The sequence below is a fragment of the Zalophus californianus genome, chromosome 2, assembly GCF_009762305.2.
Source record: "Zalophus californianus isolate mZalCal1 chromosome 2, mZalCal1.pri.v2, whole genome shotgun sequence".
In the NCBI taxonomy this organism is placed as follows: Eukaryota; Metazoa; Chordata; class Mammalia; order Carnivora; family Otariidae; genus Zalophus; species Zalophus californianus.
Window position 1 is genome coordinate 51,470,286 of NC_045596.1, and position 144,179 is coordinate 51,614,464.

The 144,179-nt window shown below is 33.3% G+C and overlaps 1 protein-coding gene across 2 annotated transcripts; it reads right to left on the reverse strand.

The window, feature by feature from the left end:
* Positions 1-8,198: 8,198 nt before the first annotated feature.
* Positions 8,199-119,579, reverse strand: TECRL (trans-2,3-enoyl-CoA reductase like). 2 transcript variants are annotated; one of them, XM_027597499.2, is made up of 12 exons: positions 119,313-119,579; positions 92,361-92,412; positions 57,435-57,479; positions 51,395-51,498; positions 37,094-37,209; positions 36,113-36,218; positions 34,766-34,838; positions 30,798-30,841; positions 18,983-19,040; positions 11,029-11,114; positions 10,447-10,492; positions 8,199-9,593 (listed from the first exon to the last, which is right to left on the reverse strand). In XM_027597499.2, the coding sequence occupies exons 1-12, from the start codon at positions 119,544-119,546 to the stop codon at positions 9,466-9,468; spliced, it is 1,092 nt and encodes a 363-aa protein (XP_027453300.2). In that variant the 5' UTR covers positions 119,547-119,579; the 3' UTR covers positions 8,199-9,465. The 2 variants fall into 2 exon arrangements, with proteins under 2 accessions (XP_027453300.2, XP_027453301.1); XM_027597500.2 differs by lacking the exon at positions 18,983-19,040.
* Positions 119,580-144,179: the final 24,600 nt, after the last annotated feature.

Consider the following 144,179-nt stretch of genomic DNA (forward strand, 5'->3'; position numbering starts at 1 on the left):
AAAAGGGAAGTATATAGTTCTACAAGCCTTTCTCAAGAAACAAGAAAGGTCTTAAATACACAACCTAACCCTACACCTAAAGGAGCTGGAGAAAAAAACAGCAAATAAAGCCTAAACCCAGCAGGAGAGGAGAAACTATAATGATTAGAGCAGAAATCAATGAAATAGAAACCAAAGAACAGAACAGATCAAAGAAACTAGGAGCTGGTTCTTTGAAAGAAGTAATAAGATTGATAAACCCCTGGCCAGATTTATAAAAAAGAAAAGAGAAAGGATCCAAATAAATAAAATCTTGAATGAAAGAGGAGAGATCACAACCAACAGTGAAGAAATACAAACAATTATAAGAACATATTACGAGCATCTATGTACCAACAAATTAGACAATCTGGAAGAAATGGACATATTCCTAGAGAACTACCAAAACTGAACCAGGAAGAAATAGAAAACCTGAAGAGACCCATAACCCTAGGTTATGTTTATTAGAACTCATAGAACATGCAGATTAGCATATCATATCTTACCCTTAAACAGATCTTCCTAGTTCCAGTAAGGCCCCTTGTCACACATCATATGCTTGAGAAACAATGAGAAAGAATTATGATTATCCTGAAGGACCAAGAAAGGTGGGGCCAAAGAGCAGTGGGTTTTTATCTCTGAGCGTTGACCCTGTTGCCTTCTCTCTTTCACAGCAAACCTTGGAGTAATCTTTCATTCATTGGTACTGGGAGTGCTGGCCATTCCCAGCAGGTATAAGGCAATGGGAAATTATTTTCTTTATAAATAGTTTAGGACATTAACCATCTACACAATAAAAATGTATTTTTGCCTCCATTTTACTCTGAACACAGAAACATCAGTTCCAGATAGATTAGAGATCAATTGTGTGAGATAAAATATTAAGGTTTTTAACAGAAAACATAGTTGAGCGGGTTTGTGACCTTGGAGGTGGCAAAGAACATTTGAAAAAGACACAAAGAACAATAGCTATACAAGAAAAATACATAAGTAGAACAAAAATATGCAAAAATACATGCAACAATATTGATTAACTTTGTATGATTTGAATAAAAAAGCAAACACAGGAGTAAATCACAAAACTTGCAAAATTAATTTGTGCTATTAGAAGTCACATAGTTTTACTTTTAGGAGAAAGTGACTACAAGGTGGACGGTGAGTAGGGGAATTCAGGGCTGCTGGTAATATTCTGTTTCTGCAACATAAGTATACTTAATTTGAAAAATTCATTTATAGTTAGAATAATATATAATTTTTGGCATATATATGTAAATTTCAATATAAAGTTTTAAAAAACTTTAAAGGAATTCATATTGTAAAATAATATATTCAGAAGCTTAGCCATATAAAATCACATGAAAAGTTCAATATGTGTTATCAGTGATTATTTGAACATATACAATATCAGGAAATATATTTGGAAATGACGCTAGAGAAAAAAATGTAGGAACCAGCCCATGAAGAGTCTGGTATGTTTAATAAAGGTTATTCTTTTTTTTAATTTATAGTGAAATAGGCCATACTTGTACATGGGAAAAAATTAGAAAGCTTAGAACAACAGAAAAAAAGTTTAATCCTCCTACTCAAAAGCAATTCTTAATATTTTGGTACTTCTTTTTGTGATATTCTTGCTTTTATATTATTACTTAATATATAAATAAGTTTGATCTTACCATCTTTGATAATTTTATTTTTTATTTATTTATTTATTATTTATTTATTTTACTTTAGTGTTGTAAAATGTCTACAGGTTTAGATACAGTGTTTGTCCAGTTTTACACTCTGCTCTACTTATTTAATCTTTCATGAGTATTTAATTATGCCAATTAAAATTCATAGAATATATATTTTAAAGCTACATAGTACTCCATGATTTAGAGCATGAACTTATTTGTTAGATCTTTTACCCATTTAGTCCACATTTAATGCCTGCTTATGTATTGTTATCATGCATATGCATACATATTATTATGCCTATATCAATACTTTCCAGATAAAATTCTTGAGATTAAAATATTATTTGATGCACAGTGCTTAGATTGAATATATATCATAATTTTAGGATGTAATAGCCTGATTGATTTTAGTGAGAAAATTCCTGGAGGTGTCTTTGGACTTAAAATCAATAATTCAGATTTAATGAATTTGGCTGAATTTATTTTACCTATGAAGCTGCTATAGCATTTTTTGTCATCACTCTGTCCAGCTTTTTGTATAGCAATATTATATGGCTAGTCATTCCAAAACAGTTTGTATTCATGGTTGCACGGTTCAGACTGGTCAGTACATATGAATTTGTATATGGGACCCATCAGACTTTTCTGGAGTGGTAACTTCCTCAGGGCCAGTTTATGTATCCAGAAAAATGAGTTTTTGTGTCCTTCCATTCTTTCCAGAAAGATGCATTTGTGCAGCCTCATAGGCTTTGATAAAGTTCTGCATATTCTAACAGAATGTCATTAAGGGACATGTTTGGCAAATGTTAGTATGTCAAGGGGTGTGGGAAGCTCTTACTCACAGGAGGTTAGATTTATTGACACTGGAATGGTTTTAGCTCCGTTTACCCAGGCCAATAAAAGGACTTCTTTAAAATTCAAAATCTAGGTCCACCTTGCCTTCACTTCAACTCTTCCTTGTAATCTAGAATGTCCCATAGGTGAAGGTAGGGCTCTTCTGAATTTTTTTTCTCTGTAAAACAAAAGCAAAACCCAGAGCATCCCATAACAACTAAACATTTCTCTCTTTGGATTCTTCTAAATGGTGTCTTGTGTTATTTTTTTACTCACAATTTTTTTTTCACCTAAGAAACTATTTTTAAAAGTATATCACATCACATTATATTATTTATTGCCCTGCATTTCTTTACTTTCAGTTAGAATAAAATCTAGATATTGGGGTGCCTGGGTAGCTCAATTGTTTAAGCATCTGATTTTGGTTTTGGTTCAAGTCATGATTTCAGGGTCATGAGATGGAGACCCGTCTTCAGGCTCCATGTTCAGTGCAGAGTCGGCTCTAGATTCTTTCCCCTCCTTTCTCTCCCACCTTGGTTTTCCCCCTGCTCAGTCTCTCCTCTCTCTCTCTAAAATAAATAATTACAATCTTAAAAAAATCTAAATATTATCCTCTCAAGAACAATGAATCATGGAACACTACATCAAAAACTAATGATGTAATGTATGGTGATTAACATAACATTATAAAACTAAAAAAAAATTACCTTGATGCAATTTCTTTATGTGTCTCCTCTAAGACATATGTATTCTTCTATTCTATAGCAGAATTGAATTTTCTACAATAATACATCAAGTAATGTAAGACTTAGACTGGCCTGTGGGCCATGCATGAGTATTTCTCCAAACTCAGTGTGCATGACTCATTCTCTTACTAAGTATATTCCATTTATACTGGATGGCTCACTGATCTTCCAGCACACCAAATTTTTCCTGTCACAGTGCCTTATATATGTCAATTTTATTTGTCTAAAATATTATTTTTGCAATACTTCACCTTGCTAAGTACTCTGAATATCTGCTAAGGGGTCATTCCCTCACAGAGTAAATTATTGAGCACACCATCTGCCTCATCCCTCATATTGCTATTTTACTTTCTCATAGCACAGAATTCATTGATAGCACATTGATAACAGTCTAAATTAGTTTGTCATTCATTTATTTAATTGTTATATTCCAATTTTGTACATCAAATATAAGGCTACAAGAAAGAAGAAATCTTGTTTAATTTGTTTAGGAAAGCTCAGACATGTTTTTTAGATATCACATACTAATAAATATATTTAACTATTTAGTTAAATTATTTAACTAATTAGTAGAAATTATGCTATATAAAAAGTAAACGTTGATACATAATTCAAACATGGATTCTATGATATATAATTTTTGAGAGCAATAAGATTTGACAATGATTTGAATGAACAATTTTCTACAAGAATATTGGGAATGGCTATTATAGGTTGCTTACCTCAAACATCTCATTTTATAGATAGGAAAACTCATAACTAAACAGGGAAACAAACTTCAGCCGGTGTCAGATATTTCACAATAATTCCTAAGTGACTTATTTTTTACTTCTATAAACTTCTTAAAGTAATAGTACTTGGATTTTTTTTTTAATACTTGTTGGGATTATATATCCTATTGTATTCTCTTTTTAACAATAGACAAAGTGTAATGATTTCCTCCACTTGGAGGTTCTGTCAGGAAGTACAGAAGAGTTTTTGGAAAATAAACCAACTGGTGAAAGGTTAGTAAGTAGGAAATCATCAGTAGAGGAAGAATGAATTGTAAGTAAGAATTTATCATAGAAATAACATTGATTTCCAGGCCAGTAGAATGACATGATACACAAGAAATTATGCTTTGTGATTGTTTTGAACACTTATTATATTTGTTGTAAATAATAAAAATTTCCCAGATACCAGTCTTATAGGACTTCATTTCTCAAACAGTCAAAGTATGTAAATATGTCTTCTCAATAAAATCTACCGATGATGATTATAGATTCATTTTTTAAATATTTCTGAGCATTTTTTTCTCACATATCTTGAGCACCGTTATCAAGCTAAAGTTAAAAACCAAAATCTCATTTTAGCAGGAAACTTCTGCCTCTGGAAATGTTTTTATGCATTTCCTCAACCAAACCTCCTCTAAAGGAAGGCTAATTATAGGCTTCAATATGCACCTGGGTGAAAATTAACTTTTAAGCAGCCTTTAAAATAAATGGTTTTTAATTATTATCATTATGCAAAAGCTGCATAAATGTCCGTAATTGTGCTTATAAAGTAACATTTGCTATAATCACCTTTAATATCCAGGAGCAACATAAAGGTTTTCTTTTCTTTTTTACTAAAAACAATTGGAAAGAACATTCATTATCAATTCACAGGTCATTTTATTTTATTTTATGAGAACAAATGTTTTAATTGAAATACATCAACTGCTAAAACTTACCATATACTGAATGTCAGTTACTTAAAATTAAACTTAAAATACCTTGAAAATATGCTTAGTTACTGAAGATTAAAAGTAAATATACAAGATATTCAGCTATAATGTTGAATTTTCTGATTTGATTACGCTTAGATATTAAACATAACATTTCTATAGAGAAGCTAAAACATGCCCATTTAAAAAATAAGAATATGCTTCATTTATTTAAAAGTTATTTGACCCAAAATATTTTTTTCTTAAGAAATGATAATGCTTAAAATTGCTGTATGTGTGCTTGTGTGTGTCTGTGTATGAGTCAGAGAATAACTTTTGTTTCCACAAAACTTACTTAAAGGCAAAATGCACTACAGGACTATTTTTATTCAAAATTGGAGGCAAACATTTTTTTTTAAACACATGCAAACAAATCGAAAACACCTATAAAATAGCTGCTTGAGGTAGACATGATGAAGGGGTGGAGAGCAGAAGCAGTATGCTGTGATAATTTAGGGTGGTATAGCAGCTGACTTAACTTTTGTTGTTTTTCTTTTCTTTCTGAAGCTACTTTTTATAAGAAATATGTGAGAGATGAAGATGTGGTATTTTCAAAACACTGTTTGCAAATTTTTATTTGGGATTAAAGAAAGTATTCTTCCAATGATTCAAAAAAGTAACTATTAGAATAATTATTAGATTAAATGAACTATATTTTAATATTATATGTAATCACAAATCCAGTATCACAAATCCAGTATCAATCAGAAAATTCTGATGTTTATTTATTTACTCTCATATGATTAATTACACTCATAAAATTGAAATATATTATTGGCTACCATTCTTAAAAACTCGAAATGGAAGGTGCAAAGCTAAAGCTTCGCAGGGATCATAATAATTATTGCATTAAATGATTGGGATGATTGAGGATGAAATCTGTGATTATATTTTTGCACTCCTAAGTTTATTTCCAGCCTTTGTTGGGAATGGGGCCCTTATTTGTGAAGACATAGTAAGTTCTATGTTAATGGAGGGACACGTTGTGTGGAACTCATTTCCTAACCTGGTCTTTTCTACTTTGCATAGTTTCATCCTCCTAAGGACCCTTAAACTGACTCATCCTCCTAAAGACCCTAGATGTGTAGAAGGGAGTTATAGAACAACAAATAAATCAATCTATGAAGATATCATTGGACATGAATTTATAGATCTATAACCACCAATGATATATTTTTATTTTTAAAACTTTAGGGGTTTGTTTTGTTTTTATAAATGGTATACTCTGCAAAAATGATATAAATGAAGAGCAATTTTAAGATATTAATAACAGACAAATGGCCTGAGAGAAGATTGAGCATGTGAATCAGATTCCCAGTTCCATAGTTTGAACAGGCATTTACAGCTTGAAGTAATGTCCATTCCTTTTTATCCATGCAGCCCAGTGAATAAAAGAACAAAAACATAAAGAAAATTTAGTAATGCCTTTAGATGTTTAAAATCAGAAATTAGATCATTTTTGGAGATTATATTTGGAATGTTTATGAAAATACAACTTAGCCTGCTATTTTTATGTTGTTTTTATTAATCATGAAGGGCCAGCAGGTTGTTCTATATTGCTATGTCAGTTAATGGAGAAGAAATACTGATTTTGCATGTTTCCATTTGCCAAATATAGAAATAAAAGACACAGACATTGTGTCGCTACAGAAGGTATTTTATATTCAGTTTTTCTCCAAGTAAACTAAGCTGTTTGAACATCTCATTTGTACAGTATCCTTTTTGCTGAGACATCATATCCACTCACCTTTGAGAAGATTTTAGGAACAACAATGTGACTGCTGAATTGCTGATTCACTTAGAATAATTATTATTCTTGTCCATTAAGGACAGATCCTATAGCCTGCTTTGAAATCCTAGGATAATAAAAAGGGAAGCTCAAGTAGTTTATTTTGTTTAGCTTTATTTAAGTTTTTATTTAATTCCAGTTAGTTACAGTGTTATATTAGTTTCAAGAGTACAATATAGTAATTCAACATTTCCATATACTCATCATGACAAGTGCACTCCTTAATCCTCGTCACCTGTTTAACCCAGCCTGGCCCCCGTAAGCGTCAGATGGTTGTCTTTCCCTTTGCTTGTTTGCTTTGTTTCTTAAATTCCACATCGGAATGAAATCCTATGGTATTTGTCTTTCTCTGATTCTTTTCACTCAGCATGATACTCTTAAGCTCTAGGCATGTCATTCTTTTTTATGGCTAAATAGTATGCCCGGGTGTGTCTGTGTGTACCTATATCTATATTCTTTAACCAGTTTATCTATCCATCAACTGATGGGACACTTGGGTTGCTTCCAAATCTTGGCTATTGTAGATAATTCTGCATAAGGATTCATGTATCCCCTTGAATTAGTGTTCTTATATTCTTGTGATTAGTGGTTATATTTGCAGCATTAATGTTGATAACAAAATGTGTAAATTTATCAGGTTCTGTCTTTTGAGGCAATGATTCTTCCAGGAAATAAAAATGAGAAAAATAATTTTCAAAAAGCAGTTCATAACCCATTAGCCAAGGTGTGATTCCCAACTGTAAGGAAATGATTGGTATGAGATAGATATGAGGGAATATAGCACCATGGGAAGAGAAATGTTTGTCCTATAAGTATCCCATCATTCCTTGCTGTATCAAAGAGCTTCTAGTCCTGTAAGAATGTGCAAACTTCCTGGATTGGCATCAGTCAGGATCTAGTTAAGAATGCATAGCTATTATTTGTCTTTCAACAAAGATAATTATCACAGGTGGTTGATTACATAGATGTATTAGGTGTATGCGGGTTAATGTATTAGGCTTTTGCATGAGCCTAGATGGCCATCAACAGATGAATGGATAAAGAAGATGTGGTGTGTGTGTGTGTGTGTGTGTGTGTATGTGTGTGTGTAAGTAAATATAATGGAACATTATGCAGCCATCAAAAATGAAATCTTGCCATTTGCAACGACATGGATGGAACTAGAGGTTATTATGCTAAGTGAAATAAGTCAATCAGAGAAAGGCAATTTTCATATGATCTCACTGATATGTGGAATTTGAGAAACAAGACAGAGAATCATAGGAGAAGGGAGGGAAAAATGAAACAAGATGAAATTATAGAGGGAGACAAAACATAAGAGACTCAATCTCAGGAAACAGACTGAGGGTTACTGGAGTGGAGGGGGGTGAGTGGGATGGGGTGGCTGGGTGATGGACACTGGGGAGGGTATGTGCTATGATGAAGGTTGTGAATTGTATAAGACTGATGAATCACAGACCTATATCCCTGAAACAAATAATACATTATATGTGAAAAAAAAAAAGACTTTTGCATGATTCAATGCTACTTTGCTGAATAGGTATTAGGGAGTTAAAGTTTGTTGTTGTCTTCCTCTGAGATATTTTAATACTATACATTTGGGGATGATAACAAAGCTTGTAAAAGGGTGCTTTTTTATTTTTTGAATAATTTGACACATGCATTAATGATAGGTTCCCACAGAATGCATACATACCTACATTTACCAAAGATATTTTGTCAAATATGTACATAATCTAACAGCTTTAATGAGGATATTTTGATATATATGTAGAAATTTGAAAGGCTATAGAAAATAACCAATCTAAAGAATCCCAATTTAAAAATGAAGAAACTTGATTTTTATAAAAATATTTAAATAATGTGTACTTGATTTTTGTATCAGTCATCTCCCTGTCAAAATATATATGATGCATATTCACATACACACGCATATGCAAACAAGCTTTGAGAGGACATAGGAAATATTTCCACTCTCAATCTCAAAACATGTCCAATGTACTCTGTCATCACATATAACCAATTTTAAATATATATATTTCAATATATAATTATATGTAACATGATTTGTATGTAAATATAAATATATAGTTAATATGTAGTATATATTCAAATGACTTAGTAAATAATATCTAGAAAATATTTTTAATTGTTATAGTTTCAGAATGTATAGTTTCACACATACAATGTATGTATGAATAAATGAATATGGCATAAGAAATTACATTTCACTTTTAATATAGGTAGAATTTTCACAAGAAATTGAAATATACTTCTCAATAACATGTTGAACAATAAAGAAAATAATAAATTACTATCAAAATGTGTAAAATTCAAGTGACTTAAATGTCACAATTATTTTACTTTAGAATGCAGGTATTTTAATTGTCTTAAGCAAATAGTATTATGAAATATTTAATGAAGTAAGAAAATCTTGTTTAAGGACCAATCTTTGGATACTATCTTTTATTAGTCCAATATTTATGGTTTCTACTTTTTATTTGTCTCAGGTTTATTCCTTTAAATCTAGCTAGATGATACCATTTAATATTTATACTCGGTAAAAGTACTGTAGTTTTTGAAATTCTGTTGCATTATAGTCAAAACTGCCCAAGTCTGATTTATTGAGCTTATATACTTTTCTTCTATATATTTTTCCTACAGTATGAATGGAATCATTGCTGATTTTCTATGCACATAAGAATTGAATTTCTTCAAATAAACCTTATGTTTCTTTTGTGCCCATAGAGACATCTGGATACTCATCAGAAGTGTAAAAATCCCAACTAGAAAAAAAAAAAAGAAAGAATTATCCTTTCTTATTTCTATGATAGATATAGAAGTTCTATTAGAAAAAGAACCTATTTAGCTCTTAAAATATTTCTCAAGTGTTGCATATTTCTGTATCAATTTTCTTTACTCATATTAATTGCCTAGCATAATATATATTCAACACGTGGTTGAATAAACATAGAAAGTATATAGCAGAGGTCAAAATAAATCTACATTTTTTTATATCCCACTGCCACAAAGTATTTCCAAATAAGGAATTTTTATCTTTCTGAATTTTTCAATAGTAGTTTACTGTATGTATATAATATACATCTATACATCTACACACACATGCATATGGCAAACCACGTTAATTATGATTCAAAAATTGTATACAGTGGAACAAATAATGGATGAAATGGATGTAATACATACCCTTTCCAATACATGCAGTTCATTTCAATTTAACTCTCTTATGTGTGTTAAAATGCCCAGCATTTAAGATTACACACTCATGCTCCCAGCTTTCCCTTCAGAGACATCATGGACACTTGAAGGACACAGCACATACACATGTCTGTCTGTGTTTCAAGTGAAGTGCATTATTACCACCACTTCTATTAACAAATCCTTGCTGTTAATAAATATGTTTGAGCTACATTTTCTAAGTTGGATTAAGCCACAATTACCTAGAGATTTTTGTTTCATTATTTTTTAATACTGCTAAAAATATCCAAGATAAAAATAAAAATGGAAGCATAAAATCCTTTTGCAAAACTGCCAAACTTTAGCACTATAAAAACTTGATCTCAGAAACCACTTCTCTTAAAGGTGCATTTACTTAAATGACAAATAACCTAGTCTTACCTGGCAGTGTTTGTGTCATGACTGTGAAACTAATCCATGATCCAATCTGTTAGATTAAAACATAAATTAATATATATCTATGATTAATCTAGTATTTTTTTAATTTGTGATATTATATAGGTAATGTGAAAGCTTAACACACAGTGGAAAAACTATAGGTAGAAATAAATGTCACCCAAATAATAATTTTGTTGTTAAATATGATAGTTATAATCCCATAAACAGCATCATATTCATAAAACAAAGTGAAAGATACCGTTCCAAAAACTTTGATGATAAAAATAGGAATCCTGAAACATCTCAAGACATTTTATATGAAGATTGTGACGTTTTCTTTAAAAATAAATATATATGAAAATATTCATATTTTGGTAGGGAAAATTGTGGTTGAGTGTTCCAATTTCCTATGCCTATAACTTGAAATGAAATAATATACCATAATTTATATCTCTGATATACAGATCTACCGATAAAATCTGTCTATAATCATATATATTAAACTTTAATATATGTAAATACATAAACATATGCATTTAGAGTATCAGAATAAAGTTTAATTATTTACATACATAAATAGCATACCTCGTAGGTGTAGTTAGGACATGAAACCAGGAAAAACATCCATGTGAAGGGGTTATAATTTGGACTTGGAAAACAGGCATTAATTCCTTTTAGAAAGAAGAGTAAACTATCAATGATGCTACATAGTGCAAATTTAATCATATATGTCTTGTATAATTCTAAATTCCCTAGAATAACTTATACAACATAAAATGTCATCATATATTTATAGAAACCTATTTCCCAAATTGCTTAGAATTCGTTTCAAATGTTATGATCTTTTGACTCAAACAGAATACCTGTCATTTTCTGTGTCTATAGTTATGTTGCTATAAATTACAGAATACACCATGATGATCAGTTCTTTAAAATTCAATATATAAATGTTATTTTGCATAATAGATGCAGCTGAATTGTATACTGAAATCAGTAAATGTGCTTTAACAATTGCAAGCTTCTCTTTTAGTGTCAAAGAAGATTATTTGGTTGAGATTATTAAATACTTCAAACATTCCTTTCTATTTAATTAGTGAAAATCCAAAGGGAATTTTATAAGGATGTCGTTTATATTAGGAAAGTGTGAAAACCTCTCATAAGAGGATTACAGTGAATATCAGCATAGTTAATATTCAGAAATACCACATAAATTATTTCTGCTCAGCAATGAGGATTGTTATTTACAGTTTTCATTATACTTATCATATTGTTACTTGATTTTTGTGATTTTTTTTGCCTTTTAATTTCTTTCAAGAAATATTTTAGATAACAAATTTATAATGATTTCAAGTTGAACTTTGAGCAATGACATTTATAAAAGTAAATATGAATTATAAATTACTGTTTATTCTCCATAGCAAATTTAATCAAATAACACATCAACTAATCTCTTTTAGTTATAATTCTAAAGTCATAATGAAATGTCAGTATTTTGTTTTCAGAATTGTAACTATTGTTAAACTATCAAAGTAAAAAATATATTAGGTACTGTGCAGATTTCATGTACTGCTTATTTCAACAGAAGAATAGAAACATACCATTTAATATTATAGATTCTCTTGATAACTTACATGCAAGTTCCTTTGTGTAATGTCCATATATTCATCAAAAGAAAAGTGATTTAGGAACCTACTATCCACGTTATAGAAACTGAATTTCAAAGGTGGAAGATGCACACAAAATAATCTGGATTAAACCTAGTTTATGACTATTCAGCCTCTAGTGATGGTGGAAATGTTCAGGGATCCACAAATACACATTTCTTCTAGTTTGTAGATTTAATAAGCAATATGTCTTAGGATCCAGAAAAAATATATGTATGTAGATACTCTCTCATGTATCTACTTACTGTTAATTTTAAGCTGTAAGTCTAGATGTTACTAATTTAATACTTACAATCCCATGAAATGCTTTCTCAAGCTATAGTTACTATTAATAACAGAGCTTCTATTAAATAAAAGTCAGAAGATTTTTTACATTACAATGCTGCACCACACAGAGTCTTCTTCTGGTATAAAAGTTTATTCCACAGCTTCAGGGATAACTCCTGGCAGAAAACTTTCAACCCTCAGCACCCTCTATAAAGACTGTCTGGCAGAAGGGAGAAACCTTTCCCAAGGTCACACTCATTCTTCGGTGTAGCCTTAATCCAATATTTGGTCAACATGGTAAATTGAGGACTCAACTCAGAATAACATTGATTGTTCATCCTAGCTGTAGAATACCCCTGAGGTTCATCTGAAACTTGCCTTGAAACTGTATGACTCTCAATTTCCCCCCAAACATGACTTATTTTTTTCCCATTCATAAAATCACTCTCTAAAGAACTTCCTGAATGCTAAACTCCATTTCAGCATCTGCATCCCAGAAAACTGAACCAACAATAGCTGCCACCAGGAATGGCCCCAAAAGCAAATAATGGATTGGCATTTTAAAATGAAATGACCTACTGAAAAGCCTGCAATGAGTACTGCATCACTGATGGTAGGTCTTGAACAGATAACTGCTGGAACAAGAGTAGCTGTGAAAATGTAAAGCCTTTTACCAATGGTGTGATGGCATGCTATACTGATGGAAAGGAATGCTTTATTTGGTCCAATGGAATTAAGTGGTTATCACTATCAGTGCTCTTGATAAAAATAGCTAAAAACTGAAATTAACAATTGGCAATTAAAATCAAGCTGTGAAAGTTAGAGGGCCTCATCAGAGAAGCTCTGATCTCTTGCAATGAGAGAAAGGCCGTGAAAGCTGAGGACCAGGCTGAGGACTTACTTGCAAGAGTAGTCAGGCTCCAAAGAAAAAAGAACTCCAATACAAACTAGGTCTGCTAAGCCCAGGTTGTTGTTCACAAAATCTTGGAATATATAGATTTCCATGAACTCCCTGAACCTACAGAAGTTGCCCACTCCTCCCTATTAAAAGTTAGCACACTCCCTTCCTTAAGGCAATACATATGCCACTATGTTGCAAGGAAATCCCCTCTAGGATCTTCTCCATGTACTTTCTTAACTCTTATGCTATAGGCTAGGGTTACAGTACAATATAACCTAACAGAGTTTGCTCTGGACTGATAAGGGAAAAAAAAAAAAAAAAGAATTATGCCCCAATGGACCTACAGAACCCAGCTCCCATGAACTAGCTAATTATGGGAGAATGTATATACATGTGATTGGATTCTGAGAGTACTTGATAAGAAAGGCAAAATATAAAATTGGACAAGAGTAGGTTTATGATGTCAGCACAGTCTTCTGGAATATAGGAAATAATGTTCTGCTAAAATGGTACAAACACACTAACATGCGCCTGGAAGCATGAACAAAGTAATGGCACATAATAAGTGAGGAAGAAATGTTAAAATTCCATGGCAAGCAGGGGAAAAATATATCAAATGGGTTGGAAAAGTGTGGATCCTAGATTAGTTTATATAAGGCTGAAAAAGGAAGACCCCTTTCCATGGGAGAAATTTTTTTCTCATGTTCTATATTCCCATGTTCTTTCCTATGTTCCATAGAACTTAGAGGATATACCATTTTCCAAAGCTATAATGAATGTTTTAGTGAAAGGGGCACCACCAGCACTAAGATTAGTGTTTTCTCTCTGCTGTTCCAGGCTGAATATAAGTGATATCATCTTAAAACTAGGATGGACTAGTCGTGATTGGGATTTAAGGATCCTTCCCTCCCCTTTTCCCAAATCAAAAGCATTTATATTTGCAGCACTTACCTGTCATAAACCAGAATGTGTAGTAAATTCAGAAGTTTGATCCACAAAGTGTTGTGGCTAGTTAAAATAACACAGTGTTCCTAGAAGCTAGCTGATGTTTACCCAACAGTACTATTTTTGAATTTAGGTAAAATAAGAGATGAATAGTCCAGAGATTTGGAACAGCTAACTTAATATAAAATTCCTTTCCCACTTTTTGGACTTTAACCAGTTGTAAGACACTAAACTCATTGGTAGTAGAACAACCTGGGACTCAGGAAAGACCCTGCAACACCCAAACAAGTATCCATGAAAATTTTATCCTCTAGATGAGAATCTGGGTAGGGGCACCTGGGTGACTGGCTCAGTAAAGTAAGCATCTCTTGATTTCAGCTCAGGTCATGATCTCAGGATTATGAGATCGAACCCCAATCATGGGCTCCATGATGGGCATGAAACCTGCTTAAGATTCTCTTGCTCCCTCTCCGTCTGCCCCTCCCCCCTTTAAAAAAAAAAGGTGAAGATCTAGGCCATGCCAATAGGTAATCCCTGAGACATTAAATGTGCATGTTGAGTGTAAAAGGAATTTAGCAGTTTGTGGAGGAGGAAATTAGTACAAATCAGTTGTTATACCAAGACCATGTACAGTGGTGAAAGCTGTGTACTCTCCCACTAGCATGTCTCTTTTATTTCATTTTTTTTAAGATTTTTATTTTTATTTATTTGACAGAGAGAGACACAGCAAGAGAGGGAACACAAGCACAGGGATTGGGAGAGGGAGAAGCAGGCTTCCCGTGGAGCAGGGAGCCCAATGTGGGGCTCGATCCCAGGACCCTGGGATCATGACCTGAGCCGAAGGCAGACGCTTAATGACTGAGCCACCCAGGTACCCAGCATGTCTTTTTTAAATTTCCCCCAGAAAAAGAGGCCTACTGGCATCCTGACAAGGCTACTAAAAGAAAGTATACAAAGCATATCCATGGAAAAAAAAAAAAAAGGAAGAGACTGTGATGGTTTCAGTGATACACTGCCAAGATCCCCAGCGGTGTGATAACTTTCATAACTTATAAGTGCTGGTAGCAGAAAGATTTCAACTATAAGACCTGATGAGAGGATGGCCTTGACTAAAGAGAGCTGCCTTATCCTTGGTCATTCACATTTCCCAGAGAGATCTACACCTAAATTACCTTTTTTTTCTAGTCATTCCAACATAAGACAAGTCAGAATTATTATCCTAGCTTCAGACACCCTATAGAATTGACTGAGGCCACCCATGAAACGGCATCATTTTTTTTTAAAGATTTTATTTATTTATTCATGAGAGACAGAGGAGGAGAGAGAGAGAGAGAGGGAGAAGCAGAGGGAGAAGCAGGATCCCAAGGAGCAGGGAGCCCGATGCGGGACTCGATCCCAGGACCCTGGGATCATGACCTGAGCTGAAGGCAGACGCTTAACCATCTGAGCCACCCAGGCGCCCCATCATTTTCTCACTTAGCAAAATTCTCCTTCCTTCCCTCTTTTCCATACTTTGTAATAACCTTCTTTTAAACTTATTCTATATCATATTGTGTCTCCTGCGGAACACATTTTGTGACACTTTGTTTAAATAATAAATATTAAATGGTCCTCCAATACATAATTTATGACTAAGGAACATCTAGGAAAAAGATATTACCACAAAGTTGAATTAATATATAATGGGGAATAAAAATTCAGGAGCAGCAGAAAGTTTTTCAAAGCCAAAAAAAAAAAAAAAAAACCTGATATTTTAAAAAGGAGTTTATGAAGAAAAACAGAGTGTACTCTATGTATAGAAATCTAGAATTCATGATAAAAAAAAAGTGAGTCTACCCTGAGAAATTGTCTGGTACCTGATAGATCAGAACACTGGATATGAAGAACTGAAATGAGATGAAATGATTTGAAAATAGGGAGACCAGAAGGTTTTCATCTTAGAAAGCACTGCTCCCATGAAAAGAAAAGTAGTATCAGAGAGCAGTTCATGGGGAAGGCATTGCTTGGAGGCTTAGAGGAGAAGGAAAAAAGGAAACAGTTCTGGGAATTGTGGGTTTTATAAAAAAAGGAGTGTTTAAAGAATCAAAAGACACAATAAAGAAACCCCCCATCCCTTCCAGAATACACTTTAGGGACTCTTCTTCAAGCATCCCACCTATAAAAAAATTTGTTGTTTCTCTTTTAGGACAATCCATACACTTAAAAATGAACATAAGTTGATCGTCATTCATATAAGCTTTCTATGTCAATAAAATAAAGTTCCTTTTTCCATGCTGATAAAAATACCCCTCAAAAAAAAAAAAAAAAAGAAAACTGAAAAATTTTAACAGAACATGCCTACACAGAAGCATTTGCAGGTACTAGAGGACATAACTATTAAGAATTCCAAAACTCGGGCGCCTGGGTGGCTCAGTTGGTTAAGCAAATGCCTTTGGCTCAGGTCATGATCCTAGAGTCCCGGGATCGAGTCCCACGTCGGGCTCCCTGCTCGGCAGGGAGTCTGCTTCTCCCTCTGACCCTCCTCCCTCTCATGCTCTCTGTCTCTCATTCTCTCTCTCGCAAATAAATAAAATCTTAAAAAAATAAAAAATAAATTAAAAAAAAGAATTCCAAAACTCAAAATAGATATGTCCAAGAAGAAAGAAAAAAATGAAAAGTGATTGTACTCAAGAAAGAAATTGTAGAAAAAGAAAAAAAGTCATCTCAGTAATATAGACATTTCAATTTGCCTAAGAGTGGAATGTTCATTAGAACAGAGGATAGTAAGTAGATGAACAAAACAGCCAAAAACAAAGAAAAAGCTAAAAATAGAAATTGATAAATATTAACATATAATGATATAACTTATATATAATTTACCCCCTGATAAAGCCCACAATGCAACAAAACAAATTTTAAACTATGAGAAAACTTTCTAGAACTAAAAAAAAACATGAATCAACCTATTGTAAGATTACATCATGCTTCTGGGAAAATTGACCTGAAATTATGAACTCTAAAACATACCCTACAAAATTAATAGACTTAGTGGTAAAGAAAAAATCTTTTGCATCTCAAGGCAAAAGGACCAAATCAATTAACAAAGAAGAGAAGATTAGATTGGCATCTGATTTCTCAAGAATAACATATAAGCAAGACAAAGCGTGGAGCAAACACTGAAGAAAAAAGTCTTTTTCACATGAACAATTCCAAAATCATGTTTGACTTCAGAAACATGATGATTTAAAATTTTCATTTTCAAATCATGATACCACAATCTAAATAGATGAAGAAACTTGAGCAAGGTGACATTGTTAGAGGGTCACAGTTAAGACTAAATTAGTGATATTCCTAATTTTAGCAATACTAGTATTTTTACAGGATTGTATTGTGTTTCTACACTAAAAACAAATCAGACTATCAGAAGTTTTCCAATTGGGCTTCAAATACATCCAAAGAGAACTCAGCAAATCTATGAATTTGGGTCAGATAAAAATGGCATCCAACCATTTAATGAAATGTAGGCTCTTCTTTAATGCAAAAGCAGACAATAAACCACAATAGCATTGGCATTAATCTGTTAACATTTTTCAGCAAGAGTAAGTACAAATATTTTCAAGTCATATTGTAGTTATTTTAGATATCTATATATTTTTATCTGTCTCTCGATATATGGTCATCAATAGTCAAAAAATTTGACTAGTTATCACAGTATTATGTAATGTAATAAAACATATATTATAGCTGTTTTATATATTCATAAATGTTCTAACATAGTAAATTTCCTTTGTTATTCTATATATTATATGAAAAAATATTTTGGAAAGTGTTTCACCAACCTGCCAGAAATGTGCAAGGCAAGAAAATGTTAAGACATTCAGGTAGATGTTAAAACACACTTGAGGCAAATACACCTTTATATTTGCAACTAGACTGATAACAACATGAAATCCAAATGTTGACCATTGCCACTTAAAATTATAATTAAATTATGTGTCACGTACAAAAAGCAGTATGACTCCATACCTATAATTAAACCTGAATGAGAGGATTAATTTACCAAGAATATCTTTACATAAACACTGTGAATTTTGTGAAATACTTTTAACTAACTACTAAATTCAAACTGTCCTCCCAGGCATTGCTATCTCAGAGCTACTGAATTTGTCAAAGATCACTTTTATTAGAAAAAGTTTAAGTCACTTGAAATACAGTGAGGTTATATCAATTATTATGCAAATTAGATCAAGATTGAGAGTTAAGCTAAAAATTTGGCATTTATCACTGGATTATATATTGCTTTAGTTCTTAATCATCTGTTTATTTTTTACATATATAAATGAGATTGTCATTTGATGTGAAGGGCATGCACATTTCATTTTAGAGAAACCATTATTAGAAAATACGATTTAGTTCAAATATTTTAAAAACTTAGTCATACAGCGGATAGAATTGGGATATATTCTCTTAAATGTTTCCAACTATTGCTTTATTTATTTTTTTAAAGATTTTATTTATTTATTTGACAGAGAGAGACACAGCGAGAGAGGGAACACAAGCAGGGCGAGTGGGAGAGGGAGAAGCAGGCTTCCCGTGGAGCAGGGAGCCTGACGCGGGGCTGGATCCCAGGACCCTGGGATCACGACCTGAGCCGAAGGCAAATGCTTAACGACTGAGCCACCCAGGTGCCCCTCCAACTATTGCTTTAAAAATTGTTTACTAAAGGCTTTTAAAAATAATAATTAACATTGTTTAGAGAAGATAAAGAGAAAAAGGCACTAACCTGTGTGATTGGGATGAGCCAAGGTTACATTGATGAAATGATTTCCAGCTTCACAAATCTGTAAAACATTTTAAACTTTTCAGTGTAATCTACATGTTCCTCTTTAAAAATATATTCTATAGGGGCACCTGGGTGGCTTGGTTCATTCGGCATCTGCCTTTGGCTCTGGTCATGATGCCAGGGTCCTGGGATTGAGCCCCAAGTTGGGCTCCCTACTCAGTGGGGAGTCTGTTTCTCCCTCTCCCTCTGCTGCTCCCCCGCCCCTCCCCCTGCTCCTTCTCTCTCTCTCTCTCAAATATATAAAATCTTTAAAAAAATTTAAAAAATCATATTCTATAGATTTGCCAGTATCCATTTAATATATTAATTTCAAAGATCCAAGAGATATATTATTACTCTAATTGTAGGGAGAAGGAAGCTTATATCATAATAATGAAAGAAACTGTTGTAGATATAGATTGAATTAACATAATGAATCACATTGAGCTAGAAACTTTGAAGATATTTTTGATCCTTTTTGATAACTAGGTTCAAATTCCCTTGTTAAAAATCTGGTTGTGCTGATGATATGCTTTGTACTTGTTTAGTAGGTAAGTTTCCATGCCATGAAGAGACAAGTCAGGTTGTGGAAGATAGATCTGGCATAGGTGTGCATGTTCTAAATTCATTAGCACAGTAGCAACCCTGTTACTGCAAGTGTGGTAGTGCACAGCTGGTTTCAACTCAATTTAGAAAATTGAGTGGAAGCAGTACTGTCCCACAAAGACACTTGCTGATTGTCTGTCATCTGACCCCTTGATCATATACACTCTACTAGCCATCCCAGTCAATAGACCGCTATGACGTTTAAGAAGCTCAAGTCTTACTAACATCTTCAGGGACAGAGTTAATGACGTTCCCAATTTGCAGGCCTGGGTGGCTCAGTCGGTTGGGCATCGGCCTTCAGCTCATGTCGTGATCCTGGGGTCCTGGGATCAAGTCTCGCTTGGGGCTCCCTGCCCAGTGGGGAGTCTGCTTCTCCCTCTACCACTTCCCCCTGCTCGTGATCTCTCTGTCTAATAAATAAAATCTTTTTTTAAAGATTTTATTTATTTATTTGAGAGAGAGAATGAGATAGAGAGAGAGAGAGAGCATGAGAAGGGGGAGGGTCTGAGGGAGAAACAGACTCACTGCTGAGCAGGAAGCCCAATGCGGGACTCGATCCCCGGACTCCAGGATCATGGCCTGAGCCGAAGGCAGTCGCTTAACCAACTGAGCCACCCAGGCGCCCTAATAAATAAAATCTTAAAAAAAAATAGTGTTCCCAACTTGCAACATGTGTCCCCAGAAGTTAGTACCTTTTCCTTTGTCATCAATATGCTTAATCTGATTAACACTAGGTATGTATTCAAAATTTAATACTTTGTTATTAATAACATTGTTATCCAATACCATTATTGTTTAGAGTCATCCAAATTTTCACTATAATATATCCCTAAATTGAGCATGTTTTTAACTCAGTATCTTTAATGCTATTAATCTCTTAACATATATCTGATTTTGTTCTTTTCAACAATTTCTGTAGGGATTTCTTCACATATAATAGTTTTGTAATCGTAGAAGAGGCTCTTAGTTTCTCAAGTTATCATTACGAATAAAAGCTGAATTTTACATTTTCAGATAATAATTTTATAGTTGAACTTATTTATAGGTGAATGTGGTTAAGAGTGTGAGCCATTGTTGGCTGAACTTGTGTTCGAATGCCTCATATTTTACTTTTTAGAGATTACATGATTAAGATATCTGAAATTCCATTTCTTCACCTAAATGCTGATATTACTTTCTTTCCCCTGATGGTTATTATAGGATGATTAAATGAAATCAAGTGCCTGACATATGAATTACCCAATAAAACTGTGATAATTTTAGTTACCAATGTCATCAATTAAAAACCAGAGAATTACCCTACATTGATTAATCTTACTTCTCTAAATTTCTATCTCTCACAATGGCAACACTACAAAACACATAATTACTAAATTAATAATTTGTTTTCTTTGTTTGGTCTTTCTATCTTTTCTCTTCTTTCAATCAAATGGCATGTCATACTTATTTTTCATCACTCACTGTGCCAAATGCAAAATGGAATATACAATAAAAAATACTTATTAATAAGCAAATTAACTTACCAACTCTGTGAACAAATTATATTTTAGAAATTATGGTTTTCTTCTGGTAAATCATATTCACTTTATGATTATCAATACTTTAAACTCATTCAACCTTCAAAATATTTTCTCCTTCCTACTTTTCACAACACAACTAGATATGAAAACATCAATCTTCTACCCAAAGTATAGGGCATGGAAAAATGAGCATTTAGCTTCAGTTAGACCACTAGCTGTATACTAATGCCGTAATTTATCACTAGGTTCCCCTACCCCCTGCCCCCAAATAAAACATAACATACTGAAATAAGAAATATGATAGAAGGGAACTTAAAAAAAATGATAAATAACTCAACTTTTCCATCTTGCTATCTACAGATGAAATGCATATCCATATACATTCTAGGGGTGGAGATGAAAAAATCAGCTACATCTATATGTTTAAAAATACTTAGTTTATGATTAACTTAGCAAATCTCTAATGGATTTTAAAGAGCATTTGTGACTATTTTCAACTTTCACCTTAAGCACTGGCTTCGATATTCTCAAGAATGAATGTGTCCAATATAGTTTAATTGACCTAGATAAAAGTGGTTGATATAATTTCCTCTTGGGTCAGAGCTGAGTAAGATTAGAAAATTCAGTCAGTGCTATAAAACTCAATATATGGTTTTATTACTGAAAAAAAATCAGAAGAACATTAAATGTGAAACATTGGAACATTTTCCAGCATGACTTACACATTTCTCCTGGGTTGATTTTTCTCTAAATCAGATATCTTCCTTTGGCACGTTATATGTAAACACAGCAATTTCACAAATAAGTTTGAGGAAGTTGCTATCATTAGGTTTGATTTTTACATTACTTAAATGTTAATTTATCTTATATATGTGAAACATACAAATGTGTAGAAGCCCAACTTGCGGAGATCCACTTTTATATAATTTCTGTAATGTTCTTTCTTGCAAGCCTCAGCAAGTGAACATTCTCTACTTATATAAATAGTGAAAACACTGTGTCTATAGAATAAAATCTAGGGGTGCCTGGGTGGCTCGATTAAGTGTCTTTCTTCAGCTCAGGTCATGATCCCAGGATCCTAGGATTGAATCCGGCATCCAGCTGCCTGTTCAGTGGGATCCAGCTCCCTGTTCAGTGGGGAGTCTTCTTCTCCCTCCCCTTCTACCCCTCCCACTACCTGCTCCTGCTCTCTCTCTCGTGCTCTCTTAAATAAATTTAAATCTTTAAAAAATAATAATGAATTCTAAACACCCTATACAGAATTTGTAGCCATCAAATAGTCAGGCTCTCTCATTTTGTCTTAGTAAAACTCTTTTGGTTTCCACAGTAAAAATAAGTAATCTTTATTCTGTAATCTAATAGTATTTTTATAGGAATGAAAATGAACGGAGTGCCTTGTGGCTCAGTCATTAAGCGTTTGCCTTTGGCTCAGGTCATGATCCCAGGGTCCTGGGGTTGAGTCCCACACTGGGCTCCTTGCTCAGCCGGAAGCCTGCTTCTCCCTCTCCCACTCTCCCCTGCTGTGTTTCCTCTCTCGCTTGTGTCTCTCTCTCTGTCAAATAAATAAATAAAATCCTAAAAAAAAAAAATGACCTATATTATTTCTGTATATATCTGTTCTCCCCAAAGATTTTTTTATTTTATTATGTTATGTTAATCACCATACAGTACATCATTAGTTTTTGATGTAGTGTTCCATGATTCGTTGTTTGCATATAACACCCAGTGCTCCATTCAATACATCACCAGGCTAACCCATCCCCCCACCCCCCTCCCCTCTAGAACCCTCAGTTTGTTTCTCAGAGTCCATAGTCTCTCATGGTTCGTCTCCCCCTCAGATTACCCCCCTTTCATTTTTCTCTTCCCACTATCTTCTTCTTTTTTTTAACATATAGTGTATTATTTGTTTTAAAGGTACAGGTCTGTGATTCAACAGTCTTACACAATTCACACTCACGTTAGCACTCACAATAGCACATACCCTCCCCAATGTCTATCACCCAGCCACCCCCACAACTCTAGCAACCCTCAGTTTGTTTTCTGAGATTACGATTTATATATGTTATCATTATTATTAATTATCGGCAGATATAAGTTTATAATTTGAGCAATGTAATGTCTATTTCATTAATATAATTTAAAAATTGAATGTGCTAAAATGTTTCTATCACTAATAATCAAGTTTGTTTTGAATTTCAGCTATTTTAATTTTCTCTCTTTCTAATGATAATAATTATTATTATGTCATGTCTTATTTATTTTATCTTAATATTTCAAGAATAAAGAAAATCTTAGATCACTATATAATTATGGAAGTTTCATCGTAATATATATCAACTAACTTCTTGAGAAGTTAGTTTCTAAAGGATAAAACACACTTGCATAGACATGCTATTTGATAATATAGGCCAATATTATACTCTTTTAGCATCATAAGTTAAGTTTTATAACATGATAATATATCACTATAACATTATAAAAATTTATTCTAATTCCTAACCTCTATTTTTTTTAAATTAGGAAGCCCATTTATATACATTTCAGTAAAAAAAAAAGGATAACATGCATTGTGTTCCAGAATAAATATGTCCAATATGTTAGTTATGGGTTTATCAGAAAATATATATACTAACCAATACTTTTTTCATTAAGACATTTTTTTAGAGCAGTTTACAGCAAAATCAAGGGGAAGGTCCAGAGAGTTTTCCTATATCCCCTGCTCCTGAACATGCATAACTTCTCCCATTATCTGTGTCCTCCAACAGAGTGGTACATTTGTCACAACAGATGAACCTACATTGACAGATTATAATCACCCAAAGTCCACAGTTTACATTAGAGTTCACTCTTGGTGTTGTACACTCTGAGTTTGGACAAATGTATAATGCACATAACCATCATTATGGTATCATACAGAGTATTTTCACTGTCCTAAAAATCCTCTGTACTCCTTTTGTTCATTCCTCTCTCCCCAACCCTTGCTAACCACGGATCTTGTTACTGTTTCCACAGTTTTGTTTTTTTCAGAATGTCATCTAGTTAGAATCATATATTATTTAGCTTTTTCAGAAGGACATCTTTTACTGAGCAATATTCCTTTAAGCTTTCCCCATGTCTTCTCATGGCTTGATAGCTCATTACATTTTAGCACTGAGAAATATTCCATTGTCTGGATGTATCATAGTTTATCCATTCACCTACTTTGGGACATCTTAGTTGCTTCCAAGTTTGGGCAATTATGAATAAACTATTGTAAACATCCATTTGTAGGGTTCTGTGTAGACATAATTTTCTACTTCCTTTGGGTAAATACTCAGGAGCACAACTGCTGGATAATATGGTAAAAGTATATTTAGGTTTGTAAGAAACTGCCAAACTGTTTCCCAAAGTGACTAGATCATTTTTCACCCCCACAGCAATGAGATTTTCTGCTGTTGTTCTACATCCTTATCTTCATTTGGTGTTGTCAGTGATCTAGGTTCTTGGCCATTCTAATATGTTTGTAGTGCTATCTTATTTCAATTTGCATTTCCCTGATAGGATATGATTTGGAGCATTTTTCATATGCTTATTTGCTAACTGTATATCTTCTTTGGTAAGGTGTCAGTAAAGGTCTTTTACCCATTTTTTAATTGAGCTGTTTGTTTTCTTAGTCTTGCATTTTAAGAATCCATTATATATTTCAGATAATGATCTTTTATCAGATGTGTCTCTTGCAAATATTTTTCCTAGTTTATCCTTTTCTTCTCATTCTCTTGACATCAGTCCTTGCAGACCAGAAGTTTTTAAGATGAATGAAGTCTAGCTTATCAATTATATCCTTCATGGATCATTCTTTAGTGTTTTACCTTAAAAGTCATTGTGGTACCTAAAGTCATTTAGGTTTTCTCTTATGTCATCATCTAATTTTTACGGTTTTGCATTTTGTGCTTAGGTCTGTGATCCACTTTGAGTTAATTTTTGTGAAGAGTATAAAGTCTGTGTCTGGTTTCACTTTTTTTTTTTTTGTATGTATGTATCTGGCTCCTACAGCACCATTTGTTATGATTTATTTGTTCTATTGTATTGTCTTTGCCCTAACCAACACATGTCACTTTTAAAAATGAATAATTGTAGGGTTCTAAGTAAAAGTTCAGCTATTGCATTTATTTGATTGCAGGATATGAAAAATAAATTTTGAGAGTTATTTTATTAATTTATATTTGCATGAAACTAATATTTTACTTTATAAAACTTGTTATACTTGCTGTAAGAGATGATATTTTCACTCAAATTGTAACTCAAGGTATTTGATTTAATGTTTAAAAATAGTTTATTTTATTTCTGTAGCCCATCTCATTACCACAATTCTAGGGATACCTGATTTATTTATTTTTTAATCCATAGAGTTTTCATGAAATATCTGCTTTAAATTAGGAAACCCATTTATATACATTTAAATACAAATAACACAAGTATGTGCACATACAGTACAAGACTATAGTCTAAAAAATAGCACCATACAGTAAAATTTTAAAGATAAAGATACTTCATAAATACTGACTATTTTAATTTATTGTTAAAAACACATTTATGATGATTTCTTAGAAGTTATTTTATATTAGCTTAATACTATATATTTTAGCATTGATAATTTTTATCATTATATAGTAGCTGCTGATTTTAAAGTATTACTATTTTTAGGAGTAAGTCAGTATTAGCCAAAAATTAAATGATAATTACAAAAAATTATAAAAAAATAAATTTGCATTAATTTTACATTATTAGGGATGCCTGGGTGACTCAGTTGGTCAAGTGTCTGCCTTTGGCTCAGGTCATGATCCCAGGCTCCTGGGATCAAGTTCTGCATCGGGCTCCTTGTGCAGCAGGGAGCCTGCTTCTCCCTCTGCTTGCTGCTCACACTGCTTGTGCTTGCTCTCTCTCTGGCAAATAAATAAATAAAATCTTTAAAAATAATTTTACATTATTAATTTTAAAACTAGTCTTCTAAACAAATTACTGAAGAAGCATTACTCCAACAATATTTAGGTATAAAAGTTGATTCCTACTTATGTCATTATTTACCTTAGATACTTGAGGGGAGTTGAGAGGAAACCAAATTGGCAAATGATGAGAAAATGTAGAGTGCTAAATTTTGTTTTAAGTCTTCAATAAAAAGTGCTGTCCATCTTTTTACTGGTGTCTATCAATAGTAGGCAAAAGATCAGAAAAATACTCTGACATCCGAACCTGAGCATGCTGCCTGAGAATGAAAGCACTTACCTTTGGCACACATTTCTTCCCTCATTTATCTCCTCCACAAATACCCAACATTTGAGCAGTTTCCTGGCCTTACTGCAGTTTCCATAGCACGGCCCCACTCCACTCTCCTCCCCCCTTGTTAAAAGCCGTGGTATATTGTTCCCAGTATCCTCTCCCTTAATCAAAAATTACTCTTCTTTGCCCAAGGTCCTTCTCGGTTCAATGTCACAAGAGAAAATGTGACTGTTTGATAAGAACATAATTTATTACTGGGCGCCTGGGTGGCTCAGTTGGTTGAGCGACTGCCTTCGGCTCAGGTCATGATCCTGTAGGCCCGGGATCGAGTCCCGCATCGGGCTCCTTGCTCAGCAGGGAGTCTGCTTCTCCCTCGGACCCTCCACCCTCTCATGCTCTCTCTATCTCATTCTCTCTCTCTCTCAAATAAATAAATAAAATATTAAAAAAAGAACGTAATTTATTACTTCTCCAAGAATATTTCCATTTTAACAAAAAATAAAACTTAATCCAAATGCGTGGATAACTAATGGTGAGATTGAAGACACAGGGGCAAAACCAGGGAGAAGAGTGATTTTCAGTACTTTGCAAACCATGTCTTGTATATTATTATTTATTTCTCTCAATTCCTACATTGTTGAAGAAATACAAGGAAATGCAAGGAAAAAATTCCTTTTCTGGTGAAGTGCTCAATGTACAAAGAATTGACAAATCATAAACTGCTTCTGGAGAGTAAAAATAAACTGAGAGGAAGAGTGGATAAAGAAAACAGGATTGTTATTTATAAAATAGCAAAATATTAAAAATTATAGACTATATATTTTTTGCAATAGTACTTTCTTTCCTTTGTGGGTGGACTTGGGTTCCAGAGATCATAGAAATATGAAGAGACTGAATTATATTGTATCTCTACAATATTTCTAGAAGATAAACAAAGATCTAAAAGTTGTGGTGAAAGATACACTGATGTCTTTATGAATTTGCCTATATTTGATTCTACTTCTTTGATTTTTCACGTGTAGATTTTATGATATCAAAACATACTTGAGAGAGCAAAGTCATGTTGAAAGTCAGAAAGAACTTACACAAAGGGGGAGGTGATAAAATACTTCTCAAAATATAGTATCTATATGACAAAATTCACCAAAATCAAAGATTTTCCACAAGGAATTATACTCCACATTAGAATACATTAAGTATGCATTGTAATGTGTGTTGTTTTGCTTACAATAGATTTTGCTTATTATATTAGAAAACTTAGACTAAAAATAAAAGAGGAGGGAGCAGAAGAGAAAATTATAATTGTTAATGGTTAGTCAACAAAATGGATGATTCATACATGAGTAATTAAGAATTAACTATGACCATATTTCACACATTGCACTGTATTATCTCCTAACCGGGTATAATCTGGCTCTACACAACAGCAGAAGCAAAATCAACTTTAAATGGATAATGCTTTTTTCTTATGTTAAGAGGGTACATATACCAACAAAATGAAGAACAGGAAGTTTTGCAAACATTAGCAGAAAAATTAACACTTTCAATTAAGATAAGCATTTTCTGGTTAAACTTTATATTATACAAGATTGGCCTATGAATTCTCACTCTTTTTCCTCTACATAATAATAATTGATTATATTATATGCTGATAATATAAAATAATTTTAAAAGCACTTGATTTAAACATAGGTGCTTTACTTTCCGAACCATTTGCATATACATTTCTTATGATAAATGTGAAAAGCACACACATAGACATTCAGTTATTGTGAACGAAAAGAAAATCAACCTTGAAATATAGAATGTTATGCTCACAATGATATGGTAGGCATCTTCAATTTAGGTGATATATGTGCAAACTCAACTCATTTGTTGTTATATCCAGTAGGAGAATCAGTTTCCTAAAGCTTACCTCTTAATATCATATTTTATTTGTGAAAAGTAAATGTATTTCACCTACATGGAACATTATTAAGAAATTCAGGGCTAGCAGGACTTTGTAATTTGTCATCACAATTTATAATTTTAGGAGACTCGCATGACCCTTCCGTCTCATTTCTGAATCTATTTGCAACAGAATACAATTGCATTCAAAATTTTGACTTTTACATAAGGTTTTATTCATATACTCAATACTATCTATAATTAAAAGCACAAGTTGTTCTTTTAATCTCAATTTAAGTCTATGATTGGAACAGTCAATATCTGTTATGTGCTTAGAAATGTGGAATTAAAGTTATTACATTTATCTATTGTCTGTATTGGATTTAGTCAATGTTATTTATCACTACTTGTTTATTTTGACACCTTGGCCCTTATAAGACAGAAACTCTGATAAAGTTTTATGACTTGCCTAATTCTCCTTATTTTTCCCCATGTGAAATGTATTAAAAAGCATTGATTAATAAAATCATGTGTGAATATTAAGCACTAGTAGATTAATTAGGAGGCAATGTCTAGAAATCTTTGGGGAAAAATGTATATTGCAAACCTTTAGAATTTTGCTTGTTTTCAATTATGCCTCTTTTTTCACTTAAAAATATTATAACTGCTAAGACAAGTGTTTTAAAAAGCAATAACTTTTTTGGAGGGCCTGGGTGCCACAGTCAGTTAAGCATCTGACTCTTGGTTTCAGCTCAGGTCCTGATCTCAGGAGCATAAGATCAAGCCCCACATTAGGTTCTGTGCTCAGGGCAGAGTCGGCTTAAAACTTTCTCTCCCTCTCCCTCTGCTCCCCCATTTCAAATAAATAAATCTTAAAAACAAAATAAAAATGTAACTTTTTAAAAAAAGTTTTCCTTTATACTAGAGCCATGGATTCATAGCTATACCACATTAGAGAAAAGGAAAGAAATCAAGAATATTATATAAAATGGGAGATGTGTAAATATTTACACAGATAACAGAAAACAAGTTGCAAAAATGCATAGTGGCTAACATTATAAGGAGGATAAAAATGAGAGAAATAATCAGATATGAATCTAAAAATATATAAAAATAAAGACCAAATACGTGGTTATTGTTTTGTTTATCGACTAATTAATTCTTCCATTTGCTCAAATTTACTGAGTAGTTAATATACAAAAATCATTTGACTTGGTACAATGTAGGTTAACAATAAAGGCATCAAAATAAATAAACTGAAGCCCTGCAATCTACGAATAATATACACATGTGTAAAGTTAAAAGGTGATGATATATTGACAATATATTTGCTTAAGAAGTTATAAATAAACGGGCATCTGGGTGGCTCAGTTGGTTAAGCTACTGCCTTCGGCTCAGGTCATGAACCTGGAGTCCCAGGATCCAGTCCCACATCGGGCTCTCTGCTCATCAGGGAGTCTGCTTCCTCCTCTGACCCTCTTCCCTCTCATGCTCTCTATCTCTCATTCTCTCTCTCTCAAATACATAAATAAAATCTTTAAAAAATAGAAGTTATAAATAAAGAAATGATTTTTGTTATTCACTCAAGCAAGGAGTGTTTCTAATATGCACAAAACTAGGTGCTAAAAATATTAAAGCAGGACCTGCTCCTGCCACAGCCAACATATAGAGGATGTAATTAACTAAAGTATTAATTAAAATACACACATTCATACACACACGTTCGCATGAGAGCTTTTAACAAAGTGTGTGTGATTTACGCCTTGTATGAAATGGTGGGGCATAAGTTATTCAATACCAACTTCATAAAGGATATAGACTTATATATGAATCAAGAGAATTCATCAATGCATCAGGGACAGGAATCATGGGAGTTAATCTATCAAGGACAAGAATGAGGAAGAACATGAATAAAGAATAGAAGCATGGGTTATATGGTGGAATTATACGGTGTATGAAGCAAAATATGTGTTTAATGAAACAATGCATTTCAGAAATGATAAATAATCTGTTGTACTTAGATTGATGTGTACCCAATTCAAACAATGCATATGTAAATTTAAATAGAATAATCTAAATAACTGGTTGAGAACACTTAGAAAAGACCTACCTTTCATTCAAAAACGCAGTTTCCATATGCCAAAGAGTTTTTTAGATGTTCATCTGTTAGACTCATAAAACTTTTTGCTCTTAGGGTTTGTAAGTAAATACACAATAGGAAGAATTACTATGATTTTTTTTCAAATTTTACTAGATTTCAATTATTCTAATCATGCTTCATAGATGAGTAGAACATTTTGATGAAAAGATTTAGAGAGCAAAAAATATTTAGAGAGCTAATAGCTTGATTCAGGGTAATTGTTTGACTTACTCTACTAAATATCATTAAGTATATAATATAAAATAGATGATATTTTCTACATGTGAAATCCTCAAATATAATTTGTTTTGCATTCTTAATAGCACTACAATTAGAGCTGAATGCAAGTAATATAAATAATACATACCAAAAAAATGATAGCAGATACTGTGACTTGCCGGTTTCCAAATGCTAGAAAGCAAGAAAAGAAGATGTAATGCAAACATTCATAATTTGGATTGCCACACTATAAACATAATTGAAGCAATGTTTATTGGATATTACTATCCTCTAATCCAGAGTACAGTGGTGTATGTAATTGACTTTTTGGGATAGCACGTTTGCAATCTAAAGGGATGAAAATATTTTTGCTTTCAACATATACTTATTAGTTGTCACTTAATTATATTTAGAATACAAAAGGAATCTATTTTTAATTTGTATTATTAAGCTCTTTGAAGGCAGATTTAATCTTTCATTTCTCACCTTGAAACACATGATATGGCATAATATATGATGGCACCCAATGATAACTGTTGTTTTTTAACATTTAACAACAACAAAAAACATGCTAATAAAAACTTTTATTTTTTGCATTGATATTTTATAATAGGTAATATTTTAAATGTTTTCTTATTTTTCATCTAAAAACAAATATATGAGGCAAGCATTAATGTTCTTATCTTAAAGTAAATAAAAATTTAGGTTACATGTTCCCAAATTATATATATAAGGAATAAAATAGAATTTTAGACACTGTCTTAAAGATACCTTTCTCATGGTAAAGAAGGTGGAATATACAAAAGTCCTAAAAATAAAATTTTCTGATAAACTCATCATCTGTATTAACAGTTGCTTTTCTTTTTTTTTACTTTTACGTGTATTTGCATATAAATTGTATTTATATAAACACATTTACACAATTATAATGTCTCATTTTAAATCTTGCATATTTTATAAGAATATATTTAAAGGCATTTCTAATATTATTAAACGTTCATGTAAAAGCTATGATAATATCTGTATCATAATGTATAATGTGGCTAGCTCTAAAAACATTCAATATTATGCTGCATATTTAGTGCTACTTTAATTTTTTGTATGATAAATAATACTACTTCAAACATCTTTCTTTATGTCTTTTATGGAAGTTCCAGTTCTATGGTCTAGAAATTTTAAGGATAATTTAGTCAAAAGTTATATAAGTGTCTATGCATGGACATATGGACATATACATATATATATACACATTATATATATATATCCATAAAGCATATATATAAAATTTGTAGAAGTATTGAATGTTTTGTTTTTATAAAGTACATATATCTAATTATGAAATAAAATATATTAATACATTAATGGAAAAATTTTGGAAAACAGATAAAAATGTAAAGGGAAATAAAATACATTAAAATCCCATTATCCATGGTAAATCAGTTAAAACTCAGATTTTCCCTTGGAAATATACATATTTGTTATACACTTTTTACAGGATCTTATAAAACACTTTTATAATCACTTATTCCTTCATATTATATTTGCCATATAACTAAGCAACATTTGCCATATAATTAAACATTCTTCTCTAGCTAAATCAAAATATATTTTTTTTGTTTATGCTACTTCTAGACAAAACTTTATTCATTCAATAATAGCTATTAGGCATTTATAGGACAGGCACTATAATGTGTGCTTGTGATAAAATCAGTTATAAACTAAGCCAAAAGCAACTCTTATCTTAATAAAAATTACTGTCTAACAAGGAAACAAATAATAATCACAAGATAACAAAGGGAAGTGTGCAACCCTGATAAGTGTTACTAAGAAAGGTCTATATAGTATTTAATGTAAGAGCTAAAATGAAGGATTTAATCAGGGAGATCAGGGAGGACTCTCAGTACATGGTTGAACTCTGATTTAGAAAATGAATAGATATTAAATAGACAAGAGAGGGGTTCAGAACATTTCATGTAGCAGGACAGTGAAAATATACCTAGTTTTCATTTTTTAATAAGAATAAATAATGATATGATAAAAACAGGTACGGGGCAAAGAGTATAATTTTTAAATATTTTTAGTGTTTATTTCCAAAAAACAAAGCTACAGAGAGTGTAATTTGAAACAAACTTTCTATAAAAAATTTTAGCCATCATTAAAACTTTCTCTAATTTTTTTTAAAGATTTTATTTCTTTATGTGTCAGAAAGAGACAGAGAGAGAGCAGAAGCAGGGGGGAGGGGCAGAAGAAGAAGCAAACTCCCCGCTGAGCAAGGAGCCCAATGCAGCACTCAGTATCAGGACCCTGGGGTGAAGACCTGAACCGAAGGCAGAGGCTCAACTGACTGAGTCACCCAGGCATCCCAAACTTTCTGTTTTATTTTTATAATTTTTATAATATTTTACATTTGGCAAGAAAGAGAAAAACAGGTTGTTTTTCTTTTATTGCTGCTGATATTAACATTTATGTATTAAGTTTTCTGAACATATGCATGCCAGTTTGCAGTTAATGGAATATTCTTGCCATTGGGAAGTTTTCAATTATCATAATTTGTTTCCTATTTACTTTAAAATATTTTCAAGAAGTATGAAAAATGACTTCCTTAATGGTATATATGGTGAAAATACATAATAATAATATGTAGTATTTTATTCAAGTTAGCATGTATAAATAATATCTAGTATTTTATTCAAGTTAGTGTGTGTACAGATGTTATTAATTTTATGCAGTCAAATCTGTTGAGAATAGGACTAGACATGATATTTGTTCACTTTCCAGTTGGAATCAGTATTGTAATGTTATATATGTTTTCACAGAATTTAAGTCCTACTTACATCTTATGCATTTAGAGTCTTGAGCAGAGTAAAATTAGACTTTCAGGCCCTCATTTTCCTAATCATAATCGGGGATATTAGCACTTACAGAATAATGTTTCTTATTACAAAAGAAACAGAAATTTTACAATTATTGACAAACATTAAGTTTTCAATAAATATTTTGCATATGTTAATAACAATCAGCTTCTATTATTTTGTATCAGATACGTGAATTTAGCATTGTCAGAGGCTCCTCTTAAACACCTTGTGGAGCAAAAATATTGGTCCATTAATATTCTAACATTAGTAGGTGCATCTTTTGATAAAATATTTTTTAAAATGTTTTATATAATATTAAGAAAATTTCCCCTTCAATATTCATTGTTAATTGTTAGTATTTAGAAGAATTAAAGTTTTGAACATTGTAATGATTTACTTTTAGCACACTCAACTAGATTTGCTGATCTTAGTAAAGATTTTGTTGTTGGTACTTCAAGCACAGATATTAAGATGGTTTAACTTATTTTATAAAATTTAAAATAAAGCTTGAATACTCCATTCATTTCCATTTCAAACTTCATAAACCCCAGAAATAGACCACAAAAAATAACTGTCAATTAAATGTGAAACCTCCACCCTTGTAGCACCCTTGTAGCTCTGTGTGTGCCTTGAGGGCTGCAGTAAAAGCTGAAAAGAGAAAAGTCCACAGCAAATAAAGAAATGGAATTCTTTGATGAGGACAGCTATTTTTGTTCACTTTTATGAAATGAAGATTTAGGTCTGGTCCATTGGGTTTTCCACCAAACTGCTTCATCTGAGTCAATGGTCAGTACATATAATAAAGTTATAAACAGAAACCAGTATGTTACAGAAACAAATTGCTTCTATTTTTCTTATTGAATTGCATTTAATATAATAATTACATAATTATTGTGAATTTTTAAAATCCTGACAGCTGATTTTATATGATTGATTTTGTGACTATAGGGAATTTTTCTTTTTAATCTTCATTCTTTCATTTCACTATCTGTCATTTTGGAGGTTTACAATCAACTCATATTTTTGCTAGAGTTCCTATGGAGAGAAAATAAATCAAAGTATGTCTTTCAAGTTTGTTTTTTTAAGTCTACCTAAAAATGTAATAGAGTATGATACGGAAGCTATTAAAAATGACATTTTTTCTCATTATTTACTTCTTTTTTAAGGTGTGCCAGGTTGTTCATCATTTCTGTGTAGTGTAGAAGAGAGTTTTGATGTTGGCAATTTAGTATGTGTTTATTTAGAAAGAAATCCTACATACATGGTGGTGTATACTGTGGGTGATTAATGTAGTAGGCAATCCAAGAAGTAAATCCCCAATAAAAGGCACAGCCCTACAAATAAAACATAATAAAAGTTAGTGAATATATACAAAATCTATGATATCATTTGAAATCATCCCATATACTTATATGCCACATTGCAGCTTTTTCTTTGTATGAAAAATGGTATGTTCTAAGCAAGATAAATGAAATGCCTCCTCACCCAATAAAGTAGCATTTTACAAGTACCTATTTGATATCACTAAGGAAAGGCATTACTTTGCTCAACCCTTATTAATATAAATGGGTACTTAGGTTATAAGGCAAATGCAGCAATATATTTTAGAAATATTTTTCAAGAGTAGTCTGTGACTATCAAGTAATAAATATAAATGCAATAATAAAATAATAAATAATGTATTACATAAAATATACTAATATTCATTTTCCAACATAAGTGAATAAGATAATGAATTCTTTAATCATTAGTAAAACATATTCTGATAGATTGTAAAGGGAAACATCCTAATTCAAAAAGTCCTAGGCTATAATACTGATCTTGTATTGATATGATAAATTTTAATATCTTCTGCCAGAATTGAAGCTAGTCTAAATGATTTTGGAGGTTTCTAAGAGTTTTGGAGTTTATTGTTTTATTACAGTGACAATAGAAAGACTTGTTGAAATTTTTACAAAACAGATATTTGTCAAAAAAGACAGGAAATTTTTAATAAGGAAATATTTCCTATTGAAAGTGAACTTTAAATCGGAAATTAAAATAAATTGGAATTAAAATTGGAAAATTGAATTGCAGCATGTCATTCAATGTACATTTCCATTTCCTTTTCATAAAACTTCCCATTTTCTTGACAGCTATATGATGGGATGGTTATTAACTCCTGCATCACCACTTTTGGAAGAGGAAACACACTGTCATCACACTGACAACTGTCATAAATACAGGGTGTGTTTTCATCATTGTTATCACACAGATGTATTTTTACATGAGGGTTCATATATGACATCCTTCCTCCTCAAGAGGCACTTAAACAATCTGAATTCAATGCTAAGTATTTCCATAATTAAAGATACCAGAGAATACATGGCTTGTAACAAAAGGACATGGCAAATCTTTTATGTAGGGTTATTGGTTGAACACAGCTCCAGTGAAACAGGTCACTCAGGAAGTGGCATCTCAGGAGTGGATGCTTAAGATATGCTGGCACAGTTGAACAGAAAATTCTAAGCATGAGGAAAATAAACATGATTTTGTTTCATTTTATGGATGACCCAATACACAAAATTTCTCAATAATAATTAAAATTACAAAACATATCAATCCCCACCTTTATCAAATTTTTCAAAGGTGTATGTCCTGCAGAAACTTTATGAACAAATAAGGTTTCCAAAAGATATCGGATATAGTGTATGCAATGACAGAAGCAAGCCAAGCTAGAAAGAAAATAAAACATGAACATATTAAGTTCCCTTCTAAAGGTCTGACTTGCCTTTACACATAAGACATTTTTTGTTAGTTGACTACAATATTATATTGATTAGGAAATATTTCCAATAAAAAACACTAATGTTTATTTTAATATTTTTATTCTAGAAATTTTCTAAATTTATTTCACAATAACAGTACTGTCACAACAGTCTCTATAAATTTACTTTTGGCGACATTCAAAATACCTTAAAATACTAGTCACAATCTATATGTTCACCCCTACCCGAGGAATAAATATATAATAATTATAAATGTACTCATATCAAAAAGTCTCATGAATGAAGAAGAAAATGTACAAGCTTTTTTTGTATACCTGACACACAATATTACATTAATTTCAAGTGTATAACATGGTGATTTAACAAGTTTTACATTATGCTATGCTCCCCACAGTTGTAACTGTCATCTATCATCATACTTATAAAACCATTGTTTCTTTCCTATTAATGTTGCCCATGAGAAGTACATATTTTATTTTATTTTACTTTATTTTATTTTATTTTATTTTATTTAGTTTTATATCTTGAGCTCTTTATATATGAATTCACAACTTTATAATTTTAAGCTTCTTGTGATATTTCTAAATTTCCAGATTTTTTTTACTGTGATCATTATGAACTTATATTACCTCAACTTTAAGGTATACTTAGTTCTTTGTATATAAATTTGCAAGTTGGTGTGCATACATTATTTAACGTTACTTAAGAAATAGTTTCTTAAATGTAATCCACTTTAATTTGGTTTATAAACAAACTTTAAAATTATACCTGTGTCCCAGTTTATCTCCTCTTCATCTATAGGTACTAAATGTATTACTTACTGTACCACTGGGTGACAGAATCTTCTAGAACTCTCTTTCATATCATATATATATGGGATCCTCAAATAAAAGAGGAGATATATAATCAGAGGTCCTGTGTATTCAGCCAAAAATACCTGAAAATAAGAAGGTGATTTAAATCAAAAAATAAACTTTTGTAGATATTATTAAGATTTATATACAAACATAAACATGTCTATAGACTTAGCTTACTGAATGAACTGGTAAAAGTGCACGTAGCATTATCTATTCTTTAAATTGAATTATACTGGGTGCTAATATAATTCACAAGAAGTCTTCCTTGCAAGAACTAGCCAAGACTTAAGGAAAGGACAATTATAAATGGTGACTTTAAAATAAAAAATAAATATTGAAGCTAATAATTTCTTCATAAATAGAACACAGGAGTTTTTATTAACTAACCAAAGTATTATAAACATATCTCTTTGTGTCTCCCCAGCCCCATACACATTCCATCTTCTATGTGAACTGTTCCTTATAACTGGATGGAATTGGGCTACAGTGACCTTTTTTTTTTAAATTTACATGGCCAGGTCATCTTGAATTTGATTGATTTGACACTGATTCAAATTGAAATAATCTAGTTTTCTCTTCTGAAAATTTTAGACTTTAATTCTAATGAGTTTGAGTAGGTAGTTAAAAGGATTGCCTTCTGAATTCTGGAGCTGAGAGTCAACCATATATATGGAGAGATATATCTGATCTACAGAGAGATCTACAGAGAGATAATCCTAAGATTTGCAAAGATAATTGGAACAAGGCTGTTTGATTGTGTAAAGATTCACAGGCTGACTGGCCTTCTGATAGTTTTCTAAATATTATGATGGTCCATTATTTAGTTTTGTTTTGATACTAAAACCAGGTTAAAGTCACTCTGGAATTCATACAGAGAAAGGAAAATAATTTATCTCTGAGTGTTCAAAGAGAAAGAATACAGACATGACAATGATAAATTCAACTGCCATTACTGCTTTGCTTTGTCTTTGCCAATTTTCATCATTTTCCAAGAAAGAAAACTTAAAGCTGCACACGTTATACTCAAATATGCAGGTGTGCACATTGATTAGAAATTATATTCGTATTTCTCATGAGAACTTTGTATAACTACATAGTTAGATTATGATATATATATATATGCATGTTTTATATACATAATTATATCTGTGTGTATATGTACACACAAGTATAAACATTTATATATGTAGGTTTCTTAAGGTATATTTTTTCCATTTAATAGTATTGATCATCCCACTAGCCATGAAAGACTTTTACATGACGGTAAATATGCAGCATCTGATAAAGTCAGGGGAAAGCAACTTTTTACTGATAGACTATATTAATTTATGGCATACAACATGCCTGATTATTCACATGTAAAGAAAAAAGTGTTTACCACTTTGAATGTCTGATAATAGAGTTCAGTTAATACTCTAGAATAATTAGAGTAATTATTTTATTAAAACAAAATATTTAAATATTTAAATATTTAAAAATATTTAAAATATTTATTTCAATGCCATCTGATCTAGTCAGGTTAATTTTGAGCAAATCCTCTAGTAATATATCAGTAATGAAAAATGTTATGAACAATAGTTAACCTTGACCACCTGTCATTCTTTATTAAGTTAATAAAAATGCTATCACAAATATGAAGTTTCTTTGGATCAGGAAATTAAACTACAGTCTTATCTCCATCATACCCTAAAAATAAATCAGGAGAACCTGCTGGCTTACAGTAATATGTTCAGAGAGGCCCAGTATTTTATCACAAATATTGTTCATGTTGAAATATGGGGGTTAAAACAGTACTAAAGTATGAAGGCGATATCCTGACCTGAAAGCAGTAGAGAATAAGAAATAACTTTTGGACAATGCATCTTTCAAAAAAAAGTATATTTGGGTGCAAATAGAAAAAAAAAGGGAGAGCAATGTTTTATTAAACTTAGAAAGTAATCTGAAAATAGTTTTAGAATAAATAAAAACAATGACCAGATAGACAAATATTAATAAGACACACTTCTGAAAAAGGAATTTTTCTTCTCCTACTAAAAAGAAACAAATCCAAAACCAAAGCCAAATAAACAAATACGCCAGTTATAAGCCCTAACAAATCAGATAAATTTACAAAGACTAGGAAGTCTGTTATAAACCAAAAGTTTAGTAGAAATTACATATTCAAAATAAGCAGATATACTTTCTTCTTACTTTGAATATATATATATATAAAATACTACATTTAAATTCCAACTTATGTCCAATATGAAATTATTTTCATGTTTTTCCTTTATAGAATTATCACTGTATTAAACTAATGTGTTGCTTTAAATGTAAAATTTAAACTGATACTAGGCATAAGATACTAGGCATCCTAGGTAATTGAGATTTTTTTTTTTTTTTTGGAACTCCTGTAGAATATTCAACTTGGGATATGTCCAAATTGAAAAAGGAAGAAGACAATAAGATGTTTTAGAAATATAAATTGAAACACACAGCTGCAATTTTTGCAAACTGATTAGAATCTTTGTGCTTAGCCTGGGATTAATGCATTTCGTCCTCTCTTGAAAAAAATAAAACTTTTTAGTGCTATTATTATTGGGATGGTGTTGGCTTCACTTATTTTTTAAAATTACAACTGACAGTTGAAATCAAAATAAATTGCATATTTCACAGTTGCTGAAAATTACTGACAAAATAAAGTAGTGCCATCCTTAATCTTCTAATGATGGGAGAGCTATTAAAATTATGAGAGCATTTCTCAACAGTAATAGCACTTTGTACTGAATGAGAACTATTGAAGCTAACATAATACTAAAAGAAGTTTTTGTTTTGTTTCGTTTTAATTTAACCATTATATGAATGACATATAATGGAGAATTTTGTTCTAAATTATTCAAACCATTGTAATGAGATCAGCAAGAAAAGTTGATCGAAATGTTTTTCAGGGTTCAAAGAGCTACTGAGTCATTGAGAATTGAGAATTAGGATTTTTTAAACAGGACTCTAGAAAGTGATTGACTCTAGGATTTGAAGACTGACAACATCCTGAGAAGAAGACTAAATCTTTTGAGGGTGCCTGAGAATGAAGGGACAAAAATTGTTGGTTGGCATCTTTTAAGGACAGAAATGGCCTTATAAAACCTCTAGGATTTGGGTTAAGAGCCATGATGAAACAAAAATAGATCTGTCTTTACAGGTACTAAAGCTCAGCCTGAAATCATTTCAGTCAATTGGATTGAGATGACGTGGGTCAAATAATGCCCTTAGTCCATCTACAGGATGATAAATCAGTTTGAATAGAGGGTAACATGATCCTTGGCCTCAAGTTATCTTTACAGGTGGTTCATATATATTTTCCTGCACTAGGTCAGAAATATAAAAGTATAATAAGAGTAAAGATATTGTAATCAAATCCAAAGAAACAACAGACATTCAAAAGAGATAAACTGAAGATCCACAGAGTAGAATTATCAGACACATACATTTAAAAAATGATCTTTTATATATTCAAACAAATAAAAAAACAAGGTTGAGTATTTCAGCAGATATTTGCAAACTCTGAGAAGAAAAATATGGAAATGTAATAGGAGTCCCAGGAGGAGAATGCAAAGAGAATAGTGGAAAACCAAATATTAAAGAGATTATGATAATTTTTCAAATTAAATATTTATACCAAACAGTAGACTCAGATAACCCTATAAACCCAAAACAGGATAAATAAGAACATAACTGTAACTGCGTGCATCATCGTCAAACAGTGATAATCAAACAAAAGACAAATTTAATATGAGCCAGAGAAAAGACACATCATTTCAAAAGAGCATAGTGGACTTTTCAACAGAAGCATGGGAGTGAAAAATCAAAATTACAAAATTTTGTAAAGTGAAGACAAATATAACTGCCAATATGGAATTACTTTTTCCACAAAAAAATTTTCCCAAAATAGTTCAATAAATACATTTTCGGATGAACTGAGTTGAGAAAATTCACCAATGGCAGAACTAGAATAAATCACTAAAGATGTTCTTTAGGAAGAATGATAATGATCACAGATACAAGCTCAGCATTAGAAGAAATAACTAAATTAGAGTGAAAATGATAAATCTAAATAAATATTGGCCATATAAAATTATAGTAGTGGATTTTTACTTAACAGTACCTAGAAAATTAAAATATACCACAATAGAAGATTAGTCAGGAAGAGATTAAATATCATAAAGTCATTCAATTACCTATGAAGTATTTTCACATCAGTAAACATAAATAATTTCTATTTGTGTTCAACATTTTAAAGATGCACATTATAAGCTCTTGGGTAACCAGTAGAGTTGGCAAAAAAGACGATATAGCCAAAATAACCAAGAGGCTAATAGAAAATGAAATATGACAATTAATCCCAGATGGGGAAAGACTATAAAAGAGAACAAAAGAACTGTAGAACACAGGAAACAAAGATACTAATCTGGATGATAAAATTAAATATTTCTTTACAATAAAAATAGACTATGATTAAAATGTAAAACATAAAAAACTATTAAATTGTTAGAAGAAAACATAGGAGAAAACTCCCAGATCTATGGCAAGGCAAAGGATTCTTACATATGACAGCAAAGACAAAATCCTTAAAACACTGGCAACTTAAACTGCATTAAAATTGAAAACTTTTTGCACACACACACACAAAAAAAGAAAGAAGGAAAGAAAGAAAGAAAGAAAAAGAAAAAGAAAGAAAAAAGAAAGAAAGAAAGAAAGAAAAAAAGAAAGCCACAAATCTCATTAAGAGAATGAAAAGACAAGCTAAAACTGAGAGGAAATATTTGCAAACCACTTATCATGCAAAAGGCTTTATCTGGAATATAAAAGGTACTCTTAAAACTCAACAGTGTGTATCAGATAAATAAAAACTTATGTTTATACAAATACCTACACACAGATTGATAACAGCTTTATTTATTGTGAAATACTAAAAGCAAACCAAATACCTGTCAGGGGGTGAATGGATAAACAAACTGCTACGTTCATACAACCAAATACTACTCACCAATAAAAGGAACTGAGTATTGATACATGCAACAACCAGGATGGATTCCAAAAAGGCACTGTACTTAGAGAAAATTAAACATCAATCTCAAAATAACAAACAAACAAAAGCAAAACCAAAACAAAAACAAAAAAAACCTACCCATGTATTTCTGTTTATAGCATTTGCTACATGACAAAAATATAGAAATGAAGAACAGATCGGTTGTTGCCCTCGGATAGGAAAAAGAGTGTATAAATATAGAGATTAATATGACAGAGTCCCTTTGTGGGAATGGAAAAATTCTGTATCTGACTGTGGTGGTAGATACCTGATTCTTTGCAAGGGATAAATTGCATAGAACTATAGGACAAACAGGAATGAACATAAAAATGGTGAAAAGTGAATCGGTTTTTGGTTGATAGGATCTATATAATGAGGATTATTATATTAACCCACTATCCTATTTTTCAATAAGTTCAATGAGGCAAATATTTTCTTAATATTCTGTGACAGCACACTCTTACTTCATGAAAAATATTATTATTAAAATCTTATTTTTGACCTTGCTAAAGAGATTGTCTCCAAAAAAACAAAAAACAAACAAAAAAGCCCAACCCTAGGAGAACGCTTTTATTATAGAAGCGCATTTTAATATCTTATAAATGTACAACAATGTTATAAGTGGTAAATATTGCTTTTATTGTATAATTTAGTAGACATAAAGTGGGTATGACTGCAATGTAATGTGTATATTTTTAGCATTTAATAAGACTGATTCATTTGGAACAAAAGATTGTGTGAAACATAGGGTTGATTTAAAAATATTCACCCTATTTCCAGAGTTCTCTTTGTCAACTAGACTTTCCTTTCAAATAAGCTATAATTTTCTAGTACAATTGTCCTAGAATTCCACCTTAACAATTTCTCTGCTCAGTGCTTATCCAAATGATGCAGCTGGAATTTCTAATGAACTCACCATTAATGCCACTCGTCCTGACAAAACTTCTGTAGACAGAATTCCCTTTTCCTCATAAATGTGGACAAAGACTTTGAATATTTTAACCTTTGAAGATCAGAATGTGCTTGTCTAAAATCTCCTTTAGTAAAGGTCTGTTGATATCACATTTAAGCATTAAATCCTTTGCTTACATAATGCATGCATTAATAGGCTGTTTTATAAATACTATACTTAACAAGGATTCAGAATACTCTAAACTCAGTTTTTTTGTGCCACAAATTAGTACTCAAAAACTCAACCAAGGAACTTTGAAAATTAAAGCAACTATTTAAGCAATAACAATGAAATATAAATAATGAACTAAATACAGGAAGATAATGTATATTAAAGGACAGATTGTCAGAAAAATAAAAGATGTGACAATATTTTAATGAATGCAGACTTGAATTACTCTATTTGAGAATTAAATAATAATGAATAAATTGTCCTGCATTTGCAATAATTTTAAAAATTGAATGTTTATAGGGACAATTTAAGTACTGTGTTTGATAATATTGATTGTTAATGATGGCAAAAGGAAAGCTATCTTAATATAGAAAATATTAAAAGTGCAATACTTCAAAATCCTAGAGGAGAACATAGACAGTAACCTCTTTGACATCGGCCACAGCAACTTATTTCAAGATACATCACCAAAAGCTAGTGAAACAAAAGCAAAAGTGAACTTTTTGGACTTCATCAAGATAAAAAGCTTCTGCACTGCAAAGGAAGCACTCAACAAAACACAGAGGCAACCCACAGAATGGGAGAAAATATTTGCAAATGACACTACAGATAAAAGGCTGGTATCCAAGATCTATAAAGAACTTCTCAAACTCACCACCCAAAATACAAATAATCAAGTCTAAAAATGGGCAGAAGACATGAACAGACACTTCTTTTGGAGCCATACAAATGGCTGACAGACACATGAAAAAATGTTCATCATCATTAGCCATCAGGGAAATCCAAATCAAAACCACATTGAGATACTACGTTACACCAGTTAGAATGGCAAAAATTGACAAGACAAGAAACAACAAATGCTGGAGAGGTTGTGGAGAAACGGGAACCCTCTTACACTGTTGGTGGGAATGCAACTTGGTACAGCCACTTTGGAAAACAGTGTAGAGGTTCCTCAAAAATTAAAAATAGTGCTACCCTATGACCCAGCAATTACACTACTGGGTATTTACCTCAAAGACGCAGATGTAGTGAAAAGAAGGGCCATATACACCCCAGTGTTTATAGCAGCAATGTCTGCAATAGCCAAACTGTGGAAGGAGCTGAGATGCCCTTCAACAGATGAATGGATAAAGACAATGTGGTCCATATATATACATTGGAATACTAATCAGCCATCAGAAAGCATGAATACCCAATGTTTACATCAAGATGGGTGGGACTGGGGGCGCCTGGGTGGCTCAGATGGTTAAGCGTCTGCCTTCGGCTCAGGTCATGATCCCAGGGTCCTGGGATCCAGTCCCGCATTGGGCTCCCTGCTCAGTGGGGAGCCTCCTTCTCCCTCTGCCTCTCTCTCTCTCTCTCTGTCTCTCATGAATAAATAAATAAAATCTTTAAAAAAAAAGATGGGTGGGACTGGGGGAGATTATGCTAAGTGAAATAAGTCAAGCAGAGAAAGTCAATTATCATATGGTTTCACTTATTTGTGGAACATAAGGAATAGCATGGAGGACATTAGGAGAAGGAAGGGAAAAATGAAGGGGGGAATCGGAGGGAGAGACGAACCATGAGAGACGATGGACTCTGGGAAACAAACTGAGGGTTTTATAGGTGAGGGGGTGTAGGGGGATGGGTTAGCCTGGTGATGGGTATTAAGGAGGGTGCGTACTGCATGGAGCACTGGGTGTTAAACCGAAACAATGAATCGTGGATCACTACATCAAAAACAATGGTGACTAACATAACATAAGAAAATAAAATTAAATTAAAAAAGTGCTATCCCGGAGGAGCAAGATGGCGGAGGAGTAGGAGACCTAAATTTCATCTTGTCCCAGGAATTCAGCTAGAGATCAAACCATTCTGAATACCTACGAACTCAACAGGATTTCGAAGAAAAAAATAGCAGCAACTCTCTGAACAGAAAAGCGACCACTTTATGGAAGGTAGGAGGTGTGGAGAAGTGAATCCGTGGTGATATTTGGGAAGATAGGCAGCGGCGGATGGGGCCTCCAACAGCTGCTACTGGCAGGTGATAGAGCAGCAGAGCACAAAATTAGAAATTTTGGAAGTCCGCCCTGCTGAGGGACGTTGCTCAAGTGGCTAAGTGGGGGGTGGAACACTCTCTGGGAAAGTGTGGTCTCAGGACCTTCAGGGTCACAGAAAGACTGGGGGTGCCTGAATGCAGAAGAGCTCCCAGAGAGAATTAGTGATATAGAAGACCAAATGATGGAAAATAAAGAAGCTGATAAAAAGAGAGATAAACAACTACTGGATCATGAGGGCAAAATTTGATAAAAAAAGTGATACCATTAGGCAAAACAATATTAGAATAATTGGGATCCCCGAAGAAAAAGAAAGAGAGAAAGGGGAAGAAGGTACATTGGAGGAAATTATAGCAGAGACCTTCCCTAATTTGGGGAAGGAAACAGGCATCAAAATCCAGGAGATACAGACAACCCCCTCAAAATCAATAAAAACAGGTCAACACTCCAACACCTAATTTTAAACTTACAAGTCTCACAGACAAAGAGAAAATCCAGAAAGAAACTGGAGACAAGAGATCTGTAACCTACAATGGTAGAAACATTCGATTGGCAACAGACGTATCCACAGAGACCTGGCAGGCCAGAAAAGACTAGCATGATATATTCAGAGAACTAAATTAGAAAAATATGCAGCCAAGAATACTATATCCAGCTAGGCTGTCATTGAAAAGAGAAGGAGAGATAAAAAGCTTCCCGGACAAACAAAAACTAAAGGAATTTGCAAACACAAAACCAGCCCTACAAGAAATATTGAAAGGGGTCCTCTAAACAAACAGAGAACCTAAAAGTAACATAGACCAGAAAGGCACACAGACTGGGGGTACAGTACAGATACACTAACAGTCATCTTACAGGCAATACAATGGCACTAAATTCATATCTTTCAATAGTTACCCTGAATGTAAATGGTCAAAATGCCCCAATCAAAAGACACAGGGTATCAGATTAGATAAAAAAAACAAGACCCATCAATATGCTGTCTGCAAGAGACTCATTTTAGACCCAAAGACACCTCCAGATTGAAACTGAGGGGGTGAAAACCAATTTACCCTGCTAACGGACATCAAAAGAAAGCTGGGGTGGCAATCCTTATATCAGACCAATTAGATTTTAAACCAAAGACTATAATAAGAGATGAGGAGGGACACTATATCCTACTTAAAGGGTCTATCCAAAAAGAAGATCTAACAATTGTAAATATCTATGCCCCTAACATGGGAGCAGCCAATTAATAAGAGCATAAAAACACATTGACAACAATACAATCATAGTGGGGGACTTTAACACCCCCCTCACTGAAATGGACAGATCATCTAAGCAAAAGACCAACAAGGAAATAAAGACCTTAAATGACACACTGGACCAAACGGACTTCACAGATATATAGAACATTCCATGCCAAACAACAGAATACACATTCTTCTCCAGTGCCCATGGAACATTCTCCAGAATAGATCAAATCCTAGGTCACAAATCAGGTCTCAACTGGTACCAAAAGATTGGGATCATTCCCTGTATATTTTCAGACCACAATGCTTTGAAATTAGAAGTCAGTCTAAGAGGAAGGTCAGAAAGAACTCAAATACATGGAGGTTAAAGAGCATTCTACTAAAGAATGAATGAGTCAACCAGGAAATTAAAGAAGGATTTTAAAAAATTCATGGAACCAAATGAAAATGAAAACACAACTGTTCAATATCTTTGGGATGCAGCATAGGCAGTCCTAAGAGGAGTGTATATAGCAATACAAGCCTTTCTCAAAAAACAAGAAAGGTCTCAAATACACAGCCTAACCCTATCCAAAAAGGAGCTGGAGAAAGAACAGCAAGTAAAGTCTAAACCCAGCAAGGGAAAGAAACAATAAAGATTAGAGCAGAAATCAAAGAAATAAGAACAAAAAGAACAGTAGAACAGATCAATGAAACTAGGAGCTGGTTCTTTGAAAGAATTAACAAGATTGACAAACCCTTAGACTTAACAAAAAGAAAAGAGAAATGACCTAAATAAATAAAATCATGAATGAAGGGGAGAGATCATAACCAACAACAAAGAAATACAAACAATTATAAGAACATATTATGAGCAGCTATATGCCAGCAAATTAGATAACCTGGAAGAAATGGATGCATTCCTAGAGATGTATCAACTACCAAAACTGAACCAGGAAGAAATAGAAAACCTGAACAGACATATCCACTAAGGAAATTGAGCAGTCATCAAAATCTCCCAGAAAACAAAAGCCCAGGGCCAGACGGCTTCCCAGGGGAATTTTACCAAACATTTAAAGAAGAATTAATATCTATTCTTCTGAAAATGTTCCAAAAAATAGAAATGGAAGGAAAACTTTCAAACTCGTTTTATGAGGCCACCATTACCTTGACCCCAAAACCAGACAAAGATCCCATCAAAAAGGAGAATTACAGACCATTACCCCTAATTAATATGGATGCAAAAATTCTCACCAAAATACTAGCCAGTAGGATCCAACAGTACATTAAAAGGACTATTCACCACGACCAATTGGGATTTATGCCCGGGATGCAAAGTTGGTTCAACATCCTCATATCAATCAATATGATGCAATACATTAATAAAAGAAAGAACAAGAACCATATGATCATCTCAATAGATGCAGAAAAAGCATTCGACAAAGTACAGCATCCTTTCTTGATCAAAACTCTTCAGAGTATAGGGATAGAGGGTACATACCTCAATATCATAAAAGCCATCTATGAAAAACCCACAATGAATATCATTCTCAATGGGGAAAAACTGTGAGCTTTCCCCCTAAGGTCAGGAACACAGCAAGGATGTCCACTATCACCACTGCTATTCAACATAGTATTAGAATTCCTAGCCTCAGCAGTCAGACAACAAAAAGAAATAAAATGCACCTGAGGCGGCAAAGAAGAAGTCAAATTCTCAGTCTTTGCAGATGATATGATACTTTATGTGGAAAACCAAAAGACTCCACCCAAAACTGCTAGAATGCATACAGGAATTCAGTGAAGTGACAGAATATAAAATCAGTGCACAGAAATCAGTGGCATTCCTATACACCAACAACAAGACAGAAGAAAAATAAATTAAGGAGTCGATTCCATTTACAATTGCATCCAAAACCATAAGATACCTAGGAATAAATCTAACCAAAGAGGCAAATAATCTGTACTCAGAAAACTATAGAATACTCATGAAAGAAATTGAGGAAGACACAAAAAATGGAAAAACGTTCCATGCTCATGGATTAAAAGAACAAATATTGTGAAGATGTCAATGCTACCTAGAGCAATCTATATATTCAATGCAACCCCCATCAAAATGCCATCCACTTTTTTCAAAGAAATGGAAAAAATAATCCTAATATTTGTATGGAACCAGAAAAGACCCTGAATAGCCAGAGGAATGTTGAAAAAGAAAAGCAAAGTTGGTGGCATCACATCTGGACTTCCAGCTCTATTACAAAGCTGTCATCACCAAGACAGTATGTTACTAGCACAAAAACAGACACATAGATCAATGGGACAGCATAGAGAGCCCAGAAATCGACCCTCAACTCTATGGTCAACTAATCTTTGACAAAGCAGGGAAGAATGTCCAATGGTAAAAAGACAGTCTCTTCAACAAATGGTGTTGGGAAAATTGGACGGTTACATGCAGAAGAATCAAACTGGACCATTTCCTTACACCACACAAAAATATATTCAAAATGGTTGAAAAACCTAAATGTGAGACAGGAGTCCATCAAAATCTTAAAGGAGAACACAGGCAGCAACCTCTTCGACCTCAGCTGCAGCAATTTCTTCCTAGTAACATTGCCAAAGGCAAGGGAAGCAAGGCAAAAATGAACTATTGGAACTTCATCAAGATAAAAAGCTTTTGCCCAGCAAAAGAAAAAGTCAACAAAATCAAAAGACAGCCAACAGAATGGGAGAAGATACTTGCAAATGACATATCAGATAAAGGGCTAGTAACCAAAATCTATAAGAAACTTATCAAGCTCAATACCAAAAGAACAAATGATCCAATCAAGAAATGAGCAGAAGACATGAACAGACATTTTTCCAAAGAAGACATCCAATTGGCCAACAGGCACATGAAAATGTGCTCAGCATTGCTCAACATCAGGGAAATCCAAATCCAAACCTCACTGAGACACCACCTCACACCAGTTAGAATGGCTAAATTTAACAAGTCAGGAAACGACAGATGTTGGCGGGGATGCATAGAAAGGAGAACCCTCCTACACTGTTGGTGGGAACGCAAGCTGGTGCAGCCCCTCTGGAAAACAGTATGGAGGTTCCTGAAAAAGATGAAAATAGAGCTAACCTATGACCCAGCAATTGCACTACTGTGTATTTACCCCAAAGAAACTGATGTAGTGATCCCAAGGGGTACATGCACCCTGATGTTTATAGCAGCAATGTCCACAATAGCCAAACTGTGCAAAGAGGTGAGATGTACATTGACCGATGAATGGATAAAGAAGATGGGTATATATATATATATTTATATTTATATATATAGATAAAGAAGATGGGTATATATATATATATATATATATATATATATATCGATATACCCATTCCTATATATATATATATATATATATATATATATAGGAATATTATGCAACCATCAAAAATAATGAAATCTTGCCATTTGCATTGACATGGATGGAACTGGGGGGTATTATGCTGAGCAAAATAAGTCAAGCAGAGAAAGACATGTATCATATGACCTCACTGATATGAGGAATTCTTAATCTCAGGAAACAAACAGAGTTGCTGGAGTGGTGGAGGGTGGGAGGGATGGGGTGGCTGGGTGATAGACATTGGGGAGGGTATGTGCTATGGTGGGCACTGTGAACTGTGTAAGACTGTTGAATCGCAGACCTGTACCTCTGATACAATTAATACATTATATGTTCAAAAAAAAAAAAAGATAACAGGAAGGGAAAAATGAAGGGGGGGAATCAGAGGGGGAGATGAACCATGAGAGACTATGGACTCTGAGAATCAAACTGAGGGTTCTAGAGGGGAGGGTTGTGGGGGGATAGGTTAGCCTGGCGGTGGGTATTAAAGAGGGCATGTACTGAATGGAATCCCGGGTATTATATGCAAACAATGAATCACGGAACACTACATCATAAACTGATGATATAATGTATGGTTATTAACATAACATAAAAAAAAAACCTTAGTAAGCCCCCCCCAAAAAAGTGCAATCCCATCACAGATATGAAATACCTGTGTAATCAGAAAAAATTTTAAATTCTACAAAAATAAAAAATTGAATTGAAAAATAGAATGATTCCTCTATTCTTTGTATGTCAGTGTTAAAATTATTTATCAAATTAACTCTTTGTCACAAAAATATCACCTAGGATTTCCTATTGCTACTAAAGCTACTCCACCTATCTATTCCATAACTCATGAATAGTTCAATACTTGTGACCTAGTGTCAAGTATATTCTCTATTTCTTAGTCCTCCATGTCTTTTAATGTCTTCATTCTTCTAATGCCATTGGATTCAGTTGCCACTACTTTGAAAGCTCCTCCTTCAAGGAGAGTGGAAAGTATTCCATGACCGTCTTACTCAAAGAAGTCTCACTACTTCATTCTGATTTTCCATATGTCCTCCTTTGCCTTAGAATATTTTTTTATTGAATATTCTATCTCTTTTTCCATTTTGAAGAGTCTTCATATCTCCAGGTTCCTAGAAGGAAAAACTGAAGAAATACTATTTAACTAGCAAGGTATAGAGGAAGCAGAAATAGGGCCAACAGTCATAGGATAGATTGACATTTTAAAAAAAGAATTTATTCTCCTTCTTCCAACTGTGTATTTCCATGGTTCTAATTCTTGTATGAAATTTTGACCATGGCTTCTAGTAAGAATGGAAAACTTAAAATGCCATTCAGTACAGTATTTTGTTTCATTATGAATTTATCTGAAAAAAAATTGTCATTCTGTCAACAAATTATTATTATCAAAATGTGGGACATGTACATTGCATTTCAAACTGATACTTACTGTAGTCCAACTGACCTGTTGACCTAGGTCTGTAAAATAGAGAGTGACAATGGAGGAAGTTGCAATACTTTGAATGGTTATGTAGTCCTTCAAAAAAGGCCCACCTTAAATAATAAGGAAAAGTATTTTAATACAATTTCAAGACATGATTTTTAACAAACAATTTTATGTGAAAAATTGTGAATGCTAAGAATAAATCATACATAGAAACTGCAATGTACAATAAATATTTAAAGTAAAATAAAATGAAACAAACACATTTTATAAAATATCTAAGAATTTTTCAAATATATGGTAGTTTCCCACCTCTACCTAAACAAAGTGCAGATTATCACTAGTTTTCCTAGGATTAGGAAATCCTGTTGTGTTCTGAGAAAATGTAATACTGGATAATATCATAACCAAATATGATACAGGATATTTTTAAAGAATAATTTTTGGGGGGAAGGGCACCTGAGTGGCTTAGTTAATTGTCTGCCTTCAGCTCAGATCATAATCTCAGGGTCCTGGTATTGAGTCCTGTGTTGGGCTTCCTGCTCAATGGGGAGACTTCCTGTCCCTCTCTCTCTGCCACTCCCCATGCTCATGCTCTTTCTCTCTAAAATAAACAATTAAAATCTTTTAAAAAAGTAAAATTTGGGGTGTCAGTAGACATAGATGTCAACTGTTCTCTAAATTCTTTTATTATTTGATAAATTAGGGCAAATAAATTTTAGTAGTCATTGCAAGCATCAGCAGAGTGACTTGATTTATGCTTTAAAAGGTCTCTATGGATGCTGTGTGGAAACTGGGAGGAAGGGAAGCAAGATTACTTAGGACGAACTCAAAATTCATCAAGCAAGGGATTTTTTGGATTAAGATGGGACCGATAAAGATGTTAAAAATTCATCAATTTCAGATATGTTTTGATCATAGAGCAGGTTCAACTTGAGAAGAGAGTATTTTGGGCAATTAGGAGCATTGTAATTTCATTAACTGGCAGGAAGAAGACTGGAGAAAGAGCAGAATTTGGGGGTGGAAATGAAGATTTAAGTTAACGTATGTTAAGTGTGTGATATTTATTAGACATTCAAGTAGGAGCTGTCAAATAGGCAGTTGGGTAGGTGTGTCTGTAGATATTTGAAAGTCATTAACATTTAAAGCCATACTGTGTGATGAGATTATTTGAGTGTTCAGTTTGAAAAGAAAATGGAAACTGAAAAAAGTTTCTAGCACTACGGGCTTTAAAAGTAATAAAAGAAACATACAACAAAGATTACTGAAAAGGAGTTTCTCATGAAATTTGAGAAGAATAAGCAATGATGTCTTACAAGACATGTAAAGGAAATGTTCTGTTCTTAATAATAAACACTAGATAAGTCTGACATGTGTGTACTGAAATATATGTACAAAATGTTCTTTTTAGCATTATTTATAATTGTAAAACAACTGTAAAAAGTTAAATCTTCATAAATGAGATAATGCTAAATATATCTTGTTTTATTCAAACAAAGTTATACCATACAGAAGGAAAAATAAGTGGACTAGGGCTAAATGAATCTCATAAGTATAATGTTATTTTTATTGCCATTGTAGTTGTTTGTATTGATATTATTCTTTATGCTAATCTATCTGTGATTTATCTTTACCTTTTTCTCATGAAAAAGTGTCATTTCATTCTCTATTTTTTAAAGATTTTATTTATTTTTTTGAAACAGAGAGAGAGTGCATGAACATGGGGGAGGTTGGGAGAGGGAGAAACAGGCTCCCCACTGAACAGAGAACCAGAAGCCAAAGTGGGGACCCTTCCAGGACACTGGAATCATGACCTGAGCTGAAGGCAGATGCTTAACTGACTGAGCCACCTAAGCGTCCTCCATTCTCTATTTTTCCAAGACACATTACATATTAATTTATGACTATTTTTAGATGATTTTCAGAATCCAATACCTTGGATAAAATGTAAGATAAAATGTGCAATTGTTATATATTAATTTTGAAGATGGCATTTGATAAAGCCAATGTGAATATGGTAGGCTATTATTCCCTTGATTAGGTTATGCTATGTGGCTTTATAAGTGAGATTATTCAGGTGGGTCTGAGCTACTCATGCACTATTAAATCTGCAGGATTGATAAGCCACAGGAATTCAGATTCAAAGTACTAGAATACTGGTACTACAGTACGAGAATGATTGCTGGGATGAAGATGGATAGGGCCACATGGCAAATAATGCAAATAGCTCTTAGGAACTGAAATGGCCTATAAGAATGCAACAAGTAGTAAGGAAATAGGAACCTCTGTCATACAGCCACAAAAACAAAACAAAACAAAACAAAACAAAACAAAACAAACAAACTTCAGACAATAAGAATGAAGACAGAAGTAGAATTTTCTAAAAGTCTTGAGATGAGAATTCAGCTCCGCCAACACCTTGATTACAGCTTTGTGATACTCTGAGCAAAGAATCCGGCCATACTGTGTCTTTAAGCTAATAAATGAGTGTTATTTTAAGCTTAGTTTGTGGTCATTTGTTACACAGCAATAGGAAGTTAATGTAACATGGGTCAAGGTAAAGACTTGGATATACAAATGGTCAAAATCATTTTGACAATCATGTATAACAATAAGAAATGTTAATAAGGACAAAATAATCTGAGATCTTTGTACCACTTGAAGTACTGAAAACATCTTTCCAACATACATCTATTGACATCTTTGGAGAGGGGATTAGTTTCTACTCCTCTATTACTTTTGATGACTTCAAGGAACAGACCATTGGCATATTTTTAAAATGTGAGATTTGCATAGAAGGAACTGAGAGAATCCAGGCATATCATTAATCATACCACTCAGACTCAGTAATCAGGGAACCCTGTCTTTGGCCTTCTATGTCTATGTCCTTTTCCAAAGAGAGAGGAATTGGTAGGGCCAAGAATATATTCCTAAAACAAAAGCCAATTCCATGGATATCAGGCTTCAACCACTTAAAGCCCGTGAATTTTCTGCCCAAATTAATTTAAACAAATCTTCTTTCTTGGGCATTTCTTCCCAGAAATTGGGCCAGACACTAGGGTATGTACCTAGGGGTTTGTCAAGGCCCTTGTATAAGTGCTATGGATGATTAGAGCCAGGGCTGGGAAGGAAAGGACCAAGTCTACCCATGCTTCATCTTTCTGTTTTAGAAATCCAATGATTTTAAGAATTAGAAATTCAACTCTGTGCTTCCAAAACATTATTAAGTATATTACTTGAGGTAGGAGGAGAGAACACATTTTATTTTTTTATTTATTTTTTTAAAGATTTTATTTATTTATTTGAGAGAGAGAATGAGATAGCGAGAGAGAGCATGAGACGGGGGAAGGTCAGAGGGAGAAGCAGCTCCCCGCTGAGCAGGGAGCCCAATGCGGGACTCAATCCTGGGACTCCAGGATCATGACCTGAGCCGAAGGCAGTTGCTTAACCAACTGAGCCACCCAGGCGCCTGAGAGAACACATTTTAGTTACCAGTTTCTATGACAGATGTATTACAATTGTGACTTCAGTTCTTTACCATTCCCATATCCACACCATTTACAATATGACTTTTAGTACCCCCAGAAGAGTTGGTGCCTATTTCCCTGCACCCTTGAATATGGGTTAGCCTAGTCATTCACTTTAGCTAACAGAATGTAGGGCAAGAGATATGATATTTCCAAGACTGGGCCTTAAGAAATCTTAAGTGCTTGTGCTCATTTGTTTGAATCCCTGAATCCACCATGAGAACAAGCCCCAAATATTCTGCTGAAACATGAGAAACCACAAAGAGTAGAGAGCATTGGCTATAATCATGGCCATCCTAGACCAGCCAGTCACTAAAAACCCACCAGCTGACTGCAGCTACTTGATTGGACCCACCCAAGTAAGGCTAAGTCTAGCTCAGCTCAGCACAACCACTGAGCTAAAAAAAAAAGTTTAATAACTTGCCCATGATTATCAATGTTTGCTATTTTCTTTATGTTTTACTGATGTCTTTTGTGTGAGGAAAATGTAGAAGACTAAATCTGCATGATGTCATTGCTCATAGTATAAGCATTCTGGCAGGAAATATTTGTAAATATTTAGGGCTTGCTTTGTTTCAGTGTTAAGTTTTCTTAATATGAATAGTTATAACATCAGTTATAACTGATAGATGAAGCATCTACCATGTGTCAGTAATTATAGTGCTTTATAAACATGATCTTATTTAACACTTATAAAACAAAAACCAAACCATGGGTTAAGTTCTTTATTAGCTCCACTTTACGAAAGAAGACCCTATAAATAGGTAAGAAGAAGAGTCAATTTTAAAATTCTGTTTTACTCCAAACAACCTCTTTGCACCACATCCTGCTTCGCTCGCTAAAATAATTGAGTCTTTTTTTTTTTTTCAAATAAGTCATCACATTCTTATTCAAGAGCACTCAGTGGCTATATTTCATTCAGATCATACCCTGTAAATGTATGTGAAGGGAAACCAAATAAATATGTCAGGAGAAAGTAAAAAGTCACATTCCCCAGGAAGGTTGAACTAACAGAAATTCCCTGTTTCCCCTTGTAGTGTTCTTCAAATTGAATTATATTTTATATTGATGCTTATGGCATTCTAGAGTCTTCATTCATTATATAAGAGTCAAGTTCAGAAAACAATACCACTATATAATTTTATGTTATTTGAGCATCCATGTGTTGAAAGGCATTTATATGGTTGGCATATACTAGGCCTTGAAGAGGTAAAAATAAACAAGAGAATGAGTCTTCTCTTTTAAATTCAAACCAGATAGGAATTTTTCTTGAACATTGAACATTTCTTGAGCTTGAAAGAATTTGAAATCGTTAAGAAAGTATGACTTCCAAGAATATCATGGATTTCAATTTTTTCAGCATAGATGTCTCAGAGAAACCTGGAATGTCTAAGAAACATTGAAAACAAACAAAACACCTTAGAGAGATGCGAGGAAATCATCATTGGTCCTTAAGTAAAGGTAATATCTGAGAAAGAATGGCCTGAGTATTAGCAAAAATACCAGAAAAAAAAAGGGGGGGCAGTTCACCACACTATGGAAAAATTTAGAGATTGAAATTCCTTAATAGATGCCTCTTGTAGATTTACTATTATTGACTTCGAGTAATCTTCTAAAATTTATATTCTACCCACAGCTCTTATTTAACAAGTCCAAATTTAAGGTCAAGTTGATGTAATATTAGTGGCAATGATTATTAGCAGGAGTAACTTTTAAGTGTATCTATTTATAAATTTTTTGAACGAAGAATAGGATTTGACAGTTTGAGAAATTTCAGGCTTAATACTGGATATTATATTTTCCCTAAAATTCATTAATTTCTCTCCTCCTTAGCTCATTTATTCTGCTTTAAACAGAAAAGAAGAAAGAAGAAAGAAGAAAGAAAGAAAAAGAAAGAAAGAAAGAAAGAAAACAAAGAAGGAAAACAAAGAAAGAAAAAAGAAAGAAAGAAAGAAAGAAAGAAAGAAAGAAAGAAAGAAAGAAAGAAAGAAAGAAAGAAGAAAGAAGAAAGAAAGAAAGAAAGAAAGAAAGAAAGAAAGAAAGAAAGAAAGAAAGAAAGAAAGAAAGAAAGAAAGAAAGAAAGAAAGAAAGAAAGAAAGAAAAAAGAAGGAGGGAAAGGAAGGAAGGAAGGAAAGAAGGAAGGAAGGAGGGAAGGAAGGAAGGAGGGATGGAAGGAGGGAAGGAAGGAAGAAAAAAAAATATTGAGCTGTATCCCTGAGAACATATTAGGTGATAGTAGAATGAGAGAATAAAGCAGTAAAACTTTTAGAAACAGAAAGATGTTAATTCAGATCCTGCCTCCAATGCACATGACAGTGGAATGTGAAGATTATCCTTTAGACTAAAATTCCTCATGCAAAAACTGGAGCACTAGTTTATGGGGAGAATCAATCGACATACCTGATCTAGACCACTTACTATAATGCTTGCCATTTAGTAAGTGATAAATAAATATTAACTATTGATGAAAGAAAGGGATTCCAAATTAAATAAATAGATCAGTGAAAATTTATTCTTACCTCGTTCTAGCTGCAGGCCAATTCGGGAAGGATACCACTTTGGACCTATTCCATGAAAAAGAAAGCATTTAATTGTCAGTACAAGTGTATACACATTTTAAATCTAATAGTTTCTTTGGGTAGATTCCTAGGAGTGCAATTGCTGGATCATAAAGTAATTCTATTTTAAACATTTTGAGGAGCCTCCATATTGTTTTCCAGAGTGGCTGCACCACTTTGCATTCCCAACAGTGTAAGAGGGTTCTCCTTTCTCTGCATCCTCACCAACACCTGTTGTTTCTTGTCTTGTGAATTCTAGCCATTCTGACTGGTATCAGGTGATATCTCATTGTAGTTTTGATTTGTATTTCCTTGATGATGAGTGATGTTGAGCATCTTTTCATGTGTTTGTGGGCCATCTGGATGTCTTCTTTGGAAAAATGTCTATTCACATCTGCCCATTTTTAATTGGATTATTCATTTTTTGGGTGTTGAGTTTTATAAGTTCTTTATATATTTTGGATACTAACCCTTTACCAGAAATTATCATTTGCAAATATCTTCTCCCATTCTGAAGACTGCCTTTTAGTTTTGTTGATTGTTTCCTTTGCTGTAGCAGAAGCTTCGTATCTTGATGAAGTCCCAACAGTTCATTTTTGCTTTTGTTTCCTTTGTGTCAGGAGACATATCTAGTAAGAAGGTACTATGGTCAATGTCAAAGAGGTTACTGCCTGTGTTCTTCTCTAGGATTTTTATGGTTTCCGATCTCACATTTAGGTCTTTAACCCTATGATCCAGCAATTGCACTACTAGGTATTTACCAAAGAGTACAAAATACTAACTCAAAGGGATACATGCACTTCAATGTTCAAGCAGTATTATCTACAATAGCCAAATTATGGGAATAGCCCAAGTGCCTTTAACTGATGAATAAATAAGGAAGAAGTAGTATATATGCACAATGGAATATTACTCAGCCCCAAAAAAGAATGAAATCTTGTTTTTTGCAATAATGTGGTTGGAGCTAAAGTGTAGCGCATTAAGTGAAATCGTCAGAGAAAGACAAATACCATATCAATTCACTCCTATGTGGAATTTAATAAACAAAACAAACTATCATAGGGAAAAAGAGGAAGAGGCAAACCAAGAAACAGACTCTAAACTATAGAGAATAAACCGATGGTTACCAGAGGGGAGGTGGGTGAAGGGATGGTTAATAGGTGACAGGGATTAAGACTGCACTTGTGATGAGTAACAGGTGTTGTATGTAAGCATTGAATCACTAAATTGTACACCTGAAACCAATATTACACTATATGTTAACTAACTGTAATTTAAATAAAACAAATGAATAATAGGATTAAAAATGGGCAGAATACATGAATAGACATTTCCCTCCCCACTCCAAGAAATCTAATAGTTTCTGTTGGAAGACAGATTCAATCTTAGAAAGTGGATAATGTAGTTATCCAGTGTCATAAATGGAGATAGATCTTTGCAGTGTGCTGATGAGCAGTTGTTGATAGTTATGACGAGAGCTTTAGGGTGGTAATTTTCTGTTTTGTAATCTGGGGTCTGGCTACATATATGGGTTCAATCTGTGGACATGTACCAAGGTATATGATATAGGACTTGTGCACTTTATGTAAGTTATTTTTCAATAAAATGCTTAACCATCTTCATTTAAAACCAAAGAACATTGATCTTATTTTATTATTTTTTAATATTGACACCTGAAAGTGGTTTATTTTCTTTACCATGAATAAAGCACTCAATTCATATTGGGATAATATGTATTATTGACTTTATTAATTATAAGCCTATTGATTATAGCAGACCATCACTTTAGTATCTTTTCCTTATACTATCATTAGGAATAAATACATAGTTTACTAAAGAATTCTACCTGGATAAGGAAATCAAAATACATTTACCATAAACAGCCATAGTAGAAAAATTGGTTCACAATTACCAGAATATAATTATTTTCCCTTAAAATGAATTCTATGTTATTATTTTAAAGTTTCTATTGAAAATTGAATTCTTAACTTTGATATCCAGTATTAAGCAAATTAACTTGATTTATAACAAATTAAGAGTACTGTCAAAGGAACATACTGCATTGCTCTTTTGTTTTCAAAACATTACTTTTTAAAGTGGTAATATGAATGATGATAATAAGACATAAGTAGACTATTGCACTAAATTCTCTCTAAATTTATTGCAAAAAGAGAACTTATACATGTACATTATCATGGACAAATAACTCATAAGTCAAAAATTATAATCACAGGTTTAAAACTATTTAGGATTATATTCAAACAAAATTTAGTAACAGCATGACAAATGAGCAGACACAAAATTTAACTTTGACATTTGATTTTTTAAATTAGAGAATATGCAGGTAAAGACACTTTATTGTTTTGTTTTTGTATTTACTAATAAAATTCTTATTATTTATATAGCCATTGGTTGTTCTGGAATGTATATTAACATTATTTGCTGAAAGATATTTTAAAATAATTACTTGTATTACTCATAGTGAAAATCTGCTGCCAAAGAAGATATGATGCAAATGCATACAAAAGAGGCTTCTATAGTTTTAATTGAGTTTCAAATATGGGAATTGGAGAAATTACAGTCATAATGGGAATCCATTTATATTGAACAGATAGTCATTGAGCACCTATGATGGGTGTACATTAAAGCTGCCATTTTCTGTCCATTTAAATAATATTCACATGAGATACTGCTTTCAATAGCACTTTGTGATGCCTCCTATTGTGGAAATAAAAAATTATCATTCTAAGCTGATAAAACTCTCTATGAACTAGATGACTGAATACTGGCTGAACCCACATTAATACATCAGACAAATTAGAAGCTCTAAACACTTTTTGGGAAATCCATGACCTTCTAACTCTGTCAACATAGATCTGCTTATGGAATAAACTTGACATTTATAGGTTGTGACCTTTTAACACTGTGTCCTAGTGAAAAACAGTTAATAACTGCCTATATAACCCTTTAGATTAGTTTCAGTCACCTTTTCAAAGAGCAAAGAATACATTTGCTGAAATGTTCTGTGCTTGTTGTGGGAGGTGGAATAGGTTTGAAGAATAGCAGAAAAAAAGGCAGTATAAATGATAAAGAACATAAGTTGCATAAGGATTTTTAGCATGGATGAATAGTCTAAAAGATTATTTATATTGTGGAGTACATTGAATTTAGATAACTGGCTTACAGATGAATTATAAATACATAGGAGATCTAATGCATCTGCCAGTCTCTGAATTTATCAAGACATTGAACTTGATTTGTGCAACTTTTTTCATATTCTAACCATGATTTATCGTTCTTTTCTTGATAATTAAAAGTGTTTATGTCACTAAGGGATAGCATTCTATTTTAGTTTAGTTTAGTTTAGTCTAGTTTAGTTTTGTTTATTTATCTGAGAGAGAGAGCATGAGTAGGGAGACGACCAGAGGGAGAAGCAGACTCCTCGTTGAGCAGGCAGTCTGACATGGGGCTTGATGCCAGGATCCTGAGATCATGACCGAGCCAAAGGCAGACGCTTAACCAACTGAGCCACCCCAGCGCCTCAAGGGATTATATCCTAAATGGGTAATATACGCAATTCAATATATATGTACTTCAATATGTAATTCAAATATATTTATTTTAATAAGGTAGTATTTTCCAAACTGTTAGTTGTGAGCCATTAATAAATTGAAAAATGGACTTAGTGTATTATTCTTAGCATTACTTAAAGGAATAGAACAGAATAGTGTAGAGTAGAATAAGTAGAGATGTATCATCATGACACTGGACCCAATGTATTGCAATAAATTCTAGATAGGTTAAGTAATGTTTCTTGAACTTTTGTTCAATAGTTTAAATTGTATAAGTACATTTTATTTTTATAAGAACTATAATAATTTCTTATTCACAGTCAAAAAGTTTTGAAATTCATGAATCCCAGAACACTTATGCCCTCACTTATGACCCTTGGTAAAACCTGTCCTTTGCTCCTACCTTTTTCTTGATTTCACCTATCCCAGTAGGAAGGATAAGTTCTGAGAGCAGTTAAGGATTAAAAAAGTTAATAAATATGATGGAGCCTCCATATTGAACCATAGAGACTTCTGGGAATAAATGAAATGGTGATCAATTTTTGTTGTTTACATCCTGGGTTCTTTGTGGCTGGTGTTGTGAGATAAGATAAAGAATAAATAGAAACAGAATATAGACCTAAGAAGTATGCTATGCAGAGCTGGCTCTGTTCAAGGGGTTAATGGAAGAAAGATGAAGTTCTATAAGCTTCTACATGGCTCAGTTTAATTCCTCAATTTTCCAGAACTGGATGTAGAAGAAAATAAGCAAATTTGTCTGGTCTGTTCACTGTGACCTGCCACTAGATACAAATGTGGCTATTAAAGCTAATCTTGGAGATGACAGTTCCAGAGAGTTAGAAACAAAGAAGGCTTAATTTCCAAATAATTGATAGATACAAGATAGGAAATAGATTCTACATGTTCTGAAAAATAACAATGACACCTGTAAAAAAAAAAAACCTTTAGATAATAAGACTCAAGAAAATGTAGCATTTTTTTTTAATAATCTCTATGCTCAATGTGGGGTTTGAACTCACAGCCTTGAGATCGAGTCACATGTTGTACTAACTGAGGCAGCCAGGCACTCCAAGAAAACATAGCATTATAAACTAAAGTGTATCAACTGTTATTTCTAATAACCCATTTGAAAGAAAAAGTAAATTGTATATATATAATTATTATATTATATAACATAATATATATTATTTATATTTGTATAATTTATCCTTATTTATATACACAGAGGCTTCTTTGACAAAAGACTGAATAAAATTTATAGAAATTTATCATCAACTTATTTTTAATAATAAAAAAATAATGGGATGATTGTATAGACAATTAGATCAGGCAGAAGAGAGAATTAGTTAGTTGGAAAATGGACCAGAGGAAATTACTCAGAAAGTAGAAACATGAAAGGATCAAGAAAATATGAAAGCAACTTAAAAGAAATAGGGGCTAAAAGTGAACAATATATTAGGCATATGCAAGCATAAGAAAAATTATTAATTACAATGGTAAACTGTATATTCCTCGCCATATGTCCTATTGAGTACAACTAGAAAAGAATGGCAAAATATTTTCTCAAGTTCTCCACAGAGTAATTAGAAAAATGAAGACTTATGAAACTGAGCTCTGGGAGGACAGAAAACCAAGAAAGCTGAGTCCAGCAATTGGAGACACATTCCCCTAGGGATATCAGCTTGTATTGGAAGAAACAGCTGAACAGGACTTTCTACAAACTCACAAGCCTAAGGAAACAGAAGAACAAACTATATCCCCAATTGAGAAGTAGAAGCTCTGGTAAAAGCCCAATATTCCAATTGGCATTGTGTAATTAGGGCAAATCAGAAAGAAACCAGTTCCTACAGGAAATGAAGCTGAATTTTGAATCATCTCAATACCTGTTTGGATTCAAGTGATCTGTAATCTCCACAGTCCAGCTCTTCTCCCCAAGGAAGCAAAAGTAAATAATCTCTGGAGGCAGATAACTTCATCTAGAGTCTGTTATAATCTTTACAAATTATCTTTGTATCTAGTGACAGGTCACAATGAACAGACCAATCTTTGAAAATTTTTCAAATTTTCATGTATGGCAATTAAACTGATTGATAGCAGATTTCTAAATGGCAACAATAAAAGGTAATGGACAAATAGCTTCTAAATGGAGTACTTTTTAAAGAAAACATAAGGACATTACTGGAAATGAGAAATCTCACAGTCAGTAGACCCTTTCTGCCTGTTAGTAGATGAACATCTAAAGGATCAACTTTTAGAAAAATAAGTTAATTCTAGGACTAAGAGATAAGGTAAATATTGAGCAAAGGAACTGGCATATATTTGGACACTTCTATATAAAATAGCTTAATATCTATATAATTCATGTATATAAAATAATATAGATAACAGTAATAATGTATATACATATACAGAAACAAAATACTGGACAATAATAACATACAAAATGGAAAGCACTCAAAAAAATGGAAAGCACTCTTTGGACTTAAAAATATTCTAAATAACTTGGATTATTTAAGAAGAATGTAAAAACATTGATCAATTTCAGATTTTGATAAAAAGATTTTTATTTGTTTATTTATTAGAAAGGGAGGAGGAGGGGCAGAGGGAGAGAGAGAGAGAATCTTAAGCAGGCTCCACACCCAGAGCAGAGCCTGATGTGGGACTCAAACTTATGACCCTGAGATCATGACCTGAGCCAAAATCACAAGTCAGACACTTAACCGACTGAGCCACCCAGGCTTCCCAAAAGATTTATTTTTTTTTAAATTTTGAACAGTTTATTAGTAAACATATTTCTATTAAGCCAAACTTTGTCTTATTAATAACTTCCACATATATTCCTTGTTCTAATATCCAAAGTATACAACTCTCTCTTTTCCTTTGAGACAAAAGATGTGCTCTGTTGTAAAGTTCTCATATGTGAAAAATGAAATTAAAGTACAGGAGATATCAACCAAGTAATGAAATGTTAAGTAGGAAACATGATGTGATGACAGAATGTCCTGTGTACTTTGCATCATCACTTTGGTTATATTGCTTTATTAATTAGTACTGCTATAGTCTTTCCAAACACTACAATCCCATAAGCAAGCCTGAACAAAAGGGCAGACACATGAATTGTTTCCTTTTTGTAAGAAATAAACACCAAACATATACAAAACTCCTTACGTACTAAAATACTGGCTGCTGATTTAATATTGTTGAATCAGTTGTTTTATTTGTTACAAATGATTCATTCAGTACAGTACTTCACTAGATCTAAATGGACCATTCTTTTCTTTGTAAACCATTTATTTGAAGTTTTATAAATGCCCCCTACATAATTAAGTGATCAAGCTAAAATAGAATCAAGGAAGCCAGTAAGATATGATATGAGTGATAATGTTTATATCTGAAAAATAAAAGAACCATTTCCTATCTCATCCCAAAAACAACAAAAAGTTTTAACACTAAAGCCAGCCACCAACCAATGTATATAATTTTGCTGACCTTGAAAAGAAAATGCATCTGCTAAAGAATTTGCTATTATGGAGTGCTCAAATAAGAAAGACAGAGTGCTATCACACTGTATAATCAGCAATCACAAAGCAAGGCTTCTGAAGGAAAACAGACATGGTTCTAAAAATGGAAAATTTAAAAGCTGCATAAAAATATTCAGAATTATAAAAGATAGCATGAAAGCAAGAAGCATAAAGTAGCAAGTCAATTTCACACTAAATAACAAAGCAGAAAGCAAGAATAATGTGGGGCAGGGAGAAGAGCACACAAAGTATAACCAGACTATTTCTTTATCCTCACTGGCTTAAATTTATAACCAGTTTGTTCACCAAATTACCCACCATACTTCTAAAAAATTACCAGGATTGATCATCATGCCTGTATTCCCATTTACACTGGGCACCATTAGCTGTCAAGTCTCCCAGAGTATCACAATGACTCCTCCCAATTTTGCCTTGCACAACCACTAATCAGACGTGATTGTCCACCTTTCCATGCCTTCTAATACTCTCCCAATGCACTTGAGGGCACTTATAATCTGTCAACAGCAAAAACTTCTAAACAATCAATTTCCACTCAAAAAGTTCCTCCATCTTTTTCCTTTAATAGAAAACTTCTCTGTGTGATTTTCAGCTAAGTATTTATTCTTCACACTAAATCCTTGCAATTATGGGCATGAAAATGTGTTTAGGAATCCTCCTTGCTATTAAATGCTGTTTCCAAAACATTTTCTCCATTCTCCTTGTGGACTTCATCTCATCAAATTTTACTATCTAATTTAATTGATTCTTGTTGCTGTCTCTGGTGGACTGGTCTTCCAATTAAAATATTCATGACTTTAACTCAGAACATGCTCTCCACCACTACTCATTTATCATTGTTAGTTTTTTTAATATAACTTTAATTTCCTGCCCTTTAGTTCCTCAATCTACAAAAATCCAGATTTTCTATCTACTCTCTCACTCTTTTCCAGAGTCTTATGCTCACCACTCCTAAACACAGATTTCAAACATCCTACTTTTTCATCACAACCATCTCAACTTCCTACGTACTTAAGCTACTATTTCTAACTAATCAAATATTAACTAATCAAATTTCTAACTAATCAAATATTATTTGATTCTTCGAGTATTTTCCAACAATTATCATACTATTATTATTATTTTTCCCACAGGTTCATTCTTCTCTAGGCTCAATTCTAGGGTCTATAGCTGCAATAACACACCCTAATCAATGATTAACTACTTTGCACTACTTTCCCTCTGTGTCACTACCTAACAAACATTAAACTCTCTTTTATTCAACTATTCAATTTTCTGTATCAAAATTTGAGTTTCTGGATGATTCTTGTACACACAGATTCTCCCTGATGCTATCTGATCTCAGTACTATTTCCCAGTTACGTTTTTCCATTATTCTGTTTTTGATCTTATCTAAAATTATTTTATGCACTTTTAAAGATGTTTAGTATACATTTTTCCTTATTGTTGTACTACCTCCTTGACAGACAGACATGATCATTTTTATTACCATTGTATATGCAATGATTAGAAGATTGCCTGGCATAGAAGAATGTGATTTCATAAGATTTAAATGAATATGTGGCCCCTTATTGAAGAAGAACTGGTAGAAGTTATATACACATATTTAGCCAAATGTGAAATTAGTTATTACATAATAAATCCTTTCTCTACATAAAAAAACAATGTTTCTTTTCTAATTAACTGCAAAGTCTGTAGAAATTCACTGTCTGTACTTTTCTCCTTGTACTATAATCTACTATCTGTTTTATTTATTTTAGGCAAGTCACTTCTATGAATCTTACTTTTCTCATCTGTTAAAGAAAACAAATTGTTTAAAATATAACAAAGGTATCTAACTATTAGGGATGTTGTGAGTGTTCAATGAAGATACTGTTTGCAAAGTACCCAAAACTACTAAGAACTAATTTAAAATGCATTAACAACTTTAATTTTAAAACAAAACAACATAAAACTTTTCAATCATTTGTATAGATATAAGATTTTCTCCTAACAAATATATGCATTCTTGGAGCATATCTTCTACAAAATCATATTCTGAAAATAATGGGTTATGAAAAGTAATTAGGGGCATAGTATTTAAAATCTGTACAACTCTGTATTGTGATCATTAAGAGAAACCAGTAATAATTTTAATAAAAATACCAGTACAGTTGAAAAGGTGTTTTAAATAAAAGAAAAAAAAATGAATGACAGAAAATATGAGGCTTTACCTTGTTTAATATAGTAAAATAAAGGTTGCTAGAATTGTGTGTAAGAAATATTTGCAAAAGCTAAATTACAATGATAAAGGGCAAATAGACAATCCACACTTCCAAGGCAGAGCACATGGGCAAATTGAGCCAGTTAAGAAATAGATATCGTGATATAGTATCTATTCATCTGCAAAGTAGTGGGTTCATGTTATGTTCTCTGAATTTAACTACTGTTCCTTGTTCCTTCAAAATGATACTATGATAAGAAAAAAAGTGTATAAATAATTGTAAACTTCACGTTAGGCTAATATTATTCTCCTATTTATCAATCATATGAACTGATTATTGTCACAGAAATAAATATAGCAAGAAAATAATCAAATAGGAATAATCTCATAGTCAAAATACAGTTGTTATCTGGGAACAATACCAAGGAAACATTCCTCACCCTACCCTTCAATTATCTATTAAATTGGTTTTTCTTTGTTGCCACCAAAAAACATACACACACACATACATATAGAGTATGAGAAAACTATTAAGGCCTATATGCCATGAGGAGCTTCAACTTGATGCTTGAGGGTTAAGTAGGGATAAGATACTAGAGCCAATCAATGTGTGAGAAAATGTATCCAAAAGACGATTATTGGTATTTACATGAAAAATTACAAAGATTTGAACTGTGTTTATGAGAAGGTAATGTGCTGATTTCAGATATACCAATTGTACAGAATTGGTATTTGTCTTTAGTAGCAGTCAGTTATTTAATAGTTAGAGACTCCTTTCAGAAAACTATATTTCAACACCCAATCCAAGGATTTTAATTAAATAAATAAATGTATGTACATACATATGGCTGTATGTACACATACCTCCACAGTCACACATACCTAAGCACATACACACATAGCTGCTCTTATAATTGAGATATTTCATTTATTTTAAGGCTAAGTTAGTTTACATTAACTTGCCATCTCCCAAACACAGTAACTTTAAATATAAACAGAATACTTAGGATGAATATGGTTTCTCATTATCAGATTGTGGCAAATACTGAGAAATTCAAAAACACTTTTCAGCAAAGGCAAATAAACAATTCAGAAGTTAAAATATTCTGTGTTAATAAACCCTGGACATTTTAATGGCATTTTTCCATTGCAAAACAATTCAATATGAACTAAATCCATTATATATTGTCTCTAGAGCTACTTCATTTCAGTTTTCACCAGTTCTTGAAATATGGGAATAAACGTTGACTGTTTCCAGATCGAATCTATTCCCTCACCCTTGTGTGTCAAAATTCTAATAAATCTCTGAGGTGTCTGCAAAAAACACAATATATTGAGAAGTTACATTGGCAAACTGCCAATGGATGGAAGTTCTGGGAAAGAGACAGTTTTAAATTCATTCATTCATTATTGTTAATTTCTAAACCATGGGAATTGTTGAGAGCACACAAAAAGAGGGAAAGTATGTAGAATTAAATGGAAGAGTGTTGAAGACAGAACTTGGGAAATACTAGGTTTTAAGAAGCCAAAGAATGATTAAAAGTCCGCAAAGAGTCTGAGAATGTGGGGTCAGAGAGAAGACAAAAAAACAAACAAAAAAACACACAACTCTGTGTTAGAATCAAGTGGACAGAGTTAGAATCAAACAGAAGGAGTCAAACAGAGTGGTGTACCAAGTCAAATGCAATTGACAGTTCAGGTTACACATGACTAAAAATGATCCATGCCTTAACAAAAGGGAAACTGCCAGTGACATTAGAAAGGTCTTTGGCATAATGACAAAGTAAAGTGTTTTGAAGTGCATGCTGAGTAATAGAGAAAGGAAGAGTGATGGTATTGCTATAAGTGGTATGTAAGTTGGGAAATTCTTGATGAAAGAATTTTTAGGAAGCTTTTGAAGATATAGAAAAAAAAATAAGACTTAAAGGAGTAAATCTGCTAAGGATTTGGAGAGACAATTGCCCAGTGGAGCTAAGAGTCTGATATGGATTAATCTGTAAGAGAGCAGTTTAGATAATGTACAGAATAGTTTTAAGTTAGAAACTGATATGGATCGACAAGTAAGAGCTCAGTTTAGATAAAGTACAAAATAGAATTTAAGCTAGAAGATAAATCAGAAGAAAGGTAGTGTTTTAGAGACTATATCTCTCTGAGTTCCAGAAACTGGGAGTCTCAGAACAAAAGAGTCAGATATTTAGAAAGGTATATGGACAAGTGATTTGTTCAGTACCAAATATTAAAATTCAGTGATAACTTTTGTCAAATCACTTGGTATGGACAAGTAGTAAGTAGCTAAAGCAGAGTGGAAGTGAAAATTCCAGGGAAAGCAAGTAGTTTTGAGACTAGCATATTGGATTATTATCATTTTAGATGGAATTTTCAAAGTAAAGCCAGGGCTTAAAATGAAGGGGAAATCTAATAGACAGAATTTATTAGATCCCTCAAAGAAAATAGAGATAGTTTGGGTATGTAAGTACAAAACAAAAAGAATGAATAGTATTATACTAGAATGTCATGAATCTTACAGTATGGGGATTTTTTTGTGAGGGAGAACTTTATGACATAAATTTTGAAAATAAACTAGATAAAAGATATACTGTGGATTGTGACAAAATATACAGATTTCACTTGATAAACATTTGGTCAGCCTCAAAAAGATACTATAAAAATGTCTAAAACACTCTTCCTACATTAAATCGTTGACTTTTTCACCTTATTTAGGTACACCTTGGAAATTATTAACATTAAGTTTTTAGACTCAAAAGATACTGTAAAAGGGATTTAAGAATCTCTTGTTAAGAACATAAAGATATAATGAGTTTTGACATGTTAATCAAAAAAAATCAAAATATATTTCTAAATATATTGTTTGGAGTTTCTGAAAATGTTTTTTTCTACACTAAAAATGTTAGTCAAAAAATATTGGTTTCTTCATATAAATGCATTTGTTAATTTTTTGAAAACAAATTTTAGATCATCTCTATACTTTCTCAGCTCTATAGTAGAAAAGGTAAATATTTTAACTACATATATATTTTATGACAATTCCCTACTGTATGATCTCACACACACACACACACACACACACACACACACACACAAGCACTTTTATGACTAACAGCTTTGTCAAAGTGGATTGATTCTAGGAATATTTTACTCTAACCCATTTCAATAAAGAACTAGTACTCATTAAAGTAACTGATGGAAAGATGAGAGTGCTATGCAGTGTTAGATTTGGTAATTACTGGAAAATGAAATATAATGATAATATAGAAATGTTTGGATTATAATATATACAAAATATCATGTCCCTGAATATGTTTGTAATTTGAGCTTTTGGACACTAAACAATACATGAAAGACATATCAAGCAGTTATCTAACCAAAGTTATCAATGAAAGAATGGAGAATTCATGATACCAAATAAGTAACATAGAAATAATTCTTTTTTTAGCATTTAGCAAAAGCATTTAGATATTGTTTTGTAAAAAACTGAAGAAAATAATAAAAATAAATATGAAAAAGAGAAAATATATAAATTCACTAATAATAATATATGATTAGAATTTAAAATCCTAAAAATAAAATATAATCAAAATGGTGAGAATTTGGTACTTTATCGCCCATTCCAGCATAAATTACAGATTTTTTTTAAAGTTATGTGAAAATAAAACTATGACTTACAAGTGTGAGAATAAAGCATAAATCAGTATCTCTGAAGATTAGAGGATGAAAATAATACCTCTAAATAGGCTACACGAAATAGAAAACATAAAATAATTGATTAATTTGAATCTATAAAAATGTTTTTTTCTAACAAAAATGGGAAAAAGTGTCTATGTCGTATAAACTAATTCATAAAGATCTTCTATTTTATTAAGACAGCAAAAACATCCAAGTAGATAAAGATATGGGTGAAGAGCATGAACAGACAATTTCCAGGAAAAAATAGATTTAAAGCTCAAATAAGAAAAAAAATAATTCACCAGTGACTCAATAAATGGTATCTAATATTAAATGATTTTTTCCACACATCAATTATCAAAACTTATTAACTTGTTAATATCCAGTGCCATTGAGGACAGGAAGGAAAGAATCTAAAGTACTCTTTTAAGTCTATAAACTAAGAGAGAAAATTTGCAACACGTTAGGATTTCAAATGAGCTTTTTTTATAATAGTATGTTTTTTCTTCTGTTATTATTTTTTTATCTTTTTTTAAAGATTTTATTTGTTTGACAGAGAGAGACACAGCGAGAAAGGGAACACAAGCAGGGGGAGTGGGGGAAGGAGAAGCAGGCTTCCCACTGAGCAGGGAGCCTTATGTGGGGCTCGATCCAAGGACCCTGGGATCATGACCTGAGCTGAAGGCAGACACTTAATGACTGAGCCACCCAGGCACTCCTCTGTTATTATTTTTACAAATACACCTAAAGAAGTTCACAAACATGAATTATTCTGGTCAATATCTTGATGCATGGTACATGTTAAATGTTTAATAAACATTTTTCAACAGTCAACAAATATTTTTGAGTAAATACACATATTTCTTTATTATAGAACAATTAGAATGTGTATTCAAAAAATGTCTATCAACCATCCAAGCAAAAATATATCTCCAGTGATGGTCATTATATATTTACACAAAAATATACCTAGAAAATATGTTGATAGGAAAAACTATTAGAGAACAATGTGTAAGATATGTGAAATTGCACATATAGTCATAGAGAAGTATCTCTAGCCTTTAGTAAAGATGTTAATAATATTCTTTGTGAGTCTTTGTATTTTGGAAATTTATTTTGTATGTTCACTATTTTATTATAGTGTAATGTGAAGCTATTGTTATCTTGCAAAAATAATCTCATTTATTGAATCTGATGGTTTGCCAACAAAATACATATACATCAAACAAAAAAAAAACATACATGAAAATGAGACATTTGTGTGGCACCTAGGTAGTTCAGTAGGTTAGGAATCTGCCTTTAGCTCAGGTCATGAACCCAGAGTCCTGGGATCAAGGCCTGAGTAGAGCTCCCTGCTCATCAGGGAGACTCTTCTCCCTCTTCCTCTCCCCTGACTCATGCTGTCCTTCTTTCTCAGATAAATAAATTAAATTAAAAAAAAATAACAAAAGACATTTGCACATTAATATCTTTTGGGATTATAGAAATTATTGTGATACACTATCACATCTGAATTTAACAATGAGATTGTTTGTATGTTCAAAAGATTTGTAGTAAGACCTAAGTAACTTTGACTATGCCCTATTTTATGAAATATGAAAAATGAAAGATATTTTTAATCAGCTAGATAGATTACAGAATATATGAGAACAAATAACCATTTTAGGGATTTTCTTGTAATAATGAAGTATCATTAATAAAGCTTTTAAAGGGTCATTTTCTTGTTTTTAGATTGTTTACATACATCTCCCTGTGATGCATTCCATGTCTTTGTGAAAATTTCCTTAAGGAACAAAATCTCAGAAGGAGAGGACTAATGCTGTTAGGACTATGTCCTTAATAGGTTCCCTTGCTTTTTTATATTACTCACCAAACATATGTCCATAAGCCTGCTAATGATTGAAATTTAACCAAAAACATTAGAAAAATTAAAAACAGAGGAAAGAATAGAAAAAAAAATCAACAAAATGAACATTGCCTTTTCATTAAAGTTTGCAAGATAATCTTTGACTTCGTACCAGTGGCCATAGTACTCTGTGTGTTTTCTGGTTTTGTATTATTAAGAGCATTCCCTTAAAAAGTATAATAACCAGTCCAGATATTTCACTGTTCATATATCTATTTCCTTTGAATTTAAATTTCCTCTCACAGTCACATATTCAAATATTTGAAATCAATCATTTGCTATAGATAAGACATCTCTTCTAATATTTGGTGAATCTAATATAGTCACTTGCTCAAGTTCAAATACTGCTATCCCAACCATTTTGACTTTTGGATACTATAAAACAAAATTATTTAATAATATCTGGCTTTGGTAATATCAGCATGTCATTAAAGATGAATCGAAATAACCCTGATATTGCTCAGGAATTCACAGGTTTAAATGTGCCATAATGAGAGACGAAACAACTTACAGGTCGAATCATACCTCATGCACTTTAAGAATTGTATTAGTTATGACAGTTTATTACATGAAACTTGACTGGCAAAATGGACATCCCTTCCTAACAATTTAGTCTCCTAAGATTCTGCAAACAATAATACATCTCATAGGTAAATTGAATCTTTGACACTTATATGAGTTGCTGATGACATTAAATATACAACAATGTAAATCTGACCAGTATTTTAAAGTAGTCACAGTGAGAAGAGGTCTATTTTCAATACTTGGTACATTAATATATGGCAGTGGTTTATACTATGATTTGAACTGAAGCCACAAAGAAAATATTGGCTGAAGTAATAAAGTTAAGAGAAGTACTTTTAACAAGGGCTTTTTACTCAGTTAAGATAACAGAGAAAACAAAATTGTTTTATTCTGTATATCATTAGCTGAATTTCATAATAGAAAACATTAAAGAGATATCATAAGAAACCATGTTTTGAACAATATATTATTACACTTTGTGATTTCGGTACCTATATATACTATAATGGAATAGATATGATATGTAGTTTCTTTTCAAAATATTACCTCAAAACGTATCCAGCACTTAATATCACGTTGGTGGATGATACATTCCTTAGTTCCTTTTTATTTAAATCTCAACTTGCCACTTTTGAGCAAATTAATCATCAACCTCTCTAAAATTTCTTTTTTTTTTTCCATTCAGTATGTGCCCTCTTTAATACCCATCACCAGGCTAACCCATCCGCCCAAGCTCCTCCCCTATAGAACCCTTAGTTTGTTTCTCAGAGTCCATAGTCTGTCATGGTTCGTCTCCCCCTCCAATTTCCCCCCCTCTTCATTTTTCCCTTCCTGCTATCCTCATTTATTTAACATATAATGTATTATTTGTTTCAGAGGTACAGGTCTGTGATTCTACAGTCTTACACAATTCACAGTGCTCACCATAGCACATACCCTCCCCAATGTCTATCAATCAGCCACCCCAACCCTCCAACACCCCACCACTCCAGCAACCCTCAGTTTGTTTCCTGAGATTAAGAATTCCTTATATCAGTGAGTCATATGATACATGTCCTTCTCTGATTGACTTATTTTGCTCAGCATAATACCCTCCAGTTCCATCCAGTTGTTGCAAATGGCAAGATTTCTTTCCTTTTGATGGTTGCATAATATTCCATTGTGTGTATATGTGTATATATATACACATATACACACACACCACATCTTCTTTATCCATTAATCTGTCGATGGACATCTTGGCTCTTTCCATAGTTTGACTATTGTGGACATCGATGCTATAAACTTCTGGGTGCACGTACCTCTTCGGATCCCTACATTTGTATCTTTGGGGTAAATACCCAGTAGTGCAATTGCTGGGTCATAAGGTAGCTCTATTTTCAACTTTTTGAGGAACCTCCATACTGTTTTCCAGAGTGGCTGCACCAGCTTGCATTCCCACCAACAGTGTAGGAGGGTTCCCCTTTCTCCGCATTCCCACCAGTATTTGTCATTTCTTGATTTGTTAAATTTAGGGTTTCAAAATTAGGATCCTGAAGGCTTGGCCAGCATTACCTTAATCCACAAACCAGGCAAAGACCCAATTAAAAAGGAGAATTTCAAATCGATATCCCTGATGAATATAGAGTCCAAAATTCTCAACAAAATCCTAGCTAATATGATCCAACAATACATTAAAAGGATCATCCACCATGATCAAGTGGGATTTATCCCAGGGATGCAAGGGTAGTTCAACATTCACAAATCAATCAATGTGATAGAACACATTAATAGGAGAGAGAAGAAACATATGATCCTCTTGATCGATGCCAAAAAGCATTTGATAAAATACAGCATCCTTTCCTGATTAACTCTTCAGAGTACAGGGATAGAGGGAACATTCCTCAAGTTCATAATATGTACCTATGGAAAACCTACAGCGAATATCATCCTCAATGAGGAAAAGCAGAGAGCCTTTCCCTTAAGATCAGGAACACGTCATGGATGCCCACTCTCACCACTATTGTTCAACATAGTACTAGCAGTCTTAGCAACAGCAATCAGGCAACAAAAAGAAATGAAAGTTATTCAAATTGGCAAAGAAGAAGTCAAACTCTCTCTTCGCAGATGACATAGTACTTTATGTGGAAAACCCAAAAGACTCCACCCCCAAATTACTAGAACTCATACAGCAATTCAGTAATGTGGCAGGATACGAAATCAATGAACAGAAATCAGTTGCTTTCTTATACACTAACAATGCCACTGTAGAGAGAAATTAGAGAATCAATTCCATTTACAATAGCACCAAAAATCATAAGATACTTCAGAATAAACCTAACCAAATAGGTAAAGGACCTATACTCTAGGAACTACAGAACACTCATGAAAGAAACTGAAGAAGACACAAAAAAATGGAAAAACACCCCATGCTCATGGATCGGAATAAACATTGTTAAAAGTCTATGCTACCCAGAGCAATCTATACCTTCAGTGCCATCCCAATGAAAATTCCAATGACATTTTTCAAAGTGCTGGAACAAACAATCCTAAAATTTATATAGAATCAGAAAAGCTCCAAATCACCAAGGAAATGTTGAAAAAGAAAAACAAAGCTGGGGGCATCACGTTGCCTGATTTTAAACTATATTACAAAGCAGTGATCACCAAGACATCATGGTATTGGCACAAAAACAGACATATAGACCAATGGAGAATAGAGAGCCCAGATATGGACCCTCAACTTTATGGTCAAATAATCTTTGACAAAGCAGGAAAAATATGCAATGGAAAAGGGACAGTCTCTTCAATAAATGATGTTGGGAAATTGGACAGCTATATACAGAAGAATCAAACTTGACCATTCTTTAACACCATACACAAAGATAAACTCAAAATGGATGAAAGAACTTCAGTGTGAGAAAGGAACCCATCAAAATCCTAGAGGGGAACATAGGCAGTAACCTCTTCGACATCGGCCACAGCAACTTCTTTCAAATTACATCTCCAAAGGCTACTGAAGGAAAAGCATAAATGAACTTTTGGGACTTCATCAAGATAAAAAGCTCTGCACAGCAAAGGAAACAGTCAACAAAACAAAGAGGCAACCCACAGAATGGGAGAAAATATTTGCAAATGACACGAAAGACAAAGCGCTGATTTCAAAATCTATAAAGAACTTCTCAAACTCACCACCCAAAAAACAAATAATCAAGTCTAAAAATGGGCAGAAGACATGAACAGACACTTCTCCAAAGAAGACATACAAATGGCTAACAGACACATGAAAAAATGTTCATCATCATTAGCCATCAGGGAAATCCAAATCAAAACCACATTGAGATACCACCTTACACCAGTTAGAATGGCAAAAATTGACAAGGCAAGAAACTACAAATGCTGGAGAGGTTGTGGAGAAACGGGAACCCTCTTACACTGTTGGTGGGAATGCAAGTTGGTATAGCCACTCTGGAAAACAGTGTGGAGGTTCCTCAAAAATTAAAAATAGAGCTACCCTATGACTGAGCAATTATACTACTTGGTATTTACCCCAAAGACACAGATGTAGTGAAAAGAAAGGCCATATGCACCCCAATATTCATAAAAGCAATGTCCACAATAGTCAAACTGTGGAAAGAGCCGAGATGTCCTTCAACAGATGAATAGATAAAGAATATGTGGTCCATATATACAATGGAGTACTACTCAGCCATCAGAAAGCATGAATACCCAACTTTTACATCAACATGGATGGGACTGGAGGAGATTATGCTAAGTGAAATAAGTCAGGCAGAGAAAGTCAATTATTTTATGGTTTCACTTATTTGTGGAACATAAGGAATAGCATGGAGGACATTAGGAGAAGGAAGGGAAAAATGAAGGGGGGGAAATCAGAGGGGGAAACGAACCATGAGAGATTATGGACTTTGAGAAACAAACTGAGGGTTTTAAAGGGGAGGGGGTCGGGGAATGGGTTAGCTCAGTGATGGGTATTAAGGAGGACACATACTGCATGGAGCACTGGGTGTTATATGAAAACAATGAACCACGGATCATCACATCAAAAACTAAAGATGTATTGTATGGTGACTAACATAAAATAATAAAATTAAATTTAAAAAAATTTCAAAATTAAGGAAGCAATCTTCTTCCAGTATTACTTTTTTTTTAAGATTTGACATTTATCGGGGTCCCTGTGTGGCTCAGTTGTTAACCTGAGGTCATAATCCCTTCAGCTCAGGTCGTGATCCCAGGGTCCTGGAATCGAGCCCCACATCGGGCTCTCCGCTTGGTGGGAAGCCTGCTTCTCCCTCTCCCACTCCCCCTGCCTGTGTTCCTGCTCTCGCTGTGTCTCTCTCTGTCAAATAAATAAAATCTTAAAAAAAAAAGATTTGACATTTTTCTCTACATATATACATCTCTCAACATATATAAGTTAACTATTTTGAAATATACTTAAGAAAAATAAAGTTGGATATATCCTATCAACTCTTTTTAAGAATCAAGAGAGCATCTGTGGCCACACAGAGTAACATTTACTAACATTAATGTAAAATAAAATTTTAATTATTTTTAACTAAGGAATTCAACATTAAGCGATTCTGGAAAATCATTCAATTTGTGTGTATGCTTGTGTAGGCACATGTGTTTCAGTATGCCACAAAGTCTTGATGGTTAGACTATGAATATTCATCTATAGTAGTACAGCATAATACCCGATAATTTAACTTGATTAATGAGTATTTGTTGAATTAAATGGAATTGAATAATTTTTGTTACTCAAGTAGCAAAAAAAAATATTTTTCTTAAAGATAAAATTAAAAATACAAAAAAAATTAAACTATTATTTTGTGAGATAATCATGTGGAAACTTATAAAACATTTCCTGTGAAACAAAAATTTTTTAGATTACAAATATTATTTGGCTTCAAATTGTAATGATTCTTTCTTTATTGAAGAAAACTTAACAATATGTGGAATAAAATTGTTATAATGATGTATACAGTATGCTTACTAAAGAAGAGATATTTTGAAAATCTGATTAAATTTTAAATGGGTTAAATATGATTCATAAAAATGCACTCTTTTCCTGAAATATTTTGCATGAGGGTCATCAAGGATGTGGTTAACTGACAGATCTCTTTTGTTATTTCTAGTTCCGGGAGACCCATATAGTCTATTTCTTTGTGTCAATTGGCATATTCATTAGAATTTTTTCAGTGATCAGAACATCAATATTAACAGGATTTATTAACTTACCTCAAACTTAAAATCTAATTGTAATATGAAAAAATTGGTGATATTTTTGCCCACTATTGAAGGGTCTTACTGGATTGTGGTGATTAGATTTCTAGCAGGGAAATAGCCATTTAATCCTCATAGCTTTCACAAAATGTAACCTGACTGAATAACCTGCCAAACTGTCCCATATATTTATCTAAATTCTTGATTAGACTCATAATTTCTGTTGCTGAGGAAACTATTATAGAAAGAATATTAGCTACTTCTAGAGTTAGCAGTGCAGAGATTTTTAAAGAAAACCATTCTGTCACTTCTTCCCTTGGTTACATTTATCATTTTTCTAGCTTCTTTCACAGAGAGATCAGGGAATTCTACAGCCTTGTCGAGGAGGCTCCTTTCAGATTGCCTAGAGAATACTCATTATTTTATACTATATGTCATAAATCCTTCCACTGTGTTATCTTTGTTTTGAGTTATTCTCCTTGAACCTTTCAAAGTTTATCATTGTTTATGTCCCCCTGGCCTTTTGGCAAAGAATCATATGCATTTCAACTGTCATAATAAATTATACATCCCTTTATGGGTCTGTAACTGCAATTGGTTTGCTAATTCCATTGCCTTTTCTTGCTTCTCTCTCCCTGTCTACCATTGCCCCATCCCAGGCTCTCTCTGGGAACTGAGAGACAAGTAGTCCAATAAATTATAAACATCATTGAAAGTTTGTATGGTGTTACCAACAAATAGATAACACAGGTCATGAGTAAAATGACTTGGTTTGTCTTTCAGAAAATTCCTTTATGACACAGAATAAGTGCATGACTTATACTTCAATTGACGGTCATTCACTTTTTACTTCAGTTTTAGTATTAGTATTTAGAATTAGTATTACTAATTCTTAGATCAGTCTCATAGGAGAAAATTCCATTGGCAATTTCAAACTATATTTGCATTCATTCCTCTTATTCATATTAACTGTTGTTTTTAATTTAACAGTTGATCTTACATGACCAGGTGACAGGGATTTCAATTTTTACAACCAATTGTGAACTAAGCATAGATTTATAGCAATATTATTCACCACTTAATTGCTAAAACTACTTTCAAGTTCATTCTCTATTTGTTAATGAGAACTAATGATTGCATTTCTGAAGTAAAACACACAGGTATTATTTGAATTTCTACCTAAAAAATAATTTAAAAATATGACTCAGTAAAAGAGAGGCAATGGAGATTAGTGGTTTGAGTACAGGTTACAGAGTCATATTCCCTGAGTTTGAATTCCAGCTCTGCCACTTATTAGCTATGTGACACTGGACAAGATATCTAATGTTTTTCAGAAAATTTCATCTGTAAAATGAAAAGTAAAATACTACTATATGATCATAAAGTTGTCGTAAGTAGCTGAACAGATATATCTTAGGATATTAATAACAAAGAGTGACTATTTGATAAAAGTTAGCTATATTTATTCCTTATTTATGAATGCTAATGCAAGGGAACTAGAATAGGACATACAAAGATATTATGAGGCACAATATTTGATAGCAAAACTCAACTTTGATATCAGCTATAATTTTCAATTTAAAAAATGAGAGTATAATTAAGAAAAATCAGAGATTCTCATCAAGAACAAAAAGCCATTTATATCTTGATAATTTAGTGAATTTTATACAGATAGATTAATCCAAGCAATATAAAGAGACATGAGCAAACATCAGGGGGAGGGAAAAGGGATACTCTGCCTAAGAGACATTTTAAACTTAATAAATAATTTTTAAAGTGATTCAAATATCCAAGAAACAAAGGAAAGTGGTGCTATAATCATTGGCAGAAAGTATGAAATTTAACAAAAAGAAATTCATTTGAAGGAGAATTAGAGGTTTTAAGTATCAAGGAACAGTTATGTGGAGAAAAAATCTTATAGGTTTTAGAATTAGATTTTCCAACAAGACAGAGGATCATAGCGGAAGGGAGGGAAAAATGAAACAAGATGAAAGCAGAGAGGGAGACAAACCATAATAGACTCTTAATCTCAGGAAACAAACTGAGGATTGTTGAGTGGAGGGGGGTAAGAGGGATGGGGTGGCTGGGTGATGGACATTGTGGAGGGTATGTGCTATGGTGAGCACTGTGAATTGTGTTAAGACTGATGAATCACAGACCTCTACCCCTGAACAAATAATACATTATATGTTAATTTAAAAAAAACGAAAAAAATAGATTTCTTCAGCCCAGGGATGTAATGGACTAACAGAGTTATGTTTTTGAGGTATAATGTTTGAAGAGCACAAGGATACTAGTAATTGACACACCTAGATTTGAGGAAAGAAGAGAAAACAATAACAAGATAAACATCACAAGGAAAGAGCTTTTCTTTTCCTTTTCCTTGCCCTTCATGGTTTCCTGTAATTTACTTAAACACAACTTTATCAATTTTGACAAATATATTACTAGTCCATAAAAAATTGATAAGTAGAAAAGTTCCATGGAATATCATCCTAATGTCATGGTGGTATTATTTCTGACTTTTTTTTTTTTGGCTTACAGGATCTATTTTGGGTTTTGCACCCAATTTTAACATGTGTGTGTGGTGGGGAGAGGAGGGTGTTCTTCCGTAACAACCTACGCTTGGGACACCACCATGGTGTCCTACAATTTAACTAAATTCTGACACTATCTAACTGGAAGTACCAGCAGATTCTACAAGTTAAGAGTTCAGTCCTACAAGACTGTCCTCCCATTACTTCAGACACCAGTTGCAAGTCCAGGTTGTCACCTGTGCTTCTGACCAACCTCCTATAAAACAAAGTTTCCCAAGACCCCTTCCTCAGGTATCCTTAATTTGCAAGAGCCGCTAACAGAACTCAGAGAAATATTTTACTTATTAGATGACAAGTTTATTATGAAAGGATATACCTCAGAAACAGTCAGGTGGAAAAGATGAATACACAAGGATGGAGAAATGCCTCAGAGTTTCCATGCTTTGTCCGAAAAATAAAACACATTCCCTGAACCTCCACATATTCTCCAGAAGTGCTCTGAATCCAGTCTTGTTGGCTGTTGACAATTGATTCAAACTTTAGAACATTCCCCTCCCCAGAGGCCTGGGGGTGAGACTGAAAGTTCCAAACCTCCTGGCAACAAACCCCCATTCTTAGGTGTAGTCAAAAATTTACCTCATTAACAGTAAAAGACACCTTTGTTGCTGTCATTACTTAGGATATTCCAAGGTTTTTAGGAGTTCTGTGCCAGAAACTAGGATGAAAACCAAATATACATTTCTTATTATAAATCAAAACATCACAGCATCCTAATTTATTTTGATAATTTAAAAAGAAACATGATCTAGAAACACTAAAAAGCATTTACTACGTATAATTTTCTAAAAAAAAAACAAGTATTCAAACTTTAGTGTCAAATAAGGATCTAAGATATTTATGATGAATTATCTAGAAAGAAATTATTCATCAAATGTTTGGTAAAAATGCTCACATTAATCAAAATCTTGCATAGTTAATCTCATCAATTATAAACAAACTTTGATATAAGCTTTGAAAATATAAATATTGATGTCACTTGAAAAACATTTAGTAAATGTTATGTGATTTGTTACTACATAAAGATTGAATCTCATTCAATATTCTTCAAATGTTCAATGGATTTTATATCTCACCCAACTTTAAAACTGTGGATTTGTCAATGCTAAATGAACAAACCTTTTAGAGTCTCTAAACATAAGAGAATTTAAATAAAGATTACAGCAGAAACAAATGATATAGAAACAAAGAAGAGTAGAAAAGAATAACAAAACTAAGAGCTGGTTCTTCAAAAGAATTAATAAAATTGATAAACCCTTAGCCAGACTTATCAAAAAGAAAAGAGGAAGGACCCAAATAAATAAAATCACAAATGGAAGAAGAGAGATCACAACCAACAGGACAGAAATTCAAACAATTATAAGAGAATATTATGAAAAATTATATGCCAACAAACTGGCCAATGTGGAAGAAATGGATAAATTCCTAGAAACATACAAACTACTAAAAGAGAAACAGGAAGAAATAGAAAATTTGAACAGACCCATAACAAGCAAAGAAATGGAACCAACCAACAAAGTCCTGGTGGAGATGGCTTCCCAGGGAAATTTTACCAGACGTTTAAAGAAGAGTTAATATCTATTCTCCGACTGTTCAAAAAAATAGAAATGGAAGGAAAACTTCCAAGCTCCTTCTATGAGGCCAGCATTACCTTGATTCCAAAACCAGACAAAGATCTCATTACAGAGGAGAATTACAGGCCAATACCAGCATTACCTTGATTCCAAAACCAGACAAAGATCTCATTACAGAGGAGAATTACAGGCCAATACCATACAGGCCATACCAATACCATACTCCTTCTATGAGGCCAGCATTACCTTGATTCCAAAACCAGACAAAGATCTCATTACAGAGGAGAATTACAGGCCAATACCAAATTACAGGCCAATACCATCAAATCCAACAGTACATTAAAAGAATTATTCACCATGATCAAGTGGGATTTATTCCTGGGCTGCATGGCTGGTTCAATATTCACAAATCAATCAACATGATATGCCACATTACTAAATGAAAGGATAAGAACCATATGATCATCTCAGTAGATGCAGAAAAAGCATTTGACAAAATACAACACCCATTCTTGATAAAAGCCCTCAACAAAGTAGGGACAGATAGAATATACCTCAATATCATAAAGGTCATATGTGAAAGACCAAAAGCTAATATCATCCTCAATGGAGAAAAACAGAGAGCTTTTCCCTTATGGTCAGGAACAAGACAGGGATGTCAACTCTCACCACTATATTTAACACAGTACTGGAAGTCTTAACCTTAGCAGTCAGACAACAAAAAGAAATAAAAGACATCCAAATCGTGAAGGAAGAAGTCAAACTTTCACTATTTGTAGAGGACATGGTACTCTATATAGAAAACCTGAAAGACTCGGGAAGGGCGCCTGGGTGGCTCAGATGGTTAAGCGTCTGCCTTCGGCTCAGGTCATGATCCCAGAGTCCTGGGATCGAGTCCCGCATCAGGCTCCCTGCTCTGCGGGGAGGCTGCTTCTGCCTCTGCCTCTCTCTCTCTCTCTCTCTCTGACTCTCATGAATAAATAAATAAAACATTTAAAAAAAAAAAAAACCTGAAAGACTCCACCAAAAATTGCTAGAACTAATACATGAATTTAACAAAGTCACAGGATATAAAATCAATGTACAGAAATCTGTTGCACATATACACCAATAATGAAGCAGCAGAAAAAGAAATCAAGCGATTGATTCTATTTGGAATTGAACCACAGACCATAAAATACTAAGAATAAACCTAATCAAAGAGATAAAAGATCTGTACTCTGAAACTATAGAACACTTATGAAAGAAATTGAAGGGACACAAAGAAATGGAAAAACATTCCACACTCAGGGATTGGAAAATCATTGTTAAAATGTCTATCCTACCCAAAGCAATCTACACATTTAATTCAACCCGTACCAGAACTAATCTTCTGACAAATCAGGAAAGAATACCCAATGGAAAAAGACAGTCTCTTCAACAAAGGGTTTTGGGAAAACTGGACAGCCACATGCAGAATGAAACTGGACTACATACAAAAATAAATTCAAAATTGAATAAAGACCTAAATGTGAGACAGGAAACCATCAAAATCCTAGAGGACAAAACAGACAGCAACCTCTTTGACCTTGGCTGGAGCACCTTCTTACTAGATAAGTCTCCGGAGGGAAAGGAAACAAAAGCAAAGGTAAACTATTGGGACTTTATCAAAATAAAAATCTCCGCACAATAAAGGAAACAATCAACCAAACTAACAGGCAACATACAGAATGGGAGAAGATATTTGTGAAAGGCATATCTGAAAAAGTGTTGGTGTCCAAAATCTATAAAGAATTTACCAAATTCAACGCCCCAAAAAATAAGAATCCAGTTAAGAAATGGGCAGAAGATATGAATACACATTTTTCCAAAGAAGACAGCCAAATGGCTAATAGACACATGAAAAGATGCTCAACATCACTCATCATCAAGGAAGTACAAATTAAAACCATGATGAGATACCACCTCACACCTGTCAGAATGACTAAAATTAACAACACAAGAAACAATAGATGTTGGTGAGGATGTGGAGAAATGTGAATGATCTTAACACTGTTGGTGGGAATGCAAACTGGTGCAGGCACTCTAGAACACAGTATGGAGGTTCCTCAAAAAGTTAAAAAGAGAGCTATTGTATGACCCAGCAATTGCACTACTAGGTTTTTAATCCAAAGGATACAATAATACAGATTTGAAGGGTACATGCACCCTGATGTTTATAGCAGCATTATCAACAATAGCTAAACTTTGGAAAGAGCCCAAATGTCCCTCTGGTGGGCTAAAGAAGATGTGTGTGTGTGTGTGTGTGTGTGTGTGTGTGTGTGTGTATATATATATAATGAAATATATAATTATATATTTATAATTATATACAATTATATATTTTATATATATATAATATATAATTAGCTCAGCCCTCCAAAAGAATGAAATCTTGCCATATGCAACAATGTGGATAGAGGTAGGGTGTACTAGGCTAAATGAAGTAAGTCAGAGAAAGATAAATACCATATGATTTCACTCATATGTGGAATTTAAGAAACAAAACAGATGAACAGAGAAGAAGAAACAAACAATGAGACTCTTAATGATAGAGAACAAACTGTGGGTTGATGGAGGGAACTCAATGCGGGATGGGTTAGATGGGTAATGGGTATTAAAAGGGGCACTTTTGATCAGCACTGGGTGTTATATGTAGGTGATGAAACACTGAATTCTACTCCTGAAGTCAATATTGCACAGTATGTTCACTAACTAGAATTGAAGTAAAAATTAATATATATTATATTTATATTATTTTATTGTATTTATTATTTATTTTAGTATATACATTTATTATATTATATTTATACTATATATAAATAATTTTTTTTAAAGAGAGTTTTATTTGAGCCTAAGTTAGGATAGTTGCCCAGGAAACATGCTCTTCACAGGGAAGAAAGTGCTCTTGAGAATGAAGAGTTTTTATAGGGTTATATACTTTGTACTTCTTGTAAAATCTCAAAGGATTATAGATTAGCAAATATGTAGAAATCACAAATTTTAGTGTTAAGGAATGGAGGCAGTAGGAGAACTGATTGATATCTTACGGACAAGATGGTTTTCCTTTAGGCTACTCATTTATAAAGCAAGTGTACAAGGTATGCTTGGTGGGCCATTAATCAGCCTTTTGGTTTAAATGAAGTTTATACACAGTCCTGTTAACTTAGAAAGAAATCTAAAATGGCTTCCGATGTATATCAGATCTGTAGAGTTTTTACTATCATCCATTTTAATTATAACTATGGTATCTACCTACACCAATCACAGATGTCATCATTCATAATAAGTGGTTGATGGCTAGTTCTTTTTAGAGATTATGCATGAAATGGTAATAGTATTCAGAGCACCTTATCTTGTTGTGATTGCAAATCACTTTTAGCTACAAAACCAGTAAAAGTTTTTAAAGATTTGAAAAATAGGAGTTTTTTTTAAAACTATTTAGATGAAATCCTACCTTTATACAACTTTGTACAGCAATAGTATTGTTTAATCTTTGCTTTAGATTCCTTGGCTTCCTCCCTAAGACAAGTAATGACAGAGTTCTGAAAGAATATATTCACTAGACATTTGCTTTAAAAAATCTTTAAATTCTTTTTATTAATATATCTTCTATTTTATCCATGCTAACTATTTGTCCATCCCTTTTCTAAGGAGGTCTAGATTATAAGAATTTAAATACTTTGGAGTATGATAAAGCACAACAAAATAACTTGTAACATTTGGGCAGACATTTCCCACTATAATTTACTTGTTATTCTGGCAAACATTTTGATTTTGATTGATTAAATCCACAAAATGGAATATATCATTACAGATTTAAATTAGTATATACACAGTTGGCTATGGCTTTTTATAAGTTCTATTATGTTTTAAAAATATTAACAATTATTCTGATAAAGTCATATTGTACCCCAAAAGATAATTAACTTAAATTTAAAATAAAGAAATCATGGAATAGTTATTGATTTAAGTAACATGAAATAAGGTAATGCTACTCAGCTTGAATATGTAATAGAGTTGTTATTTGCTTTGTTTTGTTTTTAAGATTTTATTTATTTGACAGAGAGCAAGGCAGAGATAGATCATGAGCAGGGGGAAGGGGTCAACAGAAAAGCAGACTCCCCGCTGATGGGGGAGCCCAATGTGGGACTCCACCCAGGTCCCCGGGATCATGACCTGAGCCAAAGGCAGATGCTTAACCATCTGAGCCACCCAGGTGCCCCAAGTTTATTTATTTATTTATTTTTTTAATGGAGGTTTTTTTTTTTTTTAAGATTTTATTTATTTGACAGAGAGACAGCGAGAGAGGGAACACAAGCAGGGGGAGTGGGAGAGGGAGAGGCAGGCTTCCCGCAGAGCAAGGAGCCCGATATGGGGCTCGATTCCAGGACCCTGAGATCATGACCTGAGCCAAAGGCAGATGCTTAACGACTAAGCCACCCAGGGGCCCCAAGTTTGTTTTTTAACATGGAGGTTTTTTTTTTTTAATTCCTTGAAATCTTAGAAAATATTCACATAGTTTTAGTCACAGTGTCCCCTAGACTTCTACGATTCTTAATTTTTCAGCTTAACTTTAACAAGGTTTAATTCTTCTGCACAACCTTTATGAGAAAATGAGAGTAAACAGAGTATGACATATAGGGCCATGAGCACGATGTCTCTGAGAATCTCTAGGAAAGGCTTCAAAATACAACCAAGAACAATCATCACAAATGTGAATAAAGACATGTGTGGAGATACAGAAAGACTGGGGGAGTATTGCAGCTGAGGCATTTCATAAATTTTTAGTGATTAAAAATGAGAAGAGGATAAATAGATGAAAGTGTATATGTGTGCATATGTATAATTTAAAGTTTTATTAAAATCTCTTTTTCATGGGTGCCTGGGTGACTCAGATGGTTAAGCGTCTACCTTCGGCTCAGGTCATGATCCCAGGGTCCTGGGATCGAGTCCCACATCGGGCTCCCTGCTCCTTGGGAGCCTACTTCTCCCTCTGCCTCTCTCTCTCTCTCTGTCTCTCATGAATAAATAAATAAAATCTTTAAAAAAAAAAGAATCTCTTTTTCATGAAACCATTGCTATTTCTCTCTTATTTTAATGACTAATATTTTAATTATGGTTTTCTTCCCATTCTATTTCTTCACCAGCCTGACTGCCATGGTATTACCAGGGTAATGTAAAAGATGATTCTTATAACAAAACTGAACTAAATAATTATAAACCCTGGAAGAGGATAAGATAGTCATTTTACAGGGCAAGAAAATCGCAGTAAAGAAAGTTTAAAAATAGAACAAAGAAAAATGTAAAGCTGACACAAAGTCAGAGAAATAGCAGGGAGACCAGAAATCAAGATCAGTCAAAACACCTAAGAGAACAAATAGAGATGAAAGACAAAAAAGGAGAACTCTCCTTCCAGGAAACCCAGTCTTCTGATGAATGTCTTTCTTTCTTTACAAGATTAACAATTAACATTATTATAACAGCAGGGCATGCAAATAAACAGCATCAGAAGTATCATAATAAAAAAATTTATTCTGGGGGTGCCTGGGTGGCTCAGTCGTTAAGCGTCTGCCTTCGGCTCGGGTCATGATCCCAGGGTCCTGGGATTGAGCCCCGCATCGGGCTCCCTGCTCGGCGGGAAGCCTGCTTCTCCCTCTCCCACTCCCCCTGCTTGTGTTCCCTCTCTCGCTATCTCTCTCTGTCAAATAAATAAATAAAAAAATAAAATCCTAAAAAAAAAAGTTAAAAAAATTTATTCTGTGTCAGAAAGTAAAGAAATGTTTGTAAAAAATCTAACAATTGTAGTTACATATATAAGATTATTATTATTTGAATTTATTTATGAAATTCAACAAGATATGCAATGCTATTGGGTTTAAATATGCTAAACATAAACATAAAATATTAAAGCAATCAACACATAATTTTGTTTTGTTTCATTTTTACCGTTGTAAAATTGTTAGTGTTAGCACTTTTTTTCCTTGCCTTTTATTATTTGGTAGACACAATAAACATAATGTCCGATTTAATTGACTTACAGAAAATTCTCTATAATGTAATACAGCAAAAAAATGTTTTTGTGCTTTTTAAAACTGAAATACTAGTAAGTTTTTGAAATAAAGTATAATGAATGAAAATTGCCTGAATATTACAGTTTTTATTAAAGTGTAATTTACACATAATACATGATTTTCAGGTGTGCAACATACTGACTCAACACCTACATATATTATGAAATGATCACCTCAATAAGTTACTATCTGTCACCATACAACGTTTTTATACTGACTATATTTCCTATGCTGTATACCACATTCCCATGTGTTATTTATTTCATAAATGGATGACTGTACTTCTTAATATCTTTCAACTACTTTATCCATCTCCCTATTCCCCTACCTTCAGGCAATCATTAGTTTTCTGTATTTATGAGTCTCTTTCTGTTTTGGTTTGTTGATTCATTTGTTTTGGTTTTAAGAGTCCATATGTAAGTAAAGTCATATGATATTTGTCTTTCTCTGCCTTATTTTGCTTAACATAATACTCTCTAGTTCTATCTATGTTGTTAAAACAGATATTTTTTTTACGGCTGAGTAATATCCTGGTGTGTGTGTGTGTGTGTGTTGTGTATGTGTACCATATCTTTTTATCCATCATCTATTGATGGACACTTAGGTGGACACTTATGCTTTCATATATTTGTTAGTGTAAATAACGCTCTGATAAACATAAGGGGTGCATTCATTTTTTGAATTAGTGTTTTGATTTTATTTGGTTAAATACCCACAAGTGGAATTGTTGGATCATATGGTAGTTCTATTTTTAATATTTTACAGAATCTCCACGCTGTTTTCCACAGTGGCTGTACCAATTTACATTTCCACCAACAGGGCACAAGGATTCCCTTTTCCCACATCCTCACCAACACATTTTCTTTCTTGTCTTTTTGAAAATAACAGTTCTGAGAGATGTGAAATGATACCTCACTGTGGTATTAATTTGCATTTCTTTCATGATTAGTTATATTGAGCATCTTTTCATGTTGGCCACATAAAATATGGTACAATAAATACAATTATTTGAATATTATTTTTCTTTAAGTGTTGGGTATACTTTATAAAATAACAGTCATTTTATAAAAATGAAAAGGTCACAATTTACATATAGTTGTTAAAGATTAAATATATGGCTAGGAAAATAAATAAAGTAATAGTCGCCAAGAAATCATTAAGTCTAGGGTGCCTGGGTGATTCAGTTGTTTAAACCACTGCCTTGGCTTGGGTCATGATCCTGGAGTCATAGAATCGAGTCCCGCATTGGGCTTCCTGATCAGTGGGGAGTCGGCTTCTCCTTCTTACCCTCACCCGTCTTGTGTTCTCTCTCTCTCTCTCTCTCTCAAATAAATAAATAAAATGTTTATTTTTTTATTTTCATTTTTTTAAAGATTTTTATTTATTTATTTGAGAGAGAGACAATGAGAGATAGAGAGCAGGAGAGGGAAGAGGGTCAGAGGGAGAAGCAGACTCCCCCCTGAGCAGGGAGCCCGATGTGGGACTCGATCCTGGGACTCCAGGATCATGACCTGAGCCGAAGGCAGTCGCTTACCCAACTGAGCCACCCAGGTGCCCAATAAATAAAATCTTTAAAAAGGTCCTCTAAAGAAAGCATTGTCTAAAAAAAAAGAGAAATCATTAAGTCTTGATATAGCTTTTAAAACTAATCACATTATTGTCACATATATTCTTAACATTTTATTTATTTATTTATTTATTTATTTATTTATTTAGAGAGCATGAGTGGCAGAAAGAGAGGGAGAGACACCCAAGTAAGCTCCACGCTAAACACGGAGTCCAACCCTAGGCTCAATCCCACAACCCTGAGATCATAACTTGAGCAGAAACCAATAGTCCAGTGCTCAACTGACTGAAGCACCCAGATGCCCCTGTCTTATTTTTAATTATCCATGTCAGAAACTGGACATTTCTAAGATTTTCTGCAAACTACTTATTATTAGAAATAGGCTCTAGACCACATACAGAACTTCTGGCTCAAAATGTTTTAAGATTTCTTGTAATTGTTATGTATATCTATATATACTGTAAACTATCATACAAGCAGTCATAGACTTACACATCATCGTAATTGCACGTTCCTTCTACACATGCATTAGCCTTTGATTCATTTCTTCTTTTTCAGACAAGAGTAGAAATCATATTTTTATTATGTTGTCATTATTAATTTAAATACAAACATTTTCTTGCAACTTTCTACTTTATAGTAAAAGCATTATTTTCAAATGTCCTCTCACTTATTACTACAATCTAAACTTTCTGAAACCACCTCATTAAATAAGTTTAGTCTAAGTCTTTCCAAAGATGACAATAATTATTTGTTTGATAACCATATTTTTTGCAAAGATAGGAATAACACAAACAACTCCATTAATATGCAAATAAACTGGAAACATTTGTGTAAATAATCAGGATAATATTGTTAACATAGGTAATGTGATGAGGCACAAAACTGTAGTCTGGAAAAGTTCTCCCTAATTTAGAAAGTACTGGCAAAAATATACAGGGAAATTTATTTTCATTCTAAAAGTTAGAGAATCAATTCCATGACAGATCTCTGCACTTGTTTTTTCCTCTTTTCTTTATCATAATCCCTTTCTGGTTCATTTCTGCGTATTTAAATCCTACATGTCTTTGAGGTAAATATTAGAACCTACCTTCCCAAAGAATTTTAAACAGGTTAAGCATATTTTAAATAATTCTATTCCATACTATATATGCTTTCTGTTCCTATTAAAAGTTCTACCTACTTTACTCTAAATTATTTTTAAACTGTTTGATGGGGCACCTGGGTGGCTCAGTTGGTTAAGCGACTGCCTTGGGCTCAGGTCATGATCCTGGAGTCCCAGGATCGAGTCCCAGGATCACGTCCCGCCTCGGGCTCCCTGCTCAGCAGGGAGTCTGCTTCTCTCTCTGACCTTCCCCCTCTCATGTACTCTCTCTGTCTCATTCTCTCTCTCAAATAAATAAATAAAATCTTTAAAAAATAAATAAACTGATGCATTAAATTGTGAGCTTTAAGATTTTCAGAAAAGAAATATTGTTCAAATAAATACAAGAGATTGAAAGTGCTCACTAGCAAAAACCATACAATGTACAACACAAAGAATGAACTCTGATGTAAACTATGGACCTTGGGAAATAATGATTTGTCAATGCAGGTTCATGAACTGTAACAATTGTACTACTCTGATGTGAAATGTTGGTGGGAGATGTGTGAGAGCAGAGGGTATATAAGAACTCTGTGTATTTGCTGCTTAGTTTTGCTATGAATCTAAAACTGCTCTAAAATTAAAGTCTATAAAAAATGCTTCCTAGTAATTATAGACATTTTCATGATGTTTAAGTTATGAGTAAACATTATGGTAAAATTGTAAAATAAAAATCCAATTTAAATAAACCTCATATAAATATTTCTAAGTAAATAACAAAGACACCTCTTAATGAGGTAAATTTGGCTATTAATGAAATTAAATAGTATAGCTTTAATTTACTGTAAAAGAATCCCTATGTGAAAGAGATTTGACCAGTATAAATACATGGAGTAAAGTTTTTGCTTAATATTTTGCTTTCATATAAGTAAATACTTTTTTTTTTGATACTAAGAAAATAGGTTTTATTGCTTATATTACTTGCTTTTGCCTACCAGGAATTTGTATTTGTCAACTATGTATCATAAGAAAAACCAATATTCTTGAAAATAATTTCAGTTGTAGATTATAAATAAAAATAATATTGTAACTTGTTTAAATATGAAGGAGAAAATAATTTTGTGAAAAACTTAAGAGTATTGTGGATTAGAGTTAGATATGAAAATATAGTCAAGAGATATATAGCACATTATTTCTGAGTTTCCTGTAAAAATAAGATTTCCATACACTGTTTCCATCATAATATTGAACTTATTCTTACAGATACATTTGAACCAATTTGAGAAAACTGTAATATAAATTCTAAATTATGTACAAAACTTACATGCTTTGTGGAATTTTTGTTTAACATCATGAATAGTGGATGTTTGCACCACCTGAAAAAGAAAAGAAAATATAATTATTTTTAAAAAGTATTTTTTGTTTGCTATATTTTTAAGAAGAAAACATAATTTAGTAAAGTACAAAATTATTATGAAATAACCAGTGTGTTTTGTTTGACTTTTTATTCATTACTGCTTTGACCACTTTGAAATATTGCATCTGTATGCCTTTTATCTAAAATTTTATTTTTTATGTAGCAATAATGATGTCATTATATGAGGTTATTAAATGGTCATCTCAAAAATATATTTCTGAATCTTCTTTGTCCATAATATTCAATTTCTGGTTTCCAAACTGGAGAGACTACCAATTAAAATATGAATAAATACACAAGATATACAGAAGGTAAAAGAGTTTGTAACAGAGAAGCTTCAGTATATGAAGTTGATTTATATGGGCAAAAGAGGAAAATGTTTACTACAGAATATCATCTGAAAAAATATTCTATCTAAGCTCCCTCATTAGTTATGTTATTAAATCTCCCATCTCAAAATGTTATGTCTATCAAAATTCATGTTAGATATATTAGATATATAATCAGATATATTAGTATTCATTCATGTTAAATATATGGATTCATCAGGATTGCAAAATGTATGAGGATGAGAATTCTATTTAAACACCTCAAGCCAATACAAAATTTTTTTGACTCTCTGACTGTTCATATCAAACTTGCTAACTGAAATTTTTTTCTACCTCTGGTCGCTTTCATTGGCTTATGAAAAAACTCAACAATACTTCAAGATCTATAACAAAGGACAAATCCATGGCCATGTAAGAAAATATATTTCCTTTCTCTAAACACATATAGAATATTGTGTTCATGATGTATTTTATTGCTACACTAAAATCTTACAGCTATTTTGAGAGAGTGAAGTGAATAATAAAAGTGCATAAAGGATGGCACATAATAACACCCCAGGCAGTTCTAATTAACATTATTATATTATATTTAATATTTAATTGAATATTAAAAGTATAACAATGAATGCATTGATTTTACCACATTCCACTCTCTGATTAATAGGTCTATAACCAAGGGTGGGCTACATTATTCATAGAATTTTTTTTCTAATTTCTTCTATGCATATGGTTTACTAAATAAAAAAGTTCTAAGATTGAAGCACAGAATGATGATATTAATTCCCATTTGGGTAGTGCTGTAAAGAACAAAAGAACCTTAAAGAATCTGTATGAAAATTTCAAATATTTCATAACATTGTTCTTATTTGGAAGAGGTTATAAATATTTATAAAACAGTTTTTAGATAGGGTAATATATATTTATATACTTGAACATATACTTCATTTTAATATTGATAATTTAACTCTTATATTTGAATTATATTTTTTAAAACATGGTACTTTGTTTAAACGTTGTTCAGGTTTTATCTTACCACTACTTAAACACAAAGCAATTTTATATGTTGCTTGTCCCTGATAAGGATGCCTAAAATCCATATACTATTTTTTAGAGTATCAATTATTTGTCCACCCTTCATTTCAAGGACCATCTAATTTGGAAAAACAAATAATTTTCATGATCAATAACTCCTTAGAGTTCACTGTTGCTCAGCTCTCACTTGATGAAGGCATATTATCTTGTGTTTACATGCTAGTTGTTCCAACCATCTCTGAAGTCCTTGAGGACAAAGACCTGGTGTTATTGCAGTCTGCGTTTCAACACTAGTGCACCATATAAAATGTAATAATGTTTAATGTCACTTCTGTTGAAACAAAAATAAAGCTGTGAGTGCAAATTCATGTGAAAAAAGAAGTTTTTAAATCTGGTATGAAAAATCCTTCTCAAGTAGATTTCTGTGGAAAAGCTATGATTTCCTAGAATAATTTAAAAGAAAGTGCTGGGAATTGTGTAAGACTGTTGAATCACAGACCTGTACCTCTGAACAAATAATACATTGTATGTTAAAAAAAAAAAAAAGATAGCAGGAAGGGAATAATGAAGGGGGGAGATTGGAAGAGGAGACGAACTATGAGAGACTATGGACGCTGAGAAACAAACTGAGGGTTCTAGAGGAGAGGGGGGTGGGGGGATGGGTTAGCCCGGTGATGGGTATTAAAGAGGGCACGTACTGAATGGAGCACTGGGTGTTATACGCAAACAATGAATCATGGAACACTACATCAAAAACTAATGATGCAATGTATGGTGATTAACATAACATAATAATAAAAAATAAAATTTAAAAAGTAAATAAAAATAAAAGACATTCTTCTAATTTGATATATGCATTTTTTCTCTGAATTTGCAAATTTTCAAAACTAAGGTTATATTCTCTTGAAGGAAACCAACGTGTGGAAATGGGTTGTTATTGCAAGCTTTTAACAAAGGTTTTAATTTACTTTTTAAAAACTACATTTGACTTTCACATGTTAGAAAAGTGCTGATTTTAAATAAATCTTTGAGACCTGCCCTAGCTGGAGCAATTTTAGTCAAATACAGACGAAAAAAATAATTAACTATTAAATGATTCAGACAGTATTGCTCAATTAACCACAAGACTGTGCTTGATCAACTCCTCCAGGCCTTCTTTTGTACTCAGAACACAAAGAGAGAAAAATATGATAATTACCAGAGTATGTAAGACTTTCTGATTACTAAAATCGATGTCTCTGTAGCTTCATCAGGAAGTTTATTCATAGCTTCTATTTTTTAGCCAGTTTTAATACCTCTTAAAAAAGACAACTATCAACACAATAATTTATTCACTTTTACAAATCACAATTAATTGTGCAGATGGGAGACATAAGTATTCTGACATCTGAAATCCTGAAATTCTCTTCATTAATGTTTCTTTCTCATTAGAAGAAATTGATCTTAAAATGTTAAATAGACAAGGTAAGTGGTGTTTGTTAGTTGAATCAAAAATTTACTTCTAATTCCAACTGATTGTGATTGAGCTCTGGGTCATTATTACTGTATCCAACAATTTAAATCAATAGACTTTGAAAATGCTTTTCACATTCAAGTGAAATCTAGGATTTGCTTGAATTTGCTTCCTACACAGATACTGCAATATTACACAATAAAACTCTTTTTGTACTATTGCTACTTTCTAGAACTAAATTTTAGCTACTTTCTCAGGAACTCCTTGAAATGAACAGACGTCTTCAGAACACTGCTTATCCTGTTTAAAGAAATGAAAATTAAGGGATAAGGAAAAACAACAACCTCTCTGAAATTCATTTGACAGTAATTGCAATGATCATACCAAAAATTGTCAGTAAATTTTGTTTAGAAAAGAAATGTGTCCAGTAATAAAGACACAGAAAAACAGAATAAAAGATGAATTGAATAGAAATGAATAAATGCAGAGGCATGAAAACACACACACGCACATACAGATAAAATATCTGGTGCAGTTTTGCTAACTGGCATGAGCTTTTTGTTCCTGGTTTTTGGGACACAAGGAAGAGTACTAGCCTGGAGAATCATATTTTAAGATTGATTAATTCAGGAAAGTGAAAAATATTCCTCTAAGAATTTCCATTGGAAGTTTTTACATTAACAAATAGAATACATACTTGCATACACTGCATATATTTTACTCGGAATGGATAGGAAGTATTCTGAGTAAACAGATATTTTATAATAAGTAATCTTCTGATAGTAACTAAAAATATATTTATGATATATTTGTTCAACTTTATTGAGGTATAATTGACAAATTAAATGTTAAGATACTAAAAATGTGCCATGTGAGGATTTGATATACATATACATTGTTTGTTAAAAAATTTCCCCCATTGAGTTAATTAATGCATCTATCACCTCACATTTTTTGTCTTTGGTGAGGACACTTAAGTTCTACTCTCTTAACAAATTTCAATCATACAACACAGTGTTATCAGCTATAGTCATCAGGTTATACAATAGAGTCACTGACTTTATTCATCTTATAACTGAAATTTTGTACTATTTTACCCCCACCCCCCAGCCCCTGGAAACCACTTTTCTATTCTCTATTTCTAGGAATTCATTTTTTTTTATTCCATATAAACGTGATATCATGCTTTGTCTTTGTCTTTGTATTTGTCTTTCTCACTGTGACTTATTTAACTTAGCATAATGCCTTCCAGCTTCTCCATGTTATTTTAAATCGCAAAATTTCCTTTTTCTGGTTGCTGAATAATATTCCATGTTATATCACACACACACACACACACACACCAAATTTCCTTTATTCATTCAACTGTCAATAAACATTTAGGTGGTTTCCATACTTTGGCTTTTGTAAATAATGCTGCAATAAACATGGGGGTACAGATATTTCTTTGAGATCTCATTTTACTTCTTTTGTTTTTTTTTAAGATTTTTTATTTATTTATTTGACAGAGAGATAGCACAAGTAGGCAGAGTGGCAGGCAGAGGGAGAGGGAGAAGCAGGCTCTCTGCTGAGCAGGGAGCCGGACATGGGGCTCGATCCCAGGACCCTGGGATCATGACCTGAGCTGAAGGCAGCCGCTTAACCGACTGAGCCACCCAGGCGCCCCTCATTTTACTTCTTTTGGATATATACCTCAAAATTAGATGAATGGATCATATGATAGCTCTATTTTTTATTTATTTAATTTAATTTAATTAATACAATTTTATTTTCTATTTTTTTGAGAGAGAGAGATAATGCAAGTGGGTGGGGAGGGGCAGAGGGAGAGGGAGAGAGAGAGAATCTTAAGCAGGCTTCATGCCCAGCTAGTTTGAGGTGGGGCTCAATCTTACAACCCTGAGATCATGACCTGAGCTGAAATCAAAAGTCGGACGCTAAACCCACTGAGCCACTCAGGGACCCCTATTTTTTATGATAGTTCTATTTTTAATTTCTTGAGGAACCTCCATTCTGTCTTCCAAAATGGCTGTACTGATTTACATTCCCACCAACAGCTTACAGGGTTCCCTTTACTCCACATCCTGGCCAACACTTGATATCTTTTGTCTTTTTGAAGATAACCATTGTTAACAGTTGCAAGGTGATACCTTATTGTGGTTTTAATTTGCATTTTCCTGATAATTAGTGGTGGTGAACATCTTTTCATGTCTGTTGAGCATATGTATGCTTTCTTAGGAAAAAATACCTATTTTAAGCTCCTTTGCCCTTTTTTAAATTGGATTATTCTTTTGCTTTGAGTGGTATGAGTTCCTTGTATATTTTGTAAATAAACCCCTTAGTGGATACGTGGTTTGCAAATATTTTCTCCCATCCATAGGTTGCTTTTTCATTTTGTTGATGATTTCCTTTGCTGTGCAGATTTTTTTTTTAAGTTTGATGTAGTCCTGCCTTACAATTTTAAGTAGAAGAGGAAAAAAATGACAATGATATAGAAAACTGTTTCTCTGTTTTTCTCTTTGCTGTAAGTTATTCTAATGATAAAAGGATGTTTAGTAATGAACTGACAAAATCATGAAATGATTTTTATCATTTAAATTACCTTTTTAAAACAAGATTTAATCATTTCAATTTGTTTCATTGAATGCACTTCTCAAAATAGGTTGTGTCACAAATGTGGTTCAAAACAACACACGCTTATTTTCCACACACACACTATATGTATATCACAGACCAGCTGATGGATCTACTGCACATTTTCCTCACTCTGGGATCTACAGTGAAGAAGCAGACATCACATGGAACATCGCTTATTTCCAAGGCAGAAGTTAAAAAAAGAAAAGATGGTAAATTAGATTAAGTTCTGAAAGCTTCCCTCAGGAAATAAGTGCATGCTTCTGACCTTCATTTTACAGCACAAAACAAGTTACTTCAAAGAAGTAGGCAAGTTTAATTTTACCAATCTCCTGTGTGAGGACCTGCCAAAAATTCTTAATAAACAGTACTAATGAAGGGTTTACCCTTTTGATCATCAAATATTTGGCCCTCTAGCCCTTACATTTCAAAGTACACACACAGCATGTCCTCATCTATGCATTCATCCTCTTGATGTGTAGATATAGATAGGTTATATGTTATATATTTTAAACATTATTGTAGTATCATAGTAGTAGGAAAATATGAGTTCCTTTAGCATGTGGGCGATGGGGAGATATGAAATATAATTCAGTTTTCCTCCTTCACATAAAGTGTATGCTTTCCATCTTTGACCAAGACATTAGCTTCTTGGGCACACGAGAGAAATAAAAATGGTCAGATCATCAGATGTTAAATAAATATAAGATCAACTATTTTTTTCAGGTTCTTTATCTTTTTGTTATTCCTTTTTTTTAGTTTTTATTTTAATTCTAGTTAGTAACATACAGTGCTATATTAGCTTCAGGAATGTAATATACAATATTCAATAATTCCATACAAGATCAACTATTTTTTACATGAATTATAAAATTACTCCTATCACGAACATGTCATGCAGTGTATAGTGTCCATAAAATCGTGACTGCAAATGATAATCAGAATTTCTTTTTCAATGAATATGGCAGACAGCTTAGCCTCTGTTCCTCATGGTACAAAAGTGACAACTATGAGGCATAGCAGGATTATTTTCCCCATTGTACAGCTATCATTTCTTGAAAAATAACTTCTTTCAAAGTTAATAAGTTTCTTTCAAAAGTAGTTTTGAAGGACATAGGCTTCTAGAGTGCACTTTTCTCACAGGCTTAAATGTAGAAAAAGCAACCATATAATTTATAATCCCAGTGCAGACAATTTTAAGTCTAAACAAAATGTTATTATTAAATACAGTACAAAGCAGGGATAAAAAAGTGTAATACAGGTAAGGAAATTCTACCACTTCTCTTCTGGACATAAGGTGTCTTAAATAGATATGATGGACCTTAAAGAAACTGAATGTTATTGAAACCTAGAACTTGGATCAATTTCAATGCTTGGTATATACTATTTGCTATTCTTTCATCTATACTTTGATATAGATTATCATTTTTCGTCACTGAAGTGTGTTTGCTCCTAGTGTAATGTTGTAACTAAATCATTTATCTCATTTTTGTTTTAAATTAATATGTAATGGAGAAATAGCATTGAAAACCATTAAGAATACTGCTAGCAATCATAACTAATATCACTGAATGCTTAATAAGAGTCCACCACAGTTCCAAGACCTTTACCTTTATTAAGTAATTTAATTAACATACCATCTTTATGGCTTTAGATATAACATTATCTTCATTTTACACACAAGAAATGTAGCTCCAAGTGGTTAAGTAATTTATCTGGGTGACACAGCTAACAAGTTGCAAGAATGGATTTTGAATGCAAATAACCTGGTTCAAAACGTATTCTTCACCATGGTACATGACATAGAGGGGGTGAAAAAGGTGAAGGTAGAGGAATGGAGGAAAATACATTGAATATTTATCATTATAAGCACTGCTTTATGATCTATACAGATAGGCACCTGATCATAAGCAACCTTATGAAGTAAATGACACTGAGATTTTTTAAAAGGTGAAAAAATTGTGGTCATGAAATATGAATGTCCTCCTGAAGTTATACAACCAGTCACTTACCTAATATGGATTAAAAAAAAAACAACACTTGAGAAAGTATTCACTGTCACGTCTTGCTGTTCATGATATTTATTCCAAGCATTATATTTTGGATATTTATTATACAAATCAATCATTAGCAGTTATACAAATGCAAATAGAATTTATTAACATAAAAGGATCCAAGCTAACAACTAATATGATATGGTAAATATGTGTGGAGTTTGTTGTTTCATTCAAAAGTATTAACTGAGCACCAACTATGTACCAGTAATTTTTCTATGTGTCAGAGTGGAAAAACTCTCTTTCTCTCTTTCTTTCTCTTTCTCTCTCTCATTTTATTTTAAAATAATAGCCAGCACTTACATAGCATCTTATATGCACCAGGAACTTTTCTAAACAGTTAAATCATGTGAAGTCCTAACAACCCAGAGTTAGGTACTGTTATCCCAGTTGACAGAGCAGAGACTAATGCACTTAGATGTGAAGAGATCTGTGTCCTGTCCCATAGCCAATAAGAAGCAGAACTGGGTTAATTATTAAGCAGTTTTATACCTGGAAGCACTTTCTAAAATACTATGTCACAATGGCACACATTGAACTAATATTCAATTATAACTAATATTTAAGAAATAAGACAGAGAATAAAGAAATACATATGTGATATATCCGAGGATGATAAGTTCTAAGAAGAAAACATAAAGGAAGTAAGAGATCCGAATAATGGAAAGAAGAAATATGATTTTGATAGGAAGAACAAGATCTATGAGCAAAAGCCCAAGCTAGATAGCAAACTATGAAGATAGCTTGAAGAGGATCCTTCCAGACAGAAGTAGCATCAAGGACAGAGACCCTGAGGGACAACAACATCCAGACTATTTGAGAAACAGCAAGCAGGCCAGTGTGTTCGGAGCAGAGTGAGGTAGGAACAGCGTGGTTAAACACATGACCAGAGAGATGAAGTTGGGAAATAATGAATAACCTTCTAGAATATGGGAGAGTACCTTGGATTTTCTTCTGAGTGATATATGTGGCTGTTGGAGGGTTTCATCAGAGCAGTGACATGATATAACTCAAATTTTAAAGAATCAATCTGGCTTCTGTAAATTGAAGACACACTAGGTGACAATTAAAATGGTAATGCAATAATAAGTGATTCACCTATAATAATAAATTCCAAGTTCTATTTCACCAGGTGATACTGTGGAACATGTGTGAGCTCTAAGTACAGCAGATACAAACTCTAGTATATTTACTGTTTTGCTACATATTCCATGGGTGTTGGATGAAGACCCACATAGATCAGTCGGTATGTTAGAAGTGATAATGATTTGAATTCAGATGGTAAAGTCCAGAGATATATTGTGTATAGAATAAAATGATTTATTGATTGATTGAATGTAGTACAGACAGGGAGAAATTCTAGAGAATGGAAGCAGATTGATAAGCTAAGATGAGACTTTCTCTGTCAGCTCATTAAAGAATTATCTCCACACATGAATTCTCTACTAATGGAAACACTTTGATCATCTTGCAATCACTTGCTGAGTGTTAGTGTCTTCAACCTCCTAAATGAATAACCATGAGACAACAGCAGGGACCCATCTGAAAAAATAGCACTTTCCATCACACATGCATTATGTATTATAGTACTCCACATGTTGGTCCCTCCTTTTAGGATGGATGTGATGGTGGATGATGTGAGTATTTGGAAGAGATGTAATCTGGCAGAGTGGATATGTTGTCATTTTGTGCAGAAGCAGAGCTAAGCTGTGAGTTCAGATTTTTTTTTTCTATTATAGCACAGTATAGACCCAAGAAGAAATAGCTTGAAAATTAAGTATTTTAGTGAAATTGTATTTACATATTTGAATCATGACATACTTGGACCATTAATTTAAGTTAGAGGAATTCTATTGCCAACAAAGTCCTAAGAAGACATTATGTTCCCCTGAAACTAATAATACAGTATATGTTAACTAAATTGAATTTAAATAAAAATGTTAAAAAAGAAGATATATCTATGCAATGCCAGAAATGCTGATTGAAAGTAAAAGCAAATAAGTACATTTATGGATTTCCTTTTTTATAGTTGTAGAAAAATGTACTTGATTTTTTTCTTCTCATTTTGAAATGAAGCAGATTTCATTTTAGCATTCAACAACTCAGGGTTTGTGGCTGTTCTTGCTGTTTATATGCTTCTTATAATGTCGAGTTAAAAGAATTCTACATAAAATATCTCTTAAGACAAAAGTAGTTTCTCAGGAATTTTAGTGTGAAAGCTCTTTGAAATCTTCCTCTCTGTGAAAAAGAAGTAGCATATCTTCTGAATGTCTCAGGGATTCTATGTTAAAGTCCTTATTAAATTAAATTCAGATTACAAATGGATTTTATTAAATGTTAATGAGAAACAGATAATAAATATTCAGTGGCACACAGACCAGTACTGACAAATGAAGGACTCAGTTATATAGCCAGTATTTCATCAGATATTTTGCTAAAAGAAATTACAATTACATTACATTTTTATTTTTAAGAAATCAAATAGCCAATAATTGAAAAGTCAGAAATGTCCAAACATGAAGTAATATTAAATGTTTATTTTGGAGGCAGTGAAAATGTGTATTAAGGAAACTTAAACTGCAATAAAAAAAAGACAGGTGATAATTAATTCACACTTTTCACAAAATGATGTTAAAATGATGAGTTTATAAGAAGGCAGAGGTACAGCATTCTTGACTTAAGAGTAAGATCAATTCTCAACTAAAATATCCAATATGTTGATGTAGTAGGCAGTTCACAATAAATCTCTCTAAAAGAGAACTAACTTCTCATAGGAAAATAAATGAGTGTGACATTCATAGGCTTTATGTGGTGACAGACTGGTGGGCTCAGGTTACTTAGTTGAATCCCAGTAGATCAACAAGGATTGAAAATTATTTGATGACTGTCAGTTTAAAAAGCCACTAATAAAATATAACATACTAATGTTACAGAGCCCGAAAAGTTTGCACATTTGAAACTCTTAAGTGGGTAGAGAATTCATCTTTGCCTTCCTTCCCAAATTCTCCAGAGGTGTCTCTATAGCTAAATGCCTTCAGTTAAAGCTTGAAAAGCTGAGGATAGAAGGTATTTAGAGGAGATAATTTCTACTTTAGAAGATTGCCCTTTAATATTAGAGATGTCCTCGGGATGATTCGTCAGTGTGTCGGGACTCTTTATAACTGGAGAAGGTTTCTAAAGATGCTCTCAATTTCTGCAGTAAAAAAGAAAATCATCCACTTGGTCTTAGCAGCTCGTTAATGCCTCTATTTTGGCTTGTGTCATATTATCTTGTGTTGGACTACTTACATGTGATTATCCATCAAAATACAGAGAATGTCTGAAGAGGAGGGAACATTTTTTTGTTTTGTTTTGTTTTGGTTTGGTTTTCACACTAGTGTTCCCAGGATCTATTACAGTGGAAGACTGGTATTCTTCAATGTATATGAAAGAAAGAAAGAAAAACAGAAAAGAAGGAAGGAGGGAGGAAGGGAAGAGAAAGGTGATATTCTGGGGTTCTGACCTTGCAAGATATTCTTGTAGGAACTTGATGATCCATTGAACACACTTTAAGGGCAATATCAAGTTCAAACAATGACTGCCTCCAAGCTTCCGAGCTCTTATCATGTAGTCATATAAATAGCATAGTTTTCACAGCAGATGGTAAGATGCAGTGTAAGCATACGTGAATCTAAGATCACTCACATTTATGTAAAATTACACAAATTCTAACAGAAATACAAATTTCATCACTGCTATATTCTATGTTGTTAAGAAGCACAAATGTGTATTGTGAGGATATTAAAATGCTTAAATCGTATCAATGTCAGTTTCCACTTTCTGCAATATTATGCCTTCAGACCTCTTGCCCTGTAGCCTTTAGTTAATTAAAAAACAAAATGAAGCAAAAAATGGAATGTTGAATTCTTAGTTTGCCTTAATTTACTCCTCATTTGTTAAATACTACTATTATGAGTAATAGTACAGGAAAGAAATTTGTTACTGGATAATTTTGAGCATTACAGTCTATAAAAGGAACAATTAAAAAAAGTATGTTGTATTTAAATAACATTAAGGTCACAGCAACAGGTTCAGTAATGATTTTGAGAGGTCTTTATTGGACTAGCCAAAAGTACCAGTAAAATGTTAATCTGGACAAGGTACACGCCTAAAATATAATTTCTTTTAATTTATTTGGAATCAAAGAATCAAAGAAAAGCACAAAAATACCAAAACAAAATTATTTCTCAGAAGTACGTTATGTTAAGCACAACTTTTAATCTTTTTTGTTTGAACTGTTAGATCATGAAAGAACTAAAAACTCTTTCATCATGAACTGTCTGATAACTAATACACTCTGCTCATCTTCAGGTTTTGTCAAGAGTTACCTAAGCTAAGATATTGCTGCTTTGGCATCTGTTTTGTTTGACCAAGCAGCCTGCGGTGACCTTCACCTGACACTAGCCCTTCAGACAAGAACATGCCCAAGAGAGCAGACCTCAGAGTCACAAGTAAATGTCCATTCTGATAGGACTTTTTCAACAACCCTTGGGACTAACAGTCCCCCCTGTTTCCCAATGACTTTTCTTAATGTGCGCCTAAGATAAGACTTCCTTGGGGCTTACCAAAAGCCCCTATTTTGGTCTGAATTGACTAACTCGGCCTTAAACCAGGAACCCCTAGCACTCCACTCACACATCCTAGTAAAGGCATGGGCCTCAGGTCTTGTCTGTCTATATCGGAACCCCATCTTCTCTCACCTCCCTGTGTAGCTCCTTGAAGCCTGCTGGATACTTTCCTCCAGAACCTGTGAGGAATAAACTTCTCTATTTTCATTTCTCTTGCGGTCTGCTGTCGAACCTCGGCTCACCATCTACCACCCTGTGCTCCACTTAGTGTGTGTTAATTTGACAAATTCGTAACAGGTTTATATACAGAAGATTGCCTTGATTCATTACAAGTTCAAAGAGCAAAATCCCTGTTAAACCAATATTTCACATAACTGAAATAAAATAGTAATGGAATATCATATTCCTTTTACCTTTAATATCACATTTTGTTCTATTGTACCCGGATATATACGTTTGTCTAAACTATGTGGACCATAACCACATTTGATAGAATCTATGGTATATTTATTACATAATTATTCTGTTTTGTTACATAAAGGGTGTTGTCCAGTAGAGATTAAATTAGAAATATATGTGCATATGCATATATTTATTACTTTAGGCTCAGTTGTATCCAAAGATGTGCCCAGTGATTTATATTTGATTTAAATTGTTTTTTACTTACTCCCCCATGAGCATGCACATACAGAAAGAAAAAAATAAATAACATCAATACTTTTATTACGGTGTGAAAATTTTGTTAAACCTTCCTTCATTTTATAGTTTTTAATATATTTAAATGATGTGAAAACTTTTATATTATGTTTACATCTGTAGATTTTAATTTCTTAGCAATATTCCACGCTCTGGGCCATAGGCATTTCCTTATGGAAATCCCTACAAGAAGATGGCATTCGTTCAGATGACTCCAGTGACATAGCTTGTCTCAGTAAAATTTAAGAGAAGAGAAAATAAGGACATTGCCCAATGTCACAAGCTGGTTAAGTATGAGAGGTGGCTGAGTATCTTCAAAATCAAAGCAGAGCCCAGGATACTCAGCTGCCTCCCAAGTGTGGCAGTCCTGAACAGGCTCCCAAAAGATTTGCTTCTCAGTTTGACTGAGCTCTCTGTCTTCAGTCTTTCTATTGTCCATTCTATCTTCCACATTGTTACCAGATTTAATTTGATGAATGTAGTATCTTAAAATACTATCCCCCTGATTTGAATGGAAAGAAAAAGTCCAGATGCTAGAAAGTCAGCTAGGCCTCTACCCTCAGTTCCAGCCAAACCTTCCCTTCTGTTTGCTCTAATTTGTATCATCACACCATCGACTTAATTACAGTAAGCAAGAAAGCTTGTTACTTTTCAGCTTCTTTGCCTTTGATATGTTAATTCTTCTTCCTGGAATGCTCTTTGTCCACCATTCATGCTATTTATATATGAACTGAAGTATAGTTGACATACAATATTATATTAGTTTCTGGTGTATAACAGAATGATTAGGCAATTATATACATTATGAAATGCTTACCACAATAAGTGTAGATACTATCTGTCACAATACAAAGTTATTCCAATATTACTAACTATATTCCCTATGCTGTAATTTTCATCCCTATGACTTATTTATTTTTTACCTAGAAGTTTGTACATCTTAATCCCCTTCACCTATTTTGCTCATCACCCCACCCTCTGACAACCACATTGGTCTCTGAATTTATGAGTCTGTTTCTCTTCTTCGTTTTGTTTTTTAGATTCCACTCATAAGTGAAATAATATGGTATTTGTCTTTGTCTCACTTATTTCACTCAGCAAAATATCCTCCAGCTTCAACCATGTTGCAGCAAATGCTAAGATTTCATTATTTTTCATGGCTGAGTAATACTCCAGTGTTTGTGCATGCATGCGTCTGTGTGTGTGTGTACCACATCTTCTATATCTATTCATCTATTCCTGGACACAGGTTGCTTCCAGACCTTGGATATTGTAAATAATGCTGCAATAAGCATAAGAATGCATGTGTGTGTGTGTGTGTGTGTGTGTGTGTGTATATGTGTGTGTGTATTAGTCTTTTTGTTTCCTTGGGTAAATACCCAGTACTGGAATTATTGGATCATATAGTATTTCTATTTTCCACACTGATTGCACCAATTTAAATTCCCACAAATAACGCATGAGGGTTTCCTTTTTTCCACATCCTCACCAACATTTGTTATTTCTTATCCTCTTGATACTAGCCATTCTGACTGGTTTGAGGTGATACTGTGATTTTGATTTGCATTTTCCTGATGATTAGTGATGTTGAGCATCTTTTCATATGTCTATTGACTGTGTTCTTTGGAAAAATGTCTATTCTGGCCTCCTGTCCATTTTCTAACTGGATTATTTGTTTTTTTGTATTGAGTTGTATGAGTTCTTTGTGTATTTGAGTATTAATCCCTTATTGGATATATCATATATCTTCTTCCATTCAGTAAGTTGCATTTTTGTTTTGTTGCTGGTTTTCTTCATAGTGCAAAAGATTTTTAGTTTGATATAGTACTAATTGTTTTTTGTTTTATGTTTTGTTTTGTTTTGTTTTTGCTTTTGTTTCTCTTGCCTGAGAAGATAGATCCAGAAAAATATTGGTAAGGCTAATGTCCAAGAGTTTATTCCCTATGTTTTTTCCTAAGAGTCTTATGCCTTCGGGTCTTTCATTGACGTCTTCAATCCATTTTGAGTTTGTTTTTGTGTGTGGTGTGAGAAAGTGGTCCAGTTCCGTTTGTCTGCATGTAGCAGTCTAGTTTTCCCAAAACCATTTATGAAGTGACTGTTTTTTCCTCATTGCATATTTTTGTTTCCTTTGTCCGTGATTAACTGACCACATAAGTGTAGGTTTATTTCTATGCTTTCTATTCTCTTCTATTGATCTCTGTGTTTATTTTTGTGCCAATACCATACCGTTTGTTGTTGTTGTTGTTGTTTTTTGCCATACTGTTTTGATTACTACAGCTTTGTAGTAGAAATCTGTGTTTGTGATACCTTCAATATGCTAATTCTTCCTGGGATGTTCTTTCTTTTATTTTTTTAAATTTATTTATTTATTTGAGAGAGAGAGAGAGAGCAAGCACACAAGCAGGGGAAGGGGCAGAGGGAGAAGCCGGTTCCCCTTTGAGCGAGGAGTCTGATGCTGGGCTCAATCCCAGGACCCTGGGATCATCACCTGAGCTGAAAGCAGAAGCTTAACCTACTGAGTCACCCAGGTGCCCCCTGGGATGTTCTTTCTACCTCACCCATGCTAATTGTAGCATATACATTTTTAAAATCCTTTTGAGTGCTTCCTTTCACTCAATTTAACTTTTTTCTCATCCTCATGCCTAAACCTCTATCAGATGAATAAGTATTCTTTCCCTAGCTTTCATAATATAATTTGTGTTAAACTTGCATATGCTATTTGCCATGTTATAATTTGTTTTAAAATGTGTAATCTGTCTTTCCAATTTGACTCATGTATATCAAGGTAAGGAAATCCATTTAACTTTCAACTTCAAGTAATCTAAAGTATAGTAGCTACTCATAAATTAACTATTTGTCTAATTAGAATAATATGTCTTTCTTGGATATACATTTGACATTTGGATAACATGGGTTTGAACTGTATGGGCCACTTGTTCACAAATTTTTTTTGCAGTACAGTACTGTATATGTATTTTCTTTCATTGTGATTTTCTTAGTAATATTTTCTTTTACCTAGTTTGTTTTGTTGTAAAACTGCTATATATAATACATATAATATTCAAAATATGTGTTAACCAAATGTGTATGTTTTTTGTAAGTTTTCCAGTCAACAGTAGATTATTAGTACTTAAGTTTTGGGGGAGTTAAAAGTTAAACATGGAATTGAACTGCATGAAGGTCAGTGTCCCATGCCCCCAAATTGCTCAAAGGTCAACTGTAGTCACAATTTCATTGTTAGATTTTTTTACATAAACTGTTATCTATGTTTTATATACTTTTTTAAACATGTGTTCCTAAAATTAACTATCTTAAATCAGCCTTGACTTAATAGGAAACAGGATTTCTTTTAATAGTATAATAGTCCCCTCATAATTTTCTTCCCTAGTGGTTAACATTTCACTTTTCAGGGGCACCTGGGTGGCTCAGTTGTTAAGCGTCTGCCTTCAGCTCAGGCCAGGATCCCAGGGTCTTGGAATGGAGCCCCACATCAGGCTCCCTGCTCAGCAGGAAGCCTGCTTCTCCCTCTCCCACTCCCCCTGCTTGTGTTCTCTCTCTCGCTGTGTCTCCCTCTGTCAAATAAATAAAATCTTAAAAAAAAACATTTCTCTTTTCATCCTATCTTTACATTTCCAAGGAAAACATGATTTATTCACTTTCTTTGATCTAAAAATATGTTATTTCAGCTAGAATTTTTGTTCTATATTTACAATTCACGTGTTTGGGAATTATTATTTTACCTTGTCTGTCAATAATATACAATTTTTACAATGAAATCCAAAAGGAGCCTGCTATGACATGTTCTAATTTTGCATCCAAGACATATTTATTGTACAATAGCATTTAGGTCATTTCCATGTCATCCAGTTCAATGCTTCCCAAACTATGTAGGACAAAATATCACTCCTTAAGAAATTCTATGATGCATTTGTAAAATACAATGAAATAAATTGCTAGAAAAAATGAAATACTGATAAACTAATTACAATTCTCATTTAGAAAAATTATTTGATTGAACAAGCACAAAATTAATCTTTCAAATTGTTAGGATAGTTTACAAATGTCCACTTCCAACTATTAGATTCAATAATGGAAATTTCAACCCACTGTTCCTGGGACAAATAACATATCAGCTTATCAGGGATCAGAAGTAGTACACAAAGAAGTTGTCATCTCAGTTTGATCATGAGGAATAGATGTGAATTAGATAGACTATTGCGACAGAACACTCCAGGCACAAGAATCAAATTTTACCCAAACTCAAAGAATGGTAATTACAATATTTTGGGGGGAGCAGGTGAGTAATATTGAATGTTAAAAATGGAGTAATAAAGGGTAAAAAATAAACCCAGGTATGTGAATCAGACTACACGAGTCAATATAGAGTTGAAGAATGAAGAGTTAGAGACAATTAAGTTTTTTAAGACTTCTGCTGCCTATAAAAGAAAGGCTTTCTAGGAAACTCAAATTTCATATTACCCATAGACTGTCATCCCCATTCTAGACTGGATTCCCCCCAAATCACTGTACCTAAATCGATCTGATTAAAGTAAACAATGAACACTATCCCACTTAATACCTGGGGTACTTATTGTATTTTTTTGTGCTTCTTAGCTGCATCTACTGATCTCCCCCTTCTCACTCAAATATTTCTTCTTAGCTTTCTGTGAGGAAGGAGTTACCATATTTCTTCTGTATCTCTGGAAACTTCTCATTTTCCTTTTCAATCCCCCCTTTATTTAAGATCTGTTCATATTGGAATTCCTCAGGCCTCTATCATTGGTTCTTTTCTTTCCTTATTCATTGTACTGTTCTTTTAAATTTTATCTTCCATACTACAATGGCTGCAAGAAACACCTATACATTTGTAATCCCTAAGTCGACATACTTAAACATGACCACTTTTCTGAGTTCTAGATCTTCATACCCAGACGCCTACAGGTTATCTCTTTTTGGATGTTTCACAAAGACCTCCAACTTAAAAAGAATAAAACTGAGTTCTTGCTTCCTACCACTTCTCTACTTGTCTGCACCAAAAACAAGAAAGGAAACAATTCCACACCTGAAACTACTATTAAACCTTATGTTAACTAACTGGAATTTAAATAAAAACTTGAAAAAGAAAACAAACACACACCAACAAAAATGAGTCAGTAAATTATACCATTCTCAGGATCTCAGTTGCTCAAATAGCAATTCAACATCATACTTTCATCCTCCCTGCCTCTTATTTTTTACAAGCAAACAAGTCCTGTTCTTTCTGTCTCCTGTGTCTGTCATCTCCTCCTATTTCTCTTCCATTGTATTCACTGTCTGAGCCACACATAAACATCATTCCTCCAAGGAGATTCTCCTGTTTCACAGATTATCTCCCTTTGTTTACCACCTCAAATTACCTTGTTTCCTCTGAGTGTGTAGATATCTTTGCAGTTAACATTACTTGTACAGTGTTTGGCTTCCACAGGAAAGAATCGAATCTATGAGAATACGAATCGCATCTGGTCGAGTTAATGCATTATCTCGAACACGTGATAAAACACTAGACAAATGTCTTAACAAATACCTATTGAATTAATAAATGGTTGATTGTGACACTATAGGACCTCAAAATATAGAGCTGGAGAACCACTGATTCTGGTAAATTTCAACTCTTCTCTTTCAAGTTGCATCCTCCAAAACTTACTCATTTATGTTAACCTTCTAAAAGAGTATCATTGCATCTCATATACTACAGGAGATAAAATGGCATCTTCTTTATAGCTTCACTATAAACAAAAACAGTTTTCTTACGTGGTGATATATTTGGAAAATGGCAAAATGTAAACATAATTTAATTGAATGCACATAATAGTTTATATTTGTTTTATAAATGTTATTCATGAATAGTTTTCTAGAGTATATTCTTTTTTCTCTCTGTATTGATGTGCAATGCTTATATATCCATTGACATCTTTCATGATATATCATAGTACAGGTACCCAATGCATATTATTTGGAGTATGATAATTAGATATAGGATGCTAGAAACTGATGTTACAAAGATGGCCCCTATGACCGTACTTCCTAATTCTAATGCTTCCTATCATTTCAGAAAGGAACCATAATGACTGACATGAAAAATGACTAAATTCTTACAGTTATAATAGACAGGTATTAATTTAATTATTTTCCTTGTCAGTGGAATAATAATATTACTGATATACTGCCACTATCTAAAATGCAGGATTCATTTACAGAAAACCAATCATGTGATGGACACATTGCTATATTTTTCATATTTACATGAATATAAAAGCCCTAGGTAATCCTGGAAGATAGATATTTACTGTGCTGTGATTTGGTATTTATTCTACTTATAAAAGCAAGAATTAGAGTAGTTAAGTAACATGTTAAGATGATAAAACATTAATAATTTGCCCAGCTCAAATGCAGACACAAATGTCTGACTTCTGTGCATAAACCACTGCACCACGTTGCCTCTCATGGCACTATGTATTTGTTAAGTATAGTAGGTTCACTTTTTCTGAGAGAACTCTAAGTCAGGGCAGATAATACTAAAATATACTAAGATCAAAGTACACTGATTCTTTTGAAATTAGAATTTCAAGCCGTATTACGGAATTTCCTAGCATATCCAAAAAGAGGAGTGGGCATTGAGGCTCCTCTGGGCTCATAGAAAATGATTATGTTAGTTACCTCTTTGGGGAGGAATTGTTCATCTCAACTCCTTAGTTTTTAATGATATAAACATTTTGAGCATATCTGCTGCTTAATTTATTATTAAAGATACTTCAAAGATATTTCAAAGTTTGAATATTAATTAATGCTATTTTATGTCTGTACATAAAAAATAGAAACAAAGCTTTGGAAACATCTTTCATATCAAATGGAAGGGATATAGACATTCTTCAAAAATAGCACCTCTGGGGCGCCTGGGTGGCTCAGTCGTTAAGCGTCTGCCTTCGGCTCATGTCAGGATCCCAGGGTCCTGGGATCGAGGCCCACATTGGGCTCTCTGCTCAGCGGGAAGCCTGCTTCTCCCTCTCCCACTCCCCCTGCTTGTGTTCCTTCTCTCGCTGTGTCTTTCTCTGTCAAATTAAAAAAAAAAAAAAGCACCTCTAACAAAACAGATGAACATAGGGGAAAGTAAAAACAAAAAGAGGGAGGCAAATCATAAATGAGACTCTTAACTATAGAGAACAAACTGAGGGTTGCTGGAGGGGAGGTTGTGGAGGATGGGTTAAATGGGTGATGGGTATTTAGGAGGGCACTTTGATGAGCACTGGGTGTTATATGTAAGTGCTGAGTCACAAATTCTACTCCTGAAACAAATATTACACTATATGTTAACTAAATAAATTTAAATAAAAACTTGAAACATTAAAAAAAAGAAGATGGTGAATGAAAGATACAAAAAAAAAAAAAAAATAGCATCTCTGTCCTGAAACACATTGTCTGTATCAGAAGTCAGATTCAGATGTTCTGTCCCAATCATGAAATTAAAGAGACCATGAGATTTTGGGCTAGTGAAAATCATTGGTATCTGTCAAGTGGTAGTGTATAGTAGTTAAGAGCAAAGCCCAGAACATATATTGGCCAGTGCAAAACTCGGTTCTAATTCACACTAATTTCTTCAAGTCTCTATGTCACTGTTCTTCCTTTATAAATGGATGAATAGTAATACTTAAATCCTTTTTACAGTAAATGATAATAAAGGGCATAGATATTGGATTATGTCCAAAGACAAAGTAAAAACAGATTGATATTACGATTCTGTTCTATGTGAATTCAAAGTTCATAAGCTTCAAGTATATCATGCTCTCAATAAGAAATAGGAAGAAGGGCATTGAGGTGGAAGGAAGAAAAAAGGGGAGAAAGAGGTGAATGGTAGAGAAGGAAAAGAGGAAGAAGAAAAAAGAAGAGATGGAGGAGGAGGAAGGAGAGGAATGAAAGAAAAATAAGATATTGTCATTTGTATACACATGAAATTCTAAAAACTGCCATGAGGATATTTTAAGACAGATGTCATTCTTATTTTACAAATGAACAAATTGAGGCACATATATGCTTAATTGCATGCTGCCCAAGGTAAAATAATAAGTGACATTATTAGAAATTAAGAATTCTCAAAATTTCTAACTAAAGTATTAAAAATGCAATTTTTATTCAGTCTGACTACTCTATAATTCTCTCTAGTATTTTCTGGTAAAAACTGATATTTTTACCATTAGAAGGATTGGAAAATTACTGGGTGTTTTATTTTATTTGTAAGTGTCTTTCTTTAACATTAAATGTTTTTATTAGCTTCAGGTGGACAATATAGTAATTCAACAATTCCATATATCACCCAGTGCTCATCACAATAAGTGCACTCCTATAAGTAGTCTTTAAAATGCTTCTTAAAGTTTTGACATAGAGCAAATAAAATAATAGGAGAAAGAGGGCTCTTGAGGTCAAGTTCCTTGGAGAACAGTTTAAAAAAAAATGGGAGGATATTGGAAACATTTATCAATCCTAGCTTTTAGAGTTCTTGCTGTGCTCTTGAATCATCAATATATCACTAGATAAGCTTCTGACATTTTACAAAATAGAAGTGAGACAGGGATAGTGAGTGACTGAAAATAACTCACTGTTAAAGTTTAAAAAATTATTTTTCATATATTTTATGCTCCAATAAAACAAGAATGATATTTACATTTTAAGTCAGCTCTCCATCTAACCATCCTTGATTAGTCATATTATTTTAATCATGAGATATAATTAAATTAGTTGAATAACTATCCCCATCTTCATTGTCTGCCTTGTGAAAAATTTATTAGCTTTTTTTTTTTTAATTTTATTTATTTGACGGGGAGAGACACAGCGAGGGGGGGAACACAGGCAGGGGGAGAGGGAGAGGGAGGGGGGGAGGCAGGCCTCCCGCCGAGCGGGGAGCCCGATGCAGGGCTCGATCCCAGGACCCTGGGATCATTACCTGAGCCGAAGACAGCCGCTTAGCGACTGAGCCACCCAGGCGCCCCCTTATTAGCTTTTTAAAATCAGAACCTGACTGTCAGTAAATTATACCCGAATACAAAGTTAAATACTATACATCTTTTTTGGGAGCAAACCAGGAAGAATTTTTCGGCATTTAGTGAAATGGTTTAATCAAATGTCTTTTTCTGTGAATATATTTTTTCAATAATAATTTTTTTAAAGATTTTTATTTATTTTTTTGAGAGCGAGACAATGAGAGACAGAGAGCACGAGAGGGGGAGGGTCAGAGGGAGAAGCAGACTTCCTGCTGAGCAGGTAGCCCGATGCGGGACTCGATCCCGGGACTCCAGGACCATGACCTGAGTCGAAGGCAGTCGCCCAACCGACTGAGCCACGCAGGCACCCGATAACTTGACTTCGAGAATAGTAAAAAGTACTTTCGAATATCCTGCTCCTTCATCCCAAAACTATCACTGCTAAACATGAGTGCATTGTCATATTTACACATTTCTTGAACAGGCATCATTTATTCAATACATGTTGGTTAAACACCTTTGTTGTATGTGTTTGTTAAATATTTTCCTTTTGCCAACCACTGTTCTGAATGTTGGAAAAACAGGAATGGAAAAAAAAAAAAACAGATCCCAGATTTTGTGAAGTTGGCATACCAGGAGTATGCCAAATAATAAACAAAATGAAAAGGAAAAATAAACACTATGTTAGATGGTATTAAGTAGTAGTAAAGAAATAGAACAGGAAAAGGTAATAGAGAATATTGGCATATTTTACAATTAAAAAAAAAAAGTAGTTAGCAAAAGCCCCCAAAGAAAAAGTGACAATTAAGTAGACCTAAATAAGACACTGACTAATTTTATGTAGGAAATGATATTACCTGACATGGTCTAACAGGCTAGTCCTGGTTGCTATGTAAGGAATATACTGAAGATGCTAAGAACAGAAGTAGAGGAAAGATTTAAGAGTGCTAACAGTAGAGGAGGTGAAAATTTGTCAGTTTGGATATATTTGATAGTATCATTGAAAAGATGGATTAGATGTGGGGTGTGAGATTAAGATACGAGTTATGATGTCTCTAAGTGTTTGGCTTGAGGTATTTGAAGGATGTAGTTGCCACTTATTGACTTGGGAAACTGTGATAAAATCTGGGGGTGAGACCAAGTGCTCAGTTTTAGATATACTACGTTTGAGATGCCTAGTAAACATCCATATAGATGGATCGGTAGTACACAAATAGAAACATGGATAGATGCATAGGTAAATACATACACAGATACATACATAGATGTATACATACATATATAAATGAATTTTCAGTTCAGGAGAAAAGGAGAAGCTATAAGTCATCAATAGATAATATTCAAAGCTATGGGACACAATGAGTAAATATGGGGAGAAGTTCTGATGACCGAGTTAATGACAATCCATACCTACTTAAATCAGATGATGAAGCAGCAGCAAGAGAAAAGGGAGAAGCAATGGAGTAAGTTTTTAAAATATGTGTCTATTATCCTGAAACACACATCGTGAAAGTTTTTTAAGAAGGAGGAGATGCTTATCCAGCAAATGTTGCTGTACACTAAAATGAAGTGTGAGGGTTGACCTTTGGATTTAGCGAAGAATTAACCACTGCCCCACTGGTGATCTTGGCAAGTTCAAACTCTGACAAGTTAAGGAGGTAAATGCTTGAATGGAGTAGGTTTAGAATAGAATGAGAAGAGGAAATGTGGACAGACAATATGAACAGGATGAAAGTAATCAGAGAAATGGGGCAGAAGCTGGAAAAGACAGTGAAGGCAAGAGGTTTTGGTTTGTTTATTTAGAGTGTGTGTGTGTGTGTGTGTGTGTGTGTGTGTGTGTGTGTGTGACATTAAGTAAAAGAACATGATTCAGTACATCTTCTTTAACCCCAGGAATTCTCTCAATGCTTTGTTTCATGAATATCTTTAGTAGATACCTTGTCCATTTTGAAATTTAAATTATAGTATCTAGATAACAAACTAAATTTCTACTAGAGGTCAGCATGTATTACTAAAATACATACATTCCAGGGAATGTATTCCGGTGACATAAATTAGGGGTACTACCTTGTTCAATTCTTGGTAGTCTTTGGTCATCCACCATGAATCATGTAGCTTTTTTACTGGCCACACCAGGCCATGGAAAACACTGTAGGTGAGGCATGCAATATCCACTTGGTACAATTTTTGGATATTTTTTCCTATTTCCTTATGCTCTCCAGTCAATTCATATTGTTTGAAAGTTACCACTCTTCGGGGTGCCTGCGTGGCTCATCGTTAAGTGTCTGCCTTCGGCTTGGGTCATGATCCCAGGGTCTTGGGATCGAGCCCTGCATCGGGTTCCCTGCTCAGCAGGAAGTCTGCTTCTCACTCTCCCACTCCCCCTGCTTGTGTTCCCTCTCTCACTGTGTCTCCCTCTGTCAAATAAATAAATAAAATCTTAAAAAAAGCAAATCATAAATATTAAAAATTAAATAAAATACATATGTTCTACCCAAGGCATTTGAATATTTGAATATGTATATCTAACCTAAACATTATAACAATTCATGTCAATGGACAATTATCAAGAAGTCAAATTTAAACTCTGTGCCAGGATCACAAAGCTCATCACTTATTTTTTCTTGAATATTTATGCACATTAATTTGATCTCTCCAAATGATTATTAAAACTAAGAAAAATATAACTTATCCCTATTGTGTTCAAGGGACCATGCTAAGGATGTTACATATATTATTCCTACTTTTCAGTCTAGGCTTACAAAATAGATTTTATTAACCTATTTTCTAAATAAGGTGGTGGTGATCAGCAATCCAGCAAGTTGCCTGAGCCTTGATAAATATGATTGATGAAGCAGGGATTCAGTCCAGATATACTTAGTTCCAAAGTACACGACCTTTAACTTTTACTACTTTATAAGACAGTACTTACTGAAAGACAGGGACTCAGTCATAAGCAACACTTATTTAGTATACTGAGTAAAGCTAAGTACAATGAAAGGCACTTAACATGACCTTACTGCTTATATAGCTGTTACTTTGTCTAAGAAAAACAGTATCTTGAACAACAAACAAAATCAATCTTTCTCATGTTTACAGATTTGAACTTTTAAGAGTCATGAAGCAAAAAAATGTACATTAATCCAGATTTTTTTCTTTTAAATGTCTTGCATTATCGAGACAATTTATCAAATTACAAAATGAAAACGAGACAAAACAAAATCCAGTTCTCCTGACAAGTCGAACACTTCTATGTTGTAAGTTGCACATCATACAGTGTCATTGCACAATAGAGGCTGGTGTGGAACCCAGAAGTAATCCCCTCATTGGCCTGCTGAGTTTCCCCAAAGGTTTGCCACTGAAGTTGCGATTACCAGGACTATTCAAATGCAAGCAATATTTCTGAACCAATATTCTTAAGCCAAATCCTTATCTCTGAAGAATGCTGGCTTTCTGCATGCTTAATTTTTTGTGTGTGTGCAATTTAAGTAATAACTGAAAATGTAAGCCTCCATGTCTTACCTTTAAATACGATCTCAATATCAAAATTTAAATGTATGGGAAAAAATAATTCGCAGCCCATTAGCAGGTTCTCACTTTAAGGTGGATTCTGCATCAAGGTTTAGACACATATCAGAAAGGACACAAAACCAGTCTCATTTTAGAATCTTGGTTTTTGGGAATCCTTGACGAGTTTAATATCCATCCCATTCATTATCTTATTTCTTTTCATTTAGTTGTAATTTTCTTATAAGTTTTAAATTTTCAAAAGTGACATGATGCAAACAGCAACTTCTGGATGATTTTTTGTTTTATCTTATTCCTGTATGATATAAAAAAATCCAAAAACTTTATTGGGATACTAAAATAGAAGGAAATTAGAACATGCATGAAATTCATAAGCTAAAATTCTGTTATTAATAATATATATTCATCATTTATATATGATTCTAGTATAGAAAAAATGTGATTTGGAATTGCATAGACATAGTTTTGAATCTCTTGCATTCCACTTACGACCTGTATGAACTTGTAAAAGTTCTCTGTCTTTTATTTCCATCTGTAAATAAAAGTTAGTGTCACCCAACTAATAGGTTGGTCATAGTGTTATAATTACTAAGTAAGAAAGTACATATGATCTTCAGCAATTAAAAGCAGTAAACAGTTTTGTCTCTTTCCCCGTTACCCAAAATCATAGGTATATTTAAATGAAATCAGTGATTGAATTTTATTTTTAGAACAATAGCAAAAAACTTATTTAACGTGTCTTTATAGCAAAATAAATGAAGATATATTATTTTTAAAAATATCGATCTTTCACAAATTCAATTACTAGTGACTTTTCAAACTTATGAAAAACTAAGAATGTTTTAAATATTAAATACACATATGTATATCCATGATGTACACATATATTTATGTGTTAATTTCCTAACCTAGGAAGTATGCATTTTATCTTTCCTGAGTGAAACATCTGTGATATGAATATAAAAATGTAACATATTCAGCAAGACTGATTTTTAGTCACTTAAACACGGTAATTTTGAAATAAGTAAACTTTTCATAAAAAGTGAGATGTTCATTTTTCAAGACAATTAACTCTAAATATTTTTAAATGACTAGACTTTATCATATATGCTAAACATTTTTTAGTAAATTTAGCACATTTTGCTTGCTATTTTCTATGAACACTAATAGAACTCTATGATAATTTGAATATGTAATGAAGTACATGGAGAGAAAAACCTAGAGAAATTTTGTTACATAGGCTGAGAAGTTGAGCACCGGTAATTTTACCTCTGGACATTGGTCAACGTTAACAAAAAAAAGCAGAACCTAATAATTATTAGCTACCATTTAAACTGACTATGAAAGACACAATACATATCTTCCACTGAAACAATATATGAAGTATCTATCTTACTATTCATAAAACTAACATTAAAAGCCAAGAATATATTTTGATACAACCTTGTAAGCATTAAATCGAGTGATCAATAATCTTCCGGGCAGGTAAAAGAAATTTAACGAATGAATATAACTTACCTTATCCACAATACATATCTGCTTTCTTGTTTGAGCATCGAGTATTTCAATCTCAAAGTGCGCAGTTTTTGAATGTTTAACTACTGGAGCTGATTTTAGAGGGCCTGCTGAGAGCACAAGTTGCGACAAACAATGAAAGTTTCTCAAGTCATTCTTCAGCATGGACCGTGTAACTCCTCGGGAAAATATTTCTCTCTTGCGTTCCGAAGCAAGGGACTTGCGCCTTTTGAACATTGTGTGAACTAGCAGGAGAATCTGTCATGTCAACAGAAGACACTTGCAAGTATGTTGCCTTGCACCAGTTTAAATACTGCTGGTGAACCCGGAAAAGGTCAAGTGCCATGCCTTTCCAAGAGTTGTTTTATTTAGCAGGCTTGAAAACAATGACTGATCTATTTCTATATATAACACGCTATTGTAAATTGCGGCAGTGTAGAGGATTACTTTACCAGCATCCCAATTATTTCTTGCTTTCCCCTTTTATCTCTGCTTCTTAATATGGTCACTAATATCTGAAATTCCAAAGCACGGAAAGAGTAGAAAGAGTTTTTATTATCTTTAAATTCTGTATGCACGAATCTTCAAGTACATATGTTATTATTCACACATTCACATTTAGATGTATTTAAAATTAGCATAGAGCTATCTTATAGATAAATTTAAAAACACCTGGTGCATTATTACATAACAAAAACTTTTATAAATCCTGCCTAAGATAAAGATTTGTGGCATGTTTTAAATACATAAATGAATAATGTTTTTTATTTTATTTTAAATAAATTTATTTAAATAAATTATTTTTATTTTATTTAATTTAAATAAATTATTTTTATTTTAAATAAATAAATGTAAATGTATAAAAATATATATTTAATATATAAATATAAAACATGCTACATATAATATAATGTAATATAAATAATATGTATTATATATACAAATGTGTATATATATGATACAAATGAATGAATTCTTCACTTTGTACAGGGAATAGAAAGATGGCAAGTCATCCACGAGATTGGAATATGTAGAAAGCCATTTTATAATTTAAGGAAAAAGAAGTAAATTTCATTTTAACATTTCTACACATTATATTTATTGGGAAATCTTTGAATTTATATACGAAATTAGAACTAACCACCACATTTACCACAACACTAAACTATGGCAAATTGAAATAATCGCAAAATTAACAATGAAAAATGTTAACCTGTAAAAAAGACTCCAAGTACTCAGTTACGGGTATATCTGGTAAAGAAACAACTGAGGGATGCCTGCGTGGCTCAATCAGTTAAGCGGTGGCCTTTGGCTCAGGGGTTGGAGGGCCACATTGGGCTCTTTGCTCACCAGGGAGCCTGCTTCTTCCTTGTCCTGCTGCACCCCCTGCTTGTGCTCTCTCTCTCTCTTTCAAATAAATAAATAAAATCTTAAAAAGAAAAAACAAAAGAAACAACTGAAAACTATCCAAAACATATTGTCATTGATTCAAAGGGATATTACAGGAAAGTATTCTGAGATGTCATTTTTAATGATGACATGAAAAGCAAAATGGTTAAAATTATATAGGGGTGTGGGGCACCTGGGTGGCTCAGTCCTTTAAGCAACTGAGTTGAGTTCAGCTCAGGTCTTGATCTCAGGGTGGTGAGTTCAAACCCCATATTGTGGAGCCCACTTAAAACAATAATGATAATTACAGAGGGGTGAATCTCTAAATCTATATGAGGCTAAAATTTACTTTTATAATTATAAAAATAATGTATTGATTTTTAATTTTGACCAAACATTATGCACTAGAGATCCATTTACATTGTTCAGTTATGATTTCATCCTCTAGACAACCATTGTACTCAATATTTAATCTTTTGAAAACATACAAGACAGGAATATATATGCCTATGTATGTGTGCATTTGTCTGTGCATGTATTTACACACACACACACACACGTGTTGTGTAATTTCATCACCCCAGTTGTACAGGACTCCAAACTCACTAAATGAATCATCCTTAACATCTCCCTCTCTCTGACACCTCAGTTCCCATCCCTCAGAAATCCAGAACACGGTCTTCTCACCACCCCATGCAACCTTCAAAACATCAATCTCATCTGTATTGCTTTTCCAAACTAGTCCCCTGTGTCAATACTGGTCAATCTAGTATCATTTTAATACAGCAGCTAGAGTGATCAGGGTCCTTGCTAAAGCAGATAATGCAATAATCTGCTCAGCACACAGCAGACGCTTCCTATTTTATGGAATAAAAAAGCTAAAGTTCTCTGCAAAGGTCTATAGGGTCTAAATCATCAGCACTTTGTGATATCACTGATCTCAACCCTTAATCTACAGTGCCTACAACCATGTCTGGTACAAAGTAGGTGCCCAAAAAACATATATATTAAATAAATAAATAAATAATCAGTAAATGTATCTTGGAGGTGTAGGCAGAATGGTGTGATGCTAATAGAATGCTCAGGTAAACTATTGTCTTTTATTAAAATGACATAAACTCAACCTGTATGTCTCTTCAAATACAGTTTCTGTTTAAAAAAAAAAAAACAGTCTAAAGGACATAGGAGCCAAATTGAAAGAGCTCCCATTGACAAAGCCGGAATAATCCCAGTAAGGAAATAAATACTGATGATAATGGAATCTAACTTAAAAAATATGATAAACATCCATGAGTCCATACTTTTATGAATAAATTATTAAATAATAAATAAACAAATGGGCATAAGGGATGATTTTCCTTACACAAGAATTCCAAATAGTATACACAGATATTCTCCTCCTGAGTGTGGGTTTCACTTAGTGACACACTTGCAAAAAAAAAAATTAAAGGAAAATGGAAACTCTATAGAGGAAAAACAGGCGGGCAGACAGCATTTTAACTGAGAGGCCAAGTTGAATATCACCATGAAAAGTCATGTTAATATCATGTACTCACAGACACCATGAGATGAAGATGCTTCACCCCTGGGGTATTCTACCAAAAGTTCACTTCCTCAATCTAAACATGAGAAAACATCAGACAAACACAAACAGAAACAGTACTTAATACTCTTCAAAACTGTCAAACATTTGAAAAATAAGGAAGAATTGAGAGACTGTAGCAGATCAAAAGAAGATTTATGGTAACATGACTAAAAAATGCAATGGTGTCCAAATTGTTCCTGGAACAGAAAATTAGTGGAAAAAACGGTGAAAAGATAATAACGTGTGTAGTTTAATTAATAGTGTTGTGCCAATGACACTTTCTGAATTTTGATAAATATACCATGGTTATACAAGATGTTAAAATTAGGGGAAGCTGGGTAAAAAGTACACAAAAACCACTCTGTACCTCCTTTTCAATGTTTTTGTAGAACTATTCCAAAATGCAAAGCATAAAATAAACACACACCTGCACTGACATATAAAATAAGGAATGGAGAAAGAGAAAAAAATGGAAATGAAAAACATTTTAAAGAGCAAACTTTCAGGTTTTCATCTGTGTCAATCACACAACTTAAAAATTTGTGTAAAGAATAAAAATGAAATCCTTAAAAAAGTAAAATAGAAAAAGTTTACAGAAAGATGCGGTGTCAAAAAATGTCTTTATTCTAATTGCATTTATTTATAATAAAGTATAAAGGATGGGGGTTAAGATATTACTGTTCTTTTTTTTTTAAAGATTTTATTTATTTATTTGACAGAGAGAGACACAAGGAGAGAGGGAAAATAAGCAGGGGGAGTGGGAGAGTGAGAAGCAGGCTCCCTGCTGAGCAGAGAGCCTAATGTGGGACTCCATCCCAGGACCCTGGGATCATGACCTGAGCCGAAGGCAGATGCTTAACGACTGAGCCACCCAGGCACCCCTATTGTTATTTTTTTAAATATTTTTTATTGATTGATTTCAGAGAGAGAGAGAGCACAAAAGCAGGGGGGAGGGTCAGAGGAAGAGGGAGAAACAGATTCCCAGCTGAGCAGGGAGCCAATGCAGGGCTCAATCCCAGGACCCCGGGATCATGACTTGAGCTGCATGCAGACATTTAATCAACTGAGCCACCCAGGCGCCCCAAGATACTATTTTTCTTTACCCTCATATTTTTCATTTATTTTTGACAGAAAGTTATCCATTTCAGTTCATTTTCTATTTGAAGTACCATTTCTTCTTAGATTCTGTTAAATAATTAATAGATTTATTTTTTAAAGCTGTTCTAGTTTACAGAACAAAAATACATAATTGAATGCACAGTGTTCCACATACTCTCTTCGTCCCCCAGGACATAAATCTTTAATTAGTAACATCTTGCATTAGTGTGGAATTTTTGTCAAAACAACTAATATTGGCAGATATTTATTAATTAAAGTCCATAGTTTGTTTTAGAGTTTAGTCTTTGTGTTTTACAGTTCTTTGAGTTTTGACAAATGTAGAAAGCCATGTATCCACCTTGATAGTGTCATACAGAATAGTCTCACTGACCTGAAAATGTCCTGTGCTCCAACTTCCCCACTGTTCCCCCCACTCCAAACCCCGGGCAATGACTCATCTTTTTGCTGTCTTCTTTCTCCACCGTATCATTAGTTGAAATCATATAGTATGTAGTATTTTCAGAGTGGCTTCTTTCATTTAGAGATATGCTTTTAAGTTTCCTCCATGCTTTTTCATAGCTTGGGATCTCTCTCTCTCATGTGTATGTGTTTGTGAATAATACCTTTAGTGTAAGGATATATCATAATGTATGTATTCATTTATTTACTGAAGGACATCTTGATTGCTTCTGTAAACATTCATGTTCAGGTTTTGTGTGAATATAATTTTAAAATTATTGGAATAGATAAGTAGGAGCGTGATTGCTGGATTGAATGGCAGACCTACATTTAGCTTTGTAAGAAACTATCAGACTGCCTTCCAAAGTGGTTGTACCATTTTGCTTCCCACCAGCAATAAATGGGGGTTCCTCTTATTCCACATCCTTATCAGAATTTGGTGTTGTCAGTGGATTTTGGCCATTTTAATAGATGTGACATGGTATTTCATTGTTTTAATATGCAATTTTCTAATGACAAATGATGTGAAACATTTTTTGGAGCATATTTCTTATGCTTATTTGCCATCTGTGTATTTTCCCTGGTGAGGTGTCTGTTCAGATCTTTTGTCCATTTTGTAATTTTTTTCTTATTGTTAAGTTTTAAGAGTTCTTTGCATAATTTAGATGTAAGTCTTTTATCAGATATGTGTTTTTCCAAATATTTTCCTCCAGTCTATAGCTTGTCTTCTCATTCTCTTAATATTACCTTTTGCAGAGCAAAATTTTTAATTTCAGTGAGGCCCAGCTTATCTTTTTTTTCACTCATGGATCATGCTTTTGGTGTTGTATCTAAAAAGTCATCACCAAACCAAAGATAACCCAGATTTTCATTGTATTCTAGAAATTGTGTGGTTTTGCATTTTACATTTAGGTCTATGATCTATTTTGTGTTAATTTATGTGAAGAAAAAAATTTTTTTGCCAGTTAATTTATTCCAACAGTTACTTTTTTATTCAAATTTTTATTTAAATTCTAGTTAGTTAACATATAATGTAATATTGGTTTTAGGACTAGAATTTAGTGATTTATCACTTACATGTAATACCCAGTGCTCAACAAAATAAGTGCTCACCTTAACACTCATCACCCATGTAGCCCATCTCCTTCCCCTTCCCTCCATCAATCCTTAGTTTGTTCTCTATAGTTAAGGTCTCTTATGGTTTGCTTCCTCTATCTCTCTTCTTCTCCCCTTCCCCTGTGTTCCTCTGTTTTGTTTCTTAAATTCTACATATGAGTGAATTCATATGCCATTTGTCTTTCTCTTACTGACTTATTTTGCTTAACGTAATTATGTGAAAGATTTAAGGTCTGTGTATAGATTCGTTTTCTTTCTGCATGTGGGTGCTTAGATGTACTAGTAGCATTTGTTGAATAGACTACTTTTTCTCCATTGAATTGCCTATAATTGGTAGACTATATTTGAGTGGGTCTATTTCTGGACTCTCTATTCTGTTCCATTGTTCTATCTGTCTATTCTTTTGCCATCATCACATTGTCTTTATTACTGTAGCTTTATAGTAAGTCTTGATGTTGAGTAGTGTCAGTCATCCAACTTTGTTCTTCAGTATTATAAGGGCTCTTCTGACTTTTCTGTGTCTTGGTTCAGTTTTTATCATAGATACTCCATTTGTTTCCAAAATTGCATTGTATATTCTCTAAATCATAGTCTGTCATATTTGAGTGTCTGCATGTTTAAAAAAGGATTTTCTCATAAGATCATAGGATTGGAAATTTGCAAAACTGATACAACTTTGCTCTGAATCAATGGCAAAAATGCAAAACAGGAAGGGATCTTATGCCCATCAGTGGATAAATGATTGTTACTTCTTCCTCTAGAGAGTAGTTCAATTCTCTATATTTAACATTTGTTGTCAATAGACTAGTCAAACAATGGAAATTGTAGTCATCTATACATGCTTGTGACATTTAACCAAGAACAGTGTCACCCACCTAAGGTTCATGAGGCAGAGATCAGATCCGGTTTTATCCATCACTCTACGTTTAAGGCATAGTATAATTCCTGGCATATAGTAAGTACTCAACATTTTTTGTTGAATAAACAAATAATCGTATAAATGAAGTTTTTCCCTCTAAAATGGGACATTAATTAATGGTATCAAATAAAGTATTCACTGGAGTTTAAGAACATATTTGATAGTAGGAAGGTCCTCATGATAAAACTATGCTTTAAATCAGTACTACATGTCACCTGAGCAAACCCTAGATGACACTAAACTCAAGATTAGGTTGGTGAAAAAGAAAAGTATAGGAAGCAAAAGACAAACCACTTGTCCTGGACATTTTTAGTCAACACTTATGTGAAAATCTTATATATTAGTAACAAATAATTGGAGTTTAAGAAGTTAAGGCATGAGCAGAAGGTCAAAATATACATCAAGGTGCACAATTCTTGGGCCAGGACAAATATATAAATGAGCAACGTATGTCTAGGAAGTAACATTGTTTAGTAGAAATAGTATGGGCTCAAGAAGTACTTATAATTAAATCGTTACGGGATCTCAAACTTTCCATTATCTTCACACATTGATAACATTATAAATGTCATGAAGTGTTTATGAAATCAAATAGGACAATGCATATGAAATATAGAGAAGTTTCTGAAAAATAGAAGGCATTCAATATATACTCACAAGAGTCTCATGCTCTACTGACTGAGCTAGTCAGGCACTCCCAATATATACTTACAATGTACTTTCTCAGTGTTGGTCTCCGAAATCAGATTTATGTCTCCCCAAATCAGATCTATGCCTTTCTTCACCCCATCACCCTACTCAAGCATTCAAATTATTTCTGTTCTCTACCTTTCTAAACCTGAATAGTTATAATACTATGAAATGAAATTTATTTATAATAACCACAGTGACAGGCAGTGTTCCAACCTAGTTCCATTGACTCCCCAAAATATCTTCCTCTGTGAAGTTTATATGGTCTTATTTTTCCTCCAATTTTCCCAATTTTAGTGATATCAATGAACTATGAAATGGACTCTGAGTTAGCAGGCTAAAAGCAGATAGGAAAGATCTTAGTAATACAGAAATAAATTATTTTCTGAGTCCCCAGAGGATATGAACTTTCCCAAAATAATATTTTATATCCTGATCTATTATACAAGCTTCTGAAAGTCCTGAAACTACTAAGTGGTTAAAATCACTGATGTTAACATTTCCACTAATACATAATAATTCAAAAAATATATATAATAACTGAAAAACTATTTTGGCCAGATGAAATAACCAAATCACTCTTAATAGAAGTAAAGGGACAGAAGAGAATAGCAGATGTTCTTATGATGAAGCTTCCATTTCACATTTTTTGATCAACAGATTAGGATAGTTGATCTGAAAAAATTATCAATAAAAAAATAATGGCAAATGCATCAGTTCAAATTACAGATAAATCATAGTTCTCTATTCAAAAAGACAGTGTAGCTGAAACATATGGGAAAGAGCTGTGGTATTAAAGAAAGAGATGTAGATTCTTATTCTTACTCTGCCAATGTGTTCTGTGTGATATTGGATAAATGGGGTAACCTCTCTTAATAGTAGTTATAACATTCATGAAATGACTACATTCTCAACATGATCTCAAATGACCCCTGTAACTATGATTTCCATGTTTTATTATTTATCTTGTTTTTAAGTTTTTATTTAACTTCCAGTATGTAAGTGATAAATCACTAAATTCCACACCTGAAATTAATACTACATTTTAGCCAAGTAATATTTAAAAGTTTGTTTCCTGTTTAAAATCAGCCATAACAAAGAAGTAGAAATAAAATCTGCATCCTCACAGATTTTAATCCTTCCCTCACAAGGTTATTGGACAGTTAAGTAATGTTTGTAAAAATGTACTGTGAAATCTGTGACGCTATTATTAATTAATAAATCAGACTGGAGTGAAAATATCTGCTTTTCACCAAGACTTTGATAAAATTAATGGTTTATTGAAAGGCTCATCCATTCGACTGAGATTTAATCTTTTTTAAAGAAAATTTTTTTAGGATGCCTGGGTGGCTCAGTCGGTTAAGCGACTGCCTTCGGCTCAGGTCATGATCTTGGAGTCCCGGGATCGAGTCCCACATCGGGCTCCCTGCTCAGCAGGAAGTCTGCTTCTCCCTCTGACCCTCTTCCCTCTCATGTGCTCTCCATCTCTCATTCTCTCTCTCTCAAATAAATAAGTAAAATCTTTAAAAAAAAGAAAAATTTTGTAAAGAAAATTGAGTAAAACATAGTCTTATCTTGTGTGTCTAAGGTTCAAGGTTTTTTGAAAAATTAAAATTTCCATGGAAAAGGAAAATGAAAATGAAAAGGAGGGACAGAACTTTATTTCATAGTTTCATGCATTTCTGTTTATCTTGATTGTTTTTCTTTTTAAATTTTGATAAGCATATTACTAAAATGTTTCCTTTGAATCATTTATACAAATTACAAACTCATCACAAACCATTCAATCTCAGTCTCTAACTCAGCTCTGCCTGCTTCATTTCCCTTAATTACACACTGTGCTTTTATTAGGGCAGTTGGCTATGCCCTCTCTTGCATTCTTTGAATCATTCCTGGAGAGTTTCCAGATCATTCAGGCCTGCCCTTCCCCAGAGCCTGTCTTACGATTGCAGTTGTTCACTGATGTGTGTTGGCACAGGCTACCCTTTATTTTGGGAGCTGAGGCCAAGCTTATTTCTCATCCTTCTTTTGGGGATTTGTTGTCAGCAATGATGTGGACTATAGAGCTTCTTAATCAATGTTCAAAAAAGAACCTGAAAACAAATAAGAGAAACAAAATTCAACACTTCCTATGCAGGTTTTTTCCCTCTACTTTCTAAATTGTGGGGAAATCACGGTCAAACAAAAATTTAAGGTTGAGTTTGAGAATCAAGAACTCAGTTTCTTTATTTTTTTTATTATATGTAGCTGATTTTTTCATTCAGGTGGTAGGATTGAAGCAGGTGAAATTCTTTGCTTTCATAGATCTTCAAGAAAACGTAGAGAAATGAGAACGAAGCAGTACAGAGTGAAGGTATTAACCATCCTCATAATTTAAAGTTCAATAATATTTTATTCAGGTTTTTAAATGCACATTTAAATAAATTTAAGTAATAAGACCTGAGATGTTTGAAATGAATTTTCAACTGGAAGCAGAGCAATTGACTATCAATATGTGAAGTATCGTGTTTTAAGACTCTCTGGCATTGTCTATATTGTCTTCATTTTGATACATCTTATACCATTAGATTTACATAGTTTAAATCTACTTAGGAAAAGAAAAGGTAAGTCTATGCTGAAGTACTCGGTATTCAGAAAATAACAGCCAATGCTCATGTCAGGTTTATTATGGTCCAGGCAGTGTACACCATGCTTATCCACATTGCAACTCTATAGGGTGGTGTTTATTCTAGATGCAGAAACTGAGACACATAGAATTTAAGTAACTTGACCACAGTGATAGTCAAAAAGTGTTCACAAACCAGTCTAAGTTCCTAATCACTTCCCAGCATCACTTTTCATGACCACACACATACATATACAGAGCTAAGCATATATGTAGGAGTCTGTCATTTATCTTTACGTTCAACGCTTAAAATATAATTGTGACTGCAAAATGGGAAACATACACACATCTTTCTTTTTTTTTAAGATTTAGTCATTTATTTTAAAGAAATTATTCTCTATTAAATCTTAAACATTTCAACTAGTTCTTCAACTTTATACAAAGAAAAAATATAAATGACTGTTTTTTTTGGCATTTGTCAGCTATAAATCTTATTTTATTTTATTTTTTTTAATTTTTTATTGTTATGTTAATCACCATATATTACATCATTAGTTTTTTGGTGCAGTGTTCCATGATTCATTGTTTGTTCATAACACCCAGTGCTCCATGCAGAACGTGCCCTCCTCAATACCCATCACCAGGCTGACCCATCCCCCTCCCCACTCCCCTCTAGAACCCTCAGTTTGTTTTTCAGAGTCCATCATCTCTCATGGTTCGTCTCCCCCTCTGACATACTCCCCTTTTCTTCCTCTCCTGTTATCTTCTTCTTTTTTTTTTCTTAAAATATGTTGCGTTATTTTTTTCAGAAGTACAGATCTGTGATTCAACAGTCTTGCACAATTCACAGCGCTCACCGTAGCACACACATCTTTCAATGGCACACTTTCAAAACCTAGGGATCCTTCACATACAATATCATCTATGTGTAAGTATGTTTGTGTGTACAAATGTGTGTGTGTGTGTGTGTGTGTGTGTGTGTGTGTGTATGATGATTTGGAGCAATCGGTGCTGTTCTTTGGTGGGCTTGCTCTTAATGAAATAGCAAAAGTAACGTCCCCTGACAAATACATAGGCTCACACTCCTCTGGCTTTTATTCACTCTAAGTTTGCCCCATGAGTCACTTTTCCTGCCATTTCTACATCACAGCTATTCTGGGATTTACTTGAGCCATAATGATACCTAGAGTTACACAATTTTCTTAAGGACTGAGGCAGATAAGTAAAGGGTCTTTATGTTTGCTATATAAGAAAATTAAACTGCACTCTGCTGAATAGTCATTTTATTCTGTCTTCTGATTAGTATATTATGCAGTTTTTATAAAAGAATTGTATTTTCTTAAAGTTTCAGAGTTTATCTTAGTTAACCTATTTTGGAAATAATAGAGCAAAGTACCTAGTGTGTAAAAATGACAGGCATTCAATAAAGTTTAATGAATAAACTAATAAATGGAAATGAAAATATGCTTAAGACAGTATAAAAAGATGGATAAAATATAGTTTTATGTTAATAAGTACAATCAATATCATTATTGGGCTGGAATGTATGTGGGCCAGAATATTCCTTTGATTATATTAGGAAAGAAAGATCCAGTCACAAACAGGCATACTTAAACTCTGCCATGTCTGTCTCCAGTGGTAGAATGGAGTGGCACTGGATGAATTAAGAGGGTCAGGATGATAGAAAACCCAGGCTAGTGTATCTTCTAGTGGTCTGTATAATCACATAAATAGTGAAAAATGACCATTCTTTTTTTAAGATTTTATTTATTTATTTATTTGAGAGAGAGAGAGAGAGAGAGCACGAGCAGGGGGAGAGGCAGAGGCAGAGGGAGAGGCAGGCTCCCCACTGAGCAGGGAGCCTGACCTGGGGTTCGACCCTAGGACAGACACCGGGACCATGAACTGAGTGGAAGGCAGATGCTGAACTGACTGAGCCCCCCATTCGCCCCAACAATGGCAGTTCTTAACAGTTGCCTGCCAACTAATAAAGAATAATAGAATTACAAAGATAGCACTTTGTTACCATCACAAAACTTTTTCAGGCAAAAAAATTTCAACGAACAATAGAATAAGATATTTACATAGTTTTAAATGTCTCCCCATAAAGTAATCAAAAATTACAAAGGAAAATGTAATGTGTCATGGAAGAAACGTGTAGCCATCACCATAAGTGATCTATTATTATAACATAAACAAAAATGCAATCAATTGTTTTCTTGTATCCCCTGATATAATGTACTAAGAAGAACATAATATTGATTCTGTAATATTCTTCCCAAAAATAGTTGCTCACTCTAATCAGAATCATTAGAAAATATCAATTAAAAATAAACAAGACATCTGATTAAATTCTTCAAAATTTACAGTGTAAGACAATGAGTAAATAAATTTTCCAAATGGAGACTCAAGAAACATTCACAATAATTAATATTTAATTCTTGAGTAGAGGTGGGATCAGGTAGAAACTTTCAGTTATACAATAAATAAGTCATGGAGATGTAATATATACATAACAGCATAGGGAATTAGTCAATAATATCATAACAACCTTGTATGGTGACATGTTAACTAGAATTATCATGAGAGTCATTTCATAATGTATAAAAATATGGAATCATTATGTTGTATCCCTAGAGCTAACAGGATAGTATGTCAATTATACTTCAAAAAAAGGATGAATTTGAGATAATTGAAGAAACAACGAATTACATATGAAATGACATTATTATATAAAGATTTAATGTGCTAAGTTAGATAATTTTATCATAATTATGAAACAGAGTGTACTTAGGAAATAAATTCTGAATTATTTAAAGGAAAGGATCATGATATTGTAAACTAAATATCAAATAGTTTAGGAAAATATAATATTACACACAAGTCAAAAAATGGCAAATCTGGTTTATAGGTATTCTTTGTATTATTATTGTTACTATTTTTTAAGCTTGTAACTATTTAAAAATAAGAAGTATTTTTGTTATAAGTGAAGAGGTTATGATATATAACACTCAAAAGAGATGAACGATTAGTATGTTAGGGTACAAATCTTTAATTTAAAATGATTCTTCATTTGCAATGAGATTAGATACAAAAAAAAATAATAGCAATGTGGAGTTTTCGAGGAATCTGTGACACCTTGCAACTCTTAACCTCCTGGTAAATGTTTTAGTAGTTTTGCTTCTTTGGCTAGTCTTCAGTACAGTGACTTTCACTGTTATGACATTACATCATTTATAGTTTAGTGCAGTCTACACATAAAGGGCACTCAACAAATTATAGAAATGAATAATTACCATAAAATTACCATAAAGTTCACATTGCACCAACTACTTTATACCAGATACCAGGAACTATGAAAAAATGCCATAAAAAGATGCATTGTTTTTCTCCTAATTGTAGAAGATATTTGCAAGAGTACTTAAAAACATTTTTTTTCAGGTCTCTGATTAAATACCACCATTTTAGAGAGGACATTCCTAATCACTCCATCCCTATTGGCCATTAGTCTGGGTCCTTATCCACCTTTATTTCTTCTGAGCACATAATTCACATGTTTTTTTTTTAAGATTTTATTTACTTATTTGACAGAGAGAGAGCACACAAGCAGGAGGAGCAGCAGGAAGAGAGAGAGAGGGAGAAGCAGGGTCCCTGCTGAGCAGGGAGCCCGCTGCGGGGCTCGATCCCAGGACCCTGGGATCATGACCTGAGCCGAAGGCAGACGCTTAACGACTGAGCCACCCAGGCGCCGCGAAAATATACAAAACTTTTAGACTAGACATGATTCCTTTCACACCTCTGACTCTTCTTGAAAGAGTTTCATGGAGGGGCACTTGGGTGGTTCAGTCGGTTAAGCGACAGACCTTTCTTGATTTCCACTCGGATCATGATCTCAATCAAGGTGGTGAGACCAAGCCCCATGTGGGGCTCCATGCTGGGGCTCCATGCTCGGCATGGAGCCTGCTTAAGATTTTCTCCCTCTCCCTCTGACGCTCACCTCCATGCGCAGGCACGCACATGCTCACTCTCTCTCTCTCTCTGTCTCTCAAGAAAGAAAAAATGTTTCTAGGATTTTTTGTTGTTGTTTTCTCAGACAGACTATATTATGCAAGAGGATAATAGAGAAGAGCCAATATTCCTTGGCTGTCAATCTAAATAAATATCTTGAATTTCCAAAAAATTAAGTGAAAAAAAAACATGGATGTAAACCACCTCAGTTTTGAGAACAAATACTGACTACCTAATGTATTCAATGACAATTTAAATTAAAAATTCTTATTGTCAAAATTATTTTAAAAAGCTGTTTAAGTAATTATGAAATAGTTCTTTTAACTAAATTATGCATATTTTATTTAAGGCATTATACTGGCAGCTTTTCATTTTTTCCCTAATCCACAACATAATTGTATCACAGTACTGTCATCAAATTTCTAAATATTCATTTTTCTCTTATGAAATCAACCTCTGTCATTCTTTACTATTTCATATTCTCTGTGTTGATGCTTATTGAATTGGCAAAACTAAATGATCTCCTAATCCAGTTTCTCTGATAAAGAATAATATTAAATAGAATGGTGACATGAAAAATATAGATTTGATACAGAATGGAGAATAAATATTCTATCTGATAGAGTAAGAAACACATGGGTCATGAAACTATTCCCCTAGCACTAAATAAAGAATGTTTACATCTTGCCGAGTGACAGTATATTTTGGGAGGTTAAAACCTAGTACAATAGCTGTTTCAGAAGGCTGAGATCTGGAATTTTCTCTTTAAAATTACTTTCGCCTTTAAAAAAAAAAAAAAAAAAAAAAAAAAGGGGCACCTGGGTGGCTCAGATGGTTAAGCATCTGCCTTCGGCTCAGGTCATGATCCCAGGGTCCTGGGATCGAGTCCCGCATCGGGCTCCCTGCTCAGTGGGGAGTCTGCTTCTCCCTCTGCCTCTCTCTCTCTCTCTCTCTGTCTCTCTGTCTCTCATGAATAAATAAACAAAATCTTTATTTATTTTTTTTTTTTTTATAATTTTTTTTTTTTTTTTAAAGATTTTATTTATTTATTTGAGAGAGAGAGAATGAGAGATAGAGAGCACGAGAGGGAAGAGGGTCAGAGGGAGAAGCAGATTCCCCGCCGAGCAGGGAGCCCGATGTGGGACTCGATCCCGGGACTCCAGGATCATGACCTGAGCCGAAGGCAGTCGCTTAACCAACTGAGCCACCCAGGCGCCCATAAACAAAATCTTTAAAAAAAAAAAATAAATAAAATAAAATAAAATAAAATTACTTTCGCTTATATGCTCACCTCTAGTGGTTTTATGGTAGATACTAGTATTATGTTACATAAAGTGTCAACGTTTTATATCAGTAAAACAACATATTCATCACATATGCAACCTCCTCAGAATCACATCTTCATTCTATACTACTTATAATTTCAACTTTATAAAGTATGGCTAATTTTTAAAATATTCTATTTAGATTACTAGAGCAGATGATATCCATTTATGTTGCTTTTCCTAGATTCATAAATTCCGTGTTTGAAGGGAATTCAGGAAAGACCTGTCCATGTCTTAGGATGTTGTTCTGCTGATTAAATTTGATAAAGGAAAAACTAAGTCACTTAAAAATATTGTTTAATCCTCATATTCAACTGTGCATTCAAATGTACATTGTATATTCTATTGCATATATTTTAAAAAATTGAAATGCATGTTTTCTAGTTTTCTTAATAATTACATACATTAACTAAAGATCTAATAGCAACCAGCAACAAATAAATTGACATTTTTAGTAACTGCTCTAGCTATCATTAGTTATGATCTTCAACTGTTTATGGTAGGTCATGTTGCACTTTGAAAGTTCCATTGTGTGGGAAACCTTCCAGCACATTGTGTTGTTTTGATTGTGTCATCATTAATTTAGCAAATGACTAAGTCATATGCTATGAGATAATGCTTGTTTTTTTTTTAAGATTTTATTTACTTATTTGACAGAGAGAGAGCACACAAGCAGGAGGAGCAGCAGGAAGAGAGAGAGAGGGAGAAGCAGGTTCCCTGCTGAGCAGGGAGCCTGATGCGGGACTCGATCCCAGGACCCTGGGATCATCACCTGAGCCAAAAGCAGATGCTTAATTGACTGAGCCACCCAGGCATGCTGAGATAATACTTACTTTTAACATAGAAGGAAGGAAATAGCTATTTTCTTACTTCAAATTATGTCAACAAAAGTTCAGAATGCACTTCAGAAAAGCATATATATATGTGTATGTGTGTGTGTGTGTGTGTGTGTATGTGTGTGTGTATATATATATATATATGATGTGCCCCAATGTTGGAAAACAGCAAATAAAATTGTTACATTTTTTCGTAATGCCATTTCATATACTTACCAATAATCTTGTAGCTCATAAGTTTTATCTTCATTAAATACAATATGATACTAGGCAATTTGACAAAGTTATAAAGAGGTCACAACTGGGCTTGACCCCATGTCTTTAGAGTGTATTAACAAAGCAAAAATTGAAGTTTTCATGATATGGCATTAAAAAAATAACATTAATATTTCTCTTTGTGACCTTCTGCAAAAACATCTTGCTATCCCCTTCAGTTAACCTTTCCCTGAATTTCAGAGTATTTATCTCTAAATAATATATTCTGTTGGGTTTCGGAGGCCACTTTTCAATTGCTTTTCTTTTTTTTTTCAAGATTTATTTTAGAGAGAGGGAGGGAGAGAGAGAGAAAGAGAGAGAGAGTTGGGGGGGGCGCTGCAGAGGAAGAGAGAAACCCAAGCCGACTCCACACTGAACACAGAGCCAGATGCTGGGCTCAATCTCACGACCCTGAGATCACAACCTGAGTCCAATGTTTAACTGACTGAGCCACCCAGGTGCCTCTGAAGACCACTTTTCAGTATTTATAAGCAGCAAATGTTCTCCTAAACTTTCAGTTTTTGAGATTTAGGTATATTCATGTATGTTGTCAGAAATGACTCCAATAGAAGAATGGTCACCAATTATTAGATATGACATTCCACTTTTTGTATGTAGTAAAATTTGTTTGTGATTTTTTAAAGATTTATTTATTTTTGAGAGAGAGAGAGAGAGTGCACATGAACATGGGGAGGAGCTGAGGGAGAGAGAGAGAGAATCCTCAAGCAGATTCCACACTGAAAGCAGAGCCCAATGTGGGGCTCAATCTAGTGACCCTGAGATCATGACCTGAGCTGAAATCAAAAACTGGCCACTTAACTGACTGAGCCACCCAGGTGCCCCTGTTTGTGATCTGACACTTAATATTTGTGTTAGATACTTGCCAGAGTTTGGGGGTTTTGTTTTCATTTTTTTTTCTTTTACAAACAATTTTGCAACAAAAATGCATGTACATCACTGTTGGTACACACATGAAAGTATTTCACTATGTGTTTAACACCCAGAGTTACAATGGCTGTACCATAAATGCAGTCATGTTCACTTGTGCTAGAAAATAAAGGTTGTTTTCCAGAGTTGTTGCATAACTTTAAACATGGAGCAGAAGGGTCTAAAATTTCCATTGCTCCACAACTTTTTCTGCTTTTGATATTGCCATTTACATCATTTTCCCCCAATCTATTGTGTGTAGAATGATTTTTCACTACTCTCTGAATTTTAATTTCCAAGATTATTCATGAGATTGAAGATGTTCTCAGATATTCGTTGATGATATGCTTTTCCTTTTTTGTTAAACTTACCTCAAGATTTTTGTTTACATTTTCTAATGAATTGTTTGCTCCTTTAAACAATTTGCAGAGGGTCTTTACAGTTTCTGTGTTTAAATCTTTTATTGATTATGTACATTGTTAATATATTCACCAGACTTTTTACTTGTCATATCTCATTCTTAGTTTCTTAATTTTGAGGTTGTCTAATTTATCAGTTTTTTTCTTTGCCTAGTTATTTTGGACCATTTTCATTTGCTGAACTAATAAAGCTTTTCTTCTATATTTTATTAGAAGGTTTTCAAATTTTCCCTTCTAAATATATCTTTCTAATTCATTAAGAATTTATTTTTACGTTATAATGAGTGGCTCATTTTTCTCCACATGTATAATGAATGGATCCAACACCATTCACTTAATAATCCACTATTGCCCTGATAACCTGCAATATGATAACCTGCAATACCAGCTCTATGTGTGACTTTTCCATATAAATAAGTAGTGATCTGGTTCTGTGGATAGGTAAGTTGCACATTCCTGCACCATTGCTATAGTATTTGTTTTACTATAACCTTATATGTAGCTATGATAGAAACCAGGACAAATCCTCTCATTTGGTTGCTCTGCTGGAGTATCTTGTATCTGTTTGGCTCCTTTCTATTTTATATTAATTTTTGAATTATTCTTTAAGTTCCTTGAGAAACTTGATTGTGATTAAAATTTGGAGTAAATGACATTTTTATTCATTTTAATACTTTTCCTATGATTCATATATTTCTCTGAATTGTCTGCAAATGATAATACTTTGAGTCCTCTGCTTTCCTTTTTATTTTGCTGGTTAGGATTTATAATTCTATTTCTTAAAGATTTTATTTATTTATGTATTTATTTATTTATTTGAGAGAGAAAGAGAGAGCAGAAGTGGAGGGAGGAGCAGAGGCAGAGGGATAAGCAGACTCTGCGCTTAACACGGAGCCGGACACAGGGCTTAATCCCACAATCCTGAGATCGTCACCTGGGTGGAAATCAAGACTCAAAGGCCTAACCCACTGAACAACCCAGGTGCCCCTGTAACTCATTTTTAAAAAGAAAGGATGAGAAAGACATCAGCAAGAAGGTGGAGTAGGAAGCTGCTGACTGTCCCTCTTCTCAGGGACACCCTGAATAAACAGCTACCCGTGAATCAATTCCATTTAAGAGAAACCCCCCAAAAATAGTTGAGTGTTTCCTACCTGGCGTGAATGAAAAAATGTTCACATTAAAATGGTTTGGATCGCTTTTCGGCCTTTTGGCTAAGATCAAGTGTAAAATGGTTTGGAAAAGCTGAGACACACTTACACCTTAAACCCCAACCCTGGTGCAGAGCCCTATAATCGGGAGGGAAACCCCAACTCCCAGCTTCTTCTGGGAGCTACACATTTAGCACCTCACCTTTCATGGCTGCCAGCCAAGGGACTGGCAACCAAATCACAGAGCTCTCAGAGCTGGATGCAGCTTTGTGTTTGCAAGTACCCTAGGGACCATGTTAAACAAGACAGGGTTAAACAGAACCCTCCAGCAGCACCAGTGCAGAAGGAGCAGGCAAAAAGTTCAGGATCCCAGTTTCTCCCTGGATGGGGTTTGACTGTATATTCTCCCAGCTGCTGCCTGAGAGTCGGTCTTCTAATTAGCCTGCATCTGGAAGCTGAGTGGGATCCTCCAGGTGCCTGAATGGGCTTATAGATACTTGACCTACCATCTTCTCCTCCCAGCTCACTCCAACAATAAAAGACTTACCAGCTTTCCCTAGAAGGAGCCTGTGCACAACCTGTGAGACTGCCACCCGGGGGACCGCCCTCTATGTCACATAGCTCTGAGAGCTCTGCATTTTTGGATCCCATAGGGCACACAGCACAGAGAGGCAATTTTATATGAATGCACAAGTGGCTATTCCCCCTGGCTTAGCACAGGGCCACTAGGAAAAACACCCAGCTCCCGGTTTCTCCCTGAGAGGAACTAGACTGTGTATCTGACATCCCAACTTTCACAACTGCTCAGAGAAAGGATTCCAATTAGCCCATATCTGGGAGCTGACTGGGCAGGCAATTAGTTGTCCTCTGGAGATCTGAATGGGCATGTGGGAATTTCCCTGTCTTTGGGCACTGACAAGACTTGGCACACCATAGTCTCCTGGGGACCACTAAGAACAAAGACTAGGACTTGGAAAAGCACAAAGCTTCTGGAGGCACCAGAATCCCATGCCAGGCTGAGGATTTTTGCATCTTTATATGCATCAGGGATGCTGGCCTGCAGTTTTCTTTTCTTGTAGTATTCCTTACCTGGCTTTGGTATCAGAATAATGCTGGCCTTGTAAAATAAGTTTGGAAATGTTTCTTCTTATTAACTCCTTTGGAAGGGTTTGAGAGGATTAGCATTAATTTCTTTTTTAAAAATTTAGTAGAATTTACCATCTGGTCCTGGACTTTTCTTTTTTGGGAAACTTTTTAGTATTGCCTTAATCTCTTTATTTGTTATTGATCTATTCAAATTTTCTATTTCTTCATGGTCCAGTCTCAGTAGGTTGTATGTTTCTAAAATTTATCCCTTTCTTCTAGGTTATCCAATTTGTTGGTGTATGATTGTTCATAATAGTCTCTCCTTATCCTTTGCATTTCTGTAGTTTAACTTGTAATTTCTCCTCTTCATTTCTGATTTTATTTACTTAAGTTTTCTTTTTTTTTCTTAATTTAGCTAAAGACTTGTCAATTTTCTTTATATTTTCAAAAAACCAACTCTTAGTGTGGTTGATCTTGCTATTATTTTTCTAGTCTCTATTTCATCTATATTTGCTCTAACTTCGTGTTTAGTTTATTCTTTATTTTTCAGTTCCTTGAGGTATAAAGTAAGGTTGTTTATTGGACATCCTTGTTTGTTTGTTTTTTTGTCTTTTGTTCTTTAGTGTAGACATTTACTGCTATTGACTACTCAGAACAACTTTTGATATATCCCATTAGTTTTAGTGTGTTTTACTGTGTTTCCATTTTTGTTTGTCTCAATATATATTTTTTATTTCTCTTTTGGTATCTTCTTTGACCCATTTGTTGTTCAGGATTTGGAGTCCAAATACTCTCAAGAATCCACATTTGTCATTCCAATCCCATGCGACCACAAATTTCTCTTGGTTTCTTTTTCTTATCAGTGGAAGTCCTCTGCCTGGACCTAAATTAACTTTTTACATTCTTGGCCAAGGAAAGAATTGGACAAATCGCCATGAAATAAATAAAGTCATCACTTAAACTCCAAGAATTTCTTTTTTTTTTTTACATTCTACTCACTGTATTTTTTTCTTTTGCTTATTTATTTTATTGCATTTAGAAAGTTATTTTTTAAATTTTTTATTAACATATAATGTATTCTTTGCTTCTGGGGTATAGGTCTGTGATTCATCAGCCTTAACACAATTCACAGTGCCCACCATAGTACATACCCTCCCCAACGTCCATCACCTTTCTACAATCAATGAAAATGTATGCCTTCTCTTCCTCCTATTCCTTTTACAAATATCTAATGCCTAAAAAATGAGCGGTTTTTATATTTTAAATTATTTTCCTGATTATTTTTCATATATTAGAATGATGAATATTGATTAATTTCTATTCTTTTTTATAATTTTCTCTCCTTTTCTGCCTTTAGCTTCTTTCTTGAATTGGTTTGTATTGCATCCTTTGCTTTGTTTTTTCTTACACTTTTTCTTTCTCCTTATTCTTTTTCCTTTGGGAATTTCACACTTATTTATATTAATTAGTGGTTTAAAAAATAAGCACTCATATTAAGCTTAAAAATATGAATGCTGTTTGATAGCATTTGATTCTGTTTTCTCAGTTCTGCAGCAATATAATGAATTTTAGATTATTTTGTCTGATTAATTTCTTAACATTCATTCTATTGTTCTCTAGTATGCTTATTTTATATTGATTTATTTATGCCACAACTTGGCATTATTATTCAGTATTGCTATAAATTGTATTTTTCAAACACTTTCTGTTTCCTTTGATCATGATTTTTTTCTCAGATTTCTTTGATGAATTTTTTCTTTTCCCTAAATTCATTCTTCAATTTTCTACAGAGATAATTTGCTGCAACAAACTTTATATGCTACTGTATATCTGGAAATATTTCCCCCTTTTTTATTAGCTATGCAATCAATAATCAATTATTTGAAGATATTATTTTGTTGTTTATTCTTCTATTGTTACCGTTAAGATATTAACAGTGTTTTTTTCATTGTTCTGTAAGTGATCTATCACCCCATCTTCTTTTTGTTTTTTTCAGGATGCTCTAAAGATCCCCTTTTTTAATATTTAAAAAAACATTTTATTAGAAAAAATTAATGTGTATAGAAAAGTAACATCCATGTGCACTCATCACTTGGATTCAGTATTTATTGATTTAACCATCTTGTGTCACCTCCATCCACTTCCCATCCACTATTCCCATCCATTTCCCTTTCATCTTCTGATTATTTTCCAGTTAATCCCAAATACCATAAATATTTATATCCATGTCCAAAAGTTAAATATTCTTCAGAAATATTTTAAAAATACCTTTATCAACTAAATTTTTCACAATAATTTCTTAATAACATTTCTTAATAATTCCACAATAATTCCTTACTAACATCAGAAAATCTAGTCAGGGTATAAAATTTCCCCAAATTCCCTGTGATCATCTCTTTTGTTAACAGTTTATTAATGTGGATCAAAATTCAAATTAGATCCAGAGATTGCAGTCTATATATTCAAAGCAATCCCTATCAAAATACAACCACAATTTTCACAGAACTAGAACAAATAACCCCAACATCTTTGTGGAACCACAAAAGACCCCAAATAGCCAAAGCAATCTTGAGAGAGAAAAAACACAGCTAGAGGTATCATAATCCAAGTTTTCAAGATATACTACAAAGCTGTAATAATCAAAAAGTTTGGTGCTGGCACAAAAATAGGTACATAGATCAATGGAACAGAATAAAGAGCCTGGAAAAAAAAACTCATGCTTATATGGTTCATTAAGCTATGAAAAAGGAGGCCAGAATATACAATGGGGAAAACAGTTCTTTCAATAAATGGTGTCAGGAAAACTGGACAGCTACATGGAAAAAAATGAACCTGGAATACTTCCTAAGACCATACACACAAATAAACTCAAAATGGATTAAAGACCTAAATGTGAGATCTGAAACCATAAAAAATCCTAGAAGAATATATAGCTAGTAATTTATCTGACATCAATAATAGCAACTTTTCCTTAGATATGTCTCCTCAGGCAAGAGAAACAAAAACAAAAATAAACTATTGGGACTCCCTTGCAATGAAAATCTTTTACACAGCAAAGGAAACCATCAACAAAATAAAAAGACAATCTACTGAATAGGAGGAGATATTTTCAAATGATATATCCAATAAGGGGTTAACATCGAATATATACGAGTAACTTTACAACTCAAAAGTAAAAAAAAAAAAAGAAACCTGATTAAGAAGTAGACAGAAGTGGGCGCCTGGGTGGCTCAGTCCTTAAGCGTCTGCCTTTGGCTCAGGTCGTGATCCCATCGAGCCCCTCGTTGGGCTCTCTGTTCAGTGGGAAGCCTGCTTCTCCCTCTCCCACTCCCTCTGCTTGTGTTCCCTTTCTTGCTGTCTCTCTTTCTGTCAAATAAATAAATAAAATCTTTAAAAAATAAAGAAATGGACAGAAGACGTGAATAGACATTTTTTTCCACAAAAGTAATATAAATGACTAACAGACGCATGAAAAATGCTCAACATCAGTAGTCCTCAGGGAAATGTAAAACTAAAGATGCTCTCTTTATCTTTGGTTTCGGAGTTTCCCTGAGATATATCTGGATGTGGATGTCTTTTTATTTACCATTCTTGGAAGTCAACTGGGCTAACAGATTGTGAGAATTGGTATCATTCAAATATGTATAACTCTTGGTCATTTTCTCCTCAAATATACATCTTTGGATTTACTTTCTTTGAAAATAATGTGTGCTTTTTATATTCAGTAGGCATTTAGTTTCATTTTAGTAAATTTGTGGTATATGAAAAGTTCAAAAAACACTTTTAATCATAACTCAAAAAAATGATCACTGTTAAGATTTCAGTGTATGCAACTATTTATGCTTTAGTAAAATTTTAAAAAGCATTATCATAAACAATGCAATATAAAATTATTTGATAAACTATTTTCCAAGTTAATAAGTATTCTTGTACAACAAAATTTTAGTAACTTCATTATGTTATATATCAAAACCAATTTAACCAATTATCTATCTTTTAGAGGTGTATTTCCAACTTTCTATTCTTATGCTTTGTTATTAGGAAATAATAGTGTTAAAAACAGGCATAAATCTTTACCCTTATAGAATTTTCAATCTTACTTGGTGAAAATCACACTAAATGTCATAGAATAGTATATATATATAATATTTTGTATTGTGCTAAATACTGAGAAAAGCAGGCACAGATTAGCAGAGTTTGCTGTGTGAATTATTAGAGTGATCAGAAAAGATTTCTCTGAGACAGTATTTTGATGAAGACATGAATCAGAAGCTAGTCACATGGATATCTGGCAGAACATTCCAGAAAGAGAGAACAGCAAGTACAAAATCCAAAAGTGGCAGCATACCATGGGGATGAGGCCAAAGTACTGGATTGAAGTAGAAATGAGAAGACAGGGATGACATCAGGAGGTAGCAGAGGGTCAGGTCATGCCAAATTTTAGGGGTCATAGACACTACCTTTTACTGCAGAAAAACAATAAGTCTTTTGGGAATTCATTAAGAAAAAAAAGAGTAGCATGGTCTGAATTCATGTTATTTTGGCTATCTAGTTAAGGATAGAGTAATAGGTGGACAAACAGAGAAGCAGTGAGATTAGTTAGGAGGTTGCTTCAGTGCTCAAGGCCAAAAATGATGGACTTCTACTGGAGAGGTAGCAGTGGGAATTACACATTGTGTTAAAATTCTGGAGCAAGAAAAAATAGGAATTGCTGGCAGGCTGGTTATGACAATTAAGTCTGTGGAAGGAGAGTGTTAAGAGTGGGGCAAAGACACCAGGAGATCATATTTATTGGTAAGCATAGTGCATACATCTACTCATGTAATTATAAGGTCTTGAACATGAAATGATCCATCAAAAGATATGTACATTTAATATATTTTTCTGTTTATTATCAAATAAATTTCCAGTATGATTTTTCCTAGTTTATGCATTTCTGACCAGTGGAGTGTAACCATTTCCTTTCATACTCCTGAATACTAATATTCCTATTTTTAATTGTACA

What these genes read in the sequence shown, in the direction of transcription:
- TECRL (XM_027597499.2), bottom strand. Translation starts at nt 119,546, where the DNA reads ATGTTCAAAAGGCGCAAGTCCCTTGCTTCGGAACGCAAGAGAGAAATA. An exon ending in CCCACAGTATACACCACCAT is followed by an intron (nt 30,842 to 34,765) that starts GTATGTAGGATT and finishes CTTGCTTTCTAG; the next exon opens with CATTTGGAAACCGGCAAGTC. An exon ending in CATGACACAAACACTGCCAG is followed by an intron (nt 9,594 to 10,446) that starts GTAAGACTAGGT and finishes TTTTTTTTCTAG; the next exon opens with TTGGGATTTTTACACTTCTG.